Source organism: Desmodus rotundus, chromosome 5 (genome assembly GCF_022682495.2).
Source record: "Desmodus rotundus isolate HL8 chromosome 5, HLdesRot8A.1, whole genome shotgun sequence".
In the NCBI taxonomy this organism is placed as follows: Eukaryota; Metazoa; Chordata; class Mammalia; order Chiroptera; family Phyllostomidae; genus Desmodus; species Desmodus rotundus.
In genome coordinates this window covers 105,718,506-105,855,962 of record NC_071391.1, presented here as the reverse complement: position 1 = coordinate 105,855,962, position 137,457 = coordinate 105,718,506, and the positions used below count along the sequence as shown (strand labels likewise).

Here is a 137,457-nt window from a genome sequence, read left to right as displayed (position 1 = left end):
GTCTTGAATCAGAATATATAAAAACTCTCAAAACTCAATTATAAGCAAAACAACAACCCATGCAAAAGGTGGCAAAAGATTTAAATAGACAACTCTTTAAAGGAGATACATGTTTGACAAATAAACATGAAAATCTGCTCAACATAATTAACCATTAGTAAAAGATAAATTAAAACTACAATGATATGCCAGTACACACTCACTAGAATGGCTAAAATTTAAAACTCACCCAGCCATTTCACTCTTAGCTATTTTCCCAAGAGAAAACAAAGCATATGTCTGTACAAAGACTTGTATGTGAATGTGTATATAAGCTTTATTTGTGATAGGCATGTATGCATTTAGCTAAAAGTCACAAACATCCTATGAGTTATATACTCTCATTATCCCCATTTTTCAGGGTATTGTTAAAAAACAGGGAAGTGAAGTGCTGAGTTGGTCACTTAATTTGTCCACCACAGAGGCTAATAATAAAACCTGACTCAAATATATGCATATTTGAGCTTCCTCAAAGCTCAAACTGGGCTGGGAAGTTCAAATTGAATAATACGTATAATGCACATAGTGTAATGCTTAGCATATTTATTGTATTACTCAATATTGTGAATGCTGACGATAATAATTTTTAAAAATCTTTACCCAAGGATATGTTTATTAATTTTAGAGAGATCAGAAAGGAGAGATCAGAAAGAGAGAGGGAGAGAGAGATTGATGTGAGAGAGAAACAGCAATTGGCGGCCTCCCACTAGTGCCTAACTGGGGACAAGACCGGCAAACCAGGTGTGTGCCCTGACCAGTGATCAAACCCTCAACATTTTTCGGTGTACAAGAATATGCTCCAACTAACTGAGCCACTCAGCCAGGGCAACGATAATGATTTTATTGTAGGTCCATGTGATTTCAAAAACAATGTAGACAGAGGCTATAATTGAGAAAATCTAGGATGCACAGAACACTTTGCCATATTTTGTCATGTATCTTTGTCAAGAAGTAAAAGTAGAGAACTCTTTTTTTTTTTTAAGGAAACAATATCAACTTTTAAAAAGATACTACTGAATTGTGGAGACAGTGAGGTTTGCAGTCTTCATTCCTTTAGCAAATAGGTAAATCTGTTGAAATTAGGGCAAATTGTCTGCATCAGAGATTCAAGCTGTGAAACCTGTAATTCTGGATAGTTGTGCAGTTGTCTGAGCAGAGATGGTCAGGGTGTAACATGAGAAGACCTGTTTTTCCATAATTGGTGGTCTTCAGAGAAAAATAGAAAAATGTGAGCAAGCAAGAAGAGACTATAATAATCATAGCTTTGTAATCTCACTTATCTATAAAAACCTTAGTGGAAACCTTTCTAGAACTCCTATGCATTTTTAAAAGAAACAAAAATAGAATAATAGCACAATATATACTTTTTATTTATTTATTTAAAAATTATTTTATTGTTGTTCAATTACAGTTGTCTGCATTTTTTCCCTACCCCTCTACCCCATCCCAGTCAAACCCACCTCCCTACCCTGCTTCCACCCTCCCCCTTGGTTTTATCCTTGTGTCCTTTATAGTAGTTCCTGAAAACCCTTCTCCCCACTGTCCCTTCCCCTGTCCCCTCTGGCTATTGTTGGATTGTTCTTAACTTCAACGTCTCTGGTTATATTTTGTTTGCTTTTTTCTTCTGTTGATTATGTTCCAGTTAAAGGTGAGGTCATATGGTATTTGTCCCTCACAGCCTGGCTTATTTCACTTAGCATAATGCTCTCCAGTTCCATCCATGCTGTTGCAAAGGGTATAAGCTCCTTCTTTCTCTCTGCTGCATAGAATTCCATTGTGTAAATGTACCATAGTTTTTTGATCCACTCATTTGCTGATGGGCACTTAGGTTGCTTCCAGTACTTGGCTATTGTAAATTGTGCTGCTATGAACATTGGGGTGCACAGGTTCTTTTGGATTGGTGTTTCAGGGCTCTTAGGGAATAATCCCAGCAGTGGAATTGCTGGATCAAAAGGCAGTTCCATTTTTAGTTTTCTGAGGAAATTTCATACCGTTTTCCACAGTGGTCGCACCAGTCTGCATTCCCACCAACAATGTACTAAGGTTCCCTTTTCTCCGCATCCTCTCCAACATTTGTTTGTTGATTTGTTTATGTTGGCCACTCTGACTGGTGTGAGATGGTACCTCATTGTGGTTTTAATTTGCATCTCTCTGATGGCTAGTGATGCTGAACATCTTTTCATATGTCTCTGGGCCCTCTGTATGTCTTCCTTGGAGAAGTGTCTGTTTAAGTCCTTTGCCCATTTTTTAATTGGGTGGTTTGTCTTCCTGGAGTGGAGTCGTGTGAGTTCTTTATATATTTTGGAGCTCAGACCCTTGTCTGAGGTATCATTGGCAAATATGTTTTCCCATACTGTTGTTTCTCTACAATATACACTTTTTAAATAAATTGCTTTCTTGGCAATATATTCTGAAATATTTTTCATTTTAGTTGATGTATTCCTGCAACATCAGTAATCTTTATACAGATATATAATCATCAATTTAATCAATCCCCTAATTTTGAGATTCCAATCAAGGCTTTGTTGACCGTCTTTGATTCTACCACATGATTGTACATATTTTCATCACTGGTAATTCCTTAGGAGAAATTCTCTAAAAGAGGAATTGCCTTGTCAAAGGATGTGAACATTTAAAAGATATTTTGATGTATTTTTCAAATTGCCCTTCAAAGAACTTGTACTGATTTATCACTCCCACTATCCACATACCTACTGTTACTTTAAGACACACTCCATAAAAGAAGATTGTTATAAACTCATGTATGTCCCTTTCATCTGTGAGTGAAATACAGTGCGAATGGAATTGCCTTCTACATCTAAAGTGGGATTAGGATAGGTAGCTCAAGATAATCAAGGCTAGGCAGATGGATTTCTCCAGAGTTGGGAGCTTGAAACAAAACAATGGATAAAAGTAGAAGAAGAAAGGAAAAGCCTACTAAAGGAAAGGTGTAGCAATCAATAGTGTATTTTTACTTATCTGATAAAATTGCTTTTATCAATAGGTGTTTTACAAAGAAAAAAAGGGCTTCAGGGGGTCATTTGAAGGCTGGAGGGCAAAAGAGCCAGGAAGGGACTTGCAGGCTCATAAGCCAGTGGAAGAGAGGATGTCAGGAAGTCCAGATAGAAAAATCTAAGGATTAGTTGTTAGCAATTCATGCTTACACAGCACTTTATAGTTTACAAAATACAGTGGTACCTCCGCACTCATCGTTAATTCATTCTGGAAGTCATGATGAGTACTAAGAAAATGGTGAGCGATGAAGCATTTTCTCTTGTGGGGCTGCATCGTAACTCATACAAGTTCTAGCAAGTGTGACATGCAGTCCTGAGCAGGTGTTGAGTGCTGAAACATTTTTTTCCCCATCAAAATGCAATGAATACAGAGTTTGACAAGTTCTGAAGCCGACAAATATTGAGGTATGACTGTACATTTAATGAAGTGCAGAGAAATAGTAGGGCATTTGCTGTAGTAGGACTGTGATCATGGACAGTGCTGGGGCGCTTCCACACGAGCACTGCACTGACCACCTCCTAACTTCTTGTGAATTGAGGTATAGAAGCCACTTACTTTTTCAACCACAGCTGTCAGCTGCTATGGAGTGAATATTTGTGTTCCCCCAAAGTTCATATGTTGAACCTAATCCCCAGTGTAATGGTATTTGGAGGCTGGGCCTTTGAGAGGTGATTAGGTCATGAGGATGGAGCCTTCATGAATGGGATTAGTGCCCTTTCTGCCATGACTGCCATCTATAAACCAGGAATCTCCCCAGATGACAAATCTGCCTGCACCTTAATCTTGGACTTCCAAGTCTCTAGAACTGTGAGAAATAAATGTTTGTTGTTTAAGCTACCCAGTCTATGGTATTTTTGTTACAGCAGCCCAAACAGACTAAGACACTATCTATCTTTTATGTGATAAATGTAATCCTAACTTGTACAAATGATGAAATAATTTATAAAAATTTTTAAGGGGCAGGGGTGTTGCAAGATTTTATGTAACTGTGACAAAGTAAATCCTGTCAGAAAAAGCATGGGGGGACTCTCTCTCTCTCAAGCCACCCACACTTTCTTCCTTTAGGCATGCTTCTTTGCTTCCTTTTGTTTGAGCTCCAAAGGCTCTTCTTGTTCCTCTGTAACTTATTTTCTGAGACCATGAATCCCAGCTGACTCACTTCTTCCATGGCTCATTTCTTCTACCTCTGTGATTTTCTAAATAAACTTTTGCTTGTATTTGAAAAAAATACATGGAATATTAGAGTCCAAAATGCTGGAGTGGTGTGCTAGTGGTAATGTCTAACTGACCCAGGGAGAAAGTGCATAGTGAAGAAGAGAAGGGCTAAGAAAAAATCCAGGAAAGGCCAACCTCTTTGGGTGGGGTAAGGGCCAAGGAAGAAGGGCCAGAGAAGGTGAAAAAGAAGGAATGGCCAAATACCCAGGAAGAAACCAACAGTGAGGTAACTGGCTGGAGAAGGGAAGACAAAGAGAGGGCATGTGCACTGTTAACATATTTGAATGTTTTCTTGTGGAAAAGAGATTAAACTTGTTTTATATAGCAAGTATGTGGCAAACATTTATACAACACAAAAGGTAAAACAAAACCCAGTAGTGAAGGTGCAGGTAGGAGAATCTGTTTCAATTCAACATGGAGTAGTAATGTGTTGTTGTCTATTCAGGATGCCTTATCCTCCCCAGCGTCTTCTGTTGTAACAGTGGGCAATGCTATTCTTCTATCCCTCTGGCCACAGTGACTGGCTCAAGGATGGCCATATAATGCCAGGCAGGACAAACAGAATTCTTGTCCAAACATTTTCTAACTGGACTGATATTCGTTTCTTACCTTTTGGTCACTGAATTTTTTTTTCTCTATAAGCCCAAAACTGTTGGAGGGTATGCTCCCTGCTGGGCATTGAGAGTCCATGTTCAAGAGCAGGACTTTAGCCCAAATTTTCTCAACGTGAATTAGTTATGAGGTGATTAATTAATAGAGAGCATGATTTTTTTGATGCATCAACTGCTGTTGTTACATCCTCATCTAGAACTAGCAAGCAGAGCAGGAGAAACATAGGTGAAGCCAATACCAGCCTGCAATGTCTGAGTGACTTCATGCTTTGCTTAGCAAAACAGTGGGTTGTAAAGTTGATAAGAGTGAGTACAGGTTGTTGGGTGGTGGAGATAGCAAAAGAAGGGTCATTACTCTTCAGTAAGAGCCACATGTAGTATGGAAATAAAAGGCAGTTATAAACCTAGGAAGCCTTAGAGTCCTACAAGGTTAATATTATTAAAGGGAAGTATTGGAATAAAAGAATGTAGGTCACTAAATGCTATGCTTATTGGTAGGAAAAGATAGAATCTTATAGGAACTAAAGAGGTGAGGGAAAAGTCCTACTTATATTTAAATCTATTAGATTACCCATATGAAATACCATTTTTAAGTCAAAACTGTCAAATAACAGCAATTTCATACGGTTTTCCCTAATATATAGATTCTGTCTTTTGTTATGCAGAATAACAACCAAGATACTTTGAGATATTAAACAGCTAAATGCAGTTTAATTATAAAGTTCCTGTTTAATTTTCTAGGAACTTAATCTTTAATTGAAACTAGTGGGATTTGGGAATGCTTCAAGAAGAGGTGTTTGCAATGGGTGTTGAAAACGGCTTGACTTACTGATGAAGATAGTGTAGAAAACATCCCAGGCCAAGGGCAGTAGCATAAATAAAAGAGTGGATAGAACAGTGAATGCAGTATGCTACCTCTCGTATAAGAAAGGAAAATAAAGTACATAAATGTTTAAATTTTTAGTATTGTATAAATGTATAAATGTTTAAATTTTCTGTGTTCTTACAAGAAACTAATCTCAGTGGTTGACTATCTGGAGTTGGGTCGGGAATCTGAGTTGGATGGATGGTGGTCAAGGGTGTAGGGAAGACTTGCTACTGGGACTAGAGCTTAAGGTCCATGGGAGAATTTAGCGGACAGCAGTACTAGGGTGGTGTTACATCATGCAAAACCCTGAATACTTTACTACAGGGTTTGTACTTTAGTTTCTAGGAAATGGAGAACCACTATAGAATTTGATTTTACTTTATTTTATTTATTTTTAAATCCTCACCCAAGGATGCATTTATTGATTTTTTAGAGACAGAGGAAGGAGGGAATGGAGAGGGAGCGGGGAATGAGAGAACATCAATCAGTTGCCTCTAGTACCATGCCCCAGCTGGGGATCAAACTGCTACCTAGGTATGTGCCCTGACCGGAAATGGAACCCACAACCCCCTGGTACATGGGACAATGCTCCAACTAAATGAGCCACCCAGCCAGGGCAAGAACCCACTACAGAATTTTAAACAGAGATTGAAATAAAATTTTCATGGAAGGGGTAAGAATTTTCTCTGTAACATGTGAAGTGCAAGAAATGTTACATCCTTTTGTTTTTCAAAAGGATATCAGATGTGCTTCATTCCCCACTTACCACAATTGGCAAAGCCCCAGTTTTGTTGGAAATGATGGTGTTGGGGAGGAATTCTCCCCACCCTCCCAACTCCGGATCATAGAACAGTTCTAGGAACTTATTGGTGACCTAAAGACAAACCAATCAGCCTAGGGCCTCAGCTTTGCTGTTTCTTTTTACCCTGGAGCAGAACCAGCTACATAATTTGCAGGACCCAGTGAAAAATGAAACTGCAGAGCCATTGTTCAAAAATTAAGAAATTCAAGATAGTGACAGCAGAGCATTAAACCTAGTGTGGGGTCCTTCTGCATCTGGGGCTCTGTGTGACCGCACAGATCTCAGACCCATAAAGCTGGCCCTTCCTTGAGGGCTGGCAATCTGCAGTGGGATACACTTCTTTGCCAAACTAAGTTCCAGGAGTCTCCACTGTGTCTCCCCCAAAGCTTGGTGCTTGTTGCCTAGGCCCTGGGCTTTCCCCTCATCACACCAGCTGTGACTCTGCCACCTCTAGCACACTGCTGCCCTGCTTGCCCAGGCCCTTCTCAACATTCTTACTATCTGAGCCTGCATTTTCCTGAAAGTGGAAGCTGAAACAAGGACTTGGGTGCAGTAGTTATTTAGGTAGTTGACCTAGAAGCAAGAGTGGGAGAAACAGGGAGCTTAAGAGGCCAAGGCAATATACAGATAAATAGGTGAGCTAGCCACTCTTGACCACTCCTACCTATTGCTGGAGTAAGAAGTAAGGCCACCAGGATTAAAGTGTTGTATAAGGGGTGTCCCTTGGAATTTTTCCCAAAATTTACTGTGCACATAAATCATTTAGGGATATTGCTAAAATGCATATTGTGACTCAGTATTTCTGGGGCAGCACTTGAGATTCTGCATTTTTGTAAATCCCCTGGTACTGCTGGTGCTGGTGGTCTGCAGATCACATTTTGATCCACAAAGCATTACACCGTAATGTAAATGCATCTCAACCTCAACCCTCTGCCTCTCCTCTGCCTCTCCAAGAGCTCAGACTTGGTATCCAGGATTTAAGCACACAAAGCACAAGGGCGTGATGACCTAGAAGACAAATGGTACTTGTTTCCTCATCAGGTTACCTGGATGGATCTATTTTTAAAAGATAAAACAGATGTCAGTATGAGTCATAGAAAAGAATCATGAAGAGATGAGAGGCAGCTATATCAAGCAAGAGTTGACATGGCTCCTTGAAGATTAGAATGGAAGCAGCCAGAAGAAACTTTTCAGAGGTCAACTCAGCTGACTGAGGAAGCCAATCTGATATCAGCAGAAGAGTGAAAGGGAATAAATAAAAGTGATTCTGGAGTTATGAGCCTGGATGTCCGTAGCATGATAAAGGCGCTGTTAATGGAGGGAGGCAAGAAGTGCAGTTGCTTGTGGGGGGAATTCAGTTTTAGTCACCCTAAGTTTTAGGAGCTGTATATGCATATGTCTAGGAGAAATCCTGGATCAGAACAAAGTGGTAAAATAAATACAATAATGAATATCAAATGAACATGGGTGTGAAGTAAAAAGTGTTTGGAAATAAGAATGTTAGGACACATTCACTGAGTGGAAGAAGTCTAAAATAATGGTGAGGGCTGTTTTAGCAGTGCAGGGCAATGCTACTAAGAAGTTCTAGATTGGCTCCAAGGAGAAACACACCAAGACACATCATAATTAAGGTACCCAAGATTAAAAATAAGGAGAGAATATTAAAAGCAACAAGAGAAAAGGAGACACTTACCTACAAAGGAGTTCCCATAAGACTGTCAGCTGATTTCTCAAAAGAAACCTTACAGGCAAGAAGGGGTTGGAAAGAAGGATTCAAAGTCATGAAAAGCAAGGACCTACATCCAAGATTACTCTCTCCAACAAAGCTATCCTTAAGAATGTAAGGGTAGATAAAGTGCTCCCCAGATAAGGTCAAATTGAAGGAGTTCATCATCACCAAGCCCTTATATGAAATATTAAGGGGACTTATGTAAGAAAAAGATCAAAACTTTGAACAGTAAAATGACAACAAACATACAACTATCAACAACTGACCCTAAAAAACAAAAATGAACTAAGTAGAACAGGAACAGAATTACAGAAATGGAGATCACGTGGAGGGTTATCAGTGGTGGTGGGGGGAGAATAGGAGAAAAAGGTACAGGGAATGAGAAGCATAAGTGGTAGGCACAAAATAGACAGGGGGAGGTTAAGAATAGTATAGGAAATGGAGAAGCCAAAGGACTTATATGTACAACCATGGACATGAACTAAGGGGGAGAATACTGGAGGGAGGTGGGATGCAGGGCAGAGGGGGGGGAAAGGGGAGAAGAAAAAAATGGGACAATTGTAATGCATAAACAATAAAATATACTTTAAAAAAGAAATTCTAGATTAAATAAAAAACCTTTGCTCATAAGCAAAAATATGTAGCATTTTCTTCTATAACAAACTGTGGGAAATCTTTCAGAAAAACTTTACAGCTACCAGGAAAGTCAGTCCAGTCCCTGCCCTATCTGCTTTAATATTAGAATCTAAGATTCTGGAGTTATTTGTCTGGTACCTTTTATGAGCACTCCTTGTACACAAAATAATCTTCTGTGTTCCCTTTTAATGCAGTCAAATGAATGTATTTTGGAATGTAAATTGCTTTTCTATTTTTTTAAACTTTACTAACAATTTTACAGAAAAAATACATGTGAAACAACTTGGTAAGGCTTTTGGATCTTTGTTCAATTTTCATAATGTACATACATATGATTTAACGTGCCTCGTAGGATTGGCTGTGAATCATTGGTGTGTAACTTGTTTAATGACCACCCATCTCTGCAATGTGACCTAGATATTCTTCTCATCAAAATATGGAGCCTATTGCTGCTCCTCTTGAATCTCAGCTGGCCTTATGACTGGCTTTGACCAAAAGATTGTAGTATCTTCTCTTGCTCTCTTATAATGCTGGCACCAAAATGTAAAGAAGTTTGACCTATCCTCCCTCCTATGGCAGACCATCTACAGAGACAAAGAACCAACCTTCAGCCAGTAACAAAATCCAGACTTGTGAACAAAGGCATCTGTCCAGCCCCAGTCGAGCTGCCAGAAGATTACAGTCATATGAGTAATCCCAGGCCAGGCCAGCTAACACACCAAGCAGCTGAACCCAGCCCAAATTGCTAACCCACAGAATTGTAAGCAAATGAAATTATAGTTTTTTAAGACACTAAGTTTTAGGTAGTATGCTTACAATAATACTGAACTGATATAATTGGGTACGTGATATTTGCAACTTGTAATTGTCATTATATTGGATATAATTTTGTATTTTGACAAATTGCAAGATAACAATTTAAAATGACTATATGCAGTTATATTTTATTACTTTACTATAGTTTACCTACACTTTTCCCAATAATTAAACATTTGGTTTGTATACAGTTTGCCATCTTATGGATAATATTATTCTTTAAAATTTTTAAAATTTATTGATTTGAGAAAGAAACATTGATTTGTTTTATTAATACTTATATATGCATTCATTGATTGATTTTTGTATGTGCTCTGACTGGGGATCGAACCTGAAAACTTGGTGTATTGGGACAATGCCCTAACCAACTGAGATACCTAGCTTTGATGATAATATTATTATTTTTATAAGCCCTTTTATTTATTATTTTTAATTATATTGTGTTGATAATGCTATTACAGTTGTCACAATTTTTCCCCTTTGCCCCCCTCCACCCAGCACCCCCCACTTCCTCAGGCAATCCCCACACCATTGTTCATGTCCATGGGTCATGCATATAAGTTCTCCGACTACTCAGTTTCCTGTACTGTACTTTACATCCCCATGGTTATTCTGTAACCATTTATTTGTACTTCTTAATCCCCTCATCTCTACACGCATTCTCTCACACCCCCCTCCCATCTGGCAACCATCAAAACCCACTCTTCATCCATGATTCTGACTCTGTTCTTGTTTGCTTACTTTGTTTTTTAGATTCATTTGTTGATTATTGCCATTTTATTGTTCGTAGTTTTGATTATCATTTTCTTAAATAAGTCCCTTTAACGTACCATGTAATAATGGTTTGATAATGATGAACTCCTTTAGTTTTACCTTGTATGGGAAAGTCTTTATTTGCCCTTTGATTCTAAATGATATTTTTGCTGGGTAGAGCAATCCTGGCTGTAGGTCCCTGCTTTTCATGAATTTGAATATTTCTTGCCAATCCCTTCTAGCCTGCAAAGCTTCTTTTGAGAAATCATCTGACAGTCTTATGGGAACTCCCCAGTAGGTATTAACTTGTGTCTCTTGCTGCTTTTAAGATTCTCTCTTTATCTTTAAGCTTTGGCATTTTAATTATGATATATCTTGGAGTGGACTTCTTTGCATCCATCTGGTTTGGGACTGGATTTGCATGTCTATTTCCTTCATCAAATTAGGGAAGTTTTCTTTCATTATTTTTTAAAATGGATTTCCAATTTCTTACTCTTTCTTTTCTCCTGCTGGCACACTTATGATGTTAATGTTGGAATGCTTGAAGTCATCCCAGAGGCTGCTTATAGTATCCTGATTTTTTTTTTTAATGCTTTTTTCTTCTTGTTGTTCTGATTGGTTGTTTTTTGCTTCCTCATGTTCCAAATCATTGATTTGATTCTTGGCTGCATCTACTCTAGTGTTGTTTCTCTATAAATTGCTCTTTATTTCAATTGGTGTATCATTCATTTCTGAATGGATCTTTTTTATGCTCTTGAGGTCCTCACTAAGTTACTTGAGCATCTTTATAAACAGTGTTTTGAACTGTGCATCTCATGGATTGGTTATCTCCATTTTATTTAGTTCTTTTTCTGGAGTTTTGATCTGTTCTTTCATTTAGATCATGATTCTTTGTGTCCTCATTTTGGCAGTCTCCCTGTGTTTGTTTCCATGTATTAGGTTAAGCTGCTATGACTCCCTGTCTTGGTATCATGGCCTAGTGTAGTAGGTGTTCTGTAGGGCCCAGTGGCACAGCCTCTTCTATCACCCAAGTTGGGTACTTGAGGTATGCCTTTCATGTGGGCTGAGTAACCCCTCCTCTTGCAGTTGATCCTTGATTGCTGTTGGCAGATCAATGGGAGGGGTTTAGCCAGGCTAGCCAGAGCCTAGGACTGGCTGTGACCACCAACCTCCGCCCTACATGGAGGATCAGCTGTGCAGAGGCATGGTGGTGATGCTCCAAAGTGGCCTGTAGCTGCCCACTGGGTGCATGGGCTCTGGGGTTTCCAGGGTGGTGCAGGCCAAGGTCAGCTCCCACCTGTGTTCTGTCCGGAGCCACTCTGTCTGTGCTATAAAGCAATCATAGATGGTGGCTACTTGTGTTGGGCTTGTAGATTCTGAAGTGAAGTCAACTGTAATTGTAGGCTGGCTGTGGCTAGTGCTGGGCCAGGGGACATTTAGCAAGAGGTATCAAGGCTGGAGGCTCATTGAGGCCACCTTTTGACTATTTGAAAGGATTTAGGAAGTTGTGAAGCATGAGCAAAGACCAGCTATTCATATGGAAAAATCACTGTTAACAGCTTGAGTGGGCCCCTAAGTTGGGTGGGATGGAATCTCAGGGAATTTGCAGGGCAAGGCAAATGATATTAGCTAGGTTGATGGAGTATCAGATATGGCACGTACCTACCTCCTCTGTGGCTCTGTGGCTCTGTAGCTCTGTGGCTCTGTGGCTCTGTGGCTCTGTGGCTCTGTGGGAGGAAGGTTCAGAAAATGGACAATGGCTTATGCATGCATTCTGTCAGGGAGAAAGCTGTCCCCCAGCTTTCGCCTTCATGTCAGACACTTCAGTTCCTCCCTGTATACCACTGGTGCCTTTCAGGCTGTTACCCTGGTGCTGGAGGTCAGAGGGAGTGAGTCTGAGTAAGTCCATGTGTGAGTTCTTGAAGAGGAACTACTTGGGACTCCCGAAGTTCTTCCACTGACTCAATCCCTGCTGGTTTTTGCAGACAGAAGTTGCGGGGACTTATCTTCCTGGCACTGGAACCCTGGGGTGAGGGGCCTGTTGTGGAGCGGGTACCCCTCACTCTTGAGATATCCCTCTCAAATTTTTATCCACCACACATGGATGTGGTGGCCACCTGTTTTGTGTTTCTGTCCCTCCTAGTGGTCTGGATGGATGTGGTTTCTTTGATAGTGTAGTTGTCAGACTTCCATTCAACTTGATTTCTGACAGTTCTGCATGATGGTTGTTCTATAATTTAGGTGTAATTTTGATGTGGTTGTGTGAGGAGGCGAGCTGTTTACCTAGGCCACCATCTTGACTGGAAGTTATTCAAAATATTATTCTAAACATCTTTGTACAGGTGGTTTCTAATTTTTTCCCCTGTCATTCTCTTAGGAAATTTTCTTATTAAAAGTGAAATCAGTGAGTAAAGGATGCCACATGTTAATCCTCATTAAATATTGTCTGACTGCTTTACAAAAGATTATTATAAATTTACAGTGCAGCCAGCAGCATACCTATCTTCCCATATCCACTTAGCAAACTTTCTATACATTAGCAATTTTTAAATTGAGGTGTACCATATAAAAAGCAGAGTATGCAAATATTAACTATGTATCTTGATTAATATTTACAGGTAGATATAGATAAAGAGCTATATAGACAGATTCCTTGTAATCACCACCCTCCAATGAAGATTCAGAACATTTTTAGCCCCCCAGAGGTTTCTGTGTGTCCCTCGTAGTCATCACTTCACCCATAAGTAACCAGTATTCTGGTTTCCATCACTATAGATTGGTTTTGCCTGATCTTGAACTCTGTATAAATAGAATCTTACAGATTGCACTCTTGTGTGCCTGCCTTCTTTTGCTCATCATTATGTCTATGAAATTCATCCATATTCTTGTTGTGTGTGGCAGTGGCTCATTCTTTCTATTGATGAATATTATTTCATTAAATGAGTATACCACAATTTCTTTATCCATTCCTCACTTGATGAACATTGGAATAATTTTCAGGTTGGTGCTATTCACCTACTTTAATAGTTCAATAGGTGTGAATTGGTATCTCAGAGGTGTTTCAACATTCATTTCTTCAATTACTGTTGCAGTGTAGCAGAGGAAGGACTAGAGATAAGCCTGAATAAGTGAGCAGGAACCAGATTATAAAGGACTTTGTTAGATATGCTGAAGCTTGGACTGTGTGGCATGGACAGAGGGAAGTCACTGAGGGATTTGAAGCAAGGAAGGGAACTTAAACTTGCATTTTAGAAAAATAAGTCTGGCAGGAGAGAGAACAAATGGTTGAGTGAAAACCAAGAGTTAAAAGGTGTGTAGGCAGAAAGACTATGGCACTAGCATGAGTGAGACATGAGCTGGGCCTCAACGAACATAGCAGCAAAAGGAAGTTGGAAGATCTAACTAAGAGTTTCTGCTGGGTAACTGGGGTAGCAACAGATGCATTAAGATAAGAAATGGGGATGGGAGCAGGAGGATATAGCACCATGGAAAAGACAACGGGATCATTTTTAAGATACTTATGGCACGTACAGGTGGAAAGGACTATTTGTCAATTGCATATGTTGGTGTAGTTATGGGAGTGGTCCTGCTACAGAGAGAGATTTGGGAGCTCATCAGCACAAAGGTGGAAGATCATAGAGGGTAAACAAGGTTAGTCAGAATAATAACTGAGGTGGAAGGCGTGGGCATTGAGAAAGGGAGCCGAAGAAGGAGCCTGAAGAAGAAAGGCCCAAGACAAATGGGAAAGATGTGGGTCTTAGAAGTCCATGGCTGACAATTTCAAAGAGATAGAGAGAGAAACAGAGAGAAACAGAGAGAGAGAGAGAGAGACAGAGACAGAGAGAGAGAGACAGAGAGAGAACCTACAAACCTACAGAAAAGTAGGTGAGGTAAGGGCTGCAAAGTAACCTCTGCATTTGGAAATTAGATAATAGGTGGGCTTTCCATTAGCAGTTTCAAATGAATAATAGGAGTGGGAACCAGATTGCAGAGAATTGAGAAAATAGGTGGAGGTAATTAGATTTCCCTTTCAAAAAATTTAGCTGCAGATAAAAAGAGAGATGATGGTATCAAGGGTAAGGTCAGGTTTTTTTGTTTTGTTTTGTTTGTTTCTTTTCCTTTTAAGTACATTTTATTGATTATGCTATTACAATTGTCCCATTTTTTTCTCTCCTTTATCCCCCTCCACCAAATACCCCCATTACCTCCAGCATCAACCCCTCTCCCTTGGTTCATGTCCATGGGTCATGCATATACGTTCTTTGGCTTCTCCATTTCCTATACTATTCTTAACCTCCTCCTGTCTATTTTGTGCCTACCATTTATGCTTCTTACTCTCTGTACCTTTTCCCCCTATACTCCCCCATCCCCCTCCCTGCTGATAACCCTCCATGTAATCTCCATTTCTATGATTCTGTTCCTGTTCTAGTTGGTTGTTTATTTGTTTGTTAAAGTGATAAATATTTGAGCTTGTTTGCAAACTCAAATAGAGAATAAGAGATTGAACAAGCATTGTGGGGAGGCAATAACTGATAGAATGGGACCCTGGAGTTGGGAATAGGAGATAGGCATTAAATGCAGTGATAAAGGGATTGGATAGGAAGAGGGCCATCTTGTCCTTTGAGACTGGAAGGCTAAGACTGCAACAGAAAGTGAAAATCAATATCAGGGTGGTTTCCTGGTGTGGTTTGCCCCAGAACTTTTTGGCAACCTGGGTGTAGGTAGAATGTTGGATTTGCTTACTGTTGATCACTGAGATAGTTTCTAGCTTTTCAGCATTTTAAATAATGGCAAAATCATTTTTTCATCAATTTCTTTTTTCTTAAAAAAGCATTACTAATACATGTGAATGCCTGATATACTTTTTCTCCCCCTTTCCTTTGAGGTAACCGCTGTCCTGAACTGGCAATATGCCGTCCCCACACATCTAATGCATTTTTATTAAGTGTTTAGTATCCATAATTTATATACAACATTGTTGTGTATGTTTGAATACTTTTATTTTCTTTTCAAATTATAAGAGAAAGTTTATTTAGAAAGTTACAGATGTAGTAGAATTGAGCCAGCTGGGCTGCATAAGCTCAAGAAAATTTACAGAAGCAAAAGGAGGTTCCTTGGAGCTTAGGAGAGGGAAAGGCAAAGGTAACGTGCCTGGGGAAAAAAGAGGAGAAAGGGAAAGGTGCCGGCATGCTTCCCAGAGGGAGATGCCTAAGGACTTTTAATAAAAAGGCAGAGAAGATGGCAGCGAGATAGGTGGGAGCGGAGTCCACTTCCCCTCGGCACCAGTGAAACGCCTAGCTGATCTGAGGAACAGAGCGAACAGCCAACGGTATTCCAACATATATGAAGATCGGAGACCAAAGATAGAGGACATTGAAAGATCAGATGATGAGACAATAAAACCAGGAGCTCTGAAAAGACCAGAGTTAGACCTTGTTAGACTCATAAACGTCAGCTCAAGACCAGCGAGTGCAGGAGGTTAAGAAGATGGCACCACTGAATCCCACTGGCATTCTACCATAGAAGTTCATACCATAAACCCAGGGAGTCAGAACAGATCAATTTAAGAAGCAGAGGCTAACAAGAAGAGTCTCACAAACAATGGGAAGACAAAGAAATGATCCCCAAATGAAAGGAAAGGAGGAAGCCTCAGAAAGAATGCTAACTGAAATAGAGGTGAGTCAACTATCAGATACTGAGTTCAAAGCAATGGTTATTAGGAAACTCACTGAGCTCACAGCGAACTACCAGAAACTACAGGGAAACTACAATGAACTCACTGCAAACTATATCAACATGAAAAAGGAAATAGAAACTATCAACAAGGGCCAAGAGGAAATGAAGAATACAATTTCTGAACTGAAGAACACAGAACAAGGAATCAAAAGCAGACTTGATGAAGCAGAGGATCGGATCAGTGAGCTGGAGGACAAAGTAGAAACAAACACCCAGAAAGAGCAAGAAAAGGAAAAGAGGCTCAGAAAGAATGAAGAGGGATTAAGGGAAATGCTGGACAACATGAAACGTAATAATATCCGTATAATGGGAATACCAGAAGGAGAAGAAGAAGAGCAAGGGATAGAAAACCTGTTTGAAAAAGTAATGATGGAAAACTTCCCTAATTTGATGAGACAAAAAGTCACACAAATCCAGGAAACACAGAGAGTCCCAAGCAAGAGGAACCCAAAGAGGCCCACTGCAAGAGACATCATAATTAAAATGGCAAAATTCCAAGACAAAAAGAGGATCTTAAAGGCAGCAAGGGAGAAACAGGAAGTAACATACAAGGGAGCCCCAATAAGGTTAGCAACTGACTTCTCAATGGAAATGCTCCAAGCCAGAAGAGAATGGCAAAAAATATTCCAAGCAATGAGAACCAGAGGCCTGCAACCAAGGCTACTTTACCCAGCAAGGCTTTCAATCAAGATAGAAGGCCAAATAAAGAGCTTCCCAGACAAAAGAAGTCTAAAAGAATACACCTCCACCAAACCAGCTCTGCAAGAGATGCTAAAGGGACTGCTTTAATGAAAGGAAGGAAAAGAGAAAGAGAGAGGAACACAGGCATGAAAAAATGGCAATGAATAACTACCTATCGATAATAACCTTAAATGTAAATGGATTAAATGCTCCAATCAAAAGACATAGAATAGCTGAATGGATAAGAAAGCATGACCCACACATATGCTGCCTATAAGAGACCCACCTCAGGACAAAAGACCTACACAGACTGAAAGTGAAGGGGTGGAAACAAATTTTCCAAGCAAATGGACAGGAAAAAAAAGCAGGGGTAGCAATACTCATATTAGACAAAATAGACTTCAAAAGAAGGGCCATAAAGGGAGACCCAGAAGGTCACTTCATAATACTCAAAGGAAGAATCCACCAAGAAGACATAAACATTGTAAATATGTATGCACCCAACATAGGAGCACCCAAATACATAAAGAAAATCTTGGAGGACTTCAAGAAAGATATTGACAGCAACACAATTATAGTACGGGGCTTTAACACCCCACTGTCAAAATTGGACACATCTCCCAAACAAAATATCAACAAGGATATTGTGTCACTTAACAATACCCTAGATGAAATGGACTTAACTGATATATATAGAGCTTTTCATCCCAAAGAAGCAAAATACACATTCTTTTCAAGCGTACATGGAACATTTTCAAAGACAGACCATGTGATAGGACACAAAGCAAGCCTCAACAAATTCAAGAAAATTGAAATCATATCAAGCATTTTCTCTGACCACAAGGGACTGAAACTAGAAACCAACCCCAAAGGAAAAAACCCCAAACACTCAAAATCATGGAGACTGAATAGCATGCTATTAAACAATGAATGGGTCAAGAACGAGATTAGGGAAGAAATCAAAAACTTTCTGCAAACAAATGAAAACGAACTCACAACAACCCAAAACCTATGGGACACAGCAAAGGCAGTCCTGAGAGGGAAGTTCATAGCAATACAGGCCTACCTTAAAAAGATAGAAACACTTCAAACAAACAACCTAACCCTATGCCTACAAGAACTCAAGGAACAACAACAAAAACAGCCCAGGGCAAGTAGAAGGAAGGAAATAACCAAGATCAGAGCAGAGTTAAATGACATAGAGACTAAAAGCACAATTCTAAGGATCAATGAATCCAGGAGCTGGTTCTTTGAAAAGCTAAACAAAATAGACAACCCTTTAAGTAGGCTCATCAAGAAAAAAAGAAAGAGGATCCAAATAAACACAATTAGAAATGAAAGAGGAGAGATTACAACTGATAACACAGAAATACAAAGGATTGTAAGAAATTACTGTGAAGAACTGTACGCCAAGAAATTTGAAAACATAGGTGAAATAGACACATTTCTAGAAAAATATAATCTTCCAAAACTGAGTGAAGAAGCAGAAAACCTGAACAGAACAATAACAGCAGATGAAATTGAAGCAATAATCAAAAAACTCCCAACACACCAAAGCCCTGGACCAGATGGTTTCACAGGAGAATTCTACAAAGCATTTAAGGAAGAGCTAACCCTTATCCTTCAAAGACTATTTGAAAAAATCCAAAATGATGGAAGACTCCCAAACTCTTTTTATGAAGCCAGCATCATTCTAATCCCAAAACCAGATAAAGACACAACAAAGAAAGAAAACTTCAGGCCAATATCTCTGATGAACATAGACGCTAAAATCCTCAACAAAATATTGGCAAACCACATCCAGCAATACATTAAAAACATCATACACCATGACCAAGTGGGATTCATCCCAGGGGTGCAAAGATGGTACAATATTCGCAAATCAATAAACACAATACATCACATAAACAACAGCGAAGACAAAAATCACATGATCATATCAATAGATGCGGAAATAGCATTTGATAATATCCAGCACCCATTTCTGATAAAAACACTCAGCAAAGTGGGAATAGAGGGAGCATTCCTCAACATAATAAAGGCCATATATGAGAGACCTACAGCCAACATCATACTCAATGGACAAAAACTTAGAGCTTTCCCACTAAGATCAGGAACAAGACAAGGATACCCTCTCTCACCACTCCTATTCAACATAGTATTGGAAGTCCTAGCCACAGCAATCAGACAAGAAAAAGAAATACAGGGCATCCAAATTGGAAAGGAGGAAATGAAACTGCCACTCTTTGCAGATGACATGATAGTGTACATGGAAAATCCTATAGACTCTACCAAAAAACTACTTGACCTAATAAATGAATTTGGCAAAACAGCTGGATACAAAGTCAATACTCAGAAATCAAAGGCATTTCTGTATACCAACAACGAAACTGCAGAAACAGAAATAAGGAAAAATCCCATTTGATATAGCAACAAGAAAAATAAAGTACCTAGGAATAAACCTAACCAAGGAGGTAAAAGACCTGTACTCAGAAAACTACACAACACTGAAGAAAGAAATTAAGGAAGACACAAACAAATGGAAGCATGTACCATGCTCATGGATTGGAAGAATTAACATCATCAAAATGGCCATACTACCCAAAGCGATTTATAGATTCAATGCAATCCCTATGAAAGTACCCATGACATATTTCACAGATATAGAACAAACATTTCAGAAATTCATATGGAACCACAAACAACCCCAAATAGCTGCAGCAATTTTGAGAAAGAAGAATAAACAGGAGGGATCACAATACCTGATATCAAACTGTATTACAAGGCCACTGTAATCAAAACAGCCTGGTACTGGCATAAAAACAGGCACATAGACCAATGAAACAGAACAGAGAGCCCAGAAATAAACTCAAGTCTTTACGGTCAATTAATATTTGACAAAGGAAGCAGGAGCATAAAATGGAGCGAAACAGCCTCTTCAACAAATGGTGTTGGGAGATCTGGACAGCTACGTGCAAAAAAATGAAACTTGATCGCCAACTTACGCCATACACAAAAATAAATTCAAGATGGATAAAAGACTTAAATATAAGTTGTAACACCATAAAAGTCCTTGAGGAAAACATTGGCAGGAAGATCTCAGACATTCCACGCAGCAACACCCTCACAGACACGTCCCCCAAAGCAAGGGACATAAAGGAAAGAAGAAACAAATTGGACCTCATCAAAACAAAAAGCTTCTGCATGGCTAAAGAAAACAGCGTTAAAATAAAAAGAGAACCAACAGTATGGGAAAACATATTTGCCAATGATACCTCAGACAAGGGTCTGATCTTCAAAATATATAAAGAACTCACATGACTGCACTCCAGGAAGACAAACAACCCAATTAAAAAATGGGCAAAGGACTTAAACAGACACTTTTCCAAGGAAGACATACAGAGGGCCCAGAGACATATGAAAAGATGCTCAGCATCACTAGCCATCACAGAGATGCAAATTAAAACCACAATGAGGTACCATCACACACAAGTCAGAGTGGTCAACATAAACAAATCCACAAACAAATGTTGGAGAGGATATGGAGAAAAGGGAACCCTAGTACATTGTTGATGGGAATGCAGACTGGTGAGGCCACTGTGGAAAACAGTATGGAATTTCCTCAGAAAACTAAAAATGGAACTACCCTTTGACCCAGCAATTCCGCTGCTGGGATTATCCCCTAAGAACCCTGAAACACCAATCCAAAAGAACCTATACACCCCAATGTTCACAGCAGCACAATTTATAATAGCCAAGTACTGGAAGCAACCTAAGTGCCCATCAGCAAATGAGTGGATCCAAAAACTATGGTATATTTACACAATGGAATTCTACACAGCAGAGAGAAAGAAGGAGCTTTTATACCCTTTGCAACAGCATGGATGGAACTGGAGAGCATTATGCTAAGTGAAATAAGCCAGGCTGTGAGGGACAAATACCATATGATCTCACCTTTAACTGGAACATAATCAACAGAAGAAAAAAGCAAACAAAATATAACCAGAGACGTTGAAGTTAAGAACAATCTAACAATAGCCAGGGAGGGGACAGTGGGGAAAGGGGATTACAGGAACTACTATAAAGGACACATGGACAAAATCAAGGGGGAGGGTGCAGTTGGGGGAGGGAGGTAGGTTCGGCTGGGGTGAGGTGGAGGGATGGGGAGAAAAGGCATACAACTGTAATTGAATAACAGTAAAAATTTAAAAAAATAAAAATAATTTGTATATCTCTGAAAAAAAGGCAGAAAACTGTACTTGAACAACAATTAAAAATAAATAAATTAATTAAAAAAAGAAATTGGTACTTTACTTTTCATTCTGTAACTTGCTTCTTTTACTCATTAGATTTTTGAAATTTATCAATATTAATCAATGTGGATGAAATTGGCTCTGATTATTTAGCTGTGATGTGATTATTCTTTTATGAAAATGCTACAATTTTTGAATTTTCCAGTCTTATTTGTTTCAAGTGTTTCATTATTATAAAAAATGAACCTGTACAATATTTTCTTTATGATGATGATTTCCACATTAAAAGAACATGTATCCTGTGTTTGTTAGGTAATGTTTTATCAATGTCAATGAGATCAAGTTGCTTAATAGTATTGTTGAAATCTTTTGTATCTTTACTGATTTTCTTGCCTCCTTGTTCTATCAATTACTAGGAAAAGGATAGTAAACTCTTTAAGCATGATTGTGGATTTTTCGTTGTCTCCCTTCAGTTCTGCAGTTTTTCTCACTGTACTGGAACTTTGTTACTGGGTGCAACACGCATTGATAATGATGATGTCTTATTGAAGAGTTGACCCTTTTATTGTTCAAATGTCCCTTTTTATTTCTATTCATAGTCTTTGTCTTAAAGTCTATTTTGTCTGATATTAATCTCTCCTCTCTAGCTTTCTTAATATTAATGTTTGCATGGTATATTTTTTCCTATCCCTTTAGTACTAACCTAAATGTGTATTTAAATGTAAAGTCTATCGCTTGTAAATAGCATTTAATTGAATCCTGATTTTAATACAAGTTGATAACTTCTGCCTTTTAATTAGAGTACTCAATCCATTTATACCTAAAATAATTTATGTATTATAAGTTCTAGAAACAGAATGTTGGTATTTAAGTCTCAGCTAATTCACTTAAAGTCTGTGTAATCTTGATGAAGTTACCTAAACTTTTTTCCTTTCTCTTTTTTCTTCATTTTCTTCCTTTTTTCTTTTTGCTTCAGCTCCTTCATCTATAAAGTAGGGTGAATAGTAGAGCCTACATGTAGGATAAGTGGAGGCAGTCTGGCTTCCTCGCCCAGGTGTCTGGGTAACTAAGGGAAGCAGCATTCCATAGCCTTGGAGGGGCCTGATAACCAGTGTTCTCTTAGCTTTGAGACTGGGTCCAATAAACCGTTCCCATAACATAAAGTGAGCTCACATGCACAGAACTAGTATGTTATGTAAGGGTTTGGCAGTATTCTGCCTTTGTTCCCTTCTAGTACTTAAACAGGTAGGGACTCCCTGCTGGGGGTGATGATGATGAGAGACACACAAGGGGACAGGTGCCACGATGGGTGCCATGCTGGGGAGCAGGGGCCATGACATGAGACATGCAAATAGACATGCAGCTTGCAGTGTGCATGGCTTGCCCACCCATGAATAAAGGCATGCCAGACATCCCAACGGCTCTGTGAATATTTTTATGTCTGCACAAATACCATGAGCCTGCCTGGCCTTGAAGGGTGGCAACACACTACATGTTGGATTTTATGGGAATAATACTCATTAACACATATAAAGTGCTCAGAGCTAGAATTCCAGTCAAGATGGCATATTAGGTAAACACCGCACTCACTTCCTCCCAGGACCTCATCAAAGTTACAACCAAACTACAGAACAAACATCACTGAGAACTTCCTGAAGTCTAGTTAAATAGAAATCCTATAACTAAGGATATACAGAAGTCACGTGGAGATTGGTAGGAGGAACAGAGACACTGAACTGGATTGGCCCCACACTTATGTGTAGTGTTTAAAAATTAGGAGGGATATCTCAGCTGTGGAGGTGCACTCTGAGAAGTGAGGGGACCCAGCCCCACACTGGGCATCCCAGCCTGGAGCACAGTGCCAGGAAAAGTCCCACATATCATCTGGCTGTGAAAGTCAGTGGGGATTCCATCCAGGTGAGACAGAGAGCTGCTAGAGACTCAGATCTTTCCTCTTAAAGGGTCCACACAGGGACTTACTCTCTCTGAGCTCCAGTGCTGGGGCAGCAGCTCAAAAAGCACCAGGAACATATGCAGTCCAGCTTCAGGGTCAGGGCTGAGGGCAGTTCTCTCTCAAACAGATGTGTTGGCAGAAGCCATTGTTCTTTTGTTGAGCACCCCTCACACCCAGCTCTCAGGCACAGGTGGGTACCGACCAAGTGTTAGTTCCTGTAAACCTGACCCCACCCCTCTGTGATTCCCTGAGACCTTGCCACACCCAATTTGCAGGACTACCCAAGCCACTTCCAGTGGCTTTTCCATATAACCAGCCTGTCTTGGCTCATGCCTCAGGCATTCCTAAAATCTCTCAAAGTTTACAAACCCCAAACAAGCAGCATATGGCCTCAGCATGCCCTGAACCTCTTGCTAAAGCCCCAATTCCAGCACTAGTGATAGCCAGCCTCAGGTCACAGCTTAGCCCCTCCCAGGTGCTTCCAAGCCCAGCACCAGAGGCAACCATCTGCAGATCACTTTGTAGCTCATACCAAGTTCCCCGGCAGGGCAGAGGCAGTGGCCTACCTTGGCCTGCATCAGATCCCCTCCCAAGAAGTCCCCAAACCAACACACCTGGTGGCCAGCTTCAGACCACACCAGAGCAGCAACCAATCACCTCCGCAAATGACACACCCAAAGAGCAGACTAGACAGGCACCAGGGCCCTGCCATAGCGAATCCTGCTGTGTGGAGCCAGCCTTATACAACAGCTCCTCCTCACAACCAGTCCTCTTGGCCAATCCGCCTGAGGGGCAACCCCTCTCATTTGTGCCAACAGCAATCAAGGCTCATCTACAACAAGAGGGCACGCACAAGAGACACCGCAGAGCACTCAGGTCAGTTGACTAGAGACTGAGCCTCACAGGACACCAACTATATAAGGCCACTCCATTAAGACTGAGAGATGTAGTAGCTCTATCTAATAATTAGAAACAAAGATGGGGATGCAGCCTGAATGAGGAGACAAAGAAACATGTCCCAAATGAAAGAACAGAACAAAACTGCAGAAAAAGAACTAAATGAAATGAAAACAAGTAATCTATCAGATGCAGAGCTCAAAACACTGGTTATAAGCATATTCAATGGGCTTAGGAGAACAGCAGATAAGTTCAGTGAAAATTTTAACAAAGAGATAGGAAACATAAAAATGGAAATAGTGTTACAAAACTAGAGGAGTTTGTTTGCCGGCTTGCATCAAGTTCAGTCAAACACAAACAACAGTTTGCAGCAAAGAAAGTAAAGGTTTATTTAAGGAAATGGCACCAATCCTGGAGTCGCAGATGAACTAGTGGTGTAAAACCTGGCTTCCCCCTGGCCCACATGGGCACAGATTATATAAAGCAAAAAATTATTCACGGTGATTAAGGGAGTTAGGGTCAGGGGCTCTACTGACTTGTTGGGGTCAGGGTAGGGAGTGGTTGGTTGTTGTATCAGGTCCTAATGTCAGCCACGGTGCCATTCTGTCTAGGTTTGTGTGGGCGTGGCCAATGGGGCCATTCTAGTTTCATGAGCCTGGGGCTGAAACACAAGGAGGTGAAGATGTTATCTTTAGTTTGACTGAAATTCTGTTCCCTTGATCAACAGACCTGAGGCTTTTTCTTAAGACAGATTGACACTGACCAGAACCTGATGTTCCAAGGGCTTTAAAGGTATAAGGAAAAAGAGAGAGGAGGCAAGTGAGTTATGGTGCCATTAGACTAAACAAGGCAAGTTTGAATCAAGAAAATAGAAGAAAGGGTGTTATTAAAAAAAATAGAGTTTCTGCATGGTTACAGTAAAAAACGTAAGAAAGAACCAGCCAGAAATGAACATAGTAGCTGAAATGAAGAATACATTACAGGGAATCAACAGTAGATTAGATGAATCAGAGGATCTAATCAGCAATTTGAAGTACAAGGTAGCAAAAAACACCCAACTAGAACAGGAAAAAGAAAAAAGAATAAAAAACAATGAGGACAATTTAAGGGGCCTCAGGGACAATATCAACCATAACAACATTTGCATCATAGGGGTACCAGATGAGAAGAGAAAAAAAAATTGAAAACCTTTTTGAAGAAATAATGACAGAAAACTTCCCTAACCTGGCTAAGGAAATAGACATACAAGCCCGGGAAACACAGAGAATTGCAAACAAGATTAACCCAAAGACACTCACACCAAGGCACATCGTAATTAAAATACCAAATATTGAAGACAAAGATGGAATCTTAAAAGAAGAGAAAAGCAGTTAGTTGACTACCAGGGAGCTCTGATAAGACTACCAGCCAATTTCTCAACAGGAACATTTCAGGCCAGAAGGAATTGGCACAAAATATTCAAAGGATGAAAAACAAGGACCTACAACCAAGATTACTCTACTTAGCAAGGCTGCCATTTAGACTTGAAGGGCAGATAAAGAGCTTCCCAGATGTGAAAAGGCTAAAGGAGTTCATCATCAAAACCAGAATTACAAGTAATGTTAAAGGGAAGATATTCACTAATGATATATTCAATAAAGGATTAATATCCAAAATATATAAGGAACTCATACAACTTAACACCATAAACACAAACAATCCAGTTAAAAATGGACAGATGACCTGAATAGACATTTCTCTAAAAAGAACATACAGATGACCAATAGACATATGAAAAGATGCTCAACATCACTAATCATCAGAGAGATGTAAATTAAAACCACAGTAAGATATCACCTCACACCTGTTAGAATGGCCATCATCAGTAAGTCAATAAACAGCAAGTGCTGGTGAGAATGTGGAGAATAAAGAACCCTCATGCCCTGTTGGTAGGTTTGTAAATTGGTGTGGCTGCTGTGGAAAACAGTATAGAGATTCCTCAAAAAATAAAATATATAACCACCGCATGACCCAGCAATTTTTTCCTTCTTGTTATTTATCCAAAGAAATCCAAAACACTAATTTGCAAGGACATGTGCACTCCTATGTTTATTGCAGCATTATTCACAATAGCCAAGGTGTGGAAGCAACCTAAGCATTCATCGATAGATGAATGATAAAGAAGTGCTACGAATATTAAATGGAATATTACTTGGCCATAAAAAAGAACGAAATCTTGGCATTTGCAGCAACATGATTAGACCTGGAGGGTTTATACTATGTAATATAAGTAAGACAAAGAAAGACATATACTGTAAGATTTCATTTATATATGGATTTGAATAGAACAAAACAGAAACAAATGCATAGATGCAGAAGAAAATTAAGGGATGGATGAAAAAGTGGAAGGGCTTATAAAAGGGGGAAGGGCTTAAGATGTATAAATTGTCAGTTAGAAAAATGGTCAGGGTATATAAAGTACAGCACAGGAATATAGTCAATAATAGTGCATCAACTATGTATGGTACTAAATTTATTGGAGTGATCACTTTGTAAGTTATGTACATGTCTAATCAATATGTTGTACATCTGAAACTAACATAATATCGTATGTCAACTCTAGTTGAAAAGTTAAAAAAATTTAAACAGAAACCATGAGGAAAGAAGCCATATGGATCATAGAATACTATAGACATACACATGCATGTGTACACACCCATTATTTTTAGTAAAATGCTATAAAGTTAGCCCTGGCTGGTGTGGCTCAGTGGATTGAGCACTAGCCTGTGAACCAAAGCGTTGCTGGTCAGGGCAAAAGCCTGGGTTTCGGGCCAGGTCCCCCAGTAGGGGGCGCGCGAGGTACAACCACACATTGATGTTACTCTCCCTCTCTCCATTGCTTCCCCTCTCTCTAAAAATAAATAAATAAAATCTTTTAAAAAATGCTATAAAGATATATCAGCTTTAGGCGACTGTTCAATTGCAAATTGTTTTGGTGTATTTTTGTACAGTTACTTAGAAATCTAAGTTTGATAAAATATCATGAAGAAAACCACCATTTAATTCAGCAAAGACACATTCTTCTGCTTCTGAACTCTTCAGTCTCAAGAATTTGCAGTACTGTTTACCACCACTTGGTAGCACTGTGCGGCATATGTAGGACTAACTCCCACTTCATAATAATCTCCAAAGGACTAAAATTGAAAAACAAATACCATGACGTGACAGTTTTGTGGTGGACACTCACTCATGAAAAGGTTATATGGTAAGTAAAAATGGAGTATTTAGTTAAGAAACAAATTAAATACTGACAATTTTATCTATCAAAGAAATCCACAAAAGGAGAAATCCAGGGGGCTCTCATGAAGTGAGGAGGCTTCGAGGGAAAATAATGGATTAAGTTGGGCTGTGAGGCATAGGACTCGACTTCAGGGGATTGGGAGAAGGACATTAGATTCGCAGAGGGATGGGACGGCAATAAGAACAATGTGAGCAGAGAAAATGAGACTGATTGAGATCAGAACTGAAGGTTCATGCTGGGAAGTAGTTTTGAGGATTGGTGGGTCATCCATAGTGAGCAGGAAAAGGAAGGTTACAGAATTTAATAAGTGGGCAGTACATGGAAATCCCTAGAAGTATTATTTCAGGAGGCTGGTGGTCCCTGGACTGAACTATTTGTTATTTATAATATGCTGTTTGATTTTTTTGTGAATAATATCCTCCATAATTTCTTATGAAAAATAACACTGTTATTCCAAAGATCCCTACAGAAATTTTTATGCTTTTTTCTTGCCCTGCAGGAGTAAATCAGAACAGGGTACCAGGATCTTTAGCCCTGATAGATGAAGTAGCTTGGATACATGACTTTATTTCAATAATTTAAATCTAAAAAAATAGTAATAATTTAAACCTAAAAACTTAAGTTGATTTAAAAAATCCTAATGTTTTAAAGGAAGAAAAAGTTTTCTGCTCAGCTGGGTTGGAAAAAAGAAAAAATAGATTTTAATTATTATGCCATTAAAACATACACCTTGAAGAGAACTGTCATGTTCAGATTCAATTCTTCTCGTTTGTCTTCTGGCACTGAGCTCAGCTCTTCATGAGAAGTCTCCTCTCCCAACCCCCATAATTTGTACTCTTGAAGCTGTTGCACATCCAACCAGGGCTCCATGGTAAAGCAGTTGGTTCTGTGGATTTTGCTTATGCCTCAAGGTAATATGGATCATGAGAGGAGGGATAGACAGCAAAGGGTCACATGGTATGGCGTATACCTACTGTGTTCCTTTCATGTCATAGGTGAATGAAGGTATAGTTAGAGATCAGAGAAATGCCCTAAGAGATGGTTTGATGAGAAGACTTCTATTTCAATACAATGATGTTTTTAGTTGGTTGTACCTTATTGGATAACCATGACCAGCAGTTGATTTGGTAAAAGAAGTTTAAATTATCCATATTCCATAGCATCATGAACCCAACTATAAATAGAAAAGATAAACATTATATGGGTGAGTTTATAAAAATTTAAGATACAAGATTACTCAAACCAAACACAAAAATGAATAAAATAATAAATGCTTAAAATTTGTAGTTATTAAATTACCCCAAAATTTCACAGCATTCTAAATAACAGCTAAGAAAAACCTTACAGCCCTTTTGGCTCTCTGAGCAGCACCATGGCGGTGGGCAAGAACAAGCGCCTGACAAAATGTGGCAAAAAGGGAGCAAAGAAGAAAGTGGTCGACCCACTTTCTAAGAAAGATTGGTATGATGTGAAAGCACCAGCTATGTTCAACATAAGAAATATTGGAAAAACACTACTCACGAGAGCTCAGGGAACCAAAATCGCATCGGATGGTCTGAAGGGCCGAGTATTTGAAGTGAGCCTAGCTGATCTGCAGAATGATGAGGTTGCATTTAGAAAATTCAAGCTAATTACTGAGGATGTTCAGGGCAAAAACTGTCTGAGTAATTTCCATGGCATGGATCTTACCCGTGACAAAATGTGCTCCATGGTCAAAAAATGGCAGACCATGACTGAAGCTCATGTTGATGTCAAAACTACCAATGGGTATTTGCTTCGTTTATTCTGTGTTGGTTTTACTAAAAAACGCAACAATCAGATTCGGAAGACCTCTTATGCTCAGCATCAACAGGTCCGCCAAATCCGGAAGAAGATGATGGAAATCATGACCTGAGAGGTGCAGACAAATGACTTGAAAGAAGTGGTCAATAAACTGATCCCAGATAGCACTGGGAAAGACATAGAAAAGGCCTGCCAATCTATCTATCCACTTCATGATGTCTTTGTTAGAAAAGTCAAAATGCTGAAGAAGCCCAAGTTTGAACTGGGAAAACTCATGGAGCTTCATGGTGAAGGTAGCAGTTCTGGAAAAGCTACTGGGGATGAGACAGGTGAACAAACTGATGGGTATGAGCCCTCAGTCCAAGAATCTGTCTAAATTCAGACATTTAATGGTGACAAATAAAAAGGCCTAGTTGTGATAAAAAAAAGAAAAACCTTACATTTGTAATAAACCTTATTATATTTTTATTTATAAAATTTTATTCATATAGCTTATGTTTAATGACATGATATTCTATAGTTTTCTTTCATAACAAGAACATTACCCTTTTCCTTTTGTTTAAATCAGTAAGAAAAGTGGTTATAGTTATGAATATGAATAAGATACAGTCCCTGCCTATAATGGGATGAGACTTCTGGGGACTTGGGGAGGTGAGGAGTGTATCTTGCATGTGGGAGGAATGTCAGTCATTGGGGCGGCAGCCTTTATGTTGGCTACCAGTGATCCAAGCTCCTCTTATTCTTCCTTTTGTGTAATCCTCCCACCTTGAAAGTGGGCTGGACCTAGTGACTTGCTTCTAACAGAATACAGAAAAGATGAGGATGTCGCTTCTGAGATTAGGTTATAAAAATAGGGTGACTTTTGTCTTGTTTCCTCTCTCTCACTTGTCCATTTGATGGAAGCCAGCTGCCATGTTTTGAGGTCTCCTACGAAGAGGCCCAGTGGTAAGGAACTGAAGGTGGTCTTTGGCCAACAGTTACTAAGGAAGTCTCAGTCCAACAACCTGTGAGGAACTTAATCCTGCCAGTACCCTTCGGTCCTCCCCTAGGTGATCCTTCAGATACCTGCCAGCCTAGTCAACACCTTGACTGCAGCCTTGTGAGAAATCCTGAACCAGAGGACCCAGTCAAGGGCTCCAAGATTCCTGACGCACAAAACCATGAGATAAAGATTGTAGTTTTAGTCATTAAGCTTTGCAGTAATATGAATGAGCAATAGATAACTTACATTGCCGTCAAGTAGCTTATGATCTAATTAAGTGAAATAAATATATAAAGATAATAACTAACACATATAGCACTTACTATATACCATACATGTGATTCATTTAATCCTTACAACAACTCTATGACTTAAGTATGACTACTATTGCCATTTTATAGATGAGGAAGGAAATTGAGGCAACAAGAGGTTAAATAACTTGCTTACATTCACACAGCTAGTGGACCTGGGATTTGACCTCAGTTTGGTGCCAGAGTTCAAATTTTTAATCACTATATTGTACTGTGTATTTCCATTTTATATACCACAATAAAGGTTTGTACACTTCATAGATGCAGTGCAACATGGGAATAATGATATCTGTAGAATAAAGGGGTGAGAAGGATGCACAGACACCTAAACAGGATTTGTAACATGGAAGGGAGGCATTCCGGGAAGGTGGAATAGTATGCTGAGGTATGGGGCACAAAACGACATTGTACTTGCTAAGGACATATGTTACCATATTTTCCATTTTGTTTTATTTTAGAGAAAGAGAGGAAAGGAGGGAGAGAGAGAGAGAGAGAAACATCGATTTGTTGTTCCACTTATTTATGCATTCATTGGTTGATTCTTGTGTGTTCCTTGATAGGAGCTCAAACCTGCTACCTTGACATATTGGGATGATGCTCTAACCAACTGAGCTATCAGGTTAGGGCAACACATGTTACTACTCCTTTCAAATGTTTGTTATCAGTTTTATGGCCTTTTTCATATTCTAACTTTTATTTCTATTGATAAACACTACCCTCTCTGAATTCTAGTAAGCCAGGACTCTTTAGAAAAGAGTAACTTGTGGTTCTCAACCAAGGGCAAAGGCAGGAGCTCAGAATAAGTTGGGTAAAAAACTCCTTTCAACACACATAGGATTAGTAATGGGCATTTGTCTTCTGTAGCCACAGAAGCAGGCTTTTTACAGACTTCCCATATGCCGTCCAGTAGAGAGTACCAAAAACCATAATGCTCTCCCTGCCCTTGGGATGACAAGGAAGATGAGTCATCAGTTTGAGCACCACAATCAAGTCTCTATATTTAAATGTAACTTGAAGTAATCTTGCATCAGAACCAAATAGCCTACTGATTATTTGATAGGAAAAATGGGGAGGACAGAAGAGGGGGTGATTAGACAAACCTCAGAATTAATCACTAGAAAAACTAAACCAGGTAATTATAAACAAAGAGAAGAAACTTTTTTGTTTATAACACAATAATTAGGGACATAAAGAGAGTGGTTGCCTTTCTTCCTCATTATCATAACTATCCTTAAAATGCCAGTTTAAAAATGCTTTTTTGAGATAATTATAGATTCACACGCAGTTGTAGGAAACAATGCAGCAAGATCCTACATAGTACAATAGCACGATCAGGAAATTAACATCGGTACAACCCGTCAAACTTACCGGTTTTACATGCACCCATGTGCACGTGCACACCCAGGGGCTCGAGCTTACTCCTATGCAATTTGTCACTTATGTGTAGAATCATGTGGCCACCACAATCAAGATACAATAGAGCCCCATCATAGAGATCTCTCATGTTACTCTTTTATGAGCTTGTTATGAGCAACAAGCTACAGCCACTCCTGCCCCTCCTACTGTTCCTAATCCCTGGCAACATCCAGTCTCTTCTCCATTTTATAAGTTTGGCATTCAAGAATGCTATATAAAAGGAACCTTTTGCAATTCCCCCCCAACTTACCATAGTTCCCTTACAATTCATCCATGTTTTTGTGTGTATTAATAGTTCATTTCTTTTTATTATCGAATAGTATTACATGGTATGGATTACCACAGTTCAACTATTCATCCACTGAAGAACATTTTGGTTGTTTCCTGTTAAGAGCCATCACAAATAAAAGTTCTGTGAGCGTTTGTGTACAGGTTTTTATGTAAACCTAAGTTTTCATTTCTCTGAGATAAATGCCCAAAGTGCAATTGCTGGGATCCATGTTTAGTTTTTTTTAATTTAAAGATTTTATTTACTTTTAGAGAGGGGAGAAGCGGGGGAGAAGGGAGGGAGGAAGAGAGGGAGATAAACATCAATGTCTGAGAGAAACATCAATGGGTTGCCTCTCACATGTCCCAGGGACAGGAGTGGCTGTAGCTTGTTGCTCATAACAAGCTCATAAAAGAGTAACATGAGAGATCTCTATGATGGGGTTCTATTGTATCTTGATTGTGGTGGCCACACGATTCTACACATAAGTGACAAATTGCATAGGAGTAAGCTCGAGCCCCCTCAGTGCTCAATCCACTGAGCCACACCAGCCAGGGCGAATGTTAGTTTTGTAAGAAACTGCCATACTCTGCTCCAGAATGCCTATAACATTTTATGTTCCCACCAGCAATGTATGAGTGATCCAGTTTCTGTACATCCTCACCTGCTTTTTGATATATCACTATATTTACTTTAGCCATCGTAATAGGTGTGTAGTGGTATCTCATTGTGGCTTAAATTTGTATTTTGCTGACTGCTAATGATTGTTGAACAGCTTTTTATGTGCTTATTTGCCATGTGTATTTCTTCTTCAGTGATATAAATGTTTGTGCCATTTGCTTTTTTCCGATTGTTTTTGTATTGTTTTTTTTTTTACTGATGAGTTCTCTGTATGTATTTTAGATACAGATACAATTCCTTAGATATGTAGTTTTTAAATATTCTCTCAGGTTCAACTTATCAATTTCTCATTTTATAAACTGTGCTTTTGTTATAAAATCTAAGAATTATTTGCTTTTGTCCCAAAGATTTTTTTACCTATATTTTTGTTGCAGTTATTTTACATTTTATTTTACCTGTTTTACATTTAAGTCAGTGATTCATTTCTAAGATAATTTAGGTCAAGTTTCCTCCTTCCTTCCTTCCTTCTCCTTCCTTCTCCTTCCTTCCTTCCTTCCTTCCTTCCTTCCTTCCTTCCTTCCTTTTTCTTTCTTTCTTTCTTTCTTTCTTTCTTTCTTTCTTTCTTTCTTTCTTTCTTTCTTTTCTTTCTTTCATTTTTCTTCTAATGAATGCCCAATGCCCAATTACTTTTCAGCCCTATTTTCTACAAAGGCTATCTTTCCTCTATTGAATTTCTTTTGCACGTTTGTGAATAATCACTTGGGCATACTTGCATGGACCTATTTTTGGTTCTCTATTTTATTCCATCAATCTATCTGTCTATTCCTGCTCCAATATCATAGTTTTGGTTACCTGTTAAACCATGTATTATATATGTAGCTATATATTAAGACAGCATTGGATAGAATGAGTCCTCCCACTTTTTTCTTCTTTTTCAAAATTGATTTAGCTATTCTAGGTCCTATACCTTTCCACATAAATTTTACAGCAAGCTTGTCTATGTTAGAAAATATCTTGCTGAGATTTTTATCACAATTGTATTAAATCTATAGTAATCCACTTGTGGAGAATTGACATCTTTACTACAATGAGTCTTTCAACTCATGAACATAGCATGTTTATCCACTTACTTAGGTCTTTTTAAATTTCTCTCATCAATATTTTATAATTTTCAGAATGCAGATACTGTATGTGCTTTATTATATTTATACCTAAGTATTTTTTGGAACAATTGTAAATGGCATTGTGTTTTAAATTTCAGTTTTTCTGTATGTTGTTAGTATATAGAAATGCAATTGTTTTTTGTGTTGATCTTGTATTCTGTGACTTTGCTAAAATCACTTATTAGTTCTCGGATTGTATGCATGTATAGATTCCTTGGAATTTACTACATGGACATTAATGTCGTTGCAAATAGGAACAGTATTATCTCCTCCTTTGCAATTGGTATACCATACCTTTTATATCTTTTTCTTGCTTTATTGGACTGGCTTGAACTTCCAGGTACTTAACTAGAGTGGTGAGAATGGACATTCTAGGACATCTTAAGGGAAAAGCATCTTAAGGGAAAAGCCTTCACTGGTAAGTATGAGGTTAGCTGTAGGTTTTGTAGATGTTCCTTAACAAGTTGAGGAAGTTCCCATTGATTCCTAGCTTACTGAAACTTCCTGTCATGAATAAATGTTGGATGTTGTCAAATGTCTTTTCTGCATAAATTGATGTAATTAGTGATTTTTCTTCTTTAGCCTTTTGATGTGGTTGATTTTTGAACACCGAACCATCCTTGTATTCTTGAAATCAACCCTACTACATCATGTTATATAAAGTATAAACCTCTTTATATATTGCTAGAATTGATTTACTATTTCATGAATATTTTTACAACTAAGTTCAAGAGATATTGGTCTATAGTTGGTTTTTTTTTTAGTTTACTATCTTTGTCTAGTTTGGTATTGGGGTAACATTAACTTCACTGAATGAATTGGGAAGTATTCTCCCCTCTCTTATTTTCTGAAAAAACAATTGTATAGATTGGTGTACATTCTTCATTAAAGGTTTGACAGATTCTTCAGTGAAACCTTGTGAGCCTAGGGATTTATTTTTTAAGAGTTTTAAAATTATGGACTCAATTTTCTTAACATAGGGCTATTCAAATTATCTGTTTTATATTGAATGAGTTGTGATAGCTCGTGTTTTTGAGGATAGGTTTATTTCATCTAAGTCATTGACTTTGTTTGTTTAGAGTTGTAGTAGTATTTCCTCATTATCTTAATGATGTCTGCATGGTCTGTATTGATATGCCCTGTTTTATTCCTGATATTGGTAATTAGTGTCTTCTTTTTTTTGTTCTTTGTCTAGAGGTTTTTTTTTATTGATTGTTCTCTAATGTTTTCATATTTACAGGTTTTTTGATATCTGCTTTTGTATTTATTATTTCTTTCCTTCTGCTTGTTTTGAATTTGTTTTGTGCTTCTTTTCCTATTTTCTTGATGGGAGACTTCTTTGACACATGCTTTATTTAGAAGTTGTTTAGTTGCCAAGTATTTGGGCATTTTCTTGTTATCTTTTGTTATTTATTTCAATTTCATTATACTTGGACAACATACTCAGTATAATTTTATTTCTTTTAAATTTAGTGAAAATTATTTTATAGCTGATGATATAATTGATCTTGGTATATGTTCCATGGACACTTAATAAGAATGTGTATTTTGCTGTTATTGGTTGGAATATTCTGTAAATGCCAATCAGGTTGTTAGCAGTGCTGAGTTCTTTTATATCCTCACTGATTTTCTGTCTAGTTGTTCTAGAAATTGTTCAGAGGGGGGTGTTGAAGACTCCAACTATTATTGTGAATTTGTCTATTTCCTCTTCTAGTTCTATCAGTTTTTTAAAAATATATTATTTATTTATTTTTAGACAGAAGTGAAGAAAGGGAGTAAGAGAGGGAGAGAAACATCAATGTGTGGTTGCCTCTCACACGCCCCCAACTGGGGACCTGGCCTGCAATCCAGGCATATTCCCTGACTGGGAATCAAACTGGTGACCCTTTGGTTTGCAGGCTAGCACTCAATCCACTGAGCCACACCAGCCAGGGCTAGTTCTGTTAGTTTTTATTTCACATATTTTGCTGCTCTCTTTTCTGGTATATACGTATTTTGAAGTCTTCTTGGTGGATTGGTTCTTTTGTCATGGTGAGATGGCCATTTTTATCTCTGCTCTGAATTTTCTTTGCTCTGAAGTCTTTTAAATGTAATGTTAATATAGTTTTTCCTGTTTTCTTTTAATTAATGTTTGTATGATAAGTGTTTTAAAATTATTTTGCCCTGGTTGGTGTGGCTCAGATGGTTGGAGTCAGGGTGCATATAAGAAGGCAACCAACTGATGTTTCTCATTCTCTCTCTTTCTCCCTGCCTTGCTCTCTAAAAAAAAAAGCAATGAAAATATGTCTTCAGTTGAGAATAAAAAAAATTATTTTACATTCAACCTGCTTTTTCATTATATTTAAAATAAGCTTATTGTAGATATCATATAGTTAGGTCATGTTTTATTTAGAGAAAGAGGGGGGGAGAGAGAGAGAGAGAGTCATCGATGTGAGAGAGAAACATTGATCAATTGCCTCCCACACATGCCCTGACCCAGGGATGGAACCTGCAACCTAGGTACGTGCCCTGACCAAAAATTGAACCCAAAGCCTTTTGATATATGGGACCATGCTCCAACTGACTGAGTGACCTGGCCAGAATTAGGTCATGTTTTTTAATCCACCCTGCCAACCTTGTCTTTTAATTGGTGTACTTAGACCATTTACATTTAATGTAACTATTGATATGTTAGAGTTTAGGGCTGCATTATGTTTTTTGTTTCCTTCGTGTTTTTGTTGTTTTCCATTTCTCCAGTTTTTTTTTTTCCTGCCATCCTATGGGTTAACTGAACATTTTTGAAGAGTTCAGTTTTGATTTATCTATGGTTGAAATAAGAAATCTCCAAACCTGTAGAGAATTTTTATGAGTTTATTTGAGTAAAACTGATGACATGTGGCAGGGAGCAAATGCTCCCCAAAATAACAGTTTTGCAGCTTCTTTTATGCATTTAGAATTAAGGAGGAAATGTGAAAAAGATTACATGGAGGTGAGAGGAAGCAAGGTGGGAACTGGGTTACGGGATAGCTGACAAGACTATGTGCTCTCTTGACAGGTGGTTACAGGTTATTTCAAAGGTGTATTAGTCTAGATGCACAGAAACAATGGACAGGGCTTGCTAAAGACAAAGATAAACCTTTTACTAAAAAGTTATATGCCTGGGGCATGACTGCACACAGACCTGCCCAGTAAGGAATTTACAAACAATCACTCTGTGAGGTTAATGGCCACAGAATCCCTTTGTTTCTGCACGTCTAGGTTAAGACACTGTTGAAATACCTCTTTTTCAGACCTCTCTTACCAAACTGACTACTCTCAAGAGAGCACGTAATCTTAACCTTCCTGTTTTCTGATCCCTGCTTTGTTTTCTACCGCTCTTGTGTAATCTTCCTTACATTCCCTCCTTAATTTCAAATGCATAAAAGAAGCTGGCAACTGTCATTTTCTTGGTAGCATTTATCTCGATCTGTTGAGATCTAGCTTTCATGTGTATCCTCTGTTTAATTCGAGTGAAGTTTTATAAAAATTTTCTACAGGTTTGAACATTCTTATGTTAACATACTTACTGTATATTTAGAAACTCATTTAGAATCACATCAAACATTGTTATGGTTTTTGCTTTCACTGTTAATTTAGAAATTTAGAAATCTCAAGAGGAAAGGAAAGTCTATTGTATATACTGATATTTTTGCTTATTGTGTTATTTCTTTCCTCTTGACGTCCCAAGTTTCCTTTGGTTATTATTTTCTTTCTGTTCAAAAAACATTGTTTTTGATAAGTCTGCTTATGACAAATTCTCTTCTCTTCTCTTAGTGTTCCTTCTTCTGAGGATATCTTGATTTCCTTCTCATTATTAAAGAATATTTTCCCTTCTCCTGTGGCAGCCACCAGCTGGAGAGGAGTGTGGCCACAAATATCAGTGTGCTCTGAGCAGAGAGGATCATCTGACAAAAATGTCACTTTGCCTACTGTGTGCAAGGCTCCCACTCAACCAGATATGGTGAACTCTGCTCACACCAACTTGTGCAAAACAACAGACAGCCCTGTGCTGTCAGAGAATTCACAGGTCTTCAAACCAGTGCTGAGTCTTGGGGTACTGGCAGAGCTGTGGCTCCAATGCCCAGAGTTCCAGGGAGGGAAACTCACCGCTCTGGCCAGGGTCCTTTTGGACATATGTGTCGTGGGGGCTGCACATTTGCACCACCAAAACCTGGTGCTGTTGGCACCGCAGAGTGAGCACGGCATGGAGGCGATATGCCATCTGCTCTGCCCTGGCAGGCTTGGCTTTATTAGTGCTGATCACGTCTAAAGGTCGTCATATGGAAACATTTCCTGAACTTCTTTTGGGGTTGAAGATGAAGTTGAAGGCTGCAAGACGACCAAGAGGCTGTTTTGCTTCTTAAGAAACTTAAGGCCTGGAATGATATCAAAAAGGTCTGTGAATCTCAGTGAATAAGAGCTGTCAGGGGCAAAATGAGAAACTGTCACTGTATCCAGTACAGAGGACCTCGTCTCATCTATAACGAGGAAAATGGTATCATCGAAGCCTCCAGAAACATCCCTAAGGGAGCATTTGAGATCTTGGTCCCATGCATATTTTGTCAGTTGGCTCAAATAAAGTCTTTTTTTTTGCTTGTTTAAATCAATATTTTTGTTTTCAAATAAACTCCCAAAAATTATTTACAGATTTTGATGTTTCTTATGTTGATAAGGTTTTTATAGAAAATAGAAAGCAAAGAAAGTAGAGAAATAATGCTGACATTTAATCATGGAATTACTCTGCTTAATGCAAGCAAACTGAATGTTTTGAAGCTTGCTCCTCGGTGGGCATGTGGGCTGTTTCTGCATTTGGACTAAAGGTGCTTTCTGTAAGTTAGATGATCCGGACAGCCCTTGGCGTAAGCTGCCTCTCTCAAGAGTAACTACAGTTTCCCATGCACAAGATGCTCAATACAGACATTAGCAGAATCTCGAAAACCCCGGAGATTCAAAGAGCCCTCTGAGCATTATGCAAGGAGATGTATTGCAGAGTCCTGAAAAAGAATCCACTGAAAAACCTGAGAATCATGTTGAAGCTAAATCCGTATGCAAAGGCCATGTACCGGAACACCAGTCTTTGGCAGGCTGAGAACCACGAGCTCCAGGTGGGTAAAGCAGCAGCAGCTCCAGAAGCCAAATCAGATGACCTGGGGTTCCAACAAGAAGCCTAGGGTAGAGAAGAAAGGAAAGAAGACTGTTGGCATTGTGAAGCAGAAGAAGCATTTGGTGGGGCGGAAAAGCTGCCACTACCAAGAAACCAGAAGCTGAAAAGAAGCCCACAGAAAAGAAAACCCACCACAGAAGAGAAGAAGCCTGTGGCATAAAGTTAAATTTGTTTATTCCTTAGAGGTTAAATTACTTGGAACAGCTAATTGTGAATAAAAACCTAATCAAAGGCAGGGAGAAAAAGTATTGTCACTGGATATAGAATACTGGGTTGACAATTCTTTCCTTTGAGCACTTCAAAAATGTGCCACTTCCCTCTGGCCCTCGAGGTTCAGGTGAGAAAGATGCTGTAACTCATGTCTGTGTTCTCCTTTAGTGCATCGTTTCTCTCTGGGTGCTTTCAAGATATTTTGTCTTTAGTTTTCAGAAGCTTAATTGTCATGTGTCTTGGAGTGGACTTCTTTGGGTTTATTTTATTTGAGGTTTGTTCAACTTGAATTTGTAGGTTAATGTTTTTTGTCAAGTTAGGGAATTTTGGGCTGTTATTTCTTTGAATACATTTTCAGCCCTCCTTTCACACTCTTCTCATTCTGTGATTACAATGGTATGATTTTTACCTTTAAAAAAATCCTATAATCCTTGAGACTCTGTTCCTTTTATTTCATAGTATTTTCTCTCTATTGTTCAGATTGGGTAAATGCTATTGGTCTGTTCCTCAAGTTCACTGATTCTATCTCTGTTATTTTTACTCTATGATTGAGTCCATACAGCAAGATTTTATTTATGTATTTTTCAGTTCTATAATTTCTATTCAGTTCTTTTTGATCATTTCTATTTATTTGCTGAATCATTAATCTTTAATTTGTTTCAAGAGAATTTGTAAATGATTGTTGAAGTTTTTTATAATTGCTTTAACATAGTTGTCAGATAATCTCACCATTTGATTCATCTCGTCATTGGCACACATCAACTGTCTTTTCTCATTCATGCTTTGATTTCTTCAAATTGTGTACTGAACATTTTGGGTAGTATAGTGTACAGCTCTGGGTTTTATTTAATCTTATTTTTCTTTTAGGACGCAGTCCCTTGTTGAGATTTAGCACATGAGCTGCTGGGTGTGTATGTTTAGGTTTTCTCTGGTCTCTGCCACCACCACCTTGGCAAAAGTGGACTGAATTACACTGCCTTGTGAATGGATGAGGTAGAGGTTCAGTTTGCCCCTTGTTCCAATGACAACTTCCCAGTGAAAGTGGGGCACAGACTCCCACTGTCTTGTCGCCTCTGAGTTGGGGTATAAACTCAGCACTGAGCTCAACCGGTTGATCCCAACTGCCGGGGGAATTGGAGCACCACCTGCTTTTGTGAGGCAGAAGGTGGGACGGAGGTCAGTTCTCCACTCAGGCCTCCCAAAACCGTTCTGCAGGAGAATTGGAATTGGAGTGTTGACTCTCCCATCCATGCGTTAGAGGGATTAAGTGGAAAAATAACTCCCTTCTCAGTTCTGCTGAATTCATGCTGTGGGAGAGAGTGCAGTCTTTCTGTGTTTGGCTGGAATAAGACAGATATTGCCAAATAAGGTTTCCCATTGTAATGCCAACCTTTCCCCCATTGTTTGGCTAGGGAAAACAGGTTTTTGTTGGAGCTTTTATTATCTGTGTCTGTTTGTGGTGCTGGGTTTGAGGTTTTTGCAGTGCCCTGTCTGAGATAAGACAGAAAATAAAGAAACCCAGGAACTTACCACTATGCCATTCCTCAAGTGCCAAGATCCTTATGTCCCTAGCCCAACTTCTTTCTACATTTCAACGTGCTCCCATGCCTTTTGCCGTGTCCATCCAGAGTTTTTAGGGAGGAATGGGATTATTTCATGTTAGGGAACTGGCAGTCCTCAAAAGGTCATTTTTTAAACACTTGCTTAAGTTACCACTTGAAGTCTCCTCCAGGTTGTCCAAAGTCATGAACCTTGTATTTCAGCAATTTACAAGTGAGACTCTGTCCTGAACAGATGCACAGTAAGACATATAAACAGATGAATCAAATGCATTCCTAATAAAAGGAATAATAGCACCCTAAATTTATGTAGGACTTCATGATTTACAGATAAGGTTCTGGATCCTATTTAATACACACTTTCTATCTACATATACTCTATACACTTACTAATTAAATATATGCATTTATATGTGTATATATTACTCTCAATAATGTTACAAGGTAGGTGGAATTAGGTATTGTTATTTAAAAAAAGGGAGGGGCTGTTTGGTTGAGTTTCTTGCCTAAGGTAGAAAAGCTGGTAAGGAGAAATGTTATGATTTTTGTGAATTTTGGCCCTGGGCCTTTATTACCAAACCACACTACCTAGGGAAAATGATTCTTTGTTCTATTAGAAATCTCATGCTTGACAAGTCATTATGGAGCATGATTTTGTCTTTTTGAGGTACAGTACTGTATGGATTTTGAAGTCAGAGAGATTTCAATTCAAATTCCAACTCCATCATGTTTGTGTAATCTTGGAAAAATTACTTACACCCACCTGTGCCTTAGTTTCTTAATCTGTAAAATGAGGATCACAATATTTACTTTAAAAGGCTCTATTGGATAATCACACATTTAAAGCAAAGTGCCTGGCTTAATAAATGGTAGCTATTGTTATTATTATTATTATTAAAAATAAATAAAGCAAAAAACCCCACTGCATTTCCATAATGAGGAAGTAATGATTCAGACTCGAAACTTTCAGAAGCAGGGAGGGTGCATCTGTCCATTCCTGTTTGGTTGTGTAGCACCTCACATGTTGCTTAATAAACATTGCCGTCTCTGAAATTTTAACTGGAAGGGATTTAAAGGTCATCTATTTTGAGCTTCTCATTTTATAGATAAGGAAACTGAGGCTGGGTGAGGTTGAATGAATTACTTTAGGATTACAGGGCTAATACCCTTCCTGCTACACCTGGTAAATCACATAAATGAGTAAGCAGAAAACAAAAATGTACAGACACCCCAGACTCCAGAAAGAAAAAGATTCAGATCAATAAGACCCTGAAGGAGCAGGTCCAAAAGGTATAAATACCCCCCTACAGGCTGAGTACCATATATGAGGGAAATGCCTATATACCATCCATATATATATCAAGTATGGGAGTACATTGATTGATAGGTATCCAATTAGAAGTGCCGGGGCCTTCAGAAATAATGAAGGCTACATTGGGAGGGCTTTGCTGGTGAGAAAGGGTGTCTTCTGGAAACATTAGTGGGACTAAAGGAAGGGGGTAGTAGGTGCAGAAGAAAAGGCATTATTGTCAACACTGCCTATCTAATTCCTAAAAGTAGGTTTTAATGGGGGCAAGTGTCATCCAGCCAGCCACCGAACAGTCATGTAAGCAGCAATGTGCCCCAAACCACACAGGAGATAAAAAGAAGTAGAAAACAGCCATGGCTGGTGTGGCTAAGTGTATTGAGCACCAACCTGCAAACCAAGGGGTCATGGGTTTGATTCCCAGTGAGGACACATGCCTGGGTTGTGGGCCAGGTCCCCGGTAGGGGGAATGCAAGAGGCAACCACACATTGATGTTTCTCTTCCTCTCTTTCTCCTTCCCTTCCCCTCTGTGTAAAAATAAATAAATAAAATATTTTAAAAAAGAAAATACAAAATATGTATTAAAAAAGAAGTAAAAAACATTCAGATTAATATTTTTAGTAGTAGTTGTGCTTTCAACCATATCTTAAACTGGTCTTAGTAGCAATTTCCAGAAATGTCTCATGTGGAGGTTCTTTTTTTGGCTTGAAAATAATGAAAATTTTAAATAATGATGAGAGCGAATGACATTTTTCAGAATTCAGTATTTCATAAGAACACATTTTGTCAGGTGACCGTTGGTTTTATGTTGTCCGTCAGCTAGAATAGTCATTAAATTAGCAAGGTCTTTTCCACAAGGCCTTTTTTTTTTTTTACAATTATAATTATAAACATGCCCTTTATTACCCTTATCTGAAAGTGTATTTTTCTTAGAAGTACACTTCTAAAGTAATTTTTAAGTAAATTCTTAAATCAAAAAGATGAAATTTTGACCTTTTCTGTCTTGCTTCTGCCTAGTTTCAGGGTTCTAAAAATAAATCAAAGTGCAAAGAATACATGAAATATATTGAGTAAGGGTAGTGCTAAAATGTAGTTATGTGTAGCTATAACTACACATAGTTAAGATGCAGCTATTTAACTTTTTGACATCAAAAAGATGTCAAAAGCAGTTCCATAAACTTTTTTTTGTTAGAGAAATGTTGTTGAAGTGGATCTCAATAACAGTTTATGAAGTAGTTACATATAATGACAGGAATCTTTTATGAAAACGCATGTATAGATGTGTATGTGTATTCAAAGGAAAAACTCTGGAAATTCACCCTAAATATTAAAACTGATTTTTTCCCCTGGGTTTTGGGATTTCATGAGATTATTATTTATTTACTCTTTTACATTTTCTAATTTTTTTACAGTGAATATGTATTTTGGTCTCCTTTTAAAAAAATGTTTACTTAAATGTTACAGATAATCGAATTTGGAATGGAGGGGAGGAGCAAAGCTAGGTCCAGAATGATTGCAAATGAAAGTTTCTCCAGATAAAACTGAATGTGGGCAAGAGTCCATTTGATACTGGAGGGGTATTTGTGTGTGTAAATTTTTTTTTGTTGTGTGCTGAAATACAAACATAGAAAAATAACTTATAGTTCTGAAAACTGAATTGTTCTCCTCTTGCTTCTAGAGACCCTTCTCTGACAAATCAAGGTTTAGGCGTAAAACAGTTATGCATTGGGTAGAAAGGCCAATACAAAGTGATAAGGGAACATAAAGATTTCTTTCATGCTAGCACTATTTTTCTCTCTTCAGTTAAATTTGAGGCCCCTTCTCTTACTTGTTTTCTATGCTATTAGATTTAGGGGGAGAAAAAGAAAAGTCAGCCTTGACCTAGGTGCCAACAATCTAGTCGAGCTAATAAGGCAAATATGTAAAAAATAGAGGGGCAGTGTGCACCTAGGCATTAAATGACAACACAGAGAAGTCCTATAAGCAGTTTAAGGAGTGGCTGGTTATTTATACTGTGTGGTCATGGTTTAGATCAGCACCGTTTAACAGAACTTTCTACAGTGATGGAAATGTTCCTTCTGTGCTGATTAGCACAGTAGCAACTAGCCATATGTGGTTACTAAGTACTCAAAGTATGGTTAGTGCGATTGAAGAACTGAATTTTTAATGTAACTTAAATGGCTATACCTGAGGGAGATCCATGAAAACAGAATTAATTTATTAAAAAATGTGTTTTTATTCTTACATGTTTAAACTTCAGTCACCTTCAAAGTACTCTCCATTTGATGCAATACACCTACCGAGACATTTTTCCCACTGCTCGGAACAGTTATTGAACTCATCGATTTTGATGCTGTTCAGTACTTCTGCAGTTTTTTTGTTTCACCTCTTCCACATGGGCAAAATGTTTCCCTTTGAGGACTTTTTTCATTCGGGGAAACAACAAAAAATTCGCTTGGGGTGAGATTAGGTGAATAGGGAGGGTGGGGCACAGGGGTTCATGCCATTTTGGGTCAAAAACTGCTGAACACTCAGTGTGGTTGGGCCTGTGTGCTCATAAATCAGCCATCATGAAATGGGCAGATGTGTTGAAACAGTCTTCAAAACAAATTCACTGAAGCCAAATGCAGTCTCTCAGAACAACGCCAGCCAGTACACTGATACAGATGGGTTCCTAGAACATTTGCCTAGCAGGGGAAGCTTGTACTACAAGGGGCCCACCCTCCAGAAGATAATTCTATGTTTTTGGGGGGTCCCACCTTTGTATAATTGGTAATTATCATATTCAAGAATGCAAGCCAAACTCTAGATGGTGTTAAAGTTAGAGGAGGTGCTGTCCTGTTACTTTAAGAAGGGGGAGGATTTGAATAGCCAATAAAGAAAAGCATTCCAGGAGAAGAAAAAGCATAAATGAGTAGTGCTCAGTTCACACCGGAAGTATGAAAGTGTTTGGATGTGGGTGTGTGAAAAGTACCCAGTGTTTGGATGAGGAGTTGTGATGGCTAGCTACACTATACAGATCATGCACCTGAGAGTTAGGGTTTGAAGCTGTAGGTAATGGGGAGTCATCGGTTATTTCCTTTTTTAAAAAAAAATTGGGGTATAATTGATGTGTAACGTTATAGTAGTTTCATGAGTACAGTGTAATGATTCAGTATTTGTATAATTATTTCTGATCAGTGGATAGCTCTCACTGTGTGCCAGGAATTATGTTGAATGCCTTACATGGATTATCTCATTTAATTATTATAACAACTTTTTGGGGGAAATAAAGATTCTTTTGGTGGCCCTGTAAGGGTAAGAGACCAAAGGCAGATAAGTGAAGCAATTATAATGTTGGAAGCTTGTCAAAGGTACTAATGAAGGTGAGAATGTAGAAATTAAAAAGCCCCACTTAAGACGTTTAGGAAGTTAATAGAACTTGGTATCTGACTATATGGGGAGGGTGAATGAAAAGGGGAGTGAGACCATCTTTATCTTTAGGGATACTGATGAGGACAAAACCCTGCAGAACACCAATGATTCTGGGGTTTTGCTAAGGCAGTTGACTTAGCAAAAGTATCTTGAGAAAGATGTAGATCAGTGGCAATGGAAATAGTTCAGTGGAGTCGAGGAATCTGCTAGAGAAAAGGTTTTCAAGAATCCTACAGGTAAGTTAAAGATGAGGATGGGGAAGTGGCAGAAGTTACCTGGAAGAGTTCGGGTAATGCTGACAAAAACTGAGGAGTCAAGGAGAGGAGAGATGGTTTGGGAAGGGAAATACAAATAGCGCTTTTGGCATGTTGATTGGAGGAAAAGAGTCCTCTGGATAATGATGTCTCACTGGTTGGAGGGAATGTGAATTTAGAGTTTAGGAGGCAAATCAGGGATGGAGGGGGCAATTATAATGTTTTCTCCCAGCCCAGGAGATAAAGGGAAAAGGGAAGGCGGAGGATATAACCTGGGGATAGACACATCCACATAAGAAGGCTAAATGGGAGCTTACAATAGTAACTACCACCACCGTCTATCCTGTCACTACCACGTGCTTATTATGGGTATTTACATCTATTATCTCACTTAATTTTCCTAAGACTCCAATGAAGTATAATAATGCAATGATAAAAAAGGGAACTGGAGATCAAAAACGTTTTGTTGTGATTAAAAAGAGATTGCCTATTATGCTGCCAGGCTCTGTTCTGGGCACAGGACAATACATGCAAGGAGCCTGCCTTCATGGAGCTTTTATGGACGTGGTGCAGACAGGGGGGGAAAAAGTAAGCAAGTAAATGAATCAGATCACTTCAGATTTAGTAAGTGCTGAGAAAACAACAAAACTAGTGATATAATTTATATTATAATAAACATGATACAGAAATGGAGGAGGGTGTTGCTGGAAGGTAGAAGTTATATTAATGTGGTCTGGAGTGGACCCTCTGACGGGACAAGTGAGCTGAAAACTTTAGGAGGAGAAAGGTGAAAGTTTTCCAGGCCAAGCAAAAGGCTAGGTGCGCAGAGGCCCCAAGGCGCCTAAGCAATGCTAAGGTTTGTGCAGCTTAATGAAGCTTTGTGGGCATGGGATACAGGCCAGGTTGGAGAAACCACCATATCAGGGAAGGGGTTACATAAAGCGGGGCAAGGCGGCCCTCCGATTCCCTGGAATAAGGCGCCTAAGAGGCAGGGGCTAGGCTGCCAGGCTCTCGGACCAGTTTCCGCCCCGCGAAGCTGCCGTACACGGCAGAGCTGTGAGGCAACCGGTCAGGGAAGGTTCCAGGACCAGAGTCAAAGGGCAGAGGCCTGCGCGTGGGTTTGGGGGTGCGGGATGTGATCTGGTGGTGTCGCAGGCAACAGGGTAGCACTGTCGGCGGTGCCGAGCCTTCCCTGGCGCGAGGACCGCTCGGCCAGCAAGTATCTTCCGTCACCGCGCCGAGAACCACCCCGCCTTTAATTCTAGTAGGCGCCCGGCCTGCCTCGGTTTTTCCACCGCGGCGGCGAGTTCGTCTTCCAAAACTTCGGAATGAGAGTACTTTCCAGTGATACAGAGGTGAAATAATTTATGGCCAGGGAGAAGTCCTATGGAAACTAGACTTTTTGATTTGTCTTGTTTTATCTCATGGTTTTCCACAAATGACTTCCTTCTCAGTAAGCTCTCGAAGTTACCCCCTCCAACAGGGAGCTTATTGGTTTGGCCTGTAGACCCGGATTGGCTGGAGGTTTACGCCTAGCCCAGGGGTTGGAGGACGTTGGTCCCTCACGTATTCCTCGCTGCCATTGGTTAGTTTTCCCGGTTTCTGGGCGGAGTGGTTAGGAACGGTTTCCACCCTCTTGTTTACGAAGCCCGTAGTTGTAGTGCTCTCGGAGCTCCAGGGCTGTCTCTAAAGTTCCGTATTTAGCTCCTCGGACCAATTGGGTCCTTGCTCCACCCTCGACCTCTCACTTGCACGCTTCCCGCGTGGTTCGGCCCTTGTCTTTAGAGTCGCGGCGCGGGCGGTCGCGGGTCGCGTTCCTCCCCCGCGCTCGCCGGGCTGCTCCCCCTGGCGCGTGCTGTTGGTACGGCCCGCGCCTCCTCCTCCCCTCGCTGGGGTGGCTAACCTCCCCCCCCCCCCCCCGCCCCATCTCGGGTCGGCGGCTCTCGGTGCCGCCCTGGAGAACCAGGTCATCAGCCGGTTCCCTTGAAAACAAAACAGTCGGCGGCGCTGCCGCGCGTATCCGAACGCCGGGAGCGGGGACCAGAGACGTGGGGTCGGGTGGGGCAGCAGGACCGGGCGTCTGCGACGCGTCTGAGGCCGTGCGCCATGGGGCAGGCAGGCACGGGCTGTGCGGGGTTTCCCCGGCGCCGGGGCTAGCGTGCCCGCCGCCTCAGCAGCTCGCGCCGCCCGCCTGGGGGACAAGGAGGAGGACGCGGCCTCGGCCGGGCCCGGGTCGAACGGCTGCGGACACCCGGGCGCCGGGACGCCGAGCGCCGCCGCCGCCGCCGAAATGGATCAGTGCGTGACGGTGGAGCGCGAGCTGGAGAAGGTGCTGCACAAGTTCTCGGGCTACGGGCAGCTGTGCGAGCGCGGCCTGGAGGAGCTCATTGACTACACTGGCGGCCTCAAGCACGAGATCCTGCAGAGCCACGGTAGGGCGGCCCGGGTGGGCGCGCGGGGCCGGGCCCACTCGCCCGCGCTCCTCAGGCCGGGGCGGGCCGGGAGGGGTGCCCTCGGAGTGCGGTATCCTGTCCCCCTCCCCCGCGACGTGCGGAGACTGTCAGACCCCTGTGACTTTTCTTCCTCCTCTGGTCCGATTAGCTTCTAACCCGTCCGGCCTCGTTAATTAAGAGTGAGTGCGAACCCACCCTGGAACCCGTCCCGGAGCCCTGTGCTCCAGCCCTGTTAAGCGTGCGTGGGGATCGGTCCTCCGCACCTGCACACTGAGGTCCTCTCTGCCGGGGCCCCTTGCTCCTCCCCAGGGCGGTCCCCCGTCGTCCCCGCGAATTGCGTTGGACCCGAGGGGCACCCCTGCTCCAGATCCTTGGCTGGGGACTCACTCTCTTCTTCTTACTTTTTTTTTTTTTTTAATTAGAAAGGCGAGTGTTATTCTTAGCTGTGGGTTAACACAAGTGTGTCTCCTGCAACTTCAGAATTTGTTGTGTGGAAGCGGCCCTTCAACTCCGCGGCGGCGCCGACAAGATTCCTAGGGATTAGCCCGATCAAACTGGTCAGCTCTGCTAGGGTTGCCTCTGATGGGACTGGGGAAGAACAGGCAATAATTCTTCCTGAAGCGCATTGTGGAACAGGTTTTTAGTACTTGGCCTTCATTGATCAAGTTTTTACTTGTTTTCCTTTTAGAAGGCAGAATTTCTATAGAAGGTATTTTACTTAGGTTTTTTTCAGTATTGCCCTAGGCCCTGGAGACAGTTTGCCAAAGTTAACTTGTGGTAGCTGGTTGGGAAGGGTTTTTGTTTTTGTTTTTTTAAGTAACATTAAAGATCTGCTATCCTTACATTAAAATAGTGTCAGTGATAATTCCGTCTGATCAAGAAGTAAAGGACTTTATTGAATAGGTTTATTCAGGAGCTTGGGAGGGAGGGAGCCTTTTCAACTCCTAGGCTGGACAGAAATTTGTGTAAGAAAGGTTTGGGAGCCCGGGTGAAATGCGGATGCTTGCGACCGGCGAGGGGAGGGTCGTGGCGCCAGTGGAGCTTCTCTCTTCTCTCCTCCGCCCTCGCCTTCATTCTTCTACACCTCCCTTTCCCAGTTGGCTTTCAGCTGAGAGTAAGTGTTAGTCCCTGTGGCAAGGGAGTCTTACAACAACGTCTCATTCTGCACTCCACAGTTACTTCTGAACTCCCGGGAAGAAGCAGACCTGCGACCATATGGGGTAGGAGTGAAAATATTAATATGGAAAAATGAGCAGACCTAGGTGGTTGCCTGTGAAAGGGAGTGGAGGTGAAGTTGCTGGGAATCCTGGGGAGGCTCTGCTGAATGTGGCTTTGGACACGAGAGATAAAGTGAGAGGGAAGCTCTGATGAAGATAGAGTCGAGGGCTTCATGTTCACTGGTGACTGAAGATGCATAGACGGTGTTGGCCTGGAAACAGAATATCAGTTTTCAACTGAATTTTCCAGAAGTTCAAGGATTGTAATGAGCCCTGATTCTTATCCTTAATCATTTTGATTAAACTTTAGGTTATCTTAATTTCCCTAACCTGAGAGAACAAGGAGAGCACTGTTGTCATTTAGTTGCACCAGCCTTTTAATGAGAATTTCCCTGTAAGCCTGAAGTTTCGTCTAATTTAAGATTCAGTATGGTTGATGCTTTTTGATCATTCCTAGTATGACCTTGATCTAATTTGGATAATGCACTGCCACTTCTCAAACTTCACTCACACATGGGCACCCTTATTTTTCAGATGGATGCACGATTTAATTTAAGTAGACTTGTCCTCATTCTAGGAAGTGATATTTCTGAAGTCGTAAGCTTAGTGTGTTCAGTATGATAAATTACATACTGAACATATATTCATAACTATTAAAATATTTCACATATGGGTAAAAGCACCATTCACATCAATGGTATGGGAACCACACTTTGGACAACTGTTAACAGGTAAATAGTATGGATAATTTTGGTGATTTGACTTGTGATTATTTATGCTTTTTAGTATTTTTTTCTTTTTAAAGATTTTATTTATATATTTTTAGAGAGGGGAAAGGAGGGAGAAAGGAAGAGAAACATCTGTCTTTTGCCTCTGATGGGTGCCCCCTTCTCAGGACGAACCTACAACCCAGGCATGTGCCCTGATCAGGGATGGAAACAGCAACCTTTTGCTTTGGAACCATGCCCAGTCAACTGAGCCACACTGGTCAGGGTAGTATTTTTTTCTTTTGGCAAATACTTTTATATACTGTGTTTCTATTCATGGTGGAAGGGACACCAGAAGAATTACATACCTTGTATTGCTGATATTCTAAATTCACATTTGGTGAAATGAAAGAAAAATAGCCAGTTGGGTAACAGTTTTATGACCTTTTTAAAGTGTACTTCGGAAAATTACAATTTTTGTAAGAATAAAGGGTATCAGTATTTTTTATTATTAATTTTAGGCTATTAAGGGGAGTTTCAATGTAGTTTCTGAAAGTGATTCTCAAGGAAATTTCTAAATTTAAATTTTATTTATTTTAAAGTGAGTTTATAGTGATATAAACTCAAATGCAAAAAAGGACACCTGGTTAAAAAAAAATTGTTCTCCCCCTCTTTCTTATTTCTGGAACACTTAATTGGCCACTTCACAAAGATGTTAATTTCCAGAAACAATTTTAAGAGAATTCAGGTAAATAATTTGTCATTGTTTTTACTTTGAAGCACTAGAGATATATAATTCTACTTACTGTGATTTCGGTTTAGTATTATCTCAATTTGCAAGTTGGTAGAAACAACTTTATTTGTGGGAATTATCTAAAACTCCTTTCTTTGTGTGGTGTGTGGTCTGACTCCTGGTAGTAAAAATCACTTAAACCATAATCCTCTACCTTTCTTTCTTCTCTTCTCCTCTCTCTCTCTCTCTCTCTCTCTCTCTCTCTCTCTCTTTTTCTGTATTTGAGAGTGGTAAGTAGATAGTTTAGCAAGAAAGAAAAAAAAACAAATTTGCTGGTCATATTTTTAATTTCTGTGATTTGTCTTGCATCAGTAGACAGAACCCATACCTAAGATTCACATGTTAGGTATGACTTTCTATTCTAGAGCTTGTTTTGTTATACATATGCATTGAAAAGTATGCCTGTATACAAATTCTTTGTGCTTTTCAGAGGCTACCAATGTTGAATGAGTTTAAAAGGATCAGGGTTTAGGGGACTAGGGGTTTGTTTATTCAGCCTTGTTCTTTGGTGTACTTGGAGTAGGCTCTGTAGCCTAATCTCCCATTTGTTAACCAGACTTTTTGCTGAATACTACTGACAAGACACTGTTATGAGAATAATGACTAAGTTTTGATTTGAATAAAATTTGATATCTAGTTTAACATCTAATCTGGAAAGTAGCAAATAAGTAGGTCAGCAAAGTTTGGGTGGATAACAGTAGCCATTGTTCAAATATTCTAGGAGGAGAATAGGCTAGTAACCAAACTACTTGTGCTACATTAGATGGTGAGAATAGGTTATTGTTGGTGTTTCTAGTGGGTTTAGAAGCAGATTTAACTTTGTTAGCCATTCTTTTCCAGGCTCATTTAGGAGATAATTCTTTGTTATTTGGCACTTTATTCATTCAGACTAGCATATTACTCAGGATTCTTTTGGTTGTAGATGGCAGAATAGTTTTGATTTAATAGGTTTAAATGGAATTTGTTTAAAAAATTTTTTTAATTTATTGAATTTTATTTATTTTATTTTATTTTTTTAGAGAGAGGAAGGAAGAGAGATTTGCTGTTCCACTTATTTCTGCATTCATTGGTTGATTCTTACTGGGGATGGAACCCACAACCTTGGCATTTAGGGATGACGCTATAACCAGCTAAGCTAGGGCAACATGGAATTTGTTGACTCATAGCTAAATAGGCTGAGGTTAAGCCAGGCTGGCTTCATGGGCACAAAGGGTGTTGTAAAGACTGGTCTTGTGTTCTCATCCCCTCAGCTGTGCTTTCTGTGGTTGGCTTTATTCTCAAAGGAGCTTTCTCCATGTAGAGGTAAAGATGTCCAATGGAGCTCACGTCTTCCTTCATTGCCAGGAACCCTGAAGACAGAAACATGCCTTTTGCCTGCATTCCTAACAAAGTTACCAGGAAATGCCCTTCTTGTCTTGGTTTAGGTCATATAAACTTCTCCCTGAATCAGTAATTGGGGCCAGAACATGCTGTCCATTGGCCACCTTGGGTACTTATGCTGTGTCAGTAGATGTATGGTCATGTGATCCACTGTTGATCACATAGAGAAGAGAGTTCTAGAAAAGAAAACTTGCACCCAAGACAAAAGTGATAGATGTCTGCTGTAGATATATACAGGGGTGTGTTTACAGTTGTTTGTATGGAAAATAATATAATAATTAATAAGTAATAATACAAGAATAAACCATTTCACAACTCACAACTGTAAACCTACTGTTGCCCACCCCTGCATTATTGTTGTACATCATATAAGTTACATCAATAGCAAATGTTCTTTGAGATGTTTTCTTGACTAACCCAACCTTTATTTCTCAGTGTTTGCCTTGCCTCCTCACACTAATGTTTGTATAATTCAAATACTGAAATGTTAGTATGATTTAATCTGTCAGACTAGAAAAAATCAACTTGATTAATGTTATCTTTGGGAACTTACTCAAAACTGCTTTAGTGCTTGACATAGTAAAATTATTTCCCTAAGTTTATTTTATCCTTTATGTAGTTTTTAATGTCAGATAATAACAGGGAGACTTGCCAGCACTTCTGTGATACTGTCCTACTACAGCTAATGAACAAATTTCCATTATTTTCATGTTTTAGTCTGTTAGTTATTAGGATGGTGAAAATGGTGTTTTAGCAAACTTTCCACTTGGGGTATTAAAACTGACTTGTTTTTATTTGGGGCCCTGCTTTTTTATCTGTAGAATATTTAAAAATAACCCCGAAATGCAGTTTAGGGGAGAGTTGTGGAGTGGCCCTGGCCCTGAGGTATGTAACTCCCAGAAGCAGCTACCACGGAGGTGATCTCTCCCTGGGTGGTTTTTTGAAAGCTCCAAGAACTTGTAGAAGAGCGGCAGAAACTCTGGCCCTCCTCTTAGATTTAGGTGCTAGTCTAATGTCTCAAAGAACGGGGACTACAGTTTCTGGCAGGACTTGAACCTTTAGATACATCTTTTCACCTTATTTGGGTTCAGTGATCTCTTGGCTGAGGTGGCTCATAAGAAGCATAAAACTTTAATAGGCATAGTTTAGTTTGCCACTCACAGTATGAAGTAGTTTTATATTATTTTTTAATACCAACCTTACGCTTTTCAGTTTCTCTGTTTTAATAGTTTGTAAGCATATCCACGTTCACCTTGTCAATGACTTTAGAATCAACATTAGACCCTTTTATCCTTGATCTCATTTTACTCCCATCCTAAATTTCTTAATCTGCCTAGAGCTCAATCTGTACCTTGAACACTGCTGACACAGGCACTCAGTGCTCAGTAAGTGTTCCTTGAATTTAAGGTCTTTGTTCGTTTTCTGAAATTACAGGTAACTTAATAACTCAAAAAAGCTCAAATGCAATATATGTAATATTTATACACTTACATATTTAAAATATTTTCTGCTTCCGGGATACTCGTAACAGTGTAAGTCAGGTACTAGTGACTCCTGGGGAATCCTGCTATTTATTTCTACCAAAATATTCTAGTCCTAGGTGGTGAGGTTTTCAGCCTTTTTGGAAATCTGCATATTATAATGAATTAATCATTATAGCACTGCCTTTCTGTGTTGTGCCTCGCCATTTTTATAGAGTGCTCTCAATTACAGTGGGTCTCATCTCTCTCATGTATTTGACTCTTAGGCAGCGTATACTTCATGGTGTAATTGACACCTCTGAATTGCCTTTTATAGACCGAATTAGAATTTATGATTATCTGCCAATGAGCAGACATATCAAGCTACAGGATCGTAGTGCTGCCTGTCAACCAGCTGTTTGGTTTTAGCAACACTATCTTTCTGTAACAGAGTGTGTACACTTATTTGAGGCCCCCTCCCCACCATGTCATAAAAACAAGTATCAGACAAAATTGAAAATGCAAATACCATGTAAGGATGAGAAACATAGTTTTCAATCTTAATTCTTTGTATTAGATGGCTCATTAGAATGAGTAAATTTTGTTGCATAGTTGGACATGTGATTGTCTCATCACATGTAATGTAGGCCAGGTAATGTAGGAAAAGAATTAAACAGATATATGTAAAAAATGCTAAACTGTATTGAAGGTTATTTATAAATAACCTCCAGTGTATAACTAGGAATTTTATGATTTTTCACGTGGTGAGAACTAGACATTCCTTTTAACTTGTAAGTTTGTTCTACCTTCCTACATTCTGACTTGGCATACTCTTTTATAGGAACACATTATGGATTAAAGTTGAGATGAATTTCATTTCTTTGACAAATCTTGGGATAATTTTCTTTTACAATCAAGGAAACTGGCTCAAAACACAAGCCTGTGGATTCTTATGCCAAGTCGTTACCTACATGTTTAAAGTTGTTTTTTTCCTTCTTTTTGGGAGGCCATTATTTGGAAGAGAGAAGAAACTTATAACTGGGGTGGCTCTATTTTGTGAATGTGTTTTATTTGCAAATCGGGGTGTGTGTATTGAAAACGCATATTACTAAGTGAAAGAACCCAGTGTGGGAAGGCTGTGTACTGACTGAATGAGTCCAATTATTTGATGTTCTGAGAAAGGCAGAACTATGGAGACAAGAAAAAGATCAGCAGTTGCCAGGGATAGTGTGGACGGGAGAGATGAATAGGTAGTGCACAGAGGATTTTTAGGGCTGTGAAAATGCTTTGTCTGTACATTTGTCAAACCCCATAGAATGTACAACACCAAGAGTGAACCCTTAGGTAAACTAGGGACGTTGGGTGAGTGTGATGTGCCATGTAGGTTCGTTCTTGGCACAAAATAACAAAAAATGTTGATAATGGGGAGGCTTTGCATGTGTGCATGTGTTGGGGCAAGGTGTGCGTGGGGATCTCTGTACCTCCCTCTCAATTTTGTTGCAAACCTAAAAACTGCTCTAAAATTATACATATTTAAAAAATACTTACGGTGACTGTAAATGATGAGCAACACCTCAGAACTATTTCTTTCATTATTATGTAGGGGCTGGAGTCTGAGGTGGGGGTTATTACATTGAAAAGCACAGTTGACACCGGACTTCATCCTGGGTAAAAAGTGACCCCCGCAGTGGCCAGCCTGGATTCCAGTGTTCGCCTTCAGATCTACTTTAGTTGTGGTAAAGATGGCTGTCACAGTAATTCCCCACAGCTTTTACTCTAGGCACTGAGTCCAGTTAGATAGATTTCTTTCACAGAAAGATTTTTCCTAGAAGCAGGTTTTGTTTTCAGATAGAGAAGTTGAAAGAAATTAGAACTCTCCCTTTACTACTGAAGTTTGGTTTCACTCAGTTTGGTTACTCCAGTGATTTTCAAACCTATTTTACCTTTGGCTGCTTTCCACTGAAAATGCATTAGTGGCCTCTTTCTCTCTGAACAGGGCTTTCCCAGGATTCCCTTTCAGATTATTTCATTATACTATTCTTAGGCTTCCAAATAATTTGTAGGAATTATTTTTCCTTGGGGCATACTGAGAATTCTCAGTGCTAATTAATTGACCTTATACTACTGGTGTCTAGCATTTATGAACTCGAAAACCAAAAAGCATAGGGACCTGTAGATGGTAAAGGAAGAAAAGGTAATAGTAACATCAAAATCCTGATATATAAGTTGTTAAGATTTGAAAACATCTATGAATTTCAAGGTTGGTGTATGAAAGTTCATTTGCTAAATTCCAGATAACCTCTCTGCCAGTTTGGTCTCTGCTTTTTTGTTCTCGTATGTTGTTTACTTTGTTGTCTATTGACTGTGGAAACAAAAATGTCTGGATGGATAGGAGTTATGGCTTGCTTTTTAAAGCTTTTTTAAAAAATTGAGATATAGTTCACACATAAAATTCACCCTTTCCTTTTTTTAAAGTATACTATTAACTAGCTTTTCATATATTCAGAGGTGCACAGCCATAACCAGAACATTTTCATTACTCCCAAAAGAAACCTCTTACTCATTAATAGTCACTCTCCATTCCCCCTCCCCCAGCGCTTGGCAACCACGAATCTATTTCTGTTTGTAGATTTGCCTGTTCTGGACATTTCGTATGTGTAGAATCACCTAATATGTGGCCTTTTGTGTGGCTTACTTAATGTAAATGTTTTCAAGGTTTATCCATACTGTAGCATGTATCAGTGCTTTGTTGTTGTTGTTTTTTGGGTTTTTTTTTAATGTTTTTAACGTGATTTTTAAAAAATATATTTATTGATTATGCTATTACAGTTGTCCCATTTCCCCCCCTACTTCACCCTGCCCACCCCCTCCCTCCCACATTCCCCCCTATAGTTCATGTCCATGGGTCATACTTATAAGTTCTTTGGCTTCTACATTTCCTATACTATTCTTACCCTCCCCCTGTCTATTTTCCACCTATCGTTTATGCTATTTATTCTCTGTACCTGTCCACCCCCTCCCCCTCCCACTCCCCTGTTGATAACCCTCCATGTGATCTCCATTTCTGTGGTTCTGATCCTGTTCTAGTTGTTTGCTTAGTTTGCTTTTGTTTTTGTTTTAGGTATGGTTGTTAATAACTGAGTTTGCTGTCATTCTTACTGTGCCTATTTTTTATCTTATTTTTTTTAGATAAATCCCTTTGACATTTCATATATTAAGGGCTTGGTGATGATGAACTCCTTGAACTTGACCTTATCTGAGAAGCACTTTATCTTCCCTTCCATTCTAAATGATAGCTTTGCTGGATAGAGCAATCTTGGATGTAGGTCCTTGCCTTTCATGACTTGGAATACTTCTTTCCAGCCCCTTCTTGCCTGTAAGGTCTCTTTGGAGAAATCAGCTGATAGTCCTGTGGGAACTCCTTTGTTAGGTAACTGTCTCCTTTTCTCTTGCTGCTTCTAAGATACTCTCCTTCTGTTTCATCTTGGCTAATGTAATTATGATGTGCCTTGGTGTGTTCCTCCTTGGGTGCAGCTTCTTTGGGACTCTCTGAGCTTCCTGGACTTCCTGGAAGTCTATTTCCTTTGCCAGACTGGGGAAGTTCTCCTTCATTATTTGTTCAAGTAAGTTTTCAATTTTTTGTTCTTCCTCTTCTCCTTCTGGCACCCCTATAATTCGGATGTTGGAACATTTCAAGATGTCCTGAAGGTTCCTAAGCCTCTCGTCATTTTTCTGAATTCTTGTTTCTTCATTCTTTTCTGGTTGGATGTTTGTTTCTTCCTCTGGTCCACACCATTGATTTGAGTCCCAGTTTCCTTCGCATCACTGTTGGTTCCCTGTACATTTTCCTTTGTTTCTCTTAGCATAGCCTTCATTTTTTCATCTCGTTTTCAACCAAATTCAACCAATTCTGTGAGCTTCTTGATAACCAGTGTTTTGAACTGTGCATCTGATAGGTTGGCTATCTGTTCGCTGCTTAGTTGAATTATTTCTGGAGCTTTGAAGTGTTCTGTCATTTGGGCCTTTTTTTTTTTTTTTTGTCTTGGTGCTTCTGTTACCTAAAGGGGCGGAGCTTTAGGTGTTCCCTGGGCCGGTAATGCTGGTTGCTGTGCTGTGACGCTGTATGTGGGGGAGGGGCCGAGAGGGAGTAATGGAGCCCACTGCATTCTCTGCCGGATTTCAGTCTATCCCTCCGCCTCCCACAATCAAACCGGACCCCTCTGGTGCTGGTTCCCGAGTGGGTGGGCCTGTGCACACTCTAGACCCCTGTGGGTCTCTCCAACAACCTCTCCTGTGAGGCTGGGAATTTCTCCTGCTGCCGCCCCAACCCCCACAGGTGTTTTCAATCAGAGGTTGGAGGCTTTATTTCCCGGCGCCGGAGCCCTGGGTTGAGTTGTCTGCTTCGCTCCCCACCGTTTGTCCTGGTTTATCTGTGCAGGAATGTGGGGCCATGGGGTGCTACCCGCTGCTCTGCCTGGCCAGATCTCCGCCACTCTGAGTCCGGCCCTCTCGGTTTATCTGTGCGCGAATGTGGAGCCTCAGGGTCTGCTAGTGCTCAGACTGCCTGCCCCGTTAGTCCCACACTCTGCCAGTCTCGGTCCGCCACGGTAACACGAGTCCTGTCCGCACCAGCTGCCCGTCTCCACCCCTCCTACCGGTCTGGATGAATGTTTATTTTTTATCTCCTTCGTGTCGGACTTCCTTGCCTTCGATTTTCTGTCAGTTCTGGTTGTGCGAGGAGGCGCAGTGTGTCTACCTACGCCGCCATCTTAGTTCTCCTGTTGGTTTTTTTTATGGTTGAATAATAGCCCATTGTATGGATATGTCACATTTTGTTATTCATTAATAATTTGGATTGTTTCACTTTTGGGCTATTTTGAATAATGCTTCATAAAAAATTTGTGTATGGACACATTTTTTCAGTTATCTTGGGTATATCCCTAGGAGTTGAATTCCTGGCTCATATGGTAACCCTTTTTTTTCTTTCTGAGGAATTGTGAAAGTGTTTCTGTAGCAGCTCCATCATTTTACAATCCTTCAGCAATGTATGAGGGTTCCTAAATTCTCTACATCCTTGTCAGCACTTGCTGTTGTCGTCTTTCTTTTTCATTATAGCTGTCCATTGAGTCTGAAGTAGTTTCTCATTGTAGTTTTTATTTGCATGTCCTTATTGACTAATGATGTGGAGTGTCTTTCCCTGTGCTTGTTGGTTATTTGTACAACTCTTTGGAAAAAGTGTCTATTCAGATTCTTTGTTCATTTTTTGTTATTTGTGTTGTTATTTTTGAGTTATTTATGTATCCTGGATATTAGGCCCTTATTTTGCTAATATTTTCTCCCAGTCTCTGAGTTGTCTTTTCACTTTATTGGTAGTGTTTGCAACTCAGAACTTTTTAGTTTTTAAGAAGTCCAATTTAATTACTTTTTTCTTAGGTTGCTTGTGCTTTTGGTGTCATGTCTGTGTCATCCAAGGTCAAGAATACACCCACTTCCTTCTAAGAATTTTATTCCAGCTTTTGCATTTAAGTCTTTATTCCACTTTGAGTTAATTTTTATATATGGTGTGATTCTTTGCCTGTGGATTTCTAGTTATCCCACCACCATCTGTTGAATATGGCTTTCTTTTGAACGGTTCTTTCCCTTGCTTTATTTACCATCAGTCCAAATAGTTAACCAGTGCCTGCAAATGTGCAAGGCATCTATGATAAGACTGGAGTATACAGTTTATAGTAAGAACCTTGTCTTCCCTTCAGGATTTATATCTAGTTGAGACTAATGGTAGCATATATATACATGAAGTTGTTTAAAGGTATGATTCAGTGCCAGAGCAGTGGTGGAGAGAACAGAATGCATTAGAAATTCAGAAGACTGAGTTAAGTTTATGGGCAAAGAAGTTCACAGAGGAGATGAAGCCATTGAGGTTAGGTAAGGTTTAGATGAAAAAGACCATCAATGGTCAGAGCTACTGAAGCACTTAGATTCTTTTGGCCCAAAGTATCAATGGAACACCTTTTAGATTTTGAGATTTTCCTGAATTAACAAGTCTCTTATCTTAAATTATGTTGTTAGAAGTTGCAATCGATTTATACATACTTTATACAATTGTACTTGGAGGTAAGGGCAGTTTCTCTTTTAGCCACTGCCTGTTGGATTGGGTACCTTACTGGTACTATTTTCTGTTTGCCTTTTACTCCTTTTAGTGGTTGTCATTGAGTCAGATTTCCTATATTCTGATTTCAAAATCCCTGCAGCCTTCTAGGGTTTCTTTTTTGAAACTCTAGAGAAACTGTTCTTGTCATGGTAACTGATAACTTCCACACTGTAAATCCAGTGGTCAGTTCTCAGTCCATCTCTTACCTGACATAGCAGTGCATTTAACACAGTTGGTTACTCCCTTCTCCTTGACACATTTTCTTCGCTTGGCTTCCCCAACACCATGCTGTCTTGATTTTTCTCTTACATCACAGTATTTCAATAGTCTTTGTTAGTTTCCTTTTTCAGTCCTGTTTCATCTTGATCTCATAAACTTGGAGTTCCCAGGACTTTCTCCTTCTAGTACTTTCTGCACTGACTAGGTCATTTCATTTGGTCACATGGATTTAGGTTATCATCTGTGTGCCAATGACTCACAAATTTGTATAGCAGGCCCTCACCTTACCCTGGAACTCCTCCAGGTTTGTATATCTAACAGATTTCTCCGTCCATTTGTAAGCACTAGGGGAACTACTCACATCTCAAATTTAGCCAGCTCCCCACACTGAGCTCTTTATCTCCTCCTTCCACTCATATCTGCTCAACCTTTAGTCTTTTTCATCTTAATTGAAAACAATTCCACGTTTCTCATTGACTCAAGCTAAAAACCTTGGAGTTGTCTATGAGCCCTTTTGTTCCCTCATATCCAGTTAGGAATTCCTACTGTTTTTACTTTTTGAATGTGTCCAGAATGCAGCCACTTCTCACCACCTCTACATCTAACACCCTGGGCTGAGCCACAACCTCCTGACTTATCTCTCTACCTCTGTTCCTGTACTTCTATCATCAGCCAGAATGACAATATTTAAATGTTATATCAGTTTATATACCTGCTGAGATCAAAAGCTGGCAGTAGATATTTCTTTCACTCAAAGTAAAAGCCAAAATCTTTACAGTACCACAGAGGCCCTATAAAACCAGGACCCTGATTATCTCTTGGACTTCCTCTCCTCATGTTTTCCTTTGCAGAATTTGTAGTTTAGCCACACTGGCCTCTTCGCTGTTCCTTGTATAGACTAAGTATATTTCTGCAAGGCTTTTCTCCCCTCAGCCTGGAATGCTATCTCTTGTACGGGAGGGAGATAATTTTACTTCTACAGTTGTGAGTTCTTGGCTGCAACCCTTGAAATAAAAGACAAATGAATAACAGAAAAACAACTTTATTGATATATGTATACAAGGAGATACTTAAGGAAAAATGAGGAACTCAAATTGATGATTTAAAATTGAGGCTTACATACCACCTTCAGCTAAAGATAAAAGAAAGAAAGGTATGGGGAATCTAGTTATGGGGAGGGTACCAGGGAAAGCAAGAATATGGTTTGTTATGCAGATTCAATGCTGCCTTCCCCTTTGGTAAAACATTTCTTAAAATAATTTTTTATTTTCCAATTACAATTGACAGTACAACATTATATTATTCTCAGGAGCACAACATAGTGACTAGACATTTATGTAACTTACAAAGTGATCACTCTGATAAATCTAGTACCCATCTGACACAATACATAGTTATTACAAGATTATTAACTATATTCCTTATGCTGTATTTTACATCCCCATAACTATTTTGTAACTGCCAGTTTGTACTTGTTTATTAAGTATATTTTATTGATTATGCTATTACAGCTTTTCCAATTTTTTTCTTCCCTTTATCCCTACTCTGCCCTGCACCCCCTCTTAGTTCATGTCCATGGGTTGTACATATAAGTTCTTTGGCTTCTCTGTTTCCTATACTATTCTTAACCTCCCCCCATCTGTTTTGACTACCAATTATGCTTCTTATTCCCTGTACCTTCTCCCCTTTCTTCCCTTCCCCCTCCCCACTGCTAACCCTCCATGTGATCTCCATTTCTGTGATTCTGTTTCTGTTCTAGTTGTTTCCTTAGTTTTTGTCTTTTAGGTTCACTTGTTGATAGTTATGAGTTTGATGTCATTTTACTGTCCATAGTTTTTGATCTTCTTGTATTTCTTAGGTAAGTTCCTTTAACATTTCATATAATAAGGGCTTGGTGATGATGAACTCCTTTAACTTGACATTATCTGGGAAGCACTTTATCTGCCCTTCCATTCTAAATGATAGCTTTGCTGGATAGAGTCATCTTGGATGGAGGTCCTTGCCTTTCATGACTTGGAATACTTCTTTCCAGCCTTTTCTTGCCTGCAAGGTTTCTTTTGAGAAATCAGCAGGTAGTCTAATGGGCACTCCTTTGTAGGTAATTCTGTCCTTTCCTCCTGCTGCTTTTAAGATTCTCTCTTTACCTTTAATCTTGGGTAACTTAATTATGATGTGCCTTAGTGTGTTCTTCCTTGGGTCCAATTTCTTTGGGACTCTCTGGGTTTTCTGGACTTCCTAGAAGTCTATTTCCTTTGCCACATTGGGGAAGTTTTCCTTCATTATTTGTTCAAGTAAGTTTTCAATTTCTTGCTCTTCCTCTTTTCCTTCTGGCACCCCTGTGATTCAGATGTTGGAACATTTAAAGTTGTCCCAGTGGTTCCTAAGCCTCTCCTCATTTTTTTGAATTTTTGTTTCTTCATTCTGTTCTGGTTGGATGTTTATTTCTTCCTTTTGTTCCAGATCATTGATTTGAGTCCTGGTTTCCTTCCCTTCACTGTTGGTTCGCAGTATATTTTGCTTTATTTCACTTTGTGTAGCCTTCATTTCTTCCTTCATTTTTCAATGAAGCTCAATCAGTTCTATGAGCATTCTGTTTACCAGTGTTTTGAACTCTGCATCAGATAGATTGGCTATCTCCTTGGCACTTAGCTCTTTTTCTGGAGTTTTGCTTTGTTCTTTCATTTGGGCCATACTTGTCTCAGTGCACCTGTTATGTTGTAAGGGGTCGGAGCCTTAGGTATTGGCCAGGGTGGGGCAACCCTCTTTGCTGTGTTGTGGCACAGTCCACGGGGGAGGGGTCAGAAAGGGAACAATGCCGCTGGCTTGTTTGCTGTAGCCCCACTTTCCAACAAACTCTCCTGTGAGACTGGGAGTTTCTCTCATGGCCCAAACCCCCACAATAATTTACAGTTAGAGATTTTGAGTCTGTATTTTCTCTTTGTCTCTAACCTTCAGCATTTTAATTATGATATGTCTTGTTGTGGGCCTCTTTGGTTCATCTTGTTTGGGACGCACTGTACTTCTCGGGTTTGTATGTCTACTTTCTTCACCTGGTTAGGGATGTTTTCCGTCTTTATTTCTTCAAATAGGTTTTCAATTCCTTGCTCTGTTTCTTCTCCTTCTGGTACCACTATGATGTGAATGTTGATACACTTGATGTTGTCTCAGAGGCCCCTTACATCAGTGTTCCCCAACCTTTTTGGTACCAGGGATCAATTTCATGGAAGACAGTTTTTCCACGGACTGGAGATGGGAGGATGGTTTGCAGATAATTCAAGCACATTACATTCAAGCTCACCTCCTGCTGTGCAGCCCTTCTGACAGGCCTGGACCAGTACTGGTCCACGGCCTGGAGATAGGGAGAGCCTGCCTTAAACTATCCTCATTGTTTTGAATTCTTCTTCTTCTTCTTCTGCCCCCTCTTTTTTTGCCATTATGGTTGGGTGTTTTCTGCTACCTTACTTTCAAATCTCTGATTCTATCCTCTGTTTCATTTTATCTACTGTTGATTCCCTCTAATGTATTCTTCATTTCTGACTGCGCTTTTTTTTTTTGTTTTCTATCTCCATTTTTATGTTTCCTATCTCTTTGTTGAAGTTCTCACTGAAATCATTGAGCATCCTTATAACCAGTATTTTGAATGCTGGTAGATTGCTTGTCTCCATTTTGTTTAGTTCTTTTTCTGGAGTTTTGATCTGTTCCTTCATTTGGGACATGTTTCTTTGTCTCCTCATTTGGCCTGCCTCTCTGTGTTTGTTTCTATCTATTGTATTAGGTAGAGGTGCTGTCTCCCAATCTTGAAAGAGTCGCTCCTGTAGGGCCCCGTAGCGCAGCCTCCCTGATCACCTGAGCCAGGAATGTCCCTTGTGTGTATTGTGTGTGCCCTCCTGCTGTAGTTCAGCCTTGATTGCTGTTGGCACCTCAATGGGGGAATTGACCCTTAGGCTGGTTGGCTGTGACTACAGCTGTTGTGCAGGGGCTGACCCTGTGGAGCAGGATTTGCTTTATCAAGCCTCTGGTTCCTGCTAAGTCTGCCCTTTGAGTGTGTCATTTGGGTGTGGTTGGGTGGTGGGCTGGCGTGATCTGACACCAGCCACCAGGTGTGGTGTTTCTGGGCCTATTGGGAGGTACAGGCCAAGGTCAACTACTTGGGGCTGCCCAGCAATGGGTACAAGGCATGCCAAGGCCAGATGCTGCTTGTTTGGGGTTTGTGAACCTCTAAGATATTTAAGGAACATTTGCAGCATGGGCTGTGACAGAACAGACTGTTTGTATGGAAAAGCTACTGGAAGTGGCTTGAGTGGGCCCTAAGTTGGGTGGAATGGGGTGTCTAGGAATCACCATGGCAGGGTGAACAGAGTTTGCCTGGTTGATGGAGGCTCAGATAATGGTATCTGCCTACTGGCTCTGTGGGATGAGGTCTCAGCAAAGGAACTGTGGCCTCTGCCAGCATTTCTGTCTGGGAAAAAGCTGTCCCTCCAGCTCTTGCCCTTTGTCAGACACTGCAGTTCCTCCCTGTATGCCCCTGGCATCTTTTGAATGCTGCCCCTGCACTGGAGCTCAGAGTGAGTGAGTGTGAGTAACTTCGTCATGGCCCTTTAAGAGGAATGCCTGGGACTCCAAAAACCCTCTGTCTCACTCAGCCATTATCACCACTGGTTTTCTAGCCAGAAGTTATGGAGACTTACCTTCCTGGCACTGGAACCCTGGGCTGGGGAGCCTGTTGTGGGGCTGGGACCCCTCGCTCCTCAGGGACGACATCTCCCCATTCTTCACTGCTTCGTGTGGTGGTTCGATCAGCTGGTTCAGCATCTCTTACCCTCCCTATCAGTCTTGACATGGCTTCTTCTTTATACCGTTAGTTACAGGATTTCTGTTCAGCTAGATTTCAGGCTGTTCTCACTGATTCTTGTTCTGTAGTTCAGTTGTAATATTGGTGTGGTTGTGGGAAGAGGCGAGTACAGCATTTACGTACTCTGCCATGTTGACTGGAAGCCAGTAAATGTTTCTTGTGATTTAGCACTATCCTTCTTTTCCTGTTACACCCTTACAAATGGAGGGTTGTTGTTTTTTTTTTTTAATAAAAGTAAACTTTCTTTACAAAGGGGTAACTTCCACTCTGTTTTCAGAGCTGCTTCTCTGTCTGCTGTTTCTCAAATTAATAAGCATATTTGGGAATGGGTGTCCTGCCACCCTTCACTTTTAAGATAACCAGAGAGCTAATTCCCTCACCTCCTTCAAGTCTTTGCCCAATGTCATTTTCTCAGTGAGGTCTGCCATGACTACCCATTTTAAGATTACAGTTGCTTAACCCACATATACTCCTATCTCTGCTTCCCCTCCCGCCCCCTGCCCAGTCGCATGTATCATCCTCTGTCATACTATATAGTTGACTTATTTTGTGCATTGTTTATCTTGTTCACCAGAAAGTAAGTTTTAGGGCAGGGATTTTGGGTGGTTTTATTTTACTGCTGTATTTATCACATAATAAGTGCTCAGTAAATATTTGTTGAATGAATGAACATGCTAGGGCTACAGTACTTTTGAGCTTGTTCTTGTTCAAATTCTTGGGCCCCATCCCAGACCTCTTGAATTAAAAACTCTGGAAATGGGATTCAGCTACTCTGTTTTAACTAGGTCTCCAGGTGATTCTGAGGCAAATGAATTAAAGGTTTTTTTTCTTTTTTTAATTAAAGTTTAAGAACCACTGCTATATAATATTGAGCAGGATTTCAGAAGCCAGGCCTTTTTCTTAGAGGCAGAGCTTACAGGTTTTCTTACATGTAGATATATAAGGTAATTGACAAATAATAACTGAGTTTGTCCTCCCTCCCTCCCTTCTTTTTTCCTTTTCCTGAGGAGGTAGCACAGGGAAAGAGGATATAAACTACAGTAAATTCTGGCTCATTTATCGTGTGATTCACGAAGTCCCCGTGATGGCATCTTTAGTGTCCACTGATCACTAGGAGGACAAACAGGACTTAGCATGTAGTCACACTCATGGCTAAGATTTATTACAACAAAAGGGTATAAAGCAAAATCTGCTCAGGGAAAAGGTTATGGGGCAAGGCTCAGAGGAAACCAGGAGAAATTTCTGAGAGTCCTCTTCCATTGGAGTCACACAGGACACATTAAATTCCTCTAGCATCAAATTGTAACACATATTAAGTGTTTTCTACCAGGGAAGCTCATTAGAGACATTGTACTAGGGATGTTTTATTAGGGACTGGTCATATGGGCTCCCTCTGCCTGGCATGTACCAAAATTCCAGACTCCCAAAGAAAGCAGGAGTTTAGCATGGTTAACCTACATTCTACCAGCAGTTTAGGCACAGTGAACCATTCTTTTCAGTTAGGGTGATGGGAACCCTCCTGAAGTCTAAGTTCCCAGATGCCAGCCAAGGGTCAGCCTTGCAAGCAGGCCTTTCTAAGGATAGCAGTCTCAGTCCTGTTATGTTAATTCATTTTGCACATAATGATATTCAAAGAAGTTTGTTATTTTTTATTCTACTTTATATAATATGTAAAACATTTAGACTAAATAGTCTCTCTTTAGGAAATATAGTAACAATTAAAATGCTTGAGAATGATTTGAACGGTGTAAGCAGATTGAATAAGTGAGTTCATTTATTGAAACATCTTTTGAAAAATGCCTTGGAAGTACTATGTGTAGTCTGTGCTGATTTTAGTAATTACAAAAGTGGTTTATCTCATGGTAAATTTTTCTTATTTATTCCACAAATAAAAATACAATATTAAGGTGACTTTCTTAATTTTCACTTGAAAAATATCATGAATGTGGCCCTCTGCTTCAAAGTAGACACCAATTTTTTTCACTTCCATCTTTCAGTGTTCCAAAGGGCCTATTTGAAATATGCCATTTTTGGGCTTGCTTTTGTGAGTAACCAATCTTTTTCTCTTTTTTTCTTATAGGCCAAGATGCTGAGTTGTCAGGGACACTTTCACTTGTTTTGACACAGTGCTGTAAAAGAATAAAGGATACTGTTCAGAAATTGGCCTCAGATCACAAAGACATCCATAGCAGTGTCTCTCGGGTTGGGAAAGCCATCGATAAGGTATGGTATTGAAGGAATGTTTTGGTAGTTTTTAGTGTCATCCTTCATCTCCTGTCAATGCTTTGATCACATTAGCTTTCGCAAATTATGCTATTCCTTTCCTTTCTGCTTTTAATAACTTACACAGGTCTGTTTTTTAACTGTTATTTAAGTTCCCTGTTGCTATTATTTAAAAACCAAAAAACCTCTTTTTACACCCTTGTTTTTTTACCCATTTGCTTATATGAATACAGTTCCTAGTGTCATGATGAGTAAATTCCCAAAGAAATTTTAGCCCTGCTATGAAGGAGTTTGTTTACAGTAGTAACTTTTCCTCCTTGCCTGAACAATTTCCTGGCGGTGACTGTCTGTGTCGTGGAATGATTAAATAAATACCCTTGCATTCGTTTCCCTAACTTATGTTGTCTTCCTATGTGCGTGCTAATCGCTTTTCTCCAGTGTTGCTTTATATGGGTGGGTTGGTTGCTAGCCAGCAAGGCTGGTCACTGGTGTTGGGTGATTTTTATTGTAACATTTCTTGAATTGTTGAGTTAGTGGTTTATTTGTAAGCAGTAAAGCTTACTTTAGCACTGGGTCAGTGCTAAAATTCATAGCCCTAGTAGGGCCTAAGAGAAGTGGCCTAAGATATGATAATTCTGACCACTTCAGCCACTGGAGCGTTTGTGACTGGTTATGGACACTTTTGTTCACACACTGTAACATTCTGAGAGTAGGAAGAACTTTTGGGGAGAGCTCTTTGTAGCAAAGCCATCTCCTAACTAGGTGATTAGTTTGTACACACAAGAGTGCTAACTGTAATATAGATAGAAACTCATGGAATCCAGAGAATGGCTCTAACTCATGGATAAACCTGTTAGAAACTATGCTATGGAACAGTAGTATCGAAAGGCTAAACTTGAGGCAACCTAAGTCAGAACTATGTGCTCCTAAGGAAATGTCATTAACTGGTAGATGTGGTGTGTCAGGACAGTAAGTGGCAGGGGCTCTGGGGACTGTCTGGGTAGCTGTGCCTTACAGAAGTGTTAGTGACCTTTCAGAGAGCTTTGATTACTTCCATAGTGCTGCGGGCTTCGACTCAGCAAAAGAGGCCAGAGAAGTGGTGTTGGTGGCAGCAGTCCCATTTCCGGATCAGTGGTGGCTGTTGCCAGCAAAGGCTGGAAAGGCAGTGAACATTTTCCGTACAGCTTTGAGGTTGTGACACCTGTTTGGCAACTCTGAGGGAGTGAACCCAGCTTGGGAAGAGGCTTTGGCGTCACACCTTTTGGGGCTATGGCACTGCAAGTCTTCAGTTGTTACCTGAAGTGACTGTTGCTGTATACTAGCCTAAGGACATGCTGGAATGGTGGTGAGGCACTTTAGAGATGATCTTCAGTTACTGTGAGGGGGGAAAACCCTCAGTTTCTCTAGGGTGAAGTAACTACTGGTGGTGGTTAGGAGGCTTCAGATTTCAGTGGCTGACAGTGACCAAGGTGTTGTAGTCATTTTGATGGTTCAAACTCCAGAAGGTTCCTGGAGGGATTGCTTGACCACCAGGCTGCCTGCAGTTATGACAGAGGGTGGGAAAGCAGGACCAGAAGATGCCATGACAGTGAGAAGAGCTGAAGCCAGTTAGAAGAAGTATCTAAGAAATCCCAAAGTCTGGGAACAGGTGGCGACAGCCTCAGCAACCAGACCTCAAGTGTGTGGACTACTGGCCACCAGGATCAGAAGCATTTGGGCAAATAATTCACCAGCTTTGCATTCTATCACTGGTTTCCCCATTTCCTAGTTGGTGTCTGTTGTCCAGTCCTTATCATCACAATCCTCTTTTACTTTTGTCCCCCTAGCTACTGGTAACTTGCTGAGCATGTCTTCCACCTGATCTAGCAAGTCTTCACAAATATTCATAAGGGCTTTTGTCAGGTATTTTTGGTTAATCTTTGAGACAAAGCACTCAAATGTATTTGGAACTGGAAATGGCAGTACCTCTTTGAGAATGGATACCAAGGGAACACATAGTGAGTAACCTCAATTCTGGCTTTTTGAGAAGGGATGTGTTTAAGGTGAATGTTCCTAATTAACATATTTTAATTTACTCATTTGTCATTCGAAGACATTTATTTCATGTATTTGGAAGTTACAAGGACTTTTTCAAGTAATTTTTTTGGTAGTTTTATGTTCTTGTGAAAGTAGTTTAAGCTCTAGGTGACCTAGATTCTTCTGATCTGTCATTTGAAACTATTTCCTAAGTTGATATTGAGAATTATTTGTTGAATTGTAGTCCTAGGCCATAGAAGAAAGCCTGGATCTTTTAGCCTAGTTCTCTAACATCTTTTAGTGCATTCTCTCCCAATTTTAAAAAATTTTTATTGATTGATTTTAGAGAGGAGAGGAGACAGAGACAAACATCAATTTCTTGTTCCACTTATTTATGCATTCACTGTTTGATTATTGCATGTGCCCTGACCCAGGGACTCAAACCCATAACCTTGGTGTATTGGGACGATACTCAAACCAACTGAGCTACCCAGCCAGGGCTGGTTCCAATTTTTCTTTTTCTTTTTTTATTGGCATCTGCTTGGACTCATCTCTAGAGGAAGATGTTAGACCACTAGAACTACCTAGACATTGTTCATGAGCTTCTCACAAATGTGAGGAACTCTGTGTAGGTTGTTGTCATATTAGACTCCATTGGCTTGAAAAGTTATCTTTGTCTTCTTTTTAAGTTTTGAACTGGAAAATTTGTACGAGTTTCCAGGACCACCTGCTGTAAAGGCTTGGTGGAATCTTATGGGGATTAGTGGTAAACAAACAGGATGGAGCTGAACCAATTGTGTCACAAGCCTTTAATTTTTTTAAATCCTCACCTGAGGGCATTTTTTTTTCATTGCTTTTAGGGAGAGAGAGAAACATTGATGTGGGAGAGAAACATTGATTAGTTGCCTCCTGTACATTCCCAGACCAGAGATCGAACCCACAACCTTTTGGTTATGGGACAGTGCTCCAACCAGCTGAACCACACAGGCCAGGGCCTGGCCCAGACCTTTAAAAACCACAACAGACAGACTTGAGTAATAACTGGAATGCTGTCCAGCATCCTGTGAGCACATGGTATGTTCTCATCCTCCCAGGAGGCCAGTCAGAGACACGGGGACTCCTCTGTGAGCTGGCGTTCTGAGTAAGGGACTGCAGTAACTTTCTGACACTAAATGATTTTTTCCCCTTTAGTGTTTTAATGGTTCTAGTTTCTTAAAATTCTGTAGTTATCACTTGTAAGCAGAAAATGTAAGCAGAAAAGAAGTTTGTGGTATTAGCCAAGGTGTTTTGTGTCTTTTAATGATTATAAACTTAAAATTGGAGGATTTCTGCTTTTATATTGACTATTTTCAGGTGTGCACAGTTTTATAATCACTATTTAAAATACATAATATCAGCTATTGGGTTCTATGGTGATTTTTTTTTTTTTTTTGGTAAAAAACTGTGTTGGTCTGTTTTTAATTTTCTCCCCCATTTTAAGAAAACTTAGAACTCTCTCCTGTTTAGGTCATTTTATTCAGTGTTCTGTTTGTCTTTTGACTTTTGAGTTTACTTCCTAAGTAAGAAAAGTCAGTGAAATGATTACTGCTTTAGAGGATGTGTGTGTGTGTGTGTGTGTGAAAATAAATGATGCTAAGAGTTTTAAGGTATTTAAAATTTGTTGTGGGACAGTTGAAAATGAGATACATAGTACATGTTATTTAGAAGATGTTAGTGGTCTAGTTTGGCTTTTTATATATGTAGAAGAATGGAAAAAAATTCTGAGGAAACAGGGATGGACTCTGCTTACAATAAAGTAAAAAGATCATTGTGCAGTTAATTAATTTAAGGTTTGTGGAGTTGGTGACTTAAATTTCACTTGGAAGAATGGGTAAGATTTAGAGCAGGAGAACAGTGAGGTATAGTTTCTGTGGGGCCAGGAAAGATGCTGAATGACAATTGAGAATATGCTTGGCTCCTGTTAAAAACTCTCAGGGACTTTGTTAGAGTGGCTGACCCTGCCGGGAATAGAGCAAGGTGAAGTTGGGGGAAGGGACTTGATGGAGGGCCTAAGGATTTGATTCAAGGAGAATTAGGGGAAAAGGGAGTGAATGATAAAAGCAGTTGAGGCTGTCATTTATTGAGTGTTGACCATGCTCAGTATATTTATTTATATCTCATCATGCAGGCACATTATTCCCATTTTGCATATGAGGACACTAAGACTCAGATACTAACATACCCTAGGTGTACAACTTGGAAGTGATGAATCAAGAGGTGGAGAAGATCTCAAGAATCTGCTCTTAAACACTGCTATAGTAGGCAATTAGGCCATTGCAGAGCTGGTAATGTTTTAAGGGGGAGAATAATGATTAAAAATATTTTGTAAACCACATTTTCTTAACTGATCTTCTGCCACTAGATGGAGTATCTACACTGGTGATGCAAATGTTGACTATACTTAAAAAACAAATGGAGTAATGCTATAAAAAAAGAAATACAGAATATTTTAAGATAGTTCTGGTGAGCAGTTTGGAACTGCCTTTTATGTAGATATAAGTGGGGTATATGAGAGGAGAAAAAAATATCAGAGGGCTATCACGTCTTGAGTTTAGCCTTAAGTGGTAGTTTAGATAGACTGTGTGGGTGAGGTCAGATGTGTTCTAGCTCTGAAGTTCTGTTATTAATATAATGGGCAAATCCTTGTGTAGTAGAGAGATGTTACTGTTAATGCAGGGAAAAGGGAATAACAAAGACAGAAAATTCACTCTGCTTAAAAAGAAAAATTGCTGAGTTCTGAAATAAAGACAGATAATTTGATATATATTTTGGGTGGAATTTTTAGAATTATTTGAAAGGAATGATAAAGTTATAAAGAGACAGTAGTGATTAAAAAGACAAGAAATTTTCCCTAAAAATAAAACATCAAACTAATTCCCCTCCTCAGAATTACTAGTGAGTAATCCAAGAAAATATAGTAGACAATGTGTCTAAATTTTTGCAAGGTATTTTATAAAAATCTTATATTTTTGTGGTCAAGATGGAAGATGTTTCTTATGGGGTTTGAATAGGACCAGCCATATTCTCAGTAGGCAGTTCACTTCAGCCACAGTGCATGTTCTGAGGATGGGCTTGGCTCCTCCAGGCTTGGCCACAGTTATTTGTTGCAGGGAGGGTGTCTCAAGGTCCTTCTCTAGTGTCTTTCTTATTAGAGCTCTTACAGAAAGAAAGACTGGGAATGTGTGAGCCTAGGAGTGATTAGTAGCCCTTGAGAGAATTGGAGAGACCCTGGTTACCTGAGCCTTTCTTTAAATCCAGCTTGTTTGGGCAAAAGAGATTTGTTTGTAGGAACGAAGAGTCCTGACTCCCGCAAGCAGCTAGATGCTCTCTGGGTCTCTTCGCTTGTATTGGGTTTCAGTGCCTATGAAACAATATTGGTTTTGCCCTTTCAGTCTCAAGAGCATTCTCAAAAGAGAAGATGAGTTCTGCTTTCTCTGCTCTCTGTTGCATTACATCATGAGCTCTAAGCTACAGGCCTATCTTGTTCTTACTATACTTCTGCAATGAACAGAATGAAACAGCATTATTTAGTTGATAATAGTAATTATTTGTTGAAACAGCATTATTTAGTTGATAATAGTAATTATTTGTTGAATTATAGTCCAGTCCTCAGAGGAAACCCTGGACCTTTGCAATCAGATCTTATATTAGGATGTAGGATCAGAGAATTTTCCTGGACCTGGAGGTGGTACAGACCCATTTTTTGCCTGAGGCTACAAAATGAAATAGCTGTGCTTGGTTTAGTGTCCAAGTCAGGTTGAGTTGAGAGGGGGAAAAAGGATCTTACACATACTAAGCTGTGTCAACTAATCTAGTCTGTAATTTGTATTCAAGTGATTTATGTTTTCTAAAATGAAGATTCTTTTAAATGTAGAATGGAAGATTTGGTGGCAAGACCTGCCTCTCAGATTCAGCTACGGTATATTGAAGGCTTCCTGTGGGATAGGTCCTGGTAGAGTTTTGTGTACATTATTTAATTTCATCTTTACCAATGCTTTGTAGGGATTATTATCTGCAGATAGAGATGTGAAAACTATGTCTTTGATTAAGTAACCTCCCTGTGATCACAGAACTAGAAAGCATATGGAAGAGCTGGTATAAAAACCCATATTTTAAGACTTTTCTTAAGTGGAATTCCTTGAGGGAATTAATCACTAGTGACCTGAATTTCTCTCCACTTTATCTAAATGGTAAGAGGTATGTGCCATCTTTGGGAGAATTAGTAAAATAGTCACTCAGATTTCTCTAGTCTGTTCAGATAAATAGGTAGTCAGAGAAGCAGCTCACCATACCAAAAGGTGTGTAAAACCAAATACAAAATAATTAGGGGATAGGGATGCAGGTGTGACAGATCGCTAAATTATAACGAATTTTAAGGATCTTAAAAGCCAAGCAGAGTATTTTGGCATACCTCTGACCATGCCACATTACTCTCCATTGTTTATAAAGTAAAAACTAATCAGTTTGGCTTTATCCCCCTTCTTCACCCCCTTTCCTTGATCTGGCAGAACCTATCTGGAGTAGCCAAAGAACTTATATGAACTAGGGGGTAGGGGTTGCATGAGGGAATGGCAGGTACAGGGTAGAGGGGCGCTGAGGAGGAATATTGGGACAGCTGTAATAGCATAATCAATAAAATATATATTTTAAAAAAGAAAACCAAAGATATGGTATAAATATCTTACAGTGGTGAGAATGGAATGTCTAAAAAGGTGGCATCTACATCTAAAAAATGCATCTGCATGCTGATTATGACACACTACTAAATTTATTTTCTAGTCCATAGTTAGCAAAGCACTGCTGTTTGGTATATTCCTAAATACGGATTGTTTCATCATAGGGCATGTGCCTTATCATCAGCTTTACTAGGGTTGCTAAATTTTTCCCTGAAGGGGTTATATCAATTTGCAATCCTACCATTATGTATGAGTTCTTCTTTCTTAGATTCTCATGTATGCTTGGTGTTATCGGCTTTTTAAAAATTCTAAATTATTCACATGGATGAACATCTTTTTCTATGTTTGATTTTTACGTTTTTCCCTTTTGTGAGTTTCTTGCTTATTTTTGCCCTTTTATTTTTCCCTACTAGGTTGTTGGTCTTTATTTTTGATTGGTAGGAATTAAAAAAAAGCTTTTGGATACTAATCTTTTGTGGGTTATATGTGAAGTAGATATTATTTCAGACTGAATGGAGCTAAAATACAAATCTTATTCTCTTGTAAGTTTTCTTTGCAGTATACTCTTATTCTTAAACCAGATTAACTGGATGCCTAGAAGGGAAATTTATTCCTGGTAGGTACAACAATAGCCCAAAAGTGCCAATTTTTCTTCAAGAGTAGATGGGGGAGTTAAAAAATTAATAGTATTAAAGAATTGGCACTTAGGAATTAAAACAAATGCTGCATTTTATCATGTACTGTTAACACTGTGCTCAATAATTTTATAAAGTGTATTTCAGAAATGGACTGGTTTTGGATGGTGAACAATGGAAACCTAAGGTCTAACCAGTCTGTAAGCATGCTCATGTTATGGTTAAAGTGATAGGACAGTCTGTTTAGATTTCAGTTCATAATTTACTCCTCCTCTGCCTCAGCTACCAGATTTTAAAACTTAATATGTCCAGAATGTGAATGATGCTAAAAGTACATGAGATGGCTTATGAATTAGTGCGTCTTGGGTTTCTCTTTCCAAGTCATAACATCTTCTCTAGGCAAACACACTCTTGAATGTGTGCTTTGCTTTTTTTTTGGAAGGTTAACATAGTCCTTTTATTGTGGGTCGAGCAGGTATCAAATAGTAAGACAAGGCATTTTAACTAGTGAGCGTCCCCCTTACACAATGTAGAAGAGGGATGGTAAGCTTCATGGTCTTCAGTCTTGGGATGAAGATGTCCTTCTCTGTATTACTCCTTCTTCCATATTTCTTTTGTGTGTTCTGTTTTTGATTCTTTGAATACTGCTTCACATTTAAGAACATCTTTCCAGGTCCTTCCTCCCCCCCTTCCTGTCTTAATCGTCACCCAAGGATATGCCTAGTGATTTTAGAGAGAGAGAGAAACATTGATGTGAGGGAGAAACATTGATCCATTGCTTCCCATACGTGCCCAGACTGGGGATTGAGCCCGTAAACTTTTGGTGCATGGGACCATGCTCCAACCAACTGAACTACCTGGCCAGGGCTTTTCTTCTTTTCTCAGAAGGAAAAAGTTTAACAAAACAGAAGTGTTAATGATAGCTACATCTCTGCATTAGCCACTTGGTTGGTTTAGAGTGCTGCTGATTTTCTGGGCAGCCTTGCAAACTAGGTTGGTTGCCTAGCAACAGAAGCTGCAACTGATCTTAGCTCTGATGCAATAGTGAGAATGTGCAGTTATAACAAAAGGAGTTGCATTTCCTCAGCCTCTTTTTAAAATAATTTTAGCTTTCATTTTTACTACAAGTGAACAGAAAATAGCCTAGAAAAAAAGTATACTTATCTACCTTAGCGGTTTAAATTAGAAAATCAGAATGGTAGAAGGGAGTTCAGAAATTTTCATTGAATGTGTTGCTTATTCACATTTTAGCTGTATTTTCCAAGACTAGCAGGTTAAGTTATATTATTTGAATATAGTAGAGCTATCCTGAATGTTAAGGGTGTATGATTTTGCTCACCTGTATAGACGTGACAGTGGTACATAAAGGTACCATCGAAATAAAGGTACATGAAAAGCATCATTGTAAAACTGTTTAAATTTGTTGAAATATTAGACTCTTATATTTTAAAGTTTCCTAGATGATCAAAGCTTCCTTTTGGTATGTAAAGGAAAGATTTCAAGGAATTCTTCTGTTTGATCTGAACAGTTAACTCTGGTGGTAGTTACTAAAATTTTGACTTAATGCACACTGACAAATAAAATTGTCTGTTTCAACTTGGTCTGTGCTTTGAGCTGAGCAAAGTTGTTTTATTTCTTTGCTGTAGAACAGACATCTGGTATATTTATTGGGAGTTGATGAGATTGGAGAATAATCATTAAATGAACAAGTAGAAATCCGAATGTTGTATGTGGATTGAATGAGATTGATAGATTGGTGAAGATTCTTAATTATTCTCAGTGATTCTTGTTTGTAGGATGCACTTAGACATTTAGGGAGTTACTGGCAGATTTCTGAGTTTGTAATAAGGTCTGTCATCTTCACTCACTTGAATGACCCTTTTTCTCTGGGGGAATAAAATGTGAGAGTATCTGTGACATCAGTCGGCCTTCTAGGCCTCTACTTTAGAAGAGGAACGAAACACCATCTCCCTTCCAGTGTTCTAGTTGTCACAGATAGCATAAAGGTAAGATAATTTGCCTAATGGTATTGATGGCAAAATCATCTTAACAGGCAGAAGAATCTGGAGGAGCAGATACGAAATTAGATCCATGCTCTTTCTTCAGAGCTAGGAGTAGTCTATTTAGTGTATGCACATGAAAGCGATTGCTTTAGCTTTCATGTGCATATACTCCATATTATCTAGTTACTCCGTATTATCTCCACTTTTTAAGTTAAATATATACTAGGCCAAGGGAGATGTCTATGAAAAGAAAATGAATAAAAACTAGGACTGACAGTAATTTTACTTTTTTGTTTTTTGTCAGAGTATTTCCAAATTTTAATGTATGCATTTAGTTTTAGACTATTGACTTGACATCTAAGAATAGGCTAGATAGTTCTTTAAAGAAAAAAGTGCTTAATTTTGGAGGAGAGACCTCTAATGCATTTTGGTGGTATAAATGGTGGGAGTTTTGCAGTTTCTACTGCAGATTACCCTCTGCCTGCTTTTGTATGTACTATAAAATAACCCCGTGTTGTTTGGATTGTAATTTCAGTTAATCTAAATGATCTTGTCTAATTAAATTGATATGCCTTAAAAAAAAAAGAAAAAGAAATTCAAGAGGTCTGTTGAGGGTATTGCCTATGAAAGGTAAAGGGGGTGGAAGTAAAATTGGACAGGGAAAACTTTCAGATCACAAGGTGGACTTGTTCTTCCTTCACGCAGCATGTTCCAGGTTGCCTTCTGGTATCATTTCCCTCCTGTCTGAAGAACTTAGTTTAGCAGTTCTTTTACAGCAGGTTTTCTGGCAGCAGCTTTAACTTGCCTTCATCTGAGAATCATTCTCGAAGGATATTTTCACTTGATATAAAATTCTGGGATGGCAGTTTTTTTTGCTTTCAGTACTTGAAAAATGTTGTGTCACTTGGTTCTGGTCTCCGTGGTTTCTTTTGAGAAATCTGGTAATTTGAATCATAATTCCCTTATAAGGAATGCATCACTTTTCTCTAGCTACTTACAAGAATATTTTCTTTGCAAACAAAAAGACTGCATTTTTCTTTCAAAATGTAGATAATTGCTCTGCAGTCTTTGATGATTCTGGCATCTGCATCATCTCAGCATTGGTGTCTGTTGAACGTCTTTTCCCATGAAAGTTTAGATTTTCCTGGTTCTTTGTATACCAAATAATTTTGCATTGTATCCTAGATGTTTTTATTTTATTTTTAATTTTTCCACTTTATTTTTTCATTTTTCAATTAGACTTGACATGCAATGTTATATTAGTTTCTGGTGCACAATGTGGTGATTGGACATTTCATTAACTTGTAAAGTGATCATCTCAATAATTCTAGCATCTACCCAACACTATACATAGTTACTACAATATAGGCTAAATTCCCTATGCTGCACTTTACATCCCTGTGACTATGACCTTGATAATTCCAACACCCACCCAACAACACTACACATAGTTACTACAACATTGGCTATGTTCCCTATGCTGTATTTTACATCCCCGTGACTATTTTATATCTGCTGATTCATGTTTAATCCCTTCACTTTTTCACCCAGTCTCCCAAACCCTCTCTCATTTGGCAACCATCAACTTGTTCTCTGTATATATGAGTTTGTTTCTGTTTTGTGTGTTTGTTTACTTTGTTTTTTAGGTTCCACATAAAGGTGAAATCATATGGTATTTATCTTTGTCTGGTTTATTTCATTTAGTGTAGTACCCTCTAGGTCCATCTGTGTTGTTGCAAATGGCCAGATTTCATTTTTTTATGGCTAAGTAATGTTCCATTGCATATATGTCCTATGTCTTCTTTATCCAACTGTCTGTTGATTGACACTTAGGTGTTTTCCCTATCTTGACTGTTGTAAATAATGCTGCAATAAACATGGGGGTGCATAAACTTTTCCAATTAGTATTTTGGATTTCTTTGGATAAATATCCAGAAGTGGAATTGCTGGGTCATATGCTAGTTCTATTTTTGATTTTTTGAGGAACCCCATACTCTTTTTTCATAGTGGCTGCACCAGTTTGCGTTCCCACCAACAGTGCAAATGGGTTCCCTTTTCTCTAAAACCTTGTGAACACTTGTTTGATTTATTGATGATAGCCATTCTGAGAGGTATGAGGTGACTTCTCATTGTTTTAATTTATATCTCTCTGATGATTAGTGATGTTGAGCATCTTTTCATATGTCTATTGGCCGGCCATCTGTATGTCCTGTTAGGTGAAATGTTTACTCAGGTCCTCGGGCACTTTTTTTTTTTTTTTTTTTTTGGTGTTATGTTATATGAGCTCCTTTTATGTCTCTTTTTTAATTAAGATTTTATTTATTTATTTTTAGAGAGAGAGGGATGGAGGGAGAAAGAGAGGGAAGGAAACCTCAGTGTGTGGTTGGTTGCCTCTAGCACACCCTCACTGGAGGCCTGGCCCACAACCCAGGCATATGCCCTGACTGGGAATCAAACCTGTGACCCTTTCATTCACAGTCTGGCACTCAATCCACTAAGCCACACCAGCCAGGGTGCGTTCCTTGTGTTTTGGACATCAACCCCTTATCAGATATGCCATTGGCAAATGCTCATTTAGTGGGTAATTTTTTTGGTTTGTTGATAGTTTCCTTCACTATGCAAAACCTTTTTATTTTGGTATAGTCCCATTTATTTATTGTTTCTTTTGTTTCCCATGTTCAAGAAGACATATCAAAAAAATATTACTAAGAACAATGACAGAGTTTTCAGTGTTATTTCCCTAAGAGTTTTATGGTTTCAGGTCTCATATTTAAGCCTTTGATCCATTTTTCCCTTTTTATTGAATTTATTGAGGAGACACTAGTTAACAAAATTATACAGGTTTCAGGTGCACAATTCTACAATTCAGGTGCATCATCTATACTCTGTATTGTATATTCACCCCCCCAAAGTCAAGTCTCCTTCTATCACCATTTATCCCCCTATACCCTCCTTCACCTCTTTCCACCCGCCTTCCCACACCCCCTGCAATTGCCACACTGTTGTCCATGTCCATGACTTTTTTCTCCGCTCAATTTCTCCACCCCTCCTGACTCAGCCCCCCACCCAGACAGTTGTCAGCTGACTCGCTACCTATGAGTCTGTCAGTATTTTGCTTGTTAGTTCATTTTGTTCATTAGATTCCACATATGAGTGAAATCTGTTGGAACTTTTCTCTGACTGGCTTATTTCACTTAGCATAATGCTCTTGAGGTCCATCCATGCTGTCTTCTTAATCCATTTTGAGTTCATTCTTGTATATGGTATAAGAAAGTTAAGTAGTTTCTTTTTTTTTTTTGCATGTATCTGTTTAGTTTACCCAACACCATTTATTGAAGAGATTGTTTTTACCCTATGGTATATTCTTGCCTCCTTTGTCACAGATTAATTGACCATAGACGCATGTATGTATGTCTTTTTAAAAAAATATATTTTACTGATTTATGCTATTTCAGTTGTCCCAATTTTTTCCCCTTTGCCCCCCTCTGCCCAGTACCCCCATTCCCTCCAGCAGTCTCCCTCTTTAGTTCATGTCCATGGATCATGCATATAAGTTCTTTGGCTACTCCATTACCTATACTGTTCTTAACATCCCCCTAATTTTAACCTGCCAGTTTGTGCTTCTTAATCTTTGCACCTTTCCCCTGTTCCCCCCCTCCTACTGATAACCCTCCAAATGATCTCCATATCTATGCTTGTTTCCTTAGTTTGCTATTTGGATTCAGTTATTGATAGCTGTGAATTTATTGCCATTTTAATGTTCATCATTTTGATCTTTTTCTTATATAATTCCCTTTAGCATTTCATATAATAATGGCTTGGTGATGATGAACTCCTTTAGTTTTATCTTGTCAGGGGAGTACTTTATCTGCCCTTCTATTCTGAATGATATGTTTTCTGGATAGAGTAATCTAGGTTGTAGGTCCTGGCTTTTTATCACTTAAGAGTACTTCTTGCCAGTCCTTTCTAGCCTGCAAAATTTCTTTTGAGAAATCAGCTGACAGTCTTACTGGGACTCCTTTGTAGGTAACTATCTGCTTGTCTCTTGCTGCTTTTAAAATTCTCTCTTTATTTTTAACATTTGGCATTTTAATTATGATGTGTCTTGGTGTGGTCCTTTTTGGGTCCATCTTGTTTGGGACTCCTTGTGCTTCCTGGATTTGTGTGTCTATTTCCTTTACCAAATTAGGGTAGCTTTTTTTCATCATTTTTTCAAGTAAGTTTTCAATTTCTTGCTCTTCTTTTTCTCCCTCTGGCTCACCTATGATTTGGATGTTGGTATGTTTAAAGATGTCCCAGAGGTTCCTAAGCCTACCCTCTTTTTTTAAAATTCTTTTTCTTCCTGCTGTTCTGATTGAATGCTTTTTCCTTCCTTGTGTTCCTAATTGTTTATTTGATTCTCAGCTTCATCCCCTACCACTGTTGGTTCCCTGTGTATTTTTCTTTATTTCACTTAATGCAACCTTTGTTTCTGCCTGTGTCTTTTTTATGGTGTTGAAGTACCCGATGAGTTCTTAGAGCATCCTGATAACCGGTGTTTTGAACTGTGAATATGATGGGTTGCTTATCTCTATTTCATTTAGTTCTTTTTCTGGAGTTTTGTTCCGTCCTTTCATTTGGACAGTATTTCTTTGTTTCCTCACTTTGGCAGCCTCTCTGTGTTTGTTTCTGTGTATTAGGCTTTGACTCTACCAGGTCTTAGTGTACCTGTTAAATTGTATGGGGCGTTGCCTTAATCACCAGGGCTGGACAACCTGTGTCACTGCTCTGTCTCTCTGGGTGGGGGAGGGCCTGCAGAGGGGACAAAGCTGCTGCCTGGCCTCTGGAGTTTTGCCTAGGGGGAAGCTGTCTCCCTGCTCGTACTTCACTTTCTTTCCATATGCCATTGGTGCCCTTCCAGCTGTTGCCCTGGTGCTGAGTCTGAGGGTGTGGGTCTGTATGCGTCCTAAGTCTGTTGCAGGCCCTTTAAGAGGGTTCTTCCACAACCCCAACCACCCCTGGTTTCTACATCTAGAAATTATGGGGAGTTTGCTGAGACCCTGGGCTAGGATCCCTGGCTCCCAAGGTATCCCTCCCATTTTTTTATCCATCACACATAATTGTGGTACCACCCATTCCCATCTCTGTGTCTTTCTGTGCCACTCTGCCCCTCCTACCTGTCTGGATGAATGTGGCTTCTTTAAATCCTTGGTTGTTGGACTTCCACACAGCTCTATTTTCTGTTCTGGGTGATAATTATTTTGTAGTGTAGGTGTCTTTTTTGCTATAGTTGTGTGCAGGAGCAGTGCATGTTTACCTATGCCTCCATCTTCACTGGAAGTTCTCTGAATTTATTTCTGGGCTCTCTGTTCTGTTTCACTGATTTATGTATCTTTTTATGCCAGTAGCATGCTGTTTTGATTACTATAGTTTTGTAGTGTAGTTCGATATCAGGTTATCAGGATGCTCCAAGAACTCACTGGAATACCTCTAACTTTATTCTTCTTTCTTAAGATTGTTTTGGCTATTCAGGGTCTTTTGTGGTTCCATGCATATTTTAGGATTATTTGTCCTAGTTCTGTGAAAAATACCATTGGTATTTTGCTAGGGATTGCATTGGACCTGTAGGTTATTTGGGGTAGTATGGACATTTTAATGATGTTGATTCTTATATCATGAGCATAGTTTATGTTTCCATCTATTTGTATCTCTTCAGTTTCTTTCTTCAATGTCTTCAGTTTTCTGAGTACAGGTCTTAGTTAAATTTATTTTTAGCTAATTTATATTTTGAAATTTAATTGTAAATGGGATTGTTTTCTTAATTCTCTTTCTGACAAATCATTATTGATATAGAAAAATGCAACCAACTTTAAATATTAATTTTGTTTCCTGCTACTTACTGAATTCATTTATCAGTTCTGATAGTTTTGGTGGATTTTTTAGGGTTCTCTATATGTAGTATCATGTCATCTGTTAATAATGACTTTTCTTTCTTTCCAGTTTGGATGCTTTTTTTCTTATTGTTATCGCTAGGACTTCCTGTACTATGTTGAATAAAGTGGTGAATGTGGACATCCTTGTCTTTTTTCTAATCTTAAAGCTTTCCACTTTTCACTAGTGAATATGTTAGCTATGGGATTGTCATATATGGCATTTATTATGTTGAGATATGTTTCTTCTATTTTCACTTTGCTGAGAGTTTTAATCATAATTAATGTTGGATTTTGTCAAATATTTTTCTGTACCTATTGGTAGGATCATTTGATTTTTATCCTTATTGTGTTTTAGGTAGTTAAATAATAAATTTAATTGATTTATAGATATTGGACCACCTTTGCATCTCAGGAATAAATCCCAGCTGATCGTTGTGTGTCATATTTTTAATATATTGAAAAATTCAGTTTGCTAATATTTCGGTGAGGATTTTTGCATCTGTGTTCATCAGACATATTGGCCTTAATTTTCACTTTTGTAATGTCTTTCTCTGGTTTTGGTATGAGGGTAATGCTTGCCTTGTAAAATGAGTTTGGGAGCCTAGCCTCCTTTTCAGATTTTTGGAACAGTTTGAGAAGGATAGGCATTCCTTCTTTCATTGTTTGGTAAAATTTACCTGTGAAGCCATTGGTACAAGATGTTTCGTTTGTTAGGTGGTTTTTGATTACTGATTTGATTTTGTTAGTACTTACTGGTCTGTTTCTTCCTTATTTAGTCTTGGAAGATTTTATGTTTCTAGGACTTTACCCATTTCTTCCAGGTTGTTTCATTTGTTGGCAAAAATTGTATTTTATTATAATCTTTTGTATTTCTCGGGTGTCAGTTGTCATTTCTCCTCTTTCATCTCTTTTTATTTATTTAGGCCCTCTTTTTTTCTTGATGAGTCTGACTAAAGGTGTATCAATTTTGTAATATTTTCAAAGAACCAGGTTTCATTGATCTTTTGTATTTTTTTAGACTCAATTTTGTTTATTTTTGCACTGATCTTTATTATTTCCTTTCTTCTCCTTACTTTGGGCCTTGTTCTTTTTTCTAATTCCTTTATGTGTAAAGTTAGATTGTTGATTTGAGAATTTTCTTGTTTCTTCAGGTAAGCCTGTATTGCTATGAATTTCACTCTAAGAACTGCTTTGGCTGTGTTCCATAGGTATTTTGGGGTCATTGTATTTTCATCTCATTTGTCTTAAATATCTTTTGATTTATTTTTTATTTTTTATTATTTTTTTTTGCTGGAAAGATTTGTTTTATTTATTTATTTTTTTGATATATTTATTGATTATGCTATTACAGTTGTCCCATTTCTGCTCCTTCTTGATTTATTTCTTGATACTATTATTAGCCCACTTATTTAATAGCATTATAAATCATGGTCCATGTTTTTGTGTGTTTTTTAGTTTTATTCTTGTAATTGGTTTTTAGTTGTATACCTTTGTGATTAGAGACGATGTTTAATATGATTTCTTGATATGATTTCAATCTTCTTAAATTTATTGATACTTGTTTTTTGGCCTACCATGTGATATACCTTGGAAAATGTTCCATATGCACTTCAAAAGAATGTGTATTCCTCTTTTGTGTGAAATGTGTATCCTAGACATTTTTAATGTTCTGTTATGAGACTCTAGGTTTTGTTTAAATTCTGTGGAAAATACTGATGTTTTTGTTTTAGTATGCAGAGACCTGGAGGTAGGTTCATTACACAAGTTATGGCCAGTCTTCTCTGAGTTGTAGTTTCAATGTCAGCTTTGTTTACAAAGCTATTGTGTCCTATTTGTGTGCCGACCAGTAGCCATTTTAGGACTTGAAAACCAGGTCCGTCCCCTAGTTCAGTTTTGCTGCTTAGGGTCATAACCATGCATGTGCAACTCAAGTATAAGCCGAGGAGTTCACAAACAACTCTTACGTTCTTCCGTCTCTGTGTCTTTCTGGGACTTTATGGTTCTCTAGGGCTACTATTTTGGTAATCGGGCCAGAAAGCTGGGGCTTCACTTACTTGCTTTGATGGTGTCTGTATCTGGGCCTAGGTAGTGGAAGGACAGAGAGCAAAGATGCATTAGGGGTTCCCCCCCTCTTTTGGGACCACGACTCCTCTGACTAGGAAGGATCCCCTCTTTCAGAGCTTTAGGTAGCCTGCTGTGGTAGGCAGAGTTCTAAAGCTACCTTGCCAAGATTCTTGTTCCCTTGTTATTCAGTCAGACATTAATCTAGGTATGCTGTGAAGGGACTTGGCAGATATAATTAAGATTACTAAATAGTTGGCCTTAAAATGGGGAGATTATTTAGGTGGGCCCAGTGTCATACCATGAGCCCTTACAAGCAGCAGAGGTGGGCAGGGAGATTCAAAGTGTGAGGGGGATGTCACCTCTGTTGTTGGCTTTGAAGATAGGAGAAGGGGCATGAGACCTGGAATGTGGGTAGCCTTTAGAAACTGAGAACAATCCCTACTCTAGTCGGTAAGGAAATAGAGACTCCAGGCCTACAACTGCATGGGACAATTCTGACAGCAGCCTCAATGAGCCTAAAATTGGTTTCTTCCTGGATTCCAGATAAGAGGCCAGATCACGGCCACCTTTTTTTCAGCTTTGTGGGACCTGGAGCAGAGAAATACCTGAGTCTATTGGATTTCTGACCTACAGAGCTGTGAGATAATAAAATTGTGTTGTTTTAAGTTGCAATAGAAAACGAATATACCTGTAGACTGCCTTGACCTAGAGGTGGAAGAAAATAGAGGGAGGGGTAAAAAAGCATGCAGTTTCCCTTATTCTCTGAGTGGTGGGAAAGCCCATTCCTCTTCCTTACGGCAGAACTAAGGGGCTTACCCTGGAACTCTGTCTTCACATCCTGGGCACCGAGTTCTGGGCTTTGGCTGTATTGCATCTGCCTGAGAGATATTGAGGAGAGAGAAGTAGTAAACTTATTACCAGTTCTATGACCTTCTTCCTCAATCCTCGTACTACTGTTCACTTTTTAAAGTGTCCCCAAATAGCTCCTTTATTTATTCTGTCCTCATTTTATAACTGCATTCAGTGGGGGAGACAGGGTAGAGTGTGCTAACTTGATCTTATCCAGAACTGAATTAGTTTATTATGAAAAGAATTTTGTTCTTTGTGTGGAGAACGGTAATCTCCAGTGGTAGTTTCTGCTAATACTTTAATGTACACTTCTTGCATATTTTTTCTTAAACAGTTGCAGGTGTTCTTTTTTTAAAAAAACAGCAACAATAAAAATGGGGTCATAATTTTGTAGAGGTTGCTTTTTTTCACTTAAGGTGTTAGGGGCATTTTTACATGTTAGTAGATACACAGTAAGGAACCTCACTTTTTAATTGTGAATAGTAATGCTAAAATAGTTGCGACTACCATTTCATTTAACCAGTATGGGAGTGTATTAATTTGCTAGGGCTGCTATAATAGTACCACAGATGAGGTGGCTTAAACAAACATTTATTTTCCACAATCTTGGGGGCTAGAAGTTTGAGATCAAGGTGTTGGCAGGGTTGCTTTCGTCTGAAGCTTCTCTGCTTGGGTTGTAGATAGCCATCTTCTCCCAGTGTCTTTACATGGCGTCTTAGTCAGCTTATGACATTTTACAATACCATAGACTGGGTAGTTTAAACAACAACAAAACACAGTTCTGGAGACTGAGAAGTCCAAGATCAAGGTCCTAGCCAATTTATTTCCTATTGAGGGCCGACAACCTCCCTTCTGGCTTGCTGATGACTGCTTTCTCACTGCATCCTCATATAGTGGGGAGCAGTAGGGAGAAGAAGGTGGGGAGACAGCATGCAAGAACACGTGCTCTGGTGTTTCTTCCTTGTTTTCCCTTACGACTTCATTTAACTTTTATCACCTCCTCACAGACAATTATAGTCATATGCAGTTAGGCCCTCAATGTAGGAATTGGGGGGGGGCACCGATATTCAGTCCATTGCACATGGTCTTCCCTCTGTACCTGTCTGTGTCATAATTTACTTTTTTTTTTTTAATTAGGATACCAATCCTAATGGATTAGGATCCACCCTAAAGAACTCATTTTAACTTGATGTGTATTGGGAGTTAGGATTTCAACACAGAAATTTTGAGAGGATGCAGTGCAGTCCATGATAAGGTGGTAGTGTTATTTTTTTCCCCTTAAGGTAAGGAAGCTGAGGCTCAAAAACCTTGTGTAATGTGGCCGAGATCACACAGTTGATAAAGGATAGAACCAGGATTCAAATCCAGGTAGATTGGCTCCAGAGCCTGTGCTCTTAACCACCTGGTCATCCCCCTACCTCCATTCCCCACCTTGGCACTGCGGTTGTTGGGATGTGTCATGGATTATTTAACTAATTCTGAATTGAGCATATGGGTTTTCGCACCTTTTTAAAATCCTATTAATGCTGCATTGAACGTGATTTTACAGGCATCACTATGCACCTCTGAAAATAATTGATATTGTGTAATGCCTAGAAATCAATTACTCACAGAAATCACTATTAAATTTATATGGTTTTGCAAAATGCCTTCTGAAACATCACCTGTTTACTCTCCCAGCAATAACCAACGAGTATCAAGTTTTAGAAAGGAGAAATGGAAAAACTACTTCCTGTCATAGGCTACAGATGAATTTGAATTGGGCACTTATTGGGGGGTATCTCAGAAGGAAATGAAGGCCATCCTTTTAGTTGGGGTGAAAATCATGTACAGTGATACATCCTACTCAATTCATGAGTTACTTTCTTTTTTTCAGAATTTTGATTCTGACATAAGCAGTGTGGGAATAGATGGCTGCTGGCAGGCAGACAGCCAGAGGCTTCTCAATGAGGTGATGGTGGAGCACTTCTTTCGACAAGGAATGCTGGATGTAGCCGAGGAGCTCTGCCAGGTAACAGTGTGCCGACTGTGAGAAGGTGAAAAAGAAACAAAGGAACTCTTTGTGGAGTTTTGAGTCTTCTTTTAGCCATAGATAGATTTTTAGTATTTTAATTATCAGGGCTGACCTCATTTTACTAGGAAATCTTTTTTATAATTGGAGAAAATTAATAATCCTAGAACTTCTTGATTGGATTATTTCCTTATTCCTGCCCCAAAATGTTGGTTCTGAGTCCTCAGCAAAGTTGTTAGAAGGGATGCTACTGTTTTCATTTTTCTCTTGATAGCGAGGGTTAGTTTAGAAAAGAACAAAGAGGTTTATGTTTGTCCTTCTGGTCTGGCCCAACCTGTAGAATTTTATCAAATGAATTTCAAGCTGAAATTTACTTCAGATGGTTATCATTTGTCTTTTATTTCTATTAGACGTAAGTGTAGGGATCTCAGAACAGTTTACCAAATACCATCTAATCATAATGGTAGCAGCTGCCACGTATTGAGTACTTACCACTTATCTTTATTTTGCACGGCAGTCCTGGGAGGTAGCATCTGAGGTCTGGAGCAGTAACTTTCCCAAGGCCATACAGGTTCTTAGTAAAGTAACTAGGTAGGATTCAGTCCCAAATTTATGCATCTTCAAATTGTGTCCTCTGCTACCATGTGCTATTGTATTTTCTGATAAGAACAGATACTACACTTGATCTTAGCCAAAAGGCAGAGGAGCTTTTTTATTGTATTTTCTGTTGCAAGACTGTAAGGTTTAAATAATTTAAGGCTAGTCTGTAAACAAAACCTCTAATCCTTTTATATTTTAAACAGATAAACTGTAACTAAGTTATTTCTCCATACTTTATGAGAATTATATTTGTCTATAGAAAGTTCCTAAAATAAATTTCATTTAGGATTAAGTTTGTTTATAAGTAACAAAGACCCAAAATACCAGTGGCTTAAACAGTTTTTCTTTCTGCACAGAAATAAGAGGTAGTAAGCCATCCATAGCGTATACTGTAGTAGCTGTGCTCCATGAAGCGCTTAGGGACCTAGGCTCTTTGTAGCTCTCCTTTTTCTAAGCTGTCCTCTGTCCTCATGGTCTCGTATACCAATGAAAACTACACCTTTTGGTATTCCAGAAAGGGGCAAAGAGTACATGCTTATAGTTCACTGGCCAGAACTTTGTGTTGCAATCATACCCAGCTTTATTCTGTATGACTGTATGCCCAGCTAAAATTAAGGGTTCCACTACTTTGGAAAAAGAGGAAGAATGATACTAGGGCTCAGTCATCTGTCTCTACCATAGAAATACATGTTAAAAAGAAAGATCTTGAATGGTTTGTCCCATATTTAATTTATAATATGCTTTTACTATATCTCTTTATCCCAATTACTGCTAACAAAAGTTTTTTCTATGTTTTCAGGAATCTGGTCTTTCTGTAGACCCCAGTCAGAAAGAACCATTTGTGGAGTTAAACCGAATATTAGAAGCATTAAAAGTCAGAGTTCTGAGACCTGCTCTGGAGTAAGTTACTGAGTTTGTTTTCTTTTGAATACTTTGAGAGAACTCTGTAAGGAAACTTTTTTAGACAATACATTAAAGATTTTGAGATCTGTATCACACCTGGGGTATATGTCAGAGAAATCAAGGGAGAATTATTTTATTTCTTTTAGCTAAGGGAATATGGGAGATGTGTAATACGAGAAATGGTTAGAGCTTACTTCACTTATCAATTGATCTGAATTCCCATGAGAGAGAGGGTTTCCTGTGTCCAGGCTATACTGTCACTTTAGACTAGTATTATAACTGAGCACCGTTGTTCAGGCAGGTTGAGTTTGACATTTGAACTTCCATAATGGGCCAGGTCTGTGCTACTATTCTAAAAAAAACAATATAATTGGAACTAAGTTGTATGTGTAGAGAGGGCAAAGATTGTTATGATGGAGTTCTATTCTAATTACCACTGTAAAATTTAATTATTTACTGTGAACTTGTTATTGCTATGAATTATCTGAAATTACTAAGCCATGATAAATACCATCCTAGAGTGATCAGCAGATTTTTCTGTAAAGGGCCAGATAGTAAATATTTTAAGCTTTGCAAGCCACATAAGGTCTCCATCACATCTTCTTTGTTTTATTTTACAACCCTTTCAAAAGGTAAAAAACTAGCTTGGCCATCTGGCATACAAAACAAGCAGCAAGCCATATTTGGCCGTTGACCATGGTTTGCTGACCCTTGTCCTAGAATTTTTTAATGTGAGGATTACTGGGTTATTTATTGAAAGGAAGGAGGGTGGGAGAAAAGCTCCCAAAAGGAAGACACTGGCTGATAGAAACAGTGATGTTGTTGTGAGATAATGGCCTTAGAATCCTGGTATTTTAAAATTGGCAGTATTTGAGATCATTGTTACCAGAAAAAAAATTGTTTGGAAGATCCTTGTTGATTTTCTAAAATGCACATTTTTTTCTGCTAGCCTATTTAATTATTATAAATTAATTTTATAGAGTTCTTAAACCAGTCCAGATAAACAAGTAGAGATAGATAAATTCCTGTGTAAATTTATAAATTATAAATTCCTATATAAATTAAATATGAGGTAGGTAGGTACTATATATTTAAAGATAGATGTTACTTAAATGGTACCATTGGCTATGATGCATAGTACCTTTATAATTTTTTGATTTTTTTAAAAAGATTTCAGATTGTGATACACCTGGAAGATTAAATTCAGATACCTCTAATACCTCTTGAATAAAGTATGGCAACCACTCTGCTGTCTCCTTTCATATTTTATATAGATAAAACATCTATAAAGGGGAGTGAGAGAACCTAATAAAAATATGTGGATTTTCCAGATGTTATATAGTGATTTGGAAATAATATTTGAGTTATTCAAGGTAGTATTTATCCATTAATTTCTCAGGCTTTTCATCAAACTTTTATTGAGTGCTTACTGTGTACCAGCGACGGTGCTGAGTATTTGGACATCCTCAGCAAAGTGTTCAAGGCTTTTTCCTTTTGGAATGAAGGAAATTGATAAGACCCTTTTAACTTTGTTCTTTTTCTGTAAGATCTAAATGTCTTACTGATAATTATACAGATCAGTTATTTCTGTAAATGTTTCCTGTGATATCCTCAAGCAATGCCTTTCAGGCAAAGGGAGGCGTGTTCCATTTGGTTGGTGGTAACAGTGTAAATTACAGTAAAAGTTTTCTCATTTCACTTTTCTGGGACTATTGCCATGTTGTTGATATATACCAGCATAGGGGAATGTAGTGATAGTTATAGTGGTGAGTACTTATGATGTGCCTAGCGTTGTTCTAAGCATTTTACATGCATTAATATGTACTTTAACATCCATTATTTTAACAGATGTTTTACGTGTATTAACTTATAATCCTCATAATAATCCTATGAAGAAGATATTCATTTTACAGAGGAGGAATTGAGGCCTGGATCATACTCCCTGAAAAAAAAATATGGAGTAAAAGATTGTATGATAAACGCTTCACAAAATATTTCCTTAATACTCTCCTGTAAGAGATTTACTTTGGTATATTAGATGGTCCATTGGCAGTCCTAAAGAAACTCATTAAATTTTGTACCCAGTGTTTCCCATGCATATTTGATCCTTGTCCACCCACACTCCCATAATGCCTATTAAAACCCACAAAATTGGAGCTCTGTGGAACATAAGTTTGGAAAATGATAGTTTAATGGACATCCCTTTAAAACAACTCAAACTTTTCCAATTCTTGCCTATTACTGCTGAATATAAGCAGTATTTACCTAGCATCTTTTATGGGTAAGGTAGAGAAAATTCACTCTGTGTGTAGCAAAAGTTGAAAAATGTAGGACATCAGTTTGGGGAACTGAAGATATAAGGGGAAAATATCTTTCAATTGTGTGGCATCTTCTTTTTGTATCTGTTGGGAGGAAAGCATATGGAACCACCCAAGTGGGGAAAGAGGAAGGTGAGAGGCTGCAGTAGTTCCTTCCAGGCAGCCTAGGCAGCTGAGGAGACAGGCTAATTTGGACAGAGGCCATGGAAGGACTCAATGAGAAGGAAGTCTGGAGAGTGTTACCTAGTAATTGCAAATAGTGAGACAGTGGAAAGAAGAAAGAAAAGAATAGTGATATGGTACAGAGAAATGGCAGAAGAATAGCTATTTACACTTACACATCAGGAGGCTGCCTACTTTTTGTTCCTGCCCTTATATTTCTGAGTTTGTGTGCCCAATGGAAAGGATACAGAAGGGAAGATAACACAATGGAATGTAAAGGCCAAGAGGGGAAAACATATTTGGGGTAATAATATCATTTTCTGTTGTCTGTTTTATGTTTGTTGCTGGAAAAGTTTAAATGAAGTTCTAAGACAATAGATACTCCTCAGGAAGAAGAATTGGCTTGGCCATCCCTCATCTGGATATATTCTCTCCATGGAATTGAATAGGCAAACCATGACAATAGAGAAATTGAGAATCTCTATAAAAAGAAAAGGAAAATTGAAATAAACTATCCATGAAATTGTTTAATTTTTTAATTTTTTAAAATTTATTTATTTATTTTTATTCAGTTACAATTGTCTGCATTTTCTCCCCATCCCTCCACCCCACCCCAGCCAATCCCACCTCCCTCCCCCACCTCTATCCTCCCCCTTGATTTTGTCATTGTGTCCTTTATAGTGTCTCCTGTACACCCCTCTCCCCACTATCCCCTCCCCACTCCCCTCTGGCTATTGTTACGTTGTTCTTAATTTCAGTGTCTCTGGTTATATTTTGTTTGCTTGAAGAGGATGCGGAGAAAAGGGAACCCTAGTACATTGTTGGTGGGAATGCAGACTGGTGCGGCCACTGTGGAAAACAGTATGGAATTTCCTCAGAAAACTAAAAATGGAACTACCCTTTGACCCAGCAATTCTGCTGCTGGGATTATACCCTAAGAACCCTGAAACACCAATCCAAAAGAACCTATGCACCCCAATGTTCATAGCAGCACAAGTTACAATAGCCAAGTACTGGAAGCAGCCGAAGTGCCCATCAGCAAATGAGTGGATCAAAAAACCATGAAATTGTTTTAAAGAGGAAGGAGTTAGAGTAGGCCAGGAGGGGGAGCTAAGAAGGACACTGGAGTTTGGTGCTTGTAAAATGCTGATTTATTATTAACTCAGGTTAATAAAATCTGTTGGTTTTGTGGTAGGAAACTAGCAGTACATAAGGTAATGTTATATTTAAGTACTGTATTAAAAACCACCAGTTTACAGAACTGTGTTGATCAATAGGGTGGCCCCTGCCACACCTGCTATTAGGCACATTTACCAAACTGCATTTCTGAGAAACTCATGTAAAGTTGGAAGTGTGTGTATTGTGTTTTTAAATAGATTGAAATGTGTAATTATACAGTTTGTACGGTTTCTTAAATGCCATGTTAAGGACGAAGATTCACACCAGTTCTGAGATGAGTAAAATGTTAGAGATTCCAGTGATGGACTCAACCCATATCTGAGAAATTACCATTGAAAATATCTCAGAAATAATATGTTAGCTATCCATTTCAGTCTCTAAAGCAAAGTTTATAGGGTTCCTAACTTTTGGCTGAACTTTGATTTTCATCATTTTTGCAATTCTCTGAATTTTTATGCACTTGATTTAGTCACCAGTAATGATCAGCCAGGTCCACACCTGTGGAGTAAATAAATGTCACTCGTTCCCTGAACTTCATTTTTTACCCCCAAGAATATAGCCCTAAAGGAAACTAGAAAAAGGAGGTACTCATAAGCCTTGAAAAATGCAATGACAGGTTGTAGTGGAGTGTACTGTGGGAATTGGCAAGAGCCATTTTTATTTCGCTATTACCAGAAATAGACACCAGCACAGATTGGCCAAATTGTGAGAGGAGGGAGAAAAACAGATTAATTCTGTCAGTTAAATTCCTGGGGGAGAACAGCAAACTGTGAAGGTAGAATCTTGTTTTAATTATTTTTGGAATGATAGGGAAATTCTAAATGTGGAGCTAACAATGCGCCAAGTCTTTGTAGAGGCCTGACAAGTAGGATAATTAATGCTTGGTGTTTCTGTGGTGTAACTGTGTAGATGTGGGTTGCTAATAAGTAAGTATTATTGTTTAGGGTCTTTTATGGAAGAGGCCCAAAAGGTCTGGAGGATGCAGGGGCAGTGAACAGAGATAGATGATTGTGACATTGTGTGACCTTAATGGGCATCATCTCTTTGTTTGCAGTATTTTTCTAAAAAGGAGTGGTTCCAAAGCTGACAGTGCTCGTTGGAGATTTGGGAGCAGAATTTCTTTTTTAAAAAATCACAGTAAAGTTCTAATATAGCTGAATGTTTACAGCTTAATATAGCTTGCTGGTTTATGCTGTAGTGGTGGTTGGCTTATTAAAAATTAAAAATCAAAAGTGTTCTGCTAGAAATACCATTATCCAGAGTATAGCATCATATATCCTCAAATCTCTAACTAGGTTTTTCTCTTTTTGGTCATGTTTTCTAGTGCTTTGTAGGCAGTGGGTTAAGCTTTTGGTTCTGATTATAGTTTTGTGCTTTGTAGGTTTTCGATTTGGTTGTTACAAGGTTAACTAAGCCTGTGACTATCTTTTACCCCCATTTTTGCTTCATGAATCAAATACCCAAATATTCAGTGTGAACTTCTAGCTAAGAAAACTTAAAACATTTTTTGAAGTGGATTAACTCACATGCACATTGTCATATTCTCACCCAGTTGCTTCTATAAAAATTCAAGTGGCACAGAATATTACATGGAAGTGCCCGTGTAACTTTTTAAAAATATAATCTTAAATACAATTTTCTTACTGAAAATATGACTTTGAAGAATGGTCACAGTTCACCCATTCAGTAAACACATATCAAGTAGTTATTATTCAATGTCTTTTTGTGCCAGTCTCTGTATATAGTGCTTTAACCAGTCCCCTCTTCTAATGCCCACAACCCTTCGAGGTACCCCCACTTAATAGTAAGGAAACAGGCTTTTAGAAAATTAAGTAGTAGATTGCCCAAATTCACACTGCAGAGCTGGATTTAAGTTCACAGATCGTTGATTCTTCTAATCTGTACTCCTTATCTATATACCCTGTTCAAAGAGGCATTCAAAGAGGGGGTGTGACAAGATGAGCAAGACACCGCCCCTGCCTTATGAGACCAGAAACCATCTTACCAAAGAGATTATACAGTGAGCCATGTGAGAGGTTCAGATAAAGAATATCTAAAGTTCAGTAGATTATTAGGAAAATTATAGACAGTACGGTAATTTAGCATGAGCCTTGAATTTTTCAACTCTATTCTCAGCTACTCAATTTGTGTTTGTACTTTTGCAAAAAATTAACTAGCATCCATGTTGGGAGAAAGGCTTCTAATTTTGTAGAGGGAACAAGTCTTCTCACTGGACCAGCTTTAATTCACCTGGACACATCACTGTTGATGGTAATATAAGTTGATAGACGAGATTATCTGAACATGTTTGCATGTTTTTCTTGGCCTGCACCTCTCTACCTTCATTCTGTTCTCAGTGGGCCTATTTTCCTTCTTTCATTCTTCATACTACATGACAGATGCCTTTAATTTATCCTGTTGGACAGTCACTGCTTTCTTCATCCACTGGTTGCATAATATCCCTTCCTGGCATAAACTCCTTGGTTTTCTAGCCTAGCCCTCCTTCACCTTAAAAAAGAAGAGTGGAGTGTCAGACATCTTGGTGGAAAATAGAAAACTAATCTCATTTTTTATCCATTTCTTTCAGACCCATAGTAATAGAACATAGAATCCCAAACTCGATCAGTCCCTCAAATTTACATCTTTCTTTATTGTACCACTGTGAGCCTTCCTTGTCTTTATAAAGTAACCTCCTGCCTCTAAGATCCCTATGTTCTTTCTCTCTGTTGAGGCTATGGACAGCCCTCTCTATACAATTCCAATACGCCCACTTTTGTGTACCACAGTTTGAATAACAGTGGTTCTCCAACAACACAGTTCAAATTTCAGTTACCATAATATATGTTAACTGTGAATAATTGCATAAAATACAAACTTCCATGTCAACTCTTCAGTCTACAAATCACTATGTAAATAGCAGGTGTGCATCACGATCATTATCAGTCACATCACTTCCTTCTTAAGTCTCCCGGTGATTGGGTCACCCTGCATCTGTTATGTATCTCACCCTCGGACAGCAAGTGTATGGTTGTGTTGGCACCTAACTCCCAGTGATAAACCCATGTAATATATTACAGAAATGGATTATTGAAAGAGAGACTTGGTCAACAAAAATGAATTACTAGAAGTTAAATTGAATGTTATTAGAAAGATTTGAAAGTGGAAACAACAGAGTAAAGCTGTATGAAACCTAAGCCTACACGAAGCTGTGGTGCAAAGCATATGGAAACAGTTTTATGAATATCAAAATCAAGATTGCTTCAACATCTTATAATTTAAATTGCACAGGAAATAGAAAGCTTCTTATGGTTTAAATGATGGATCATATATTCTGCTTTGGATTGAAGACTTAAAAAAAAACCCCAAAACACCTTTCAGTTTGACTAACATTCAGGCCAAAGTGTTGAAGTTAGTAGCCTCATTGAAAGAAAACCGTTCGGACTTCTGGTCAAGATGAGGCATAGGTAAACACAGCTTGGCTCCTCGCACAACCACATCAAAATTACAACTAAACTACAGAACATACATCATTAGAACTGTCAGAAATCAAGTTGAATGGAAGTCCGACAAATACACAACTAAAGAAACCATATCCATCCAGACCGGTAAGTGATGCAGAGACGTGGAATGGGCTGGTCCCATCCCTGTGTGTGGTGGATAAAAATTCGGGAGGGATATCTCAGGAGCGAGGGACCCCAGCCTAGGGTTCCAGTGCCAGGAAGATAAGCCTACATAACTACTGACTGTAAAAACCAGTGGTATTTAAGTTAGTCATATGAACTCTACAGATTCCCAAGCAGTGCCTCTTAAAGGGCCCGTACATGGACTTACTCAGACCCATTTCCTCTGAGCTCCAACAGCAGGGTAGCAACTTGAAAGGAACCAGTGGCATATGGGGAGGAACTAAAGTGTCTGCCATCAGGGTAAGAGCTGGGGGGGACAGCTTTTTCTGAAACAGAAAGGTGGGCAGAGGCCATGTTCCTTTTCTGAACCCTCCCCCAGCAGAGCCACAGAGCTGGCAGGTAGGGGGGTGCGTACCTGAGACTCTATTATCCTGGCTCACGTGGTTTGCACTGCCATGGGGAAACCTTAAAGCTCTGCTCTACCCAAATTACAGCCCACCCAACCTGCTAACAGTGGCTTTTGCATATGAATGGCTAATCTCAGCTCGGGCTTCACATCTTCCTAAGTCCTCTCAAGTGACAACCAGCCTCAGTGAGCCACCATACATCTGGCTAAGCAGCCCCAGGCCTGGCATTAGTAGCAGCCAGCTTTGGATCACAGTTTGGCCTCACCTGGGAACCTCCAAGCCCAGCACAAGTAGCAGTCACCTGAAGGTTGCTTTTGTAGCTCATGCTCGGTGGCCCTGGGTGGAACACAGGTGGTGGCTGACCCTGGGCTGCAGCACCCAGGAAACCCCAGAGCTTGTACACCTAGTGGACAACTACAGACCACATCGAAGCACCACTACCCTGCCCCTGCACAGCTGATCTCCACAGGGGCAGATGTTGGTGGTCAGTGGTCACAGCTAATCCTTGTAGCTGACTGGGTAAATCTCTCCCATTAATCTGCCAACAGCAATCAAAGCTCAACTGCAAGAAGAGGGTGTACTCAGCTCACCTAAAGGGTACACCTTGAGTACCCAGCTTGGGGAATAGGGGAGGTAGTGCCACTGGACACTATGGGACACCTGCTACTTTAGGCCATGCTACCAAGACAGAGAGTTAGAGCAGCTTGACCTAACATAAAGAAACAAACACAGGGAGGTTGCCAAAATGAGACAAAGAAACATGGCCCAAATGAAAGAACAGATCAAAACTCCAGAAAAAGAACTAAATGAAATGGAGATGAGCAATTTATCAGATGCACAGTTCAAAACACTGGTTATAAGGATGCTCAAGGAACTTAGTACCTCAACAGGCTAAAAAAGACCCGGGCAAATCATTGCTTTGATTCTTGGATGAAGCCAAGAATCAAAGCAGTGATATAGAACAAGAAGAAAAAAGAATCCAAAACCCCAAGGATACTGTAAGGAGCCTCTGGGACAACTTAAAAGTGTACCAACATTTGCATCATTGGGGTACCTGAAGGAGAAGAGAAAGGGCAATAAATTGGAAATCTATTTGAAAAAAATAATGAAAGAAAATGTCCCTAATTTGGTGAAGGAAGTAGACATGCAAGTCCACAAAGCACAGAGTCCCAAACAAGATGGATGCAAAGAGGCCCACTGTAAGACACATCATAATTAAAATGGCAAAGGTTAAAGATAAAGAGAGAATTTTTTTTTTTTAAGTAATGATGTGCTATAGAGACATTTGACATACCATCATAGCCACTTTAAAGGGAAGACTTTACTTTGGCATGGTGTCTGGCTGTGTAAACTACTGACAAAAAGAACATAGTATTCAGCCAAGTCTTAAAGAGAAAATCTTAAAAGCAGCAAGAGAAAATCGGTGGGTTATCTATAGGGGAATCCTCGTAAGACTGTCAGCTGGTTTCTTAAAAGAAACTTTGCAGGCTAGAAGGGATTGGGAAGAAATATTCAAAGTCATGAGAAGCAGGACCCTACAGTTAAGATTGCCCTAGCAATGATACCAAATGATGCCCAGCAAAGGTATCGTTTAGAATCAAAGGGCAGATAAAGAGATTGCCAGACAAGAAAAAACTAAAGGAGTTCATCATCACCAAACCATTACTCTGAAATGTTAAAGGGACTTATTTAAGAAAAAGATGATGATCAAAACTATGAACAATAAAATGCCAATAAACACATTACCTACCAACAATTGAATCTAAAAAATTAAGCAAAAAAGAATACCAAGGGCAGGATCATGGGCACAGAGGTTTTTTGTTTGTTTGTTTTTTTGGTCGCCAGATGGATGGGGGGATGTGAGGGAATGGGTGAATAGGTAAGCGTAGTAAGAAGTACCGAATGGGAGTCACAGAATAGTTATGGGGATGTAAGAAGTACAGTACAGGAAATGGAGTAGCCAAAGAAATTATACACATGACCTATTAACATGAACAAAGGGGTGCAGATTGCATGAGGGAGTGTGGGGTGCTTGGTTGGGTGGGCAAAGGGGGAAAAGTTGGGGCTTTTCCAACTTTTCCAACTGTAACAGCTTAATCAGTAAAATATGAGGTCTGTCCAGTAAAAGTCCAGCCATTGTTAATATAATGAGAATGGTTTGTGTGACATTGATGTAACCTGGCAGCTGAGGAGAGTGTACTGGAATGTGAACAGTGATGCCTTCACTGTACTAATCAGTGGGGGCAGTAGACACTGTCGAGTGAGGATGTGTACCGTGTGGCCATCATACTCAAAATGACTGAGCAAGTAGAGCAATGATTTGCGTCAGATTTTTCGTTAAGCTTGAACAGTCCTCCATGGAAACTATTTGGATGATTCAAAAGATTGCATCTGTGAGGCAACTGATGCAACTGGTGATTGGCAGCTTTATCATGATAATGCACCTACTCATGCATCATATCTTATGCAGAGTTTTTTGGCAAAACATCAAGTCATCCAGGGTACTTAGCCCCTCTACATCTCAGGTTTGGCACCCTGCAACTGCTGGGTTTTTCGAAAACTAAAATCACCTTTGAAAGGGAAGAGATTTCAGACTGTCGATAAGATTCAGGAAAATTTTTAAAAAGAAAAATTCAGGAAAATATGATGGGGATACTGATGGCGATTGGGAGAACTGTGTGAGGTCCCAAGGTTCCTACTTTGAAGGGAACTGAGGCATCATTTTCCCATGTATGATGTTTCTTGTATCTTGTATCTTCTTCAATAAATGTCATCGTCTCAGAAGTTATCATGAATTCACCAATGTTAAGTTATCTAGGAAGCTGCTAGTGTGGATCAGAATGCTGCTGTGAAATTTGTGTCCAGATTTTAAAGATTAGTTAAGGTAGATGTTATGATTGCCAAGGAATGCAACCCCATCAAGAACTTATACAACAAAAGATGTAGGGTCATGAAGTGGTCATAAAAGAGACAAAGATATATGAACTTGTTTTTTTTATTAGGAGGGAACACAGAGTGACTGTAAGACCGATGCTTATCTGGCCAGTTATTTGTGGCAAAGGAATTAGGGGGTCAGGAAAATATAAATGTGTTTGCTAAAGTACAGCCCTGGGGTTATGAGGCAGAGGTCCTATCAGGCAAGGATTTCACCTGAGTGCTAGGTATTTGGGGGGTATATCATCCCTAGTTTAGAAGATGACATTTTGCCAGGGAGAGAAGCTTAAAAATAGTTATTCTAAATCCTTTCCCTTATAAGATTTAGGTTTAATATAATATTTAGAAGTTAAATGAATATAATACATTGTTTCAGAATAGAATGACAAGAAATAAAACTAAGAAACATGTGAAAACTTGAATCCTATGAATTTGGGTTTTGCATTCTCATGTATTCCATCAGCTCATTTTTGTAATGGATGTCTATTTTCTAAAAATTTCAGGGCAGGGGACAGGAATTAGCAATGGTAATTTTTTCTGATTATTTGGTAGCCTTGTTTATAACACTTTGAAAATGTGTAAAAATAAATTCAAAATAAATTAGAAATTACATTGTCTAATAAACACCTCCAAGTTAAAAAATAGGGCACCTATTTTTATAGCTTGAAAAACTTGAATTCATAATTCATGGTTTGAATTACTTGTAGGAAATGTAATTTACAATTTGTTAACTTTTTGATGAAAATGGAAGAAATTTTTTTTACTTTTACATTAGCTTAATAATGTATTATCTTTTTACATATAAGAGTAGTATATGGTTACTTTGAAAACTTGGAAGACATAGGACGGCACAGACTACTTCTAAAATCATTGTCATCTGGAATACTGTTAGCTACTGTGCGTTCATGTGTCCCCATGGTTGTTTTTAGCCCCTTGGTGTTTGGTGCTCAGATAGTTTGTGTCCTGCTCTGATTAGTCGTAGCTGATGTTACAGTAGCTGATAGATAATGTGTGAAATCCAACGTTTGGGGAGTCATTAATGTTAAAAATTCTGGTAACTAGAAGTTACTTTTTTCTATACATCACACTGTTTTTCCCCCTCCTTTAACATATCCAGTGGTCCTTGGTAAATTGTGTTAGGTAGGGAATATTTGTCCAACTAAAGGTCAAGTTAAAGAAGAATATAATGCTAATGGCTTCTATATCTTGATATGCTAAAAGAAATCAAAGTAATGCTTCTTACTTGATTACAAAATTGAATTTAACTGCTGGCTGGTATACGTTTCTATTTTAATGCTTACCTGAACTGGTAGCTCCCCCTCAAGATTGGTTATTCAAACTATTTGTACTAATAGGCCTGAGTCATTGTAGTTTGGATCATCAATATTTTTTTCCCATTAGTCCTATGTTTGTTCACTTCTTTCTGGCACAGTGTAATACACTATAGCAGTGGTGTCCAACTCATTTTCACTGGGGGCCACATCAGCCTCGCGGTTGCCTTCAAAGGGCTGAAATAATTTTAGGACTGTATAAATGTAACTACTCCTTAACTGTTAAGGAGTTGAAATTACATCCCGTCCTTTGAAGGCAACCGTGAGACTGATGTGGCCCCGGTGAAAATGAGTTTGACAGCCCTGCACTATATGATGTTTGTGTGGCTTTATTTGCCTGATCCAGACTGAAAGCAACTTAAGAGTAATTACTGATGTTTACTTTTTTTAATTCCAAAGTGAGTAGCACAAAATCTTGCACCTAACAAAAGTTTAAAGATTGATGGTTCCCTTTCAGAATCTGGTGATTCATTTTCAGTTTAACAGGAAAAAAGTAGTGGATCTAGAAATTCAGTAGTGAGTTTCATGGCTGACACCTCCTTCAAAGTGTGGCCTAGCACAATTCCAAATCTGTCATGTAACTCACCAGAGTCTATCATGCCTTAGTGTAAAAGCATACTAAGTATGTAATTGTCATCTAACAGTATTTTTTTTGTTTTTTTTCATTGGTTGAAAGCCTCTTTAGTTTTAATTGTTAATGATTACTTTTAAACAAATGCCTCTGGGCCTAGGGATTGATGTTACCACCAACTTCCACAAGATGGCAGACCAAACACTTTTTTTCGTGTTACTAGGTTCAAAGAATTTTTAATACACCTTACTTAAGCTGTTAATAATTGTTAAAATTGTTTTTGCTTTTTCTTTAGGTGGGCGGTATCAAACCGAGAAATGCTTATAGCCCAAAACAGCTCCTTGGAATTTAAGCTACATAGACTGTATTTTATTAGCTTGCTAATGGGTGGAACTACAAATCAGCGGGAAGCATTGCAATATGCTAAAAATTTTCAGCCATTTGCCCTAAATCATCAAAAAGGTGAGTCCTGAGTCACATTTTTTAACGTATTTTACTTTATTTTTTAATTATATTTTATCGATTATTACAGTGATCCCAATTTTTTCCCCTTTTGCCCCCTCCCCAGATCTCCCACACTTCCTCAGGCAATCCCCACACCATTGTTCATGTCCATGAGTCATGAGTAGGTTTTTGGCTACTCCATTTCCTGTACTGTACTTTACATCCCTGTGGCTCTTCTGTAACCACCTATTTGTTCTTCTTAATCCCCTCACCTCTTTACCTATTCTCCCAAACCCCCTCTCATCTGGCACCCATCAAAATGCTCTCTGTATTCATGATTCTGTCTCTATTCCTTTTGTTTGCTTAGTTTGTTTTTTAGAGTCAACTGTTGATAGGTATGTATTTATTGCCATTTTTATGTTCATAATTTTGATCATCTTCTTTTTCTTAAATAAGTCCCTTTAACATTTCATAGAGTAATGGTTTTGTGATGATGAACTCCTTTAGTTTTTTCTTGTCTGGGAATCTCTTTATCTGCCCTTTGATTCTAAATGATGGCTTTGCTGGGTAGAGCAATCGTGGCTGTAGGTCCCTGCTTTTCATGACTTTGAATATTTCTTTCCAATCCCTTCTAGTCTGCAAAGTTTCTTTAGAGAAATCAGCCTTAAGGGAACTCTCCTGTAGATAATTAACTACTTTTCCCTTGCTGCTTTTAAGGTTCTTTATCTTTAACCTTTGGCATTTTAATTATGATGTGTCTTGGAGTGGGCCTCTTTGCATCCATCTCGTTTGGGACTCTCTGCTTCCTAGACTTGCATGTCTATTTCTTTCATCAAATTAGGAAACTTTTCTTTCATTATTTTTTCAAATAGATTTCGAATTTCTTTTTCTTTCTCTTCTCCTTCTGGCACGCCCAAAATGTGAATGTTGGAATGCGTGAAGTTTTCCCAGGGGCTGCTTACACTATCCTCATTTTTGGATTCTTTTTTTCTTGTTGTTCTAATTGGTTGGTTTTTTTTTTGATTCCTTGTGTTCCATATCGCTGATTTGATTCTCAGCTATATCCACTCTACTGTTGTTTCCCTGTAAATTGTTCTGTATTTCAGTCAGTGTATCCTTCATTTCTGACTGGATCTTTTTTATGCTGTTGAGGTCCTCACTAAATTCTTAAACATCCTTATAACCAGTGTTTTGAACTCTACATCTGATAGATTGCTTATCTCCATTTTGTTTAGTTCTTTTTCTGGAGTTTTGATCTCTTCTTTCATTTGGGCCATGATTCTTTGTCTCCTCATGTTGGCAGCCTCCCTGTGTTTGTTTCTATGCTTAGGTTGAGCTGCTATGACTCTCTGACTTGGTGGCATGGCCTAAAGTAGCAGGGGTCCTGCAGGGTCCAGTGGCACTGCTTCCCCTATACCCACACAAGGTACTTGAGATGCACCCGTTGGGTGGGCTGATTATACTCCCATCTTGTAGTTGAGCCTCGATTACTGTTGACAGGTCAGTGGGAGGGATTTACCCAGGCCGGTCAGCTGCAAGACTGTGACCACTGACCACCAACTTCCACCCTCTGTGGAGGATCAGCTATGTGTGCAGGCGCAGGGTGGTGGTGCTCTGATGTGGTCTGCAGCTGTCCACTGGGTGCACTGGCTCTGGGGTTTCCCAGGCGATGCTGGCCAAGGTTAGCCCCCACCTTTGTTCTGCCTAGGGCCACCCTGCCTGAACTATAAAGCAATCTGAGATGGCTGCTGCTTGTGCTGGGCTTGGAGTTTCCCAGATGAAGCTAAGCAGTCAGTCTAGGCTGGCTGCTGCTAGTGCTAGGCCTGGGGCCACTTAGCAAGAGATACAGGGGGCTGGGGGCTCACTGAGGCCAGCTATTGCTTGTTTGAGAGGATTTAGGGAGTTGTGAAGCTAGAGCCAAGACCTGCTATGCATATGGAAAAGTAATTGTTAACAGTTTGGGTGTCCTAGTAAATTGGGTGGGATGGAGTCTGAGGGGATCTCCAGGGTGGGGCAAACAGTATTAGTCATGTTGATGGAGTCTCAGATATGGCATTTGCCTGCTGGCTCTGGCTGTGTCAGGGGAGGGTTCAGAAAAGGGATAGTGGCCTCTGCCCACCTTTTTGTCTGGGAGAAAGCTGTCCCCCAGCTCTCGCCTTGATGCCAGACACTTCAGTTCCTCCCTGTATGCCACCCGTGCCTTCTAGCTGCTACCCCAGTGCTGGACCTCAGAGGGAGTGAGTCTAAGTAAGTCTGTGTGTGGGTTCTTTAAGAGAAACTGCGTGGGACTCCAGCAGGTTTTTCCACTGACTCAATTCCCCCTGATTTTTGCAGCCAGGAGTTATAGAGGCTTATCTTACTGGCACTGGGACTCTGGGCTGGGGTGCCTGGTGTTGGCTGGAATACCTTGCTCACCAGATACCCCTTCTGAATTTTTATCCACTGCATGTGAATGTGGGACCAGCCTGCTCTGTGTCCCTGCCCTTGTTCCCCTCCTCCCAGTCTGGATGGATGTGGTTTCTTTAATTCCTTCGTTGTCAGACTTCCATTCAGCTTGATTTCTGATGGTTCTTGGTGATGGTTGTTCTGATGGTTGGTATATATTAGTTGTAATCTTAATGTGGTTGTGCGAGGAGGTGAGCCATGTTTACCTATGTGGCCATCTTAACAGGAATTCTTAAGTGAATCACACATTTTTAATGTTTGCAGCAGACCTATAGCCACCACTGGAATTGAAGCATATCTTAAGTAGATCTAATACCTACTTCCTAGTGAATGAAAACAGTTGTAGATGATAATCACAGAAAAGGCTGTGACTGGGTCTAGAGCAAAATAAGTATTAAAGACTCATAAATGAAATGTCAGGTCAAATGCAGCCTAGCAAATACTAAACAATATTGTTATGAAGCAGAGAAAATCAGATGAAGCCAACTTATGAGTCTGATTAGGTTGACAAGCTTCAGAATTGGAATTCAAAAATTTAGAAGCAGAAACGCTCATTCGTCCAGATCATGATGGCTCTGAAGGGGTTTCAAATGTAGTGAACTGAAATATTAGCCAAGAAATTAATGCACACACAATACAGCATACTTTGTTTTCAAGACATTTGTCAACTTTTCACCTCAATACATACAAGACCAAATAGTATCTTTCAAGAATAAAGATTGCACACAGAGCCCTGATAGATTTAAGTTAAATTAAAGCAGGTAATTTCTGCAGTGCTGTATAGATAATTACTCAGTAGCCAAAGGGCATTGGGTGAGCTTTCAGGAGACTTGCATCTGGGCATTGGCCTCACTATGTACTTTCAAGCTTTGTGACTTTGTAAAAGTCATGTTAACTTTCTTATTCACAGTTTTCTTTTGTAAAAATTGGAAATAACTTTTTATTACTGATCTCTATAGCAGTAAGCTTTCTGTGGATACTTTGTGTGGAACTATATTGAGTTATTGATGTTGTTGAGAAACTGAGGCTGAGTGGAGAGAGGAGTTCTCTGAAATAACTAGTCATCCCTCCCTTAAAAAAAGTTAGAAAGAGACATTGCATTTTGGAGGATTTGATATTAAACTGAGAGGAGACACGAGAAAGAGTGAAGTATGCACTTGCTCCCCCTTCCCTGGCCCCCATGCTGCTGTTCTGCTGCAGCAAAGCGTCACCAGGGTGTCACAGTGAGAGTAGTGGGTAGTTCTACAGTCAGATATACGTGGTGGCCCTTTGTATAGCATAATTATTACTGTTTAAGATAATGGTAATTGTACTGCACTACTTGTAACAATAAAATAACTGCATGTCCAACGTTTAGTGTGTTCTTTTTTCCCCTCCCTTTTCTCTGTACTATTTCTTTAAGGTGAAGGGAGAAGCCAAGCTTAAAGACCAGAATTCTAAAAGATATTGTGAATTATTTTAGGCTGTGTCAGTTGGGGGGATTCTTGCCTTTCTCAGCCTATTACCTGCAAGCCAGCTCTATTTCAGGTATAATCATTCACACCTCTGAGTTAATGCTGCTTTTGTTTAGACATTCAGGTTTTGATGGGAAGCCTCGTGTACCTGAGACAAGGGATTGAGAACTCACCATATGTTCACCTGCTTGATGCAAACCAGTGGGCTGACATTTGTGACATCTTTACACGGGATGCCTGTGCCCTCTTGGGGCTTTCCGTGGAATCGCCTCTCAGTGTCAGGTATGGAAATTGGTCCCATTACTGAAATATGCATCATATTGGTTATTCTTAATTTGTTGCCTAGTTCTTGGTGTTTAAAGCCGAGAGGTTGTTTGTCTTTCTGAAGAAGAGTGCAGTTGGTATTTTAAGAGATTGTCACGATTGACAGTGACAGTTTTAGAGCAGCGGTTTTTAAAGTGTAATCTGTGAACCTGTAGGGTCCTGGGCCTTTTCCACTCGGTTGACATTTGCACAGATGGTGCATAAACGATGGTGAGTTAACTGCTTGAGCCTTAGCACAGATTGGAGCAGTGGTCTGAAAATCCCGTTTTCCTCACCACCACACACTTGCAGCTTACAACATGCTGGTTTTACTTAAGAATGTTCTTGATAAAACATTAAAATGATTAGTGTTATTAGATATTGACTTTTGAGTATCCATCTTCTTAATATTTGTGTGACAGAGTAGGAAGTTCACATAAAACACTTCAGCTTCATGCCAAAATATGATTATGATCTAAGGAAAAAGGACCTCTATGTTGTTAGAGTTATGAGCTAATAAGCTAGTTTTTTTTTTCTTTTCATGGAACACAGTTGTTACTTGAAAGAATCACTAAAAGGCAGACTGCAATTATTCATACTCGGGTATTTAGCAGACATTTTTTGAAATAAAGTGAGCCTGTCATATCAAGAAAGCAACTGAAGTATCTTTTGCCATAATGATAAAATTTAAGATTTTGATCTAAAATAGAAATTTTGGAAAACGTGTATTGCCACTGTGAGCTTGACAGCTTTCCCATATTTAAAGACTTCCGATTTGCTTGGTGATATTAATGAATTTTCTTTGATAATGTATAATTAGATATGTTAATTCTTTGAAGGTCTTAATTCACTAGGATCTTACAAAGTCATGCATTGAGTAAGAGTCATGCAGAGTACAAGACCATTGGATTTGAAGGTAGAACAGTACAAAAAATTCAATGGTAAGGATTCAGATTCCACGGTACAACTAACTTTTAAGAAACTACTCCTTGTTTAGTTTTGATGTGGCATTAAAGAAGAATATCCACAATTTTCTGAAAAGGCAATTAAATTACTATAGATGTGTGTGATGTTGGATTATGTACTTCAACCTGAAGAACACATTGCAACAAGATTTACGCAGAGGAAGATTTAAGAATTCACTTGTCTTCCATTAAGCTAGTCATTAAAGAGCTTTGTAAAAGTGTAAAGCAGTGCCAGTCTTCTCACACTTTTACTTTTGGCGGGGAAAATAGGGGGTTTTGAGTAAGAATATCATTTATAACATGTAATAAGTTTATTATTTTTAAGTGAATTAATATTTTAAAATTTTCTTGGTTTTAATTTCTAGTGCAATGAATGATGATAGATATATCCACCAAAACAAATGCTCTTCGTTGATATCCTTAATATTTAAGCATGCAACGAGGACCTGAAACCAAAAAGTTTAAGAACCTGTTTTAAGAAAATAACTTTTTCACTCTTCATTTAGTTCCTCAAGTGTTTTTAATTCCAGCTATGTGCCAGGCAGTGTGTGGGGTACAGTCTGCGTTCCATAGGGTGCACCATTGGACTGCAGGTGATACTCACACATTTAACTGTAACGCAGGGCCAGGCTGCAGGTCAGATTGTCTGGGGAACAGACTCTGACATGGGTGGAGATTGACAGGAAGAGGTTACTGGGATCAGCCCCTGTGGTGGGAATAAAAGCAGCAAGATTAGGCAGAGGGAAAAGTTGAAATGTGAATGCAGGCTAACCAAAGGCCTCAACCCATCCCTGAGGACCTCCCATATTGGGACAGCAGGGCTGGGCTTTTGTATTCACGTGGAACAGTCATCAGATGTGATCCTGGTCAGGTGGAAAGTCCTGAAGAGCGACTGTGCTGAGAATTGACTGCTGGCACTTCTAGATCTGAGTACTTGTGCTCTGAACAGGGATGATCTGGGTTTAGAAGGAACCGTGCAAGAAAATGTTTCAGAATGTCATTAATGACTGATCGATAGAGCCCATTAAGTCTGGTGGTTCTGTATACCTTAAAACCTATGTGTGCGCCTTTGTACACATATGCTAATTTAGCCAAGCAGAGGGCTCTGTGCCCTGTCCAATTGTAATAGCTCTCTGCACACACAGTCTGGAGGAATTGACATGTGTAGGACCAAGCTGTCTGACACTGGCCTGACATTGACCTTTCCTCTTCCGTTCTCCCAGTTTCTCAGCAGGTTGTGTGGCACTGCCAGCTTTAATTAATATTAAAGCTGTGATTGAACAGAGGCAGTGCACTGGAGTTTGGAACCAGAAGGATGAATTACCCGTGAGTTCCATTTCCTATTGGTTATTTACCTTTCCTGCCATTAGAAGAATATGAATGTTAAGGATTTAAAATGTCAGTCTTGCCTTTTAACTGGGGAACATTATTGTAGCCTTTTGACAGAGTTTCATTTATGCATATGGTCACGTGATTAAATAATAGAAGTGGGGGGCCAAGTGCATTTTGGAAGCACTGGAGGGGTTTTCTTAACATTTTGACTTAGAGTGGCAATGAAAGCTAAGGAAGAAAACACAGGAAGTCAGGAGAGTGGGAAATACTGGAGCATGTAGTATGCTCTGCACTCGACAGACCACTCACTCATACTGTGATTTTATAAAAAATATAAAAGTAGTGAGTCAATTTGATTGGATTTAGTTTTATCTTAGCATTGATATTTATGAGATCATGGGTTTGAGCTTGTTATATTTTTCTATTTTTTTAAAGATTTTATTTATTTATTTTTAGGGGTGGGGGAGGGAGGAAGAGAGGGAGAGAAACATCACTGTGTGGTTGCCTCTCACGTGGCCCCTACTGGGGACCTGTCCTGCAACCCAGACATGTGCCCTGACTGGGAATCAAACCGGTAACTCTTTGGTTTGCAGCTCACTCTCAATCCACTGAGCTACACCAGCCAGGGCTCCTTATATTTTTCTAATACCAAGTAAAGTAAGTACATTGCTATTAAAGGTCATCCTTTGACACCTGCAGTCATCAATGTGTACCTCCAGTACTGTGTGTCCACTGCTGTTGTGGAATAGGCCATGGTTTTAAACATCACTTCAAGTAACTTGCCAGCTCCTAACTTCTCCAAGTAGTTCATCTCTAAAATGGAGACCATCCTTCTCTTTGGGACTATTAAAGGCTGGAGATAACATAGATATGCTTAGAATAATATGGGATTATTTGTCTACCTATTACTACATAGGTAGACAAAGGTTCTTGTAGGTGTATTTCTACCAGGCCTCTGACAGTAGGCACTACAACTTTGGAGTTATTTCTGCATGGTTGTATCACAGACCCTGAAGGCCTAAAACATGCATTTGGCCTTTTGTTTCTTTTCCTCCACACCTGTGCACAGATTTGTCAGCAGTTACCTTGTTCTTCCAGCTGGTAACGGTTGGTTGCCCCAGCTTCTCAGACATCTGGTTTGATTCAAAGCACAGGTGCATCCCTAGTCCTGAGTGCAGTCAGGACACCAGCAGCACCCCTGCTTGACTGCTGCTCATTGTGAGTGCTCTTAGAACTTGAGCCTTCACTTGCTTTGCTGAGGCAAGTGCCTGCAAGACCCTGGCAGTTTCCCAGTCATGTAAACATCTCACACTTGTGCAGTAGAACGGAGCACACTGAAATCTGAATTCACCTAAAGCCTGTGTGTCAGGGTGATACAGCACTTGTAAGTGATGATCTGGCTGTTTTTTCTCAGGATTTTTCTGTTTACACTTTGTCAGCTTTCTTGAAAGACTTATATTGATAGCCATTGTAGATTTAGAAGGAAAGAAGACAGAATTGGCATTTGTTGGGCCCCCTGCCATAGCCAACCACTGTGTTAGGTGATTCCATAGCTTTTTCTCATTTTGCTCAGTTCTGCACAGAGAGGTAATTGACGCATGTGCCGTGGACTGTGTCTGTGAGAGACCTGCTCAGCTTTAGCCTGATGCTCTCATTTCGGGGGTTTCTCTGGACCGTTACACACAAAGTATGGGGAACTTAGGTGTGAAGTCATGTAGAAACAAGCCATGTTTGGTTTGTTTTTGAAGGAATTAATACACTGAATTTTATCACCTAGCTAAGTGTGCTGCAAAACAGTCAGGATTTCTGATGGATTTTGCTGGTAGGTGTACCTAGTGACTTTTCGAGAGTGTTTAACTTCTAGAGCATCGATTTGCTTTTGACTCTTAACTCTCAGGCATCAGGATTTTGTTTGAAAGTAGTATCATAAATAACTTTGAAGGGGAGCATTTCCTCAAGCCATTGAGATTTGCTTCCCTGCAGTTGTCATCAGTTTGGCTCAGATAAACTCATAAAAATTCTCTTTAAAAAAAATTTGAAGGTTAATTTAGAATTATGAAATAATACTTGAATCCCTATGACTGCCCCGCTCAAGTTAGAAGAGGCTGTAAAAGGTGCGTTCCAGTGAGTACACTGGATCAGTGCTCTTTGCGGCACAGTGCATGCTAACGTGATGCTGTCCTGACTGTAACCTGAGTCTTTTTACTTTTGTCCGCAGATCGAAGTGGACCTTGGTAAAAAGTGCTGGTATCACTCTATATTCGCCTGCCCCATTCTGCGTCAGCAGACAACAGATAACAACCCGCCCATGAAATTGGTCTGTGGTCATATTATATCAAGAGACGCCCTGAACAAAATGTTTAACGGTAGCAAGTGAGTGTCTGGCTTTTTAAATGTTAGTACAAAATTTTCTTTTGTAACTTAGTGGGAGGATGAAAAGTAATGAAAATAAATAAATGTTGCTAGAATTTAGAAATAGATTTCATAAGTATTCATTTAGCGTAGTGGGTGGTACCTGATTTTTTAATTTTTTGGTCAGTTTTTAAAATTTATTTATGAATTTAGTGACTAGACTTATAAGCATGATCTTTAACTCTTCTTGGGTAGACAACACAATGTCATTGCCGCCACCCACCCTTGCCTTTTGTACGCAAATGGTGACATGTAGCATACTATAGACTGGTCACTTGGTGGTACATCTTGGAGCTCTTTTGTATGCTACAAAAAGAGCCTTCATCCTCTTTTTAAAGCTGCGGATTATTCTACTGTGTGGAAATGATGATTATTAAACTAGTCCCTTATTGGTGAGCATTTAACTTCTATTACTATAAGGGGAATTACATTATCTATATGTGATATTGCTGATTCAAAGGGTATATATACTCCCAACTTGTATACATTAGAGCTCAAAAGTCTCAAAAGCCTATTTTTAGCTTAGGCAGCTAGAAAATTGTTTACTGGAGTCCATTTCAAACCATTACGGTAAAGTCTTCCCTTTAAGAAGAGGCGCTGGCATGTAACAAAGGTGTTTGTGCCCTTCCCAAAACATGCAGCTGCGCTGGTTTTGTGTGCCCCACTACGGAGCCCCTGCTCTTGGTAGGCTACGTATTTTGCAGGCTCGGCAGCTGACGTCTGATTTGCTGTGCTTGAGTGGATTGTGTGACCAATAGATTCGAAACTCATTTGAAGACAGGTGCAACCTACACCTTGGATAAGAAGAATTGGATTTACTTCTGAAAATTCCAAAAACAATTTTCAAAAGAATTGTCTTTGCTTTGTTTACAAAATGGTTTTTATTGATATCTACTGAAAAAGAGCCTTTCAGTTTAGGGTCTGGCTTACATGACTTTTATTTGTGATCCTTCAAAGCTTGGCTGTTACGTGAAGGGAAAGCACAGTTCACCCTCACAGTACACAGTGTATGTGTTTGTAAGTCTGTGTGTGTATAATTGTTAAAGATACTTTATAACTGTATGAAATGGAATGCTCAGTACTGATCTTGTTCCTTACTCAGTGTTTTTTTTCCTTGTCTTTAGATTAAAATGTCCATATTGTCCAATGGAACAAAGTCCAGGAGACGCCAAGCAGATATTTTTCTGAAGAAATAATTTTAGTTTGCAATTTGTAAGTGAAACTGAATTGTGGGTGCATTTCAGAAGAGAATGTTCCATTTAATGCAGCTGACAAAGGACTCCTGTGTTTATATAAGCTAATGCTCCAGAGACGTTGCCAACACGTTAATACACACACTGAGGGAGTGTTCCCGATAAATATGATCATAGGGCTCTATTATACTCTTGGTCTTCATTTCTGATCAAGTAAATACACCAGCAGTTGTCATTCAATGCAGGTTTTTGTACTTAATTATATGGTAATTTTTTTACTTTTTAAGAGCAGAAACGGAATTGACCTCCCTGCCATGTGATTAGTATTTCTCCTGCTTTTACTTTTGTCATTTTCTTGATAATTGTAAGCTTTGAGAATGTTTGTGAAAAGGTTTTATTCCTGTTATGTGTACATAATTAAATGAAAATTCTTCAGAAAAAAGTTTGAAAAATTGAATTGTGGTTATAAAACTTTTTTTTTCTTTTTTTTTGCTTAAGGAAGAAAGCTGTGATAGATTCTAAGTTTGCTTTTTGATCTTTTTTTTTCTGCTCCAGTTCTCACTGAAAAGTCAGCAGACCTGCATTTGAGCTCTGCTGGTAGCTTGGCTACCTATCTTTACAATTCCATCATGAATTTAGCAGGTTGGTGTGAGAAGTCTTCCACTGGAATAGTGGAAGGAGCACTATTGTTTCTTTGCTTTTATTGCCAAGAGGTGCTTATTTTAAAAGTGTGTTCAATAAAATGAAATTCTGAAGTTAGAAGTATTCTTAAGTTGATATTTGCTCTCTTGGTCTTAGTAGCCCTGTTCTCTGAAATTTGCCTTTAGGACTTGGCTGTCTATTGCATTCGTATATCATTGCAGACACAGTATTGTGTGTGTGTGTATGTGCACCAGCATCAAACATTGTGCATCTGGAAGGGAAGAAGCATGTTCCAGTTCTAAAATGCAGTAATCAGTCATTACTTTAAATCCTTACAGTTAGAATCTAGCAAATTTTCTGTAGCGCAGAATATGTTTTTTGCTGTTTCTGTATTTGAGTAGTATAATGTTCAATGCCTCCGCTGCAGCGTGTGTCAGCTTGTGGACTGTGAGTCTCTGTGTTATTCTTACGGAGACACGATGATCTTTTCTCTCGTGAGGCATCTTCATGTAATGCACTATCCAGAAATAGCCATGTGTAAGAAAGAGTCTTTCTCTGTATGAAGAACTACATGGAAAAGACTTTTGTGGACATAATTTTGACTTACAGCCCTTTAAGTACGTCATTGTAAGAAGAATGTTATATGGAGATCACCAAATATTTTGCAACATTATTTCATCTGACATGGAACTGAACATCAATATAGGAAAACTTCATGAGAATATGAAAAAAGAAGAAAACAAAAGCAAAGAGAATCGTGACACTTCACATTTTAAACTACAGATTGACTTAGTTTAGGGGGGAGGGAGAGAACGGATTTGGTGCTAAGTTAATTGGAAAGTGGCAGCACTTGCCGTAGTATACCAGCCTGGATGGTTTATCCTGAAGTGCTTACCTGGGAGAGTCAGGTTTTGTTTGTAAAGTAGAGGGTACTGCAGAAAGCCCTGCTTGACTGGTGTGTTTGGCCAGGCTTAGGTTGAGGGCTACTGTGTGCTGTGTAGGTGAGCCAGGAACCAGGATGAGCCTGCTCAGAGTGCTTGCTTTGTTCGACCTCTTAGCCCTGCAGTGACTTTTGCCCCGTGTTTCTGCTTTCCTGTTACAACCCTCTCTAAAGTTCCCCCTCTCTCCACTAAAGCAGTGAAGGAAGAAAGCAGACAGAAGCTCCTTGGACTCCAAAAGAGAAGGTAGAGCATTCAAGGCAATACTCTGTTTGAGGATGTAAAACTGGTTTATTATATATTTTTTCCTTTGAATTAAAACCCAGGGTTTTTGGTTTTTTTTTAAAGCTTTTTCTCGCTAGACCAGATTTAGTGCTATTCGTGACTTATTCTCACTTACCACCAGAAACACCTACGTGGCATTTAGGCTTCACATAGGGTTTGAACAATACAGACATTGAGCTAGAGGCTGGCGGTAAATATTTTTGGCAGCCAGAGACTCATAGTTGTCTCAGGCCACTTTCAAGGACGAAAGCTAGAGCTCTGCTTTGCCCCTCTCCCGGTGTTGGGAGTCCTGTTGACAGTTTCCTGTGCCAGGTCCTTGTAGTCCTCCTACTGGCCAGGATTACGGCCAAATATTTGAAACTCTTGACATGACAATTTAATGTGAAATTATGTCTTGTGACCTTTAACTAAATGCATGGACTAAAATTCATTAGTGACTTAAATGTGAAGAATAGGTGGATTTGCAGAGGCCAGGCCTTAACCAAAGATACTGAAATACAGTACGCTGTCCTTGCTACTCTGAAAACACCTTCACCAGTGGTGTTGGGCCCATAGGCTGTGGATGTTGGCAGTGCGGGAGGATGCTCTTTGATTCGTCACGCTCTGCATTCCACTTGCAAGAGGTCCTGGTAGAACCAAGGTTTTTTTACAGTCAGACTAATTAAAATAATGTACATTGAAAACAATTTCAGAGTGGTTTCTTAAATTCCTTTAGGAACCACTTCCATTTGTCTGTCCTGGACTATGCTAAGCCAATAAAACCTTATTAGACCCTTAGATTCGGATTTAGCCAGAGCACCTGTGCTTTCGAGTACAGTCTGAAGTGCAGCGGCTAAAGTTGTCTTTTGATCTTCTTTTCTCTGTGGTGTGGTCATCACAGATGCCATTTCTGTTGTTTTAGTGGTGATTATGTGAGACTTCTAATACATAAATGAACGGGTATTGGTGCCTCTTGATTTTAAAATTTTGAAGAGCCACCTCATATTCATAGAGTGTGTGAGTATTTTATGAGTGTATGAGCATCTAATTGAAAATAAGAAAGTTATAAAGTAAATCTTTTGTTTTGATTTTTCTGTAGCAGCTGTGTATACAGAGACACTAAAACCCACGCCAAATTATGTGGGGCACGAGGATCCTCTTTTTGTCTCCAGGTAGTCCCGTGGGGTATGCAGTTACGTTCCGTACTCTTTATGCTGTGAGTTATTTCCACCTCAGTGATTTCAGCCTTTGGGATGGTAGACCCTGCAGAAACCAAGAACTCTTGGTCGTCTGCACAAGACAAACTGCTCATAGACATTAGCCCTCTGGTTTTCCGGTTCAACCTCTGATTCAGTGGACTGCCAGTCACCCTGGTCAATCTGCTTAGTCAGAAGACTCAGGTTATTTTCAGGGAAGGCGTGGAGGTGTGCTTTGGTTGATTTCATCACTAGGCTGTATAAGGTGAAGACACAAACCAAATACCTTTCATTACTTTACATACATTATCTTCGCTAACACTAGAACGTTCTGGTCTTGAGGGAATGTTAGCAAGGACTAACGTATACCTGTCCGGCTGTGGTCAGTTTACCGTAAGCAGGTACAAACTTCATGGACTGTTTATTGAACTATAATTGATTAGATACCAAAAATAAAATAACAAATGTATTTTAATAGATGAGGCATCTAGTTTTAGGGTGAGTTTTCCAGTGTTGATTTTACTTTAAGACATAGGGAGGGAAAACAAAGTATTGTTTTCGAGACATTTCCCTCTACAGTTTTAAACTGCAGTAAGCATATGTTTCATTACTTCCATAGAGACAAAGGCAGCTGGGATTGGCTTGCAGCACATGCTTTGTTTCCTGTTGTGGGGGAGGGCCTCACTCTCATTTTAGCAGTCCTTCAGCGTTCTGCATCCAGGCAGATGGGGGGTTCACTAGGGTTTAGTGCCTGATCTTTTCTTTTGGGAAGGGGAGGGAATGAATGTATTGGAGATGGGAGGGAAGCAGGAGAAAAAAATGGGAGTGTGAGTGAGTGTGCATGTCTCTGAATTCACCATGACCCCCACGTGTGTCTAGCAAGGAACAGGTAATTAATGTATTTTGCTCATGACTGCAGTGTGCATGTTTCCCCCGTGTTCTCTAAACTTACACTAAAAGGGTTCATCCATCTTGTTCAGATGGCTCAGGATTGTATTTCTTTTGCTTACCCTGTGCTCTTGGGTTCTATAGTATTTCTATAATTATGTAACAAGAATAGTGTTGCACTGTAATCTATTATATAGAGCTATATGTATGGAAAATTTTGATCAGTTTTTTAAACAATGTATCCTGTTTGCAAAGGCACAATAAAGTTGCATATTATAGACAATAGGCAATAAAGCTAACAATAAACCTTATTTAACACAAACCATATTCATATTCTTGGTTCATTTGATTTCTGGAAAAAGTCTAGCATATTTAGTAGTTGCAGGGTTATTATTTTAACTTAAAAAGTTCTGGTATATTTAATTTATGAATTTCAGACTGATAATAGAGTTTTGGGAACTATAAGAAATGCTTTGTTAATGTGTGTATTCCTTTGTCAAATACATGGCTTTTCCTGTATATATTTTTTAAAATTAAAGAAATGGACATTTAAAAAATTTTATGGAACCAGTTTGTATAAATGTGACAGAGGTATGAGCGAGGGAGAATGGAGGTGCCAGCTGTGAGAAGAGTGTTGCTGAATGCCTTTGCTAAGGGTCTGCACATTAAAAATTTAAGAAAATATCTTTTGTCACCATCTCATCCGGTTCTGGTGCCACTAGCAGTGTGAGAAGAGGTGGCTAAGCTCAGTCCCCAGTTTCTAAGTCAGTGGTTACATGCTGGTGTACCTCTCCACACCACGCCCCTCTCCTTACTTGGAGAGCAGATAAAATCCTTGCTCTCTACACTCTCTTCTCTGTGAATTCTTTCAGCCCCATCACCAACCACCGTAATATTTTGGTGGCCCACACAGGGACATTCTCTATTTCTCCCTCTCCTCCAGCCTCCTGAGATTGTGACTGGGGGAGCAGCGGGCAGCGGGAGCTTGACCCGGGCCAGTCCCCCAACCCTGTCTCTGTGAGGTTTGGAGAGAGGATTCTGATCCTCCTCCATCTGCCCGGACTCTGCAGACAGCCTCCTCCTCACCCACCTTCATAGCCAGTGATCGCATGGGGAGACCTACCTGTCGGCTGAGAATAAATCCTCCATGAAGATACGGCTTGTCAGTGCTGAGGCAGAAGCTGGTCCTCAGGACTGGAAATTACTGGAAAGCAAGAACAGAAGGAGACTTAACCAACTGCTCCCTACAGCCACAGGCAGAAGATAACATTGGGGCAAACTGCAGCCTCCCACAGCCCAGGGGCCACATGGCAGCAAACCCTCCACTTTTTTTTAATCCAATTATAATCCAATAAAAGCACAAAGCCCCACCCCTCAATGCTGGTGTGTCTCCACACCAGGATCCTCTTCTCACTTGGAGAGTGAATAAAAACTTTACTCTCTACAAAAAAAATAAATGGTTACCTTAGTGGACGGCCCGGACTCTGCCCTGCTCTCTGACCAGTGTGACAAGCTCTGTCCAGGCTTTTGGTGCAGCACGGCTCATACTCGGCATTGCCAGGGAGGCACTGAGGCTGAGTTGTCTCTCCTACTTGGTGATAAGCTAAAGTAACAGAAGCAGAATCTATTTGTTCAGCTTTTGTATATTTTTCTAGAGAAGATACATTCTCATCAGATTTTAAGTAAAATCTAAACCATCGTGGGTCCCACCCAATAGCATTTAGAGCTAGCTGCTCAGGTAGTCTAGATGAGGCCTGGCAGGACGGGCCAAAGGTCTCACCACTTACTCCCGCAGCATTTGGGGCTCCCTGGGACTCTGTGGTCCTAGCAGCATTGGCAGACATGTTGAATGTTGGGCCTCTGACTCAGACCTACTGAGTCAGAATCTGCATGTTTGTGAGCAAACTGGCTTTCCTTCAAGAGCCTCCTGGATGCTCCCTTTTTAATGAAGTGTCATCCCTTTTAAATGTGTCAGGTAAAGATAACATGCACTGAACATTAGGAGTACTTAGTCATCAAGAAAAGTTAAATTTAGTGTGTTTTGAGAAAACTTAGTGCACAGTTACTTTAAAAATCAGTGTACAGTGGAACCTGGGTTATTGAACTCAGTTTGTTCTGGAAGGCTGTTGGAAAAGTGATTTGTTCAAAAACCGAATCTCTTTTGTCACCTGAGAGACGCGAGACTGCTCACACAGTGATCTGCATGAAAGGGTTGGGTCGAGAAGCGAAGTTCGGCGACTGGGACGTCTCTGCGGACAACTCGATCGCGAACCAAGTTGTTTGAGATGGGAGACATTTGAGAACTGAGGTTTGGCTGTATTTCTTTGAGCATCTAGGTAATTGAGAGACTTTTGTTTGCCACAAGGCAAAATGTGTTTTCCACCTCCTCCCCACCAAAATGGGGAAGGATGAAGCACCAGAGGTGTAAAACTACGGGATGTTGTAATGGCAAAATAAAGACTGGAAACGCGCCTAAGATAAAACAATCTGTAAGTCCCTCACTCCCAGTGGAGGAGCTTGATGTAAACACTCCAGCAAACAGAAATATCACTTCCCAGATGACATCCTTTCCTAACTTTTTTTCTGGCACCCTTTAAGAAATAAATTCACTATCATAACCCTGTCTGAAGATAAAGTTATGTTTCTGAAACAAGTTGTGCAAAACTGTAATCCTTACAATGTGTGATGCACTCTGATATAGTCAGTCCCTCCTATTTAATGCTCATCAAAACTGAATGGATTTCACGTCTCACTAATGGGTAAAGATCCACATTTTAAAAAACCTTGCGTTAGGGGACAATGACGAAACGGTCCCTTCACAAAGCTGCTTTGCAATCTCTGTCAAAGTATGTATGATAGAAAGCATTTTCTTTCCTTTTCCCAAAAAAGCTCTTTTTAAATCCTCTTTTGTTATTTTGTAATTAAGTCCATATATTATATAAAGCATAACAGGAAAATGAACAAATTTATGAAATGAGGTGTCTGGATGACAAAACACAAGAGCTTTGCCTTCGTGTTTACAGATTGCTTGATACGTTGTTGGTCTTGCACTTCAGATGTCAAGTAAAGATCTAGCTCGAAACAGAGTTGATATACCCTGAGGTTAAGCCACAGTTTGATGTTGGGCCAGGAAATGATAGATTTTCTAAATCATATGCTTAAATATTGGCTAAAACAAATGCTGATATAGCAAAATGCAGGCTTTTATCATTAGACATCAAGAGGGAAACTTGAATGAATGCAACTTATACCTCCAAGTCCTCTGAAAGGAGGTGACAATTAAATACTGTGCTTTACCAGTGTTCTCCCCAAAGCACTACTCTAGTAAGCATGCAGGAAGATGCTGTGAGCAGCGATAATAATAGGATCAGTCTGGAGGTAGGTTCAAGGCCAGAGGAGGAGAGTGGTTGAAGAAATCCTCCTCGGGCCAATAAACTCTTCACAGAATGCCCTTTGGTGCTGGGGGTTGAGTATATGGCCTATTTTTTTTTTTTCCTGATTCAAAAGGACATTCCCAATTCCAACCTTAAAAAAAAAATATTTTTGCACCTGCTATTAAGAACAGCTAGGATACAGGATAAGGCTAGCATAAAATTACTTAGCAAGCACATGCTAGCTATTCCAGTTTGAAATCTACCAAAATGTTAAATCAAGGAGGAAATAAAAAGTTGAAGGTGAAGCGTTACGCGTAAAGATAAGGGAACAAAGTCCCCAAAAAGAGGGATTAGGCACTCAATTCTATATGGAGAACATTCTTCTGAGGCTGGTATAAGATGAGGAAGAGCATTACCAAAGGTGGACCAGGCCATGGGGAGGTCAAAAAGAGAATAAAAGGCATTTAGAACTAAACTTCTTCTGGGTCTGACTAGGTAAGTGAATCTAAGGTAACTGCACCTAAGATATGCTACCTATTACACCAGCAGGAAGCTGGTGAAAATAGCTCAAGACAGTTTAAACCCAGAGAAATGTATGAAAAATGTGTTAACCAAACAAATGAAAACCAAACTTTCAAGGACAAAATCTCTTCAGATTTGAAATCCAAGATTAATTCACTTTTCATTAATTTTATGCATTAGAAAAAAATCAGAAGTAACAAATATAAAGATTTGTTTGTACTGGGGGAAGGAGGAGGATAAATATAACTTTTCCAATTTGCTTTCCACTGTATATACACATACCCACACTCACATAAACATCCACCAAAAATATCCCAAACAAAAAAAAACCAAGAATCAAAAATCAAAACACCCTCAACCTGCACCAATACTTCTTATTTTGACCAAAAGAGTAGATCCTGGGAAGAAGTGCAAAACGCAAAATCAAATGACCAAAAAATGCTGAACAAACAGCATTATTCATATACAAAATATTTATATTACTGAATAGTAACAGTTGATATTCTCTGTGTCTGTAAAACTTTGGAAGCACATAGCTGATGTTAAATCTAGTCCATGCCAGCTTCCAAAACCAGAAAAAATTTTAGTTAGCTTCATACTTTGATGCCTCATCAAATTTTCTACAAGATCTGGAACCTCCTCCTCCTCCTCATCAGTGTCTTCTGGTTTTGGAGCTTTGCTATCCAACACTTGCAGAGGGGACTGACTGTTCAGCTAACTTCCTAAGACTTGTTAAGCTGTCAGCACCAAGCTGAGTTAATATTCCAGGAAGCATTTCTGTGATTGGTTTGGCTTCTGCATGACTGGTAATTGCAAAGGTGTTGGCGGAAAGGGAAGCTGGGACTTTTGGATTGTTGAAATGAGTAACTGTTCCATCATCTTTAATCATGTTTACCTCTTCAATACCAGCTATATTATTCACAGCCAGGTTTTTAGAGAACTCTGAAGTTTTTTATCATCACCTGTAGCTGTTCTATGCACCACCTTCTTTCTGCGAGCTGTACCTTTGTCCCCTATCCAGACCTGAGCCTGAAATTTGGCTAACTTTTCTTGATTCATGCTGTTGGTAAATCTGAAGCAGGGAGGGTCCTCAAACACCAGTACGCAGTGAGAGCTAGATGGCTCCAAAAAAGCTTTTCTTGCAATGGGATGTTTCTTACGCTGAGTCTTTTCTATGTTAGTAAATATATCCAAACACTAGAAATACTGTTGCCTATGCAAGCGTTCCTGTGTATGGAGGATTCTTCAGTTTTAACTATGCTTCCTCCCAGCTTGGGAAAGTGAAAAATGCTTCATACTAAATATTGGCTTGTACAATAGAATCCATTAGTTTAATCACTTAAGCAGGTGTGTGTATGTCAAGTGCAGAAAGTATTGACATGTGGTATGGCACCTCAGTGATGTGATGGGATTTTCTCAGTGCTGTGCATTGAGGAAAGAGGGTCCTTGGCCTCCTGGATTTTATGAACTACTGGTAGATACAGAAGAGTAGAGGGCCAAGACCTGGGAGTGAGGTAATTCCATCAGTGACTTAACTACTGGAATATAATGGGAGGGAAGAGAAGGAGGAGGTGCGGTAAGTTGTGTATTTTTAAGGCCCACTGTAGCTACAGGGGGATGAAAGGTGGTTGGAGAGGGGACAAGGTTAGAGCCAGGTAGGCCAGTACAGTAGGCAGTTAAGATGACTTGTTTGTATTTGTTGAGCATTGTAGGTCCTGGGGCTAGAGTGGTGGACAACCCAGACTTGACTTCTACTCAGTGAAGATCAAAGTAATCCCAGAGTGAGAAAGGTAATGAAAATACAGCAAGTCCGTGCTCTGAACCCGTTTGCAATTGGGAGAAGCATCGGGGTGTTCTTGTCTCTCAAGCGATGGGCTGTCTTGCTCTAGTCTTCTAAAATACTTTCCTCTCTCGTCTACATTGTCTAGGATGGTGTGGTTCTAACTTCACCATACTCCTCTTACAAATATTGGCCTCCTACACTATGTGTCTTGTGTGACTTGCCGGTTTCTAGTCGGGGCTGGGGTTTTACTCCATTGGAAGATGACTTTCAGCCACCATGAAAGTGCTGCCATTCAAATGAAGGATTTGGTGTCATTTTCCCTCTAAAGCAAAAATGCTCCTTAAAAGGAGACATTATTTGTCAACACTCTAGACTAATCATTTCTAGAGCTTTCCCCTTCTGAACAGATTAAAAATTCATTTTAGGTTTCCTTTCATTCTTAAGCACAAGACCTTGTTGCTTTCAGTTATTTTACATAAGTAAGATAATCGGCCCTAAAGAGGAATTTCATGGAAATTATTAAATTATGAAAGTTTTGACAGGTAGTTCAGTAAAGTTGGGCTGAGGGCCTTTGTCTCTGCTAGTGTGTACCAGCTAGCGGCGTGTGTGGACTAGGCAGTCTAGGATCTGTATGGTGATTTCATGCCATTGGGAGCCCACGTTCCCATCCTTCTGCTTCACAGCCTTAACATATAGCCTCAGTTCCACCTCCATCTAATCATAACTGTGTTCCAGGAATAAAGGAGAAGGGAGTGGGGTCAGAATAACCCAGCTGAGTTAGCCCCTTTAAGAGTCTTTCCAGGAAGCACCACCCAGCAATTTAAAGCCACACTTGGCTGCAAGGAAGTCTGGGAAATGTAGTCTTTCAGCTGGGCACATTGCCACCTGAAATAAAATGAGTGTTCTGTAAGGAAGAAGGGGAGAATGAAGTTAGCAAAGCAACTTGCACTCTGCCACAGTTAACTGTGCATCTCAGCCAGGAAACAATGAAATTTCATTCACGTAATGGAATTAAGCCATCAGCACCAGTAATCAATGCAGCTTTTCACCTGCCCTGAGACGTTCAAGTATGTTAGCTCACTCACATATTTCCAGCCGCATTTCTTAGACTCTGGTGGTGTTCATATTAGCAGGAGAAGCCTTGGGCTGACTTCAGACAGGGGCCCTGCTCTCCTCTCTAGGATGATGCCTCCCCTTTGATTTGATTTCACAGCAGGTGGTGACCTTTGTTTTCTATCTGAGTTGCATAGGGAAAACGTTTCTTTGGTTTTGAGGTGCTTACAGGTTTTTAGAGAATTTTAAATGTTTTATTCACCTAATTTAAGCATTAGAAACAGACTATAAGAAGCTCAATATAGCAGAGCTGTATTGATAATAATATAGAATTGGACCAGTGGGCCAAATACTAGACCTGACATACTCGGGGTGGGGGGGCCCACATGGTGGGCCTTGTAAACCCAGAGACCGAAAGAAACAACGCAGTTGGTCCGAACATAAAATTCTTAACTAAAAGCAGATCATGATAGGAAGTCGCATGCTAGGCCAGTTGCTTTATTGACAAAGGTCAATCTTTACCTTTGAAGTTGTCTATTGTCTCTGTGTATCTAAGTAACATACCTTGGAAACATCAGAGTAATCTTTTCCAGAACGCTTGAAGTCACAACCACCAGCACCAGAGCGTGAGACCACATTGTTATCTTGTCCACATGCCATCGCCATGTGCTGTGAATGGTAATCATCCACTATCCTGGACCCACCAATGTAAAAGAAGTATGTATCTCTCTGTTTGCCTTTTTATCCAATCCTAGAGGATTTCCCTGCTTTGCCTTCTCCCGCTCTCCAATGAACTGAATGTAACCTCCCTTATGTTTCCTCCTTTGATTCTAATTCTTACTTGGTAAGTAAGCTGCATAACTGCCATGTTTTGGAGCATTTTCTCAATCCACTGAGATTTTCCTTTCTAGCAATTGTCTTCAGGTTTGCCCTCTTCTAAGACGTCTTAGGCTAGAAGTTCTTTCATCAACAGGATTAGACCTGAGCCCTGGCCAGTGTGGCTCAGTGCATGGAGCATCAGCCGCCAACTGAAAAGTCACCGTTTCGATTCCCAGTCAGGGCACATGCCTGGTTTGTGGCCAGGTCCCCATTTGGGGGTGTGTGAGAGGCAACCAATTAATGTTTCTCTCCCCCTCTTTTTCCTCCCTTCCCTCCTGTCTAAAATAAATAAATATTTTTTTTAATGTAAAAAAAAGGATTAGACCTGAGTTCAAATCCTGATGCCACCAGGTTCTAGTTGTGTGATCTTGGGCAAGTGATAGAAACTTTTTATGCCTTAGTTTCCTCACCTATGATGTAGAGTAATAGTTCCTACCTCATAATTTTTAAAAAGATTTTATTTATTTATTAGAGAGAGGGGAAGGGAAGGAGAAAGAGAGGGGGAGAAACATCAGTGTGTGGTTGCCATTCACATGCCCCCAACTGAGGACCTGGCCTGCAACCCAGGCATGTGCCCTGACTGGAAATCGAACGGGCGACCCTTTGGTTCACAGGTCCACACTCAATTCACTGAACTACACCAGCCAGGGTCCTACCTCATAATTTCGACAAGGCCTAAATGAGATACCTGGCCCATGGTGAATGCTAAGTAGGTGGTAGCTATTATTAAGTCATTAAAACATAAGACATCGCATCTGAAGGTCACAACTAGCTAAGGGAGAGCAGAAAACAGGAATGTCACTGGTATGCGAAGGTAAGATATGCCCGAAGGGATGGGGCCTGAGATGGCAGAACGGTGGAACACGTGGTTTTCCTGCCCTGCCAGCCTTCTCCAACTGCTCAGACACGGGAGAGCTCTCGTGCCCCACACAGGCACAGCCTGCAACAAACAGCACGGTGGGTGGTGGCGGTCAGGAGGCAAGGCTGAGGGCAGCTCCAAATGACACGGCGCAGAAGTTGTGCCTCTCTGGGACTGAGCTCTTGTGAGACACCTGAAGGGTTGTCCTCCCGTGCACTGAGACGCTGAGGTCGCTGGGTATACACAGTAACGTGTATCCAGTGGGACCAGTTACCAGGTACGCTTTTTCCGAAAAAAAAAAAAGGGAAGTGTCAGACACAGGTGCTGCATTCGGTGTAACTGGTATGACACTCATTTTGAAAAATTCAGTACAAAATAATTTACTCAGCATTATTTGTCACTATGTTTTAGGAGGTGTTCTAAACACTTTAGTAAAATACATATAAACCTGCGAGTGTGGCTCAGTTGGTTAGAGTGTAGTCTTGTAAACCACAAATGTCTCCGTTTGATTCCCAGTCAGGGCACGTACCTAGGTTGTGGGTCCAGTCCCCAGTGTGCGATGCAATGGATCGATGTTTCTCTCTCACACTGATGTTTCTCTCCCCTTCTCTCTCCCTCCCATGCCCTCTCTAAAATCAATAAGCATGACCTCAGGTGAGGATAAAGAGAAAACATATAAAGCCCATATATTCTTCCCACCAACCCATAGAGGCTGGGACTATTATTATCCCCATTTTACAAGTGGGGAAACGAAGGTATCAAGACATTAGGTCACTTGCCAGAGAACGCAGCTAATAAATAGAGCCTGGATGCTGCTCTCAGAGCCTCTACATTTAACCTAAGACAGTCAGGGCCTCCTTTAGTTCCCTTTGGTGGAGAAACAGTGCTTTTAGGAGCAGGTTTAGCAGTGCCTACCCCAGGTGGTCATGAAATCGTGTGCAGGGAAGAGTGTGCACACAGGCACAGGGGAGGGGGAGGGGCAGCTTCTTGAAAGGGAATAGGAAAGGGAAACCTATTTCTGATCCACCGGTTGAAGAGTTGCAGGGGATTTCCAAGTGTAGGGTGGGCTCTCGTAAGAGCTGTTTAACAGCCAGAGGAAAAAAATGACAAATGTATCTGTTTTATTTCTTCCACAAATAGGATAGGTTTTTGTTAAACGACTGAAGGTTTGTTAAATGAACAACATTGAGGCTTGATTTCAGATGTCTGATGCTAACTTCATAGCATAATAGAGAAGTCATTTCTCTACTTCCTGTTTTTCAGGGTCCAAAAAATGTGTTGTGGGCATTTTCCACGTAGAAATATTTATAGAAACTGCTTGAGGCTAGAAATAGACAAGTGAAATATTACTCTTGGACCTGAGGCTGCCGGCTTTGAACTGTGGGTGCTCCTTCCGCACATGTGGAACAAGTGGGTTGGATGTCTGTGGTCACCAGCAAGCCCCCCGCCTGAGTTCACAGCCCACTTCAGCATGCTTTAGGCCTCGTGGCCTGCAGATCTGTTTTCTATTTTCTGCCGGGCCCTGAAGGCCAATCTAATGAATACTTTTTCCTATGTTGATACTTTTAATCTACAAATTATTGTTTGCTATTTTATTTATGGTAATATGTGAAACCTTTTTCTAGGGAGTATTAAAAAAAAAAGTCAGTAAGTACTTAACTCTCTCTGCGGCCTCTCCAGTATGGCTCCCTAGCTGCTCACTGCCGGAGCTGCGGGTGGACGAGGAAAGAGCTGCAGGTGGTGGAAATTCCCTTTTCCTGTCTTCACCCTCACCCAGATTCACCTCCACGGCCACCTCCACAGGTTTCCTCCACGAAGAGGCCCGTAGCTGTGCAGGATGCTCCTCCTCACTCTTTCCAGGGAACCCAGAGAACAGCCCAGAGCCCAGGCCGTGCTTCCCCTTGAGGCCTCGGAGCCCGCTCCAAGCCGAGCCTCTGTCTCTGTGGCCACTGGTTCTGGTCAGCTGGACAGATTCAGGGAGGAGGGGGCAAGAGCAAGACTTTGTCTCATAGGAAATGTTACAAACTTTCACAGCCAAAAGCTGTTCTGAAAGAAAGTGTTTATTGAGCTACATGCTAGCCAGACAAAGGACTGGGTCCTGGCACACGCCAGCAGGGCTGGATGGAGGAGACCTGTCCACTGCCCCGGAGTAGATGACTTTTTTACACATTATGTTTTGGGGGGAAAAGGTGGAAGTTCTTTTGAAAGAATTTACATTGGCTATAGATAAGGGAAAAGGTAAAGTGGGGTCAGTTCTAGGGTAGGTGCCCATGAGGAAGAAATATTAACTACCCATTGCTGTGGGCAGCAGTCCAAAAAGTTCACATACAAGCAGGATGTACTGGCATCTAGTAATCTGCTGCTGCTTGTTAGATAGCCACCCTCTGTTAATTCAAAGCTCAGCATACAGTCAGGAACACGAGCAGTCTTTTCTTAGCTGGCCCACAGCTATGAACTGGGAATTACACTTGTCTCTACCAGTCTCCGGCCTGCTGTGATTTAATTTAGGAAATATTAGACTCTTTCTCTTATTGGGCATTTTCAGCTTTCACTTCTGCTTTCTGACCCTTGGGGTACATTTCCTCTCACTTTCTGTTCTGTAAAAGTATTTGGGTTTTACCAGTTAAGGTTGCAGGAGGCAGTATGTGGCGGGTGGGAAAGTTCTATTTTTGATCTGGTCCTAGCTGGATATGTTTACTTAATGGTGTCTTGGAGCTTACACTTATGATCTGTGTGTTTTCCTCTAAAAATTTAACCTAACAAAAAGAATGAAGCTTTTGCGATGTATTGCAAGAGGACTGTCATCTCATGTTACAAAGAAATAACAAAAGGAAAGATGGTGACAGACGCCCTGACTGCTGTGGCTCAGTGTTGAGTGTCATCTTACAAACTGAAAGATTGCCGGTTCAGTTCCGGTCAGGACACGCCTGGGCTGCGGGTCAGGACCCTGGTTGAGGGTGTGCGAGAGGCAACTGATAGATATTTCTCTCATGCAGCAAAGTTTCTCTCCTTCTCTTCCTCCCTCCCTTCCCCTCTCTCTAAGAATAAATAAATAAAATCTTTTTTAAAAGGAAGAAGAAAAAAGGTGATGGAAGGAGAGGCTAATTTGTTTTAATTTATGTGAAAATGGGGAGTCCAAGGTGGACTGACTCAGTGATTTTACTTTTGGGTGTTTATCTTAAAGAAGCAAAGATGTGTACAAGGTTTTAGTAGTGTCATAGAAGTGGAAAATTGGAAACAATTAAGTGGTCACAAAGAGTTTAATAAATGGTGGCATAACCAAAAATGGAATGTTATTCTGCCACTAAAAAGTATGCTGTACTTCAGTCAAGATGGAGGTGTAGCTAGACGTGCTTCACCTCCTTGCACAACCATAAAAAGGATCACAACTAACCTCAAAACAGAATCACCCAGAACTGCCAGAAAATCAAACTGTATGGAAGTCTGACAAACAAGGATTTAAAGAAGCCATATTTAACCAGACAGGTAGGAGAGGTGGAGCTGGGGAGCGGGGATGGAGAGGAAGTGGTGTGGTGGCAGCGAGGCAGCTGGCAGAATGGGCAGTTCCACAGTCACGTGTGGTGGATAAAAATTAAGAGGGATACCTTGGGGGCGAGCAATCTCAGGCCCAGGCCAGACCACTTAGGCCAGGTTTACAGCACAAGAAAAATAAAGCTTCATAACTTCTGGCTGTAAAAACCACTGGGGGTTGGGGCAGCAGAAGAAACTGCCGGTCTCTCAGGAGAGTCCATTTAAAGGACCCACATAGTCCTAGAATGTATGCAAACATACCCATTCTGGGAACCACCTCTGGGGCAGCAGCTAGAGGGACGCCAGTCACATACAGGAGAGGGGAGAAGTGACTGGAAATGGCGCAAGTGCTGAGCAAGCCTCCGGCAGCCAGCCAGTGGCATTGCTCCCTCTCCAACCTCTCCCCCACATACAGAGCCACAAAATGGTGAAGGGGGTTACCCAACCCTAGTGAATACCCAAGGCTCCACCCCATACAACTTAATAGGTGCACTAAGACAGGGAGTCAAAGCAGCTCTACCTAATGCACAGAAACAAACACAAGGAAGCTGCCAAATCAAGCTGACAAAGAAACATGGCCCAAATGAAAGAACAGAACAAAACCCAAGAAAAAGAACTAAGTGAAACAGAGATAGCCAACCTATCAGATGCAGAGTTTAAAACACTGGTGATCAGGACGCTCAGAGAACTCACTGAGTACAGCAGAAGCATAAGGGAAGAAATGAAGGCTATACTAGGTGAAATAAAAATCCACAGGAAACCAACAGTGAAGGGAAGGAAGCCAGGGTTCAAATCAATGACTTGGAACATAAGAAAGAAATAAGCAATCAACCAGAACAGAATGAAGAAACAGAATTCAAAAAAATGAGGAGAGAATAAGAAGACTCTCGGACATCTCCAAAAGTGCCAACATATGAATCATAAGGGTACCAAAATGAGAAGAGGAAAAGCAAGAAATCGAAAACTTATTTGAAAAAATGATGAAAGAGAACTTCCCTAATTTGGTGAAGAAAATAGATATACAAATCCAGGAAGTACAGAAAATCCCAAACACATTGGCCCCAAGGGGGCCACACCAAAACACATCATAATTAAAATGCCAAAGGTTAAAGATAAAGAGAGAATCTTGAAAGCAGCAAGAGAAAAGGAGACAGTTACCTACCAAGGAGTTCCCATAAGACTGTCAGCTGATTTCTCAAAAGAAACTTTTCAGGGAAGAAGGCACTGGCAAGAAGTATTCAAAGTGATGACAAGCAAGGACCTACAACCACGATTGCTCTATCCAGCAAAGCTATCATTTAGAATGGAAGGGCAGATAAAGTGCTTCCCAGACAAGGTGAAGCTAAAAGTTCATCATCACCAAGCCCTTATTATATGAAATGTTAAACAGACTTATTTAAGAAAAAGAAGCCCTGGCTGGTGTGGCTCAGTGGATTGACTGCCAACCTGAGAACTGAAAGGTTGCTGGTTCGATTCCCAGTCAGGGCACAGGCCTGGGTTTCAGGCCTGGTCTCCAGCTGGGGGCGTGCAAGAAGCAACTGATTGATGTATTTCTCACACATCGATGTTTATCTCCCCCTCTCCTTCTCCCTCCCTTCCCCTCTTTAAAAAAAAAAAAAAGGAGAAGAAGATAAAAACTATGAGCATTAAAATGACAACAAACTCACAACTATCAACAACTAAATCTAAAAAACAAAAACAAACTGAGCAAACAATTAGAACAAGAATTATATTAGAATCATAGATATGGAGATTATTTGAAGGGTTATCATCAGCAAGGGGGGAAGGGGAAGACGGGGGGGAAAAGGTACAGGGATTAAGAAACATAATTGATAGGTACAAAATAGACAGGAGGATATTAAGAATAGTAAAGGGAATGGAGAAGCCAAAGAACTTATACGCACAACCCATGGACATGAACTAAGGGGAGGATTGCTGGAGGCAAGTGGGGTACCAGATGGAGGCGTGCAAAGGGGGAAAATTGGGACAACTGTAATAGCATAATCAATAAAATATACTTTAAAAAAGTATGCTGTAAATGTTTATTAAAGCCACTTATAAAAAGCATAATGCAATTCCATTTTTAAAAAAAGAATATATTTTACATAAATGCATAGAAAATAATCTGAAGATGTATACCATAATATTAACAGTGGGTTATACTGGGGATAAAGAATTATGGATGACTCTTAGTTCCTTATCTAGTTAAATGTTTTTCTTCCAGTGAGAACACATTTCTAGTACAACACCGTAAGGGAGGAAGTGTGTGTGGGGGGCAACCCTTCAGGGGTTAGACTCCTTCAGCAGTTAGGCTCCTCCCCTCCTCCCTGGGGCGGAGTCTGTTCTGCCACATCCTCACCTGACTGAGGGGAGGCCAGGGTGGTGCGGGCAGCTCTCTAACAATTCTGCCTTTACAAATTAAAAAGCCATCAGTGGTCCCAGGAGCATGTTCAAATATGGCCTCTGAAGTTTTGAGATCCAAAAAGGTCTCCATTCAACTTTATTGATGCTCAAATCATATTTGTAAAAGGACGGCCTGTCTTCTTTCATGGGTCCTTCTGCAGTGACGGACTGGGAGAACAATTTCACCTCCACTTAGGGATGTCAGAGAGGTTTTCTTTAGAGATTGAGTTACTCATTTTCCAGACTTCAGGTAACCTTAACGTGAGGAATTCCTACTGGCTATACAATATCAGGCTTTCTTATAAAAAATTCTGCTACAGTTCAACTACATTCCAGAACTCTGTGAAAGGCAGAGGTTCTTTTATTTCATTACCTTCTCACGGCTCTGGGAGCAGTAATGGGTCCATTGCAGGCGCTCAAGAAATGACCGGTTCCGTTGCGGTTTGAGACACAGAACCCCACGCCCAGACAGGCGCCTCCAGAAGAAAGACCTGAATGGTGAGGAGGAGGAGCCCCAGCCCTGCTGTGACTCTGATGGGACTCACTGGACTCCAGCCCCCTCCTCTGTGAAATGGCCAGGGAGGAGGCTGGCACTGGCGGGGGGGTGGCACCAGCTCTAACGACCCGGCTCTGAGAACACGGCCTGCCCTCCCCCCAATATATGTGCCCACGGTGTCCCATACACATAGAGTTTTGTTTTGTGTCAATTAAAGACAAAGACAAAGTAACCCTCCCACCCCCACCCGACGAAGATAATAATAATGAGAATGAATACGTAAAGAAGGAAGGCTGAGAAAACCAAAAGGGAAGGACTGTTGCCCTCCCTCTGAGGAGAGTTCTCAGTTTGAAGTCTTGTAGTGGCTGCTGCGCAGGGCCCACTTCCATGTTAGACGTATCTCTCTGAAGGGCTGGGCTTGCCTCCCGGTCTGACCAGGGGCCTGGAAGAGAGGCAACCATCACTGTACCAAGAGCCCCTGCAATGCAGTGCCGCATCCCCCCATGTCTACCCACTCTCCCTGGGACACCAGCCTGGGACTGGCTGAATGACCTCAGCAACCTGCCACGTGCCTTGCTTGTGCCATCTTGTTCCACCCTCACAGCAGCCTGAGGGGTACGTGCTGGCCAGGACAGGTTAGAGAATGTGCCCCGGGTCGCAGAACTAGGAGGTGGTGGAGCCAGGATCTGAACCCAGGGTCTTTATCAAGGTCCCCGTGGAGGTGAGAGAAAGAGGCCAATAACCAAAGCTCGATTCTCAGCTCCTGGGAAGGTCACAGGGACAAGGGAGGGTGTGAGCAAGCCACCACCGTCAGCCAGGTGGAGCTACTTTATTTTAAAGTCCCCTTGACAACCACACTAGAAATGTGCGCTAATTCAGTACGGGGCTAGCACCCCCTAAATGGGCTGATTGTCACTAGTGTCTGTACACACCATGCCCCAAAACCTCTCTGTGGGAGCTGAGCGCCCTCCACCACCCCTGGGGTGTGAGCTCAGGTGTGTGCGCTCCTCAGACACGCTTCATCTGCATAGCTTTTTGTTTCAGGGCAGAGTTTTATTCTCAGTTATTCATTTCAAAATGAGAATTTTCAGAAAAGACAGAGATAAGGGATGATTCTCCTCCAAAAGCTCCCGCTGCACACCGCAAGCATTGAACTTGCTAAAAATCCTTCTCTGTTTTTAATGCTTTTATCCCTTTGGTTTATCACGTATATGCACTGAAAATTCATTATATCTGCATTGTTAAAAATAATGGTGTGTAAGATGTTGAACTTGGATCCTTGCAGAGAAATATGCAAACCCAGGTATAAAATTTGAAGTGTTTTCATCTACTGAAAAGAACTGGTGAATATAATTGGTTATCTTTAACTCCCTTTCTTAGCCCCCAACTACAGGCAGGAGCCCGAGCTTTGGACAGAAGTTGCAGCTCTGTTACTTGCTGCCATTATGGCCTTGAACCAGTTACTACATGTGCTAAGCCTCAGCTTCCTCATCATCCATAAAACAGCAGTCACAGGAATTGCTTTAAAAGCTGTTATGAAACTTGAAATTGAAAATAAATATCCATGTATATTTCTATGGCAGGTAACTGGGTTTCATCCAATGGTGGCCACTATTGTTGATAATCCGAGTGTAATCATGGCTCTGCCAACTCGGGTAGGTTTCCTGATCTCTGAGTCGGAGATCTGTGAGACGGGCCCTGGGGTCCGCCACATGGGGCTGCTGTGAGGATAAGGGAGATCCTGAGTGGAACCTGCATCACAGAGCAGGGCCAGAGGGGCTGCTTGTTAGATATTAGCACAGAGCTGCCGCGGCCTCAGCAAGAGGGAGAGAGGAGACTAAGGCCTTGTTTTTTTCATGACCATTTCAGAATGATCTTGGCCTGAAACTGGGTGGGGTAGCCATTTGAGTGGCCAGATAGCTGTCTCTGTTCCCGCCTTTCTTTTACTCCAGTTCTTGGCAGCAAATCAAGGCCCTGCCTGCACTGGCACAGGGAAATTAGGAACCAAGGCCATTATTTATTTGGTTCGGATGATAAAAGATTGACTCTCAAGAAAACTACATCAAGCAAGTAGGGGAAAAAAGTTTTCTTAAGAAAAACAAAACAAAACCCAGCTGAAATCATCCAGATAAAGAGACCTCAGGTCTTTTGAAGAGCTAGCTGGGTAAATTGGGGGAATCCTTCCGATGGGTTTTTAGGTGCTAGGCCAGATCAGATGCAGATTTACTGAAGTCACATTGCTCCCCCATCAGCCCAACCTGGGTCTCCATTTTCCCCAGCTGCCAGCCTTCTGCTTCTCTGCTCCAGCACTGTGCTGATACCCTGTTCCCAGGATTCCACTGCCACAGCCTCCCTGGGAAAGGCTCCCACCGTCTGCTGCTTGGGAAGCTAGGATCCGAGCCCAGGGCTGCCCAATGGGTTAGCAGGCCCACCAGTTATGAGAGACTCACCTGGGACATTTGCAAACGCGTCTTCGGTTTCCTGGATAAAGAAAAAAGAAGGGATAAAGTGAGTGCCTCTCCCATAGTCCCCAAATATGGTTTCCCCATCCCTGTTCCTGTTTCTTTAGGTTTATAACTCTTGAGAGCCCAGGTCACGGTTTCTTCTCCATCCCTCTTCGCATTAAATTAAAAAAAAAAAAGACTGAAAACACACAAAACACATTGCAAATACACCTGTGGTTCACCTGCGTGGGAACCAAAGTCGGGTAGGGGGCTCATGGGGAGGGGGCCAAGGATAAACCTCAACCAGTGGTGCATTTGACCCAGCCTTCGTGGGCACTGGGCCCAGGGCCCCGGGCCCCGGGCCGCAGAGGCGACCTCCCCCGCGGAGTCTGTAGACAGCCCGAACGTGTGCGCGCGCTCGGCGCGGCGCGGAAGGAACACACGCGCTGCTGCCGCTGAGAGATACGTAGGGATCTGCCTTTCTTTTTAAAAATTTCCGGCAGAATGGAAGAGGAGCGGGAAGGGGCTTTCCCCGAGTCCCATCTCCAGGAAGAAACGGGTTGTTCCTGGCCCTGCGATGCAGCTCGGGGTCCCAGAAATCTCAACCCCATCTCCCCGCAAGAGTTGCCGGGATCTAGCCGGGATCTAGCACTGCAACCGGCGGTCGCGGAGCGGAGCGCCCCGCCCCGCGGGTCCCTGGGACTTACTGTAGCTGCAGGTGGCGGTGATGACCAGCGACAGGAGAAGGACGGCGCAGATCCCAGCCAGTGGCGCCCAAATGTAGATAACACAGGCGAAGGGTTTCCCCTTCGTTTCCACTGACGGCACGGAAGACACCGACGTTTAGGATCGGATCCTCCACCCCATCCCACAGCCCCACCCAGCACGTCTCCCAGCTCCGGGTCTCGGTTTTCCCAGCACTTGCACAGCCCTCGGCTCTGCCTGCGGGGTCAGGGCTGGCCCCAGCAGGGCTCTCCGCGCGGTCTGCACTGCCCTCGGCCCGCCCCCGCCTCGGGACCCTGGGCCAGCCTCACCTGCGCTGCCGGCCTGTGGCCCGCAGGTCTCCGGGCGCCGGGACGCCGGCTGCGACGCGCTGGTGGGCGCCGGCGTGGGTGGCCGCGGTGCGGGCGTCGTGGTGGGCTTCGCTGCGGGAGCAACAGAGCGTGGTTGCGGGGCGGGCTGGGGATCTGGACGCAAACCCTCCCCACCGGTCCGCGCGCCTCTGCCCAAGGGGACGCCTCTTCCCAGTTTCCACCGGAGGAACGACAGACCGTCCGCCGCCCGCGCTTCACTCCGCTCTCAGGGCGGGGGAGATGCGGTGGCGACTTCCCGGCTCTGCGCTGACCCCTGTGGCGGGCGCGGCAACCTGCTGTTTTCCGGCTCCGCGAAGTGCACCTCGGCGCCTCCGACTGGAACGCGGGAGCCCGCTCCCCGCCGGCAGCCTCCCTCCAGGGCCCAACCCTTGTTGGCGCGCTCCCTTGAGGGCTTGGGTTGACACCCGAATTTTATCGACGAGCAAACGGAGGCTCAGAGAATGTAAGTACGGTGCCCACGACCTCACCAGCACTTGAACTCGAGCCCGGATCGGCTGGACCTAACAAGCCATCTTTACTCTCCACCCAGCCGCGCCTTCGCCTCAGTTTCCACGTCTGTGAAACGGGGACAGTATCTAAGTAGCTCCCAGGGGCGCTAAGAGGCTCGAAAGCGGGGCGTCCACGTGAAAACGGGTTCAGAGGAGGGCCCCAACCCCCACACCGAGAGGTGCCGCGCCCTCGGCTCCCGGACCTGGCAGGAAGACGGGCACGAAGGGGCTGAAGTACACCATCGAGTTGGCCAAGACCGAGCAGAAATAGTAGCCTTGGTCCTCTTCTCTGAAGCGGTGCAGTGTGAGGGTGAAGATGTCGCTCTGGACCTTCTGGCCCGAGATCCGGCTGGAGTCCAGCCCCTCGGCTATCTTGGTCCGAGATGTAGTGGAGATGTACATCAGGAAGACCGGGCTGGTGGCCGCTCCCCGCGGCTGGTAGAGCCACGTGCAGCCCGACGACTTGGTCACCAACACCTCGCAGCGCAGCTCCACCGACTGGCCCACGACCGCGGTCACCTCGCGCGGCGACAGCCGGAACTCGTTCCATCCGAGGACCGCCGCAGCGTCTGCGGGCGTGCAGGCGGGGAGGCTGAGCCCCAGCCCCGCGCCCCCCGCAGCCCCCCTCCCCCGGCCCCGCGCTGCCCAGGGGCCGCAAACTCACGCAGCATCAGGGCCAGCGGCAGGAGCACCCCGGTGGCCGGCGAGGTCATGGCGCGCTCCCGCAGCGCGGCTCAGACGCCAGCTGGAGGCGCGCAGGAGACCGTGGGACGCCGAGCGGGGGAAGTTGCGCCCTTCGGACGGCCGCCGAGCCCGATTTCGCGTTCGGAGGATGTGATGTCACCCGAAGGAGATAGTCGCCCTCCCTTTCGCGGTTGTCACCTTCCAGCCCAGCGAGGGGGCTGGGGCCCGTGAATGGGAGTCGTCCAGGCGGCCTTGCGGGTGTTTGGGGCAGTTGAGAAGTTCGGCCGGCATCCTCGAGGGAGTGCCGGAAGACAGAGAGAGATTAGACACTTCAAGAAATGAGGGTGAGAGCGGGCAGGAAAGCAGAGAGGAGCGTCCACTTCCTTTGCCCTCACTCAGCGTGTCTCTGGCGTGGTTACCGCGGGGCTTTGCAAAATGGTCACTGAGGGCCCAGAAGGAAGAGGCGCTAATGACTTGCCCACTTCTCAGGAACTCGGCCATCGTCTGGGGTTCACCCAGGAGGGGCTGCGGTGCATCCGCGACCCCAGCCTTGTGGGGCTGGCTGGGGCTGGCGGTTCTCTGCGGACCACACCGTCGGGTCTTTCTCCCAGCGGCTAAACCTTTGCCACACAGCTAATAACACTTTCTTAGGGTCATTGCCACAGCCTCCATACCATCTCTCCCCTGGCCAGTCCTCAGCCTCCTGCTGCGAACATTAACCTCATACAGGGATGTGATAGTGGCATTCCTGCCCCCTCCCATGACCTGCAGGACCGGATGAAAGCTACGCCCTGGCTTGGCTCAGAGCCCTTGCTTGTTTGAGGGCCGAGTTGTCCCAGCCCCTGCTCAGTCCCCCACGGCCGCATTCTCCCCGGGTTTGAGCTTGTCTAAACTCGGGGCTCCTCTTGCCTTTGCTGTTCCTTTCCCTCGCAAGACTTCTTGCTTAAGCCCCGAGGCCCGCACCGGTGCTGCGGGACTTGGACCTCATTTCTGCTTCCCCGGCTCTCGGTGCAGAGCAGGGATTTGGGTGTAGCCTGGGTGAATGCTTGGGCGAAGGCAGTTTTCCCTGTCTGGCCCTGGCACACACGTGTCCCCTTCCTTTTGGTCTGTTGCTGTCCTGAAATCTTTCCAGACCCAGCGGGTGCCCTCCTCCCACTTCTTCAGGGTTTCCAGGTCTTTTCACTTTGAGTTTGAGAGCAGGTGCTCTGCAGCCTGTTGCTCGATTCTAGAGCCAAGCCACAGGCACCATCTCTTCCCTGTGTCTGCCCCACCTGTGGGTTCTGTCTCCTGGGACCATGTGTCAGACACACGTCAGCTTAGGCTGAGCTGCGTTTATGAACTGTGCGCCCTTTGTGGAATCCGAACTTCGTGTTGAATGGACTTTAAAAAAAAATTACCTTGACTTCAATGCTCTGTACTCCTTCTTGACGCACCCAGTTGCTTACTAAAACATGGAACATTTCACATTTTATTTTTAAAACTGTTTTAAAGTGTCTTTTACTTTACAAGAATGACAGGTTCTTGAAAAATTTCAGATGATACAAAAAAAGAGTACAGGGGAAGTTCTCCAGCTCAGCTCTCCTCATAGTCATCCATTCTCGAGAGAAAATCACTGTGACATTGGAGTGTGTCCCTCAGATATTATCTGTCCATCAACAGATGTTTGTACACTGTTTTAGACATGTGTGGCTCTGCTATGTATGCACACACACACACATTTGCAACTTCTCTTTCTTATCTGACAGTGGATGGAAAGCTTTTCATGTCGGCTCTTATAGAGCCGCCCCATTCTTCTAAATGGGGGCATTTTCATTTAAGTAGTTTCTCAGTTTTTGTAATTACTAGCAAGGCTGTAGTAGATATAATGTATCTGTATTGTTGAAGACTTTCACCAGTACATGTAACATTTTCAAATTAAAGATGAGGACG

At 40.5% G+C, this 137,457-nt stretch overlaps 2 protein-coding genes, 1 non-coding gene and 4 pseudogenes across 3 annotated transcripts; 3 read left to right on the top strand and 4 right to left on the bottom strand.

Moving 5' to 3' along the window:
• The first annotated feature begins 28,651 nt into the window (after positions 1 to 28,651).
• On the top strand, positions 28,652 to 29,443 carry LOC112303089 (small ribosomal subunit protein eS1-like; annotated as a pseudogene).
• Positions 29,444 to 36,790: 7,347 nt separating this feature from the next.
• Positions 36,791 to 39,170, top strand: LOC112302984 (large ribosomal subunit protein uL4-like; annotated as a pseudogene).
• Positions 39,171 to 47,661: 8,491 nt separating this feature from the next.
• On the top strand, positions 47,662 to 116,474 carry RMND5A (required for meiotic nuclear division 5 homolog A). The gene is made up of 9 exons (XM_053924232.2): positions 47,662 to 48,186; positions 67,067 to 67,209; positions 87,280 to 87,414; positions 88,814 to 88,914; positions 101,738 to 101,904; positions 105,902 to 106,067; positions 108,277 to 108,379; positions 110,604 to 110,758; positions 111,922 to 116,474. The coding sequence occupies exons 1-9, from the start codon at positions 48,045 to 48,047 to the stop codon at positions 111,983 to 111,985; spliced, it is 1,176 nt and encodes a 391-aa protein (XP_053780207.1). The 5' UTR covers positions 47,662 to 48,044; the 3' UTR covers positions 111,986 to 116,474.
• LOC112303134 (U2 spliceosomal RNA) lies at positions 88,006 to 88,125 on the bottom strand (annotated as a pseudogene).
• Positions 97,854 to 97,991, bottom strand: LOC112303150 (small nucleolar RNA SNORA15). The gene has a single exon (XR_002974630.2). It is a non-coding gene; the product is annotated as a small nucleolar RNA SNORA15 (small nucleolar RNA).
• Positions 116,475 to 120,397: 3,923 nt separating the features above from the next.
• Positions 120,398 to 120,895, bottom strand: LOC112303112 (transcription factor BTF3 homolog 4 pseudogene; annotated as a pseudogene).
• A 9,053-nt stretch (positions 120,896 to 129,948) lies between these two features.
• CD8A (CD8 subunit alpha) lies at positions 129,949 to 136,479 on the bottom strand. Its single transcript, XM_053925816.2, has 6 exons — positions 135,509 to 136,479; positions 135,048 to 135,413; positions 134,297 to 134,407; positions 133,970 to 134,080; positions 133,269 to 133,299; positions 129,949 to 131,260 (listed from the first exon to the last, which is right to left on the bottom strand). Exons 1-6 carry the CDS (start codon positions 135,555 to 135,557, stop codon positions 131,209 to 131,211), a joined length of 720 nt encoding a protein of 239 aa, XP_053781791.1. The 5' UTR covers positions 135,558 to 136,479; the 3' UTR covers positions 129,949 to 131,208.
• Between the last annotated feature and the right edge of the window lie 978 nt (positions 136,480 to 137,457).

Excerpts from the sequence above, each read along its gene's own strand:
- RMND5A (XM_053924232.2), top strand. The coding sequence starts at position 48,045 with ATGGATCAGTGCGTGACGGTGGAGCGCGAGCTGGAGAAGGTGCTGCAC. Across the intron at positions 88,915-101,737 it reads GTTCTGAGACCTGCTCTGGA|GTGGGCGGTATCAAACCGAG; the intron begins GTAAGTTACTGA and ends CTTTTTCTTTAG. Across the intron at positions 110,759-111,921 it reads AAAATGTTTAACGGTAGCAA|ATTAAAATGTCCATATTGTC; the intron begins GTGAGTGTCTGG and ends CCTTGTCTTTAG.
- CD8A (XM_053925816.2), bottom strand. The coding sequence starts at position 135,557 with ATGACCTCGCCGGCCACCGGGGTGCTCCTGCCGCTGGCCCTGATGCTG. Across the intron at positions 135,414-135,508 it reads GCCGCTGGCCCTGATGCTGC|ACGCTGCGGCGGTCCTCGGA; the intron begins GTGAGTTTGCGG and ends GCACGCCCGCAG. Across the intron at positions 131,261-133,268 it reads CGCGTTTGCAAATGTCCCAG|GCCCCTGGTCAGACCGGGAG; the intron begins GTGAGTCTCTCA and ends CCTCTCTTCCAG.